Source organism: Rhinopithecus roxellana, chromosome 8 (genome assembly GCF_007565055.1).
Source record: "Rhinopithecus roxellana isolate Shanxi Qingling chromosome 8, ASM756505v1, whole genome shotgun sequence".
NCBI lineage: Eukaryota > Metazoa > Chordata > Mammalia > Primates > Cercopithecidae > Rhinopithecus > Rhinopithecus roxellana.
Window position 1 is genome coordinate 14,271,179 of NC_044556.1, and position 121,896 is coordinate 14,393,074.

Here is a 121,896-nt window from a genome sequence, read left to right on the forward strand (position 1 = left end):
ACCTGTAATCCCAGCATTTTGGGAGGCTAACGTGGGTGGATCACCTGAGGTCAGGAGTTTGAAAACCAGCCTGACCAATATAGTGAAACCTCATCTCTACTAAAATTATAGAAATTAGCCAGGCATGGTGGCGGGAGCCTGTAGTTCCAGCTACTTGGGAGGCTGAAGCAGGAGAATTGCTTGAACCCCAGAGGCAGAGGAGGTGGCAGTGAGCCGAGATCACACCACTGTATTCCAGCCTGGGTGACAGAGCGAGACTCTGCCTCAAAAAAGAAAACAAAAAAACAACAACAACAAAAAAGAAACCTGGGTGCGGTGGCTCAAGCCTGTAATCCCAGCACTTTGGGAGGCCGAGACGGGCGGATCACGAGGTCAGGAGATCGAGACCATCCTGGCTAACATGGTGAAACCCCGTCTCTACTAAAAAAATACAAAAAACTAGCCGGGCGAGGTGGTGGGCGCCTGTAGTCCCAGCTACTCGGGAGGCTGAGGCAGGAGAATGGCGTAAACCCGGGAGGCGGAGCTTGCAGTGAGCTGAGAGCCGGCCACTGCACTCCAGCCTGGGCGGCAGAGCAAGACTCCGTCTCAAAAAAAAAAAAAAAAAAAAAAAAAAAAAGAAAAGAGAAGAGAGAAAAGAGGAGAGGAGAGAAGAGAAAAGAAGGAAGAGGGAAGGGCCGGGCGCAGTAGCTCACACCTGTAATCCCAGCACTTTGGGAGGCTGAGGTGGACAGATCACGAGATCAGGAGTTCTAGACCAGCGGCCAACATACTGAAACCCTGTCTCTACTGAAAACACAAAAATTAGCCGGGCGTGGTTGTGCAGGCCTGTAGTCCCAGCTACTCTGGAGGCTGAGGCAGGAGAATCACTTGAACCTGGGAGGCGGAGGTTGCAGTGAGCTGAGATGGCATCACTGTGCTCCAGCCTGGGCGACGGAGCAAGACTCGGGGAGGGAGGGAGGGAGCAAGGGAGGAAGAGAAAGAGAAAAAGAGAACAGTCTTCACTCCCTAGGCCTCAGAGTTAAATAGCCAGTTCTGTATGGCCCACCGAAGAGATTTAGGCGTGACTGTGATAATATGGCCTGGGCCGGGCGCGGTGGCTCAAGCCTGTAATCCCAGCACTTTGGGAGGCCGAGACGGGCGGATCACGAGGTCAGGAGATCGAGACCATCCTGGCTAACATGGTGAAACCCCGTCTCTACTAAAAAAATACAAAAAACTAGCCGGGCGAGGTGGTGGGCGCCTGTAGTCCCAGCTACTCGGGAGGCTGAGGCAGGAGAATGGCGTGAACCCGGGAGGCGGAGCTTGCAGTCAGCTGAGATCCGGCCACTGCACTCCAGCCCGGGCGACAGAGCGAGACTCCGTCTCAAAAAAAAAAAAAAAAAAAGAAAAGAAAGAAATGGGAGAGGGAAAGAAAGAAAGAGTTCTAGGTATCATACATATAACTGACTCATAAATATTTCAAATTTTCAATTTGTATCTTTTTTTTTTGAGACGGAGTCTCGCTCTGTTGCCCAGGCTGGAGTGTGATGACACTATCTCAGCTCACTGCAACCTCCACCTCCTGGGTTCAAGCAGTTCTCCTGCCTCAGCCTCCCAGGTAGCTGGGATTACAGGCGTGTGCTACCACTCCTGGCTAATTTTGTATTTTTAGTAGAGATGGGGTTTTACCATCTTGGTCAGGCTGGTCTTGAACTCCTGACCTCAAGTGATCCACCTCCCTAGGCCTCCCAAAGTCCTGGGATTACAGGTATGACCAATTTGTATCTTTAAAAGGTAAGAAGGACTGGCGGGACATGGTGACTCCCGCCTGTAATCCCAACACTTTGGGAGGCCGAGGTGGGTGGATCACAAGGTCAAGAGTTCAAGATCAGCCTGGCCAAGATGGTGAAACCCTGTCTCTACTAAAAGTACAAAAATTACAGCACGCCTGTAATCCCAGCTACTTGGGAGGCTGAGGCAGGAGAATCGCTTGAACCTGGGGGGCGGAGGTTGCAGTGAGCCGAGATCATGCCACTGCACTCCAGCCTGGGTGACAGCAAGACTCTGTCTCAAAAAAAAAAAAAAAAAAAAACTTAAAATTCACAAAAAATATATATATTTTTTTTGAGATGGAGTCTTGCTCTGTTGCCCACGTTAGAGTGTGGTGGCACAATCTCGGCTCACTGCAAGCTCTGCCTCCCAGGTCCACGCCATTCTTCTGCCTCAGCCTCCCAAGTAGCTGGGACTACAGGCAAGTGCCACCTCGTCTGGCTAATTTTTTGTGCTTTTAGTAGAAACGGGGTTTCACCATGTTAGCCAGGATGGTCTCGATTTCCTGACCTCGTGATCCACCTGCCTTCACCTTCCAAAGTGCTGGGATTACAGGTGTGAGCCACCGCGTCTGGCTAACAATAATTTTATAATATCAGCAAATATCTCATCAGTGTCAAATTTCTAATTATATCAAAAGTGTCTTTTTTTTTTTTTTTTTTTTACAGTTTGGAGCATGATCCAAATACAATTCACACATGTATTTGGTTGATACGTCTTAACGTGTCTTTTAGCCTACAGGTTCCTGTCCATCTCTTTCTCTTCTTTTTTTTCTTATAATTTATTTGTTGATGATCTATTATTTTATTTTAGGTGTATTCAAAAGAACATACACATGGATTTTGTTTGTTCTTTGTTGTTTCTATGTATCCAGCCCAACAGTCTATGTCTTTTAAGTGATCAATTTAATTCATTTATATTTATTGTGTTTGCCAATGTATTTGGCTTTATTTTCATCACTTTCTTTGATTGCGTTTTATAGTTAACATGCGTTTTTTCTGCTGCTCCCTTTTTACCTTCTCTTCAACCTCCTGCGGAATTTGTCAGATTTTCTTTGTTCCTTCCTTTGTTTTTTTTTTTTTGCGGCAGAGTTTCCCTCTTTTTGCCCAGGCTAGAGTGCAATGGCGTGATCTTGGCTCATTGCAACCTCCACCTCCTGGATTCAAGCGATTTTCCTGCCTCAGCCTCCTGAGTAGCTGGGATTACAGGCATGCACCACCACACCTAGTCAATTTTATATTTTTCATAGAGATGGGGTTTCACCATGTTGGCCAGGCTGGTCTCGAACTCCTGACCTCAGGTGATCCACCCACCTTGGCCTCCCAAAGTGCTGGGATTACAGGTGTGAGCCACCGTGCCCAGCTGAATTTGTCAGATTTTCTTTGTTTGTTTGTTTGTTTCTTGTGTGTGTGTGTGTGTGACGAAGTCTCACTCTTGTCCCCCAGGCTGGGGTGCAATGGTGCCATCTCAGCTTACTGCAACCTCTGCCTCCCAGGTTCAAGTGATTCTTCTGCCTCAGCCTCCCGGGTAGCTGGGATTACAGGCATGCACCACCACTCCTGGCTAATTTGGTTTTTTTTTTTTTTTTTTTGAGATGGAGTCTTGCTCTGTCACCCTGGCTGGAGTGCAGTGGCATGATCTCGGCTCACTGCAAGCTCTGCCTCCTGGGTTCATGCCATTCTCCTGCCTCAGCCTCCGGAGTAGCTGGGACTACAGGCACCTGCTACCACGCCCAACTAATTTTTTTGTGTTTTTTAGTAGAGATGGGGTCTCACCGTGTTAGCCAGGATGGTCTCGATCTCCTGACCTCGTGGTCTGCCTGCCTTGGCCTCCCAAAGTGCTGGGATTACAGCCGTGGGCCACCATGTCCACCCCAAGTCCAGCTAATTGTATATTTTTAGTAGCGATAGGGTTTTACCATGTTGGCCAGGCTGGTCTCGAACTCCTGACCTGAGATGATCCATCCGCCTCAGCCTCCCAAAGTGTTGGGATTACAGGCATGAGCCACCGAGCCTGGCCTTCTTTGTTCCTTTCTTATTCCCCCTCATGATTTGGAAATTATTCATTCCATTTCTGCCTTTGAGTAGTCACCCTTACACTCTTACCATGTATACTTAGCTAACTACAACTGGAAGTTAATCAACATCTCTTTGTTCTGCTGAATGAGACAAGGACTTCAGATGTGTGCATACTGGAGCCTTCCTCCACTCTGCATGTCACTTTTATCCCACATTTGAGTTCTGCCTTGGCACACCTAAGAATGGAGATGAGGACAGGGGGTAGTGTGTGCCCATGTGGGTCACCATTCTCCTGGACAAATGGCAGATGTGGAGATGGAATCTAGAGACCTTATCTCTGTGTGAGTTCAGGCAGGTTCTGCATTGGGCCTCAGTTTCCCCATTTGTAGGACAGCACTGAGTCTCTCGGGCTAATATCTGAAGACTGTGAGCTCCCACCCTCTCCCTTGTTCCCACCACTCAGGATGACCAGAGTGCGGGGGCTTCCGGTTACACTGCAGGTAATGAGGGGCCTCTGTTGCTAGGCCCACCACAAAATGAGCTTGCGGGAGAACGCGACAGCTAATGTCATTATTTACTTCACTGAGCTAAATAATCTAGGGAATTGCTCATCAGGGCCTGATAATTTGATTGGATTTCATGCACAATTAGGCCTTCAGAGCTGAGGCGTTAGTCGGCGAGTTCAGGGAAGACACCAGCCTCCCTGCCGGAGAGGCTCCAGGGTGAGGGGACAGTGACGGGAGTCCCCAGCCCCAGGAAAGGGTCAGGTGTGCAGGCCAGAGGGAGGCCTGAATTGACCAAAGTCAGGGGATCCAGCCTCGGCAGGAGCTGGAGACCCACCCGTCAGTCAACTTGACATTGCTTACTTACGAGTTGGTTGATTTTTTTTTTTTTTTTTTGAGACGGAGTCTCGCTCTGTCTCCCAGGCTGGAGTGCAGTGGCCGGATCTCAGCTCACTGCAAGCTCCGCCTCCCGGGTTCACGCCATTCTCCTGCCTCAGCCTCCCGAGTAGCTGGGACTACAGGCTCCGCCACGTCGCCCGGCTAGTTTTTTTGTAGTTTTTAGTAGAGACGGGGTTTCACCGTGTTAACCAGGATGGTCTCGATCTCCTGACCTCGTGATCCGCCCGTCTCGGCCTCCCAAAGTGCTGGGATTACAGGCTTGAGCCACCGCGCCCGGCCAGTTTTTGTATTTTTAAGTAGAGACGGGGTTTCACCATGTTAGCCAGGATGGTCTCGATCTCCTGACCTCGTGATCCGCCCGTCTCGGCCTCCCAAAGTGCTGGGATTACAGGCTTGAGCCACCGCGCCTGGCCACGAGTTGGTTGATATTAAGAGAATTATTATTATTATTATTGGAGATGGAGTTTTGCTCTTTTGCCCAAACTGGAGTGCAGTGGCCCGATCTCGGCTTACTGCAACCTCCGCTTCCGGAATCAAGTGATTCTCCTGCCTCAGCCTCCCGAGTCGCTGGGATTACAGACACCCGCCACCGCGCCCGGCCAGGAGAATTATATCATGGGAGGACCAAACCATAGTGAACACAGTTAGTGTTTGGTCTGTTTTGCTTGAGATGTTTATTTTTCTTCTTACACGAAAGAATTCAAGATGACCCCTTTAAAATCTAAGTCAGGGCCGGGTGCGGTGGCTCACGTCTGTAATCCTGACACTTTGGGAGGCCAAGGAGGGTGAATCACCTGAGGTCAGGAGTTCGAGAACCAGCCTGGCCAAAATGGCGAAACCCCATCTCTACTAAAAATACAAAAAATAGCCAGGCGAGGTGGCAGGCACCTGGAACCACAGCTGCTCTGGATGCTGAGGCAGGAGAATAGCTTGAACCTGGGAGGCAGCGGTGGCCATGAGCCAAGATCATGCTGCACTCCAGCCTGGGTGACAGAGCGAGACTCCGTTTCAAAAAGAAGAAGAAAAAAATCTAAGTCGGATCTGTCCTTCTTCCACCTGCAGCCCTCTGTGGCTCCTACCTCCCTCTGTGTCAAAGCTCAAGCCCTCCCAGAGGCCCACCAGGCCCTTCACAACCTTCCCCACCCACTTCCTGCCCTCCCCTCCTGCCTCTCTTTGCTTCGTTCACTCTGCTTCAGCCAGATGGGCCTCTGCACTGTCCCTCCAACACCAATACGCCAGGTGCGGTCCTGCCCCAGGGCCTTTGCATGGGATGCGCCCTCTGCCCGGAACAGCTGTGCCCCAGATCCCCTCAGAGTTGTCTCATTTTCCTGTTCTAGGTCTCAGCTTTTTTTTTTTTTTTGAGACGGAGTCTCGCTCTGTCCCCCAGGCTGGAGTGTAATGGCGCGATCTCAGCTCACTGCAAGCTCCGCCTCCCGGGTTTACGCCATTCTCCCGCCTCAGCCTCCCGAGTAGCTGGGACTACAGGCACCGTCACCTCGCCCGGCTAGTTTTTTGTATTTTTTAGTAGAGACGGGGTTTCACCGTGTTAGCCAGGATGGTCTCGATCTCTCGACCTCGTGATCCGCCTGTCTCGGCCTCCCAAAGTGCCGGGATTACAGGCGTGAGCCACCGCACCCGGCCAGTTTTTTGTATTTTTTAGTAGAGACGGGGTTTCACCATGTTCGCCAGGATGGTCTCGATCTCCTGACCTCGTGATCCACCCATCTCAGCCTCCCAAAGTGCTGGGATTACAGGTTTGAGCCACCGCACCCGGCCTAGGTCTCAGCTTAAACATCACCACCTCAGAGAAGTCATCCCTGGCTAAAATAACCTCATCCCCACCATCTGCTATGACGTCATCTTGTTAAACTATTATCTAGGTTCAGCACCCCAATCCAAAAACCCAAAATCCAAAATGCTCCAGTTGGAAATGCTTTGAGCGCCGACATGGCACTTAAAGATAGTGAGGCTTGTTAGAGCATTGCGGATTTTGGATTTTCAGATTAGTGATGCTCAACTGGCAAGTATAATGAAAATATTCTGAAAACCGAAAAAAACCCCAATCCAAAACACTTCTTCACCATGGAAAAATGCTTCTGTTCCAAAGCTTGCTTTATTTATTTATTTATTTATTTATTTATTTATTTATTTAAGACAGAGTCTCACTCTGTCCCCTAAGCTGGAGTACAATGACGCGATCTTGACTCACTGTGACTTCCGCCTCCCGGGTTCAAGCGATTCTCTTGCCTCAGTCTCCCAGGTAGCTGGGATTACAGGTGCCTGCTACCATGCCCAGCTAATTTTTTGTATTTTTGGTGGAGAAGGGGTTTTGCCATGTTGGCCAGGCTGGTCTCGAACTCCTGACCTCAGGTGACCACTTGCCTTGGCCTCCCAAAGTGCAGGGATTACAGGTGTGAGCCACCATACTTTGGTATTTCTAGTGGAGATGGGGTTTCACCATGTTGGCCAGGCTGTTCTCAAACTCCGAACCTCAGGTGATCTGCCTGCCTCAGCCTCCCAAAGTGCTAGGATTACAGGCGTGAGCCACTGCGTCCAGCCATCCCAAGCATTTTGGATAAGGGATTCTCAGCCTGTTTTATCCCAGAGATCAGTGTCTGCTGCCCCCACTCTCTTCCCCTCTGAGCTCCCCAGGATTGTCCCTCTGCCCCAGCTCTGACCCCTCGGTCAGCGTCCAGCTGTGTCCAGTTTTAATTCTCCACAGCCTGGTGGTTCCTCATGAACCAAACCAAGACAGAGGACTCTCTGGGTCCCAATGCCTGTATTTGGGAGTACATGACCCTGGAGGCCTTTCCTGCCTCATCTCCACTCTGTCCCCTCCCTAGCACCCATTCTAGCATGAGCCACAGGACAATCTTGCCATGTCCAAGTGCACTGACTTTCTTTCTTTTTTTTATTTATTTATTTTTGAGATGGAGTCTTTCTCTTTCACCCACGCTGGAGTGCAGTGGCGCCATCTCGGCTCACTGCAAACTCCGCCTCCCGGCTTCACGCCATTCTCCTGCCTCCCCCTCCCGAGTAGCTGGGACTACAGGCGCCTGCCACCACGCCGGGCTAATTTTAGAAATATTTTTAGTAGAGACGGGGTGTCACCGTGTTAGCCAGGATGGTCTCCATCTCCTAACCTTGTGATTCGCCCCCCTTAGCCTCCCAAAGTGCTGGGATTAGAGGTGTGCGCCACCGCGCCAGGCTTGTACTGACTTTATTTCACCCCAACCCGGCCTTCGCACCTGCTAGTCCCTCTACCAGAAATGCTTTTCCCCAAAGCTTTTTCTTCCTGGCAATCAATTGCCTTCAATAGCTTTGCTTCTAGCTCCCCTTCCTGAGCCCCTCTGGCCACTGCCCACCCAGTTCTGGGTTCCTTCCACCCTAGCCTGACCATGAGGGGCTGTGGGGTGGACACTGGGAGACCCCAAGGCTCCAGCACTGGCCAGGACTGGCCCGAATACCCAATGCTGCCTGCTAAAAGAACCCCCAAAAGCTACTCAGGCAATGATCCGGACAGCACTCAGTGTCTAGGGCTGGCCACATCTCTCTCCCTCTCTCCCAGTTCTCCACGATGATCTCTCCATCTCTCCTTATCTCTGTATATATCTCTGGGTCTCTACATGTCTCTCTGTGTCTGCGTCTCCCTCTCTCCCTCTCCCCCCCTTTCTCCCTCCGTTTCTCTTTCTCTCTCTCTCTCTCCCTCCTCTTTCCTTCCCCCTCTTTTTCTCTCTCCCCGATTTCTCATTCTCTCCTCCCCCTCCCCCGTCTTTTTCTCATTCTCTCTCCCCCACTCCCTTTCTCATTCTCTCTCTCCCCCTCTCTCCTCACCCTGTCTCATTCTTCTCTCTCTCTCCCCAGCCCTCTCTTTCTCTGTCTTCCCCACACCCCCGACCTGGGTCTCTCTGCTTCTGTCTCTTTTTGTCTCTGCTCCTCCCCATGGAGCACCTGCTTCACCCACCATCTTCCTCCCCACCCCTCCCTCTCCTCCACTTTCTCCCTTTCCCACGCCTGTAGACCCGAGTTCCCCTCCGCACTGGCTGGGCACAGGGGAATGGTCTGGTCTTCCTCCCCTGCCCCTCCTGTCTCTGCCTCTCCTCTGACTCTGCCTCTCCTCTGTCTCTGCCTCTCCTCTGTCTCTGCCTCTCCTCTGACTCTGCCTCTCCTCTGTCTCTGCCTCTCCTCTGTCTCTGCCTCTCCTCTGACTCTGCCTCTCCTCTGTCTCTGCCTCTCCTCTGTCTCTGCCTCTCCTCTGACGTTTTATTTTTATTTTTATTTTTATTTTTATTTTTTTATTTTTTTTTTTTTTTTGAGGCGGAGTCTCGCTCTGTCGCCCGGACTGGAGTGCAGTGGCCCGATCTCAGCTCACTGCAAGCTCCGCCTCCCGGGTTTGCGCCATTCTCCCGCCTCAGCCTCCCGAGTAGCTGGGACTACAGGCGCCCGCCACCTCGCCCGGCTAGTTTTTGTATTTTTAGTAGAGACGGGGTTTCACTGTGTTAGCCAGGATGGTCTCGATCTCCTGACCTCGTGATCCGCCCGTCTCGGCCTCCCAAAGTGCTGGGATTACAGGCTTGAGCCACCGCGCCCGGCCTCCTCTGACGTTTTATTTCCGTCTCACAGGCTCTGGCTGCACATCTCCCACGGGGCTGCCAGCCTCTGGGCTCCACACTCCCCTCTCTCCTGCAGCACCCCGCTCTCCGCTACTTCCAGATCCCCCACCTGCTCCTGCCTCCCAGGTACTGAGGCAGAGATGGGAGATGGAGTTTATGTATTTTTTTGAGACAGGGTCTCACTCTGTCGTCCAGGCTGGAATGCCTCATAGTGGTGCAATCGTAGCCCACTGCAGCCTCGAACTCCTGGGCTCAAGCAATCCTCCTGCCTCAGCCTCCTGAGTAAATGAGACTACAGGTGCCTGCTACTGCCCCCAGCTAATTTTTAAATTTCTTTTTTTTTTTTTTTGAGACGAAGTCTCATCTGTTGCCTAGGCTGGAGTGCAGTGGCGCGATCTCCGCTCACTGCAAGCTCTGCCACCTCCTGGGTTCACATCATTCTCCTGCCTCAGCCTCCCTAGAAGCTGGGACTACAGGTGCCCGCCACCACACCGGCTAATTTTTTTTGTATTTTTAGTAGAGACGGGGTTTCACCATGTTAGCCAGGATGGTCTCGATCTCCTGACCTTGTGATCCGCCCGCCTCAGCCTCCCAAAGTGCTGGGATTACAGGCGTGAGCCACCGCACCTGGCCGTAATTTTTAAATTTTCTGCAGAGATGGGATCTCATTACATAGCCCAGGCTGGTCTTGAACTCCTGGCCTCAAGTAGTCACCCCGCCTCAGCCTCCCAAAGCATTGGGATTCAGGCAGGCACCAGGACACCTGGCCCAGGGAGATGGAATTAAAATTGATTTTAAGCCTTCACCTTCTCCTTGGCTGGCTGGGAGGAAAAGAGAGGGAAGGGCACTCCCTGAGGTCACACAGCACCTGGCCTGGGACCCCCCTGCAGCTTTGAGTGGGGGTCCCCACAGGCTCTGGATTTGAGTTCCAGCGGCCCAACCCTTGCTGTGTGATTGGGGGCAGTCAACTGTGCATCTCGGAGCCTCAGCACCCTCCTCTGTGTAGCAGCAATGGCTGTGCCACCTCCCTGGGTGACGGTGAAGCCAGCCAACGTAGGGAAGGTGCTTCTGACTTTAGAACATGGGAAATCGGAATCATGGGAACTACTGCAGACATCTATTCCCATTCCCAGGAGGTGGCCGGGCGCTGTGGCTCATACCTGTAATCCCAGCACTTTGGGAAGCTGAGGCGGGCGGTAAAACCCCATCTCTACTAAAAATACAAAATTAGCTGGGCATGGTGGCGCATGCGTGTAATCCCAGCTACTCGGGGAGCTGAGGCAGGGGACTCACTTGAACCCGGGAGCTGAGATCGTGCCACTGCACTGCAGCCTGAGCAACAAAGTAAGAATGTGTCTCAAAAAAAAAAAAAAAAAAAAAAAAATATATATATATATATATATATATATATATATATATATTCCCAGGAGGCAGAAGGGGAGGATGGGAGGTGGGGAGGGGTCAGCTTTGTGTGCAACCCCTCATCTAAGGGGCAATTTTGTTCTGAGAGAGTGCCCAGGAGTGCACGGGCTTGGGCTTGGGGTTGAGGTGGCTGGGAAGAGCTTGTCTGTTTCACCAAGAAGTAAGTGTGAATGTGGGGAGATGGGGGTGGAGGAGAGCACTGGGGTTGCCTAGCAACAGAGATGAAGCTGACAGACAGGATCCAGACCACTGCTGTCCAGGGTCTGGGGGGGGTTTCAAGAAACGGGGGCGCTGATATTTGGGATCTTGTGTTTCTCTGGCCGAGAAGGTATCCCCACCGTGGCCCTCCAAACTTCAGCAGAGTTGACCCCAGACTCGGGGGTCTTAGGGACCCCGGAGCCGTAGAACAGAGATTCAGTGGTAACCGGAGATTCATTTACTGGGGAATGAAGCAGTAGAGACAAAAGCAGACTCGGCCCCCTTTCCAGCCCTGGCCCTGACAGTTGCAGAGATGTTGATGGCTAAGAAGAACCGGATTGCCATTTATGAACTTCTTTTTTTTTTTTTTTCTGAGACTGAGTTTCACTCTCGTTGCCCAGGCTGGAATGCAATAGCATGGTCTTGGCTCACTGCAACCTCTGCCTCCTGGGTTCAAGTGATTCTCCAGCCTCAGCCTCCTGAGTAGCTGGGACTACAGGCGCCCGTGGCTAGTTTTCCTATTTCTTTTTAGTAGAGATGGGGTTCTACCGTGTTAGCCAGGATGATCTCGATCTCCTGACCTCGTGATCCGCCCGTCTCAGCCTCCCAAAGTGCTGGGATTACAGGCGTGAGCCACAGCGCCCGGCCTAATTTTTGTATTTTTAGTAGAGACGGGGTTTCACCATGTTCGCCAAGATGGTCTCGATCTCCTGACCTCGTGATCCGCCCGCCTCAGCCTCCCAAAGTGCTGGGATTACAGGTGTGAGCCACTGCGCCTGGCGACTGGAGACATTTCTACTGGTACCTTACCAATGAAGGTATCTAGTGTCTCCATGATGCCCTCCATCTGCCCTCAGAGAGTGTGCCTGCCACTCTACACCGCAGCCGTCCAGAGACTGGCAGACCTTGGCCTAAAGGTCTGGAAGGTGAGTGCCCTCCAAGACTCCCAAGAGGGGAAGCTGACAGAGACCCACAGGTGGGGTTCTGTGCCCCCTGGTGCTGGCCAGGAAGCCAAGGCTAGGGCTGGGTCAGCAACCGAATTCCAGTTTAGAGGTGGATTCCAGTTTAGAGGTGAATTCCAGTTTGGTGGTGGATGTGGTCAGCCACCTCGGTAAAACTGGAGAGGATTAGTTTGCATTGAATAAACTTACAGCCAGAAAAACAAACAAACAAACAAACAAACAAACAAACAAACAAAAAACAGACTTGGCCCTGTCTTCCCGGCAGTTCCAGCCTCAAGTGGAGGCAGACATTCGTCAAAGAATCTGTGTGCGTGTGAATTTATTTGTACAATGAGTGTTTACTGAGCACCTACTGTGTGTTAGCATGGAAATACAGCAGTGAACAAAAAAGAACAAAAATTCCTGCTCTGGGGTGGCTCCTGCCAGCAATTTGGGAGGCCGAGGCAGGCGGATCACAAGGTCGGGAGTTCAAGACCAGCCTGGCCAACATGGCGTAACCCCATCTCTACTAAAAATACAAAAATTAGCCAGGAGTGGTGGCGCACACCTGTAATCCCAGCTACTCGAGAGGCTGGGGCAGAAGAATCGCTTGAACCCAGGAAGCGGAGGTTGCAGTGAGCCGAGATCATGCCACTGTACTCCAGCCTGGTTGACAGAGCAAGACTCCATCTCAAAAAATAAAATAAAAAATAAATAAACAAAATTAAATGTGTGGTGTTTTAAAGCTCTAAGTTTTTGGGTAATTTCTTAGGCAGCTAACAATGACCAGGACAAAATCCAGGACTTCTTCCTCCGGGACCTTTTTTTTTTTTTTTTTTTTTTTTTTTGAGGCGGAGTCTCGCTCTGTCGCCCAGACTGGAGTGCAGTGGCCGGATCTCAGCTCACTGCAAGCTCCGCCTCCCGGGTTCACGCCATTCTCCTGCCTCAGCCTCCCGAGTAGCTGGGACTACAGGCGCCTGCTACCTCGCCCGGCTAGTTTTTGTATTTTTAGTAGAGACGGGGTTTCACCGTGTTAGCCAGGATGGTCTCGATCTCCTGACCTCGTGATCCGCCCGTCTTGGCCTCCCAAAGTGCTGGGATTACAGGCTTGAGCCACCGCGCCCGGCCCCTCCGGGACCTTTTCTAGAAGGATGGAGAGAGTCCAAGGGAATAGCCCAGGCTTAGGCTTGGGGTGAGACTGACACAGAAGAGTGGTTGGGTTTTCTAAGAAAAGATATATATACATATATATAATTGTTTGTTTTGAGACACAGTCTCACTCTGTCACCCAGGCTGGAGTGCAGTGGTGCAATCTCTGCTCACGGCAACTTTCACCTCCTGGGTTCAAGCGATTCTCCTGCCTCAGCCTCCCAAGTAGCTGGGATTACAGGCGTGCGCCACCACGCCCGGCTATTTTTTGTATTTTTAGTAGAGATGGGGTTTCACCATGTTGCCCAGTCTGGTCTCTAACTCCTGACCTCAGGTGATCCGCCCACCTTGGCCTCCCAAAGTGCTGGGTTTACAGATGTGAGCCACGGCGCCTGGTCGGATTCCAGATTTTAGATTGGCCAGTCTGGTCCTGGCCATGTGGAGACCCAGCTGTTGGGGGCAGGACTGGAGAAGGTGGGAGAGGCTGGGAGGGGCCCTTGGGCAGAGGGGAGGGAGGGATGGAGAAAGGGGAAGACGTGGGAGCTATGCAGAGGGCAGGACAGGAGATGAGCTTGATGCCTGCCTGGGGCTGGGGCCCTGGACCCTCCCCTCTAGGCAGCCCTGCCTCTGGAGCTGTTTCTGAGTTTTCTGCCTTCCCCATCCTCTGAATTTCCCTGTCTCTCCCCGCCTCGCTCCCTCTGCTGCCCGTGATGAAGAATGGAATTATATTTTTATAACTTCTTGTTTTTCCTGAACCAAAGTTCCATGTGCACTGGGCTAAATTTAAAAAGCGGATGGATGGAGAGATGCTCATGTTCACTTTCACTCCCTCGGAAAAAAATAAACGCCTTGATTCAGGTGCCATTTCCCTCGGGGACGCTGGGGGCGGGGTGGTGGCCTTTCTGCTCACAAGTGACAGGGCTGGACAGAGATAAGTCAGATCTGGATTCCAGCTGCCTTCTCTCGGAAGCCTTGCCTGACCTGTGCCTGAACCAGGCCCACCCCTCAGATCTTCTAATACCCTGGGCATCCCCCAAAACAGCCCTGGTCACCCTGTGCTGGAACCGCCTGTTTGCTTGTTCTCTCTGCCTGGTCCTCCTTTCCCATCTTTTTTTTTTTTTTTTTTTTTTCAAGACAGAGTCTTGCTCTGTTGCCCAGGCTGCAGTGCAGTGGGGTGATCTTGGCTCACTGCAACCTCCACCTCTCAGATTCAAGCAATTCTCCTGCCTCAGCCTACCTAGTAGCTGGGATATAGGCTCACACTACCACACCCATCCTTTGCCATCTTTAGGGCTAGCTTCTCAAACTTCAGGGCTCAGCTCCAATGTTACCTCCTCCAGGAAGTCCTCCCTGACCACCCTGACTAAAGAAGCTGCCAAGCTGTTTTCTATCACATCATCATCATCATCATCTTTTTTTTTTTTTTTTTTTTGAGACGGAGTCTCGCTCTGTCACCCAGGCTGGAGTGCAGTGGCCGGATCTCAGCTCACTGCAAGCTCCGCCTCCCGGGTTTTTCGCCATTCTCCCGCCTCAGCCTCACGAGTAGCTGGGACTACAGGCACCCGCCACCTCGCCCAGCTAGTTTTTTGTTTTTTTTAGTAGAGACGGGGTTTCACCGTATTGTATTTTCTTTAGAACATTTTTTATCACCTGGAATTCTCTTAGGCTAATATTTGTAATGTGTTAAGCACAATTAAGGGAACTGGATCCGGACTGCCCAAGTCCCAACTATAGGCTGGCCCCTGCCAGCCTGTCCCCGTAGCCTTCATTTTCACTCTCCCTACATAATTCAGTCACCACTCAGCAAACATGTTTTAAGTGGGTACTGCACTAGACCGTGTATCTCATGGCTCCCAGTCCTGCCCTGCAACACCTTCCATCCCTCCCCTCCACTGGAGATTCTGAATGAATTGGTCAAGAGCTGGGGGGCTGGGCAAAGGATTCAAGTGTGCCCCCAGGACATAGAATGATTGCTGTAGGTTTCCTTTTATCCTTTTTTTTTTTTTTTTTTTTTTGAGACAGAGTCTTGCTCTGTCGCCTAGGCTGCAGTGCAGTGGCACGATCTCGGCTCAGTGCAACCTCCGCCTCCCAGGCTCAAGTGATTCTCCTGCCTCAGCCTCCCGAGTAGCTGGGATTACAGGTGTGTGCCACCACGCCTGGCTAATTTTTGTATTTTTAGTAGAGACGGGGTTTCACCATGTTGGCCAGGCTGGTCTCGAACTCCTGACCTCAAGTGTCCCTCCCACCTCGGCCTCCCAAAGTGCTGGAATGACAGGCGTGAGCCACCGTGCCCAGCCTCTGCAATAGATTTTCTTATCTCCCAAAGGCCGTGCTCACTGCTGCCTCCAAGCCTTTGCTGAAGCTGGTACCTCTGCTGGAACACACTCCTACTTCCTCTCCACCTATTTAAATCCTCCATAACTGTATTTGTTATAAACATTTTTTTTTCTAATTTTGAGGAGAGTAAACAGGAAAAACAAGGGCAAAGACAAATAGAGCAAGCACCTGTGTTTCCTCCACACAGGACCAGCAGTGCTTAACTCTTCTCATATTTGCTTCAGGTCTGTTCTGCTTTGTAAGTCAGAATGCAAATACTAGAAATCAAGGCACAGTGGCCTTTGACCTCCTCCACTCACACATTTTTCTACATTCTTTTTTTTTTTTTTTTTTGAGACGGAGTCTCACTCTGTTTCCCAGGCTGGAGTGCAGTGGCGTGATCTCGGCTCACGGCAAGCTCCACCTCCCAGGTTCAAGCGACTCTCCTGCCTCAGCCTCCCGAGCAGCTGGGACCACAGGCGCCCGCCACCACGCCCAGCTAGTTTTTTGTATTTTTAGTAGAGACGGGGTTTCACCGTGTTAGCCAGGATGGTCTGGATCTCCTGACCTCGTGATCTGCCCACCTCGGCCTCCCAAAGTGCTGGGATTACAGGCTAAGCCACCAGCCTTTTTTTTTTTTTTTTTTTTTTTTTTTTTTTGAGATGGAGTCTTGCTCTGTCACCCAGGCTGGAGTGCAATGGTGCAATCCTGGCTCACTGCAACCTCCACCTCTCAGGTTCAGGCGATTCCCCTACTTCAGCCTCCCGAATAGCTGCGATTACAGGCGCCTGCCACCATGCCTGGATAATTTTTGTATTTTTAGTAGAGATGGGGTTTCACCATATTGACCAGGCTGGTCTCGAACTCCTGACCTTGTGATCCACCCGCCTCGGCCTCCCAAAGTGCTGGGATTACAGTCATGAGCCACTGCACAGGGGCCCATCTTTTTTTTGGTTTGGTTTGGTTTGTTTTTTTGAGACGGAGTCTCTGTCACCCAGGCTGGAGTGCAATCTTGGCTCACTGCAGCCTCCACTTCCTGAGCACAAGTGATTCTCCAGCCTCAGCCTCCAGAGCAGCTGGGATTACAGGCGCCCGCCACCACGCTCAGCCAATTTCTGTATTTTTAGTAGAGACGGGGTTTCACCATGTTGGCCAGGCTGGTCTCAAACTCCTGACCTCAGGTTATCTGTCAGCCTCGGCCTCCCAAAGTGCTGGGATTACAGGCATGAACCACTGTGCCCAGCCTCCTGCTTCCTTCTTATAAGCACCCTGTGATTGCACTGGGCTTATCCGGATAATCCAGGATCATCTACTCATCTCAAGATCCTTAATGTAATCCTATTTGCAAAGTCCTGTTTGCCAATTGAGGTACTGTATGCATAGGATTTGGGAATCAGGATATGGACATCTTTGGACCGAGAGGTGTCAATATTCTGCCAAGCACAATGGGCCATAAGGAGGAACAGACATCAGTGCATTCGTTTATGTCACAAACATTTATTGAGCACCTACTGTGTACTCACCTGTTCTAGGTCCTGAGAACACAGCAGAAAACAAGACAGGCCAGACACAGTGGCTCAGGCCTGTAATCCCAGCACTTTGGGAGGCAGAGGTGGGCGGATCACTAGGGGTCAGGAGTTCGAGACCAGCCTGGCCACGGTAAAGCCCCGTCTCTACTAAAAATACAAAAATTAGCTGGGTGTGGTGGCAGGCACCTGTAATGCCAGCTACTTGGGAGGTTGAGGCAGGAGGATCGCTTGAAGCCGGGTGGCAGAAGTTGCAGTGAGATCATACCACTGCACTCCAGCTTGGGCAACAGAGCAAGGCTCTCTGTCAAAAAAAAAAAAAAAAAAAAAAAGGCCAGGTGCGGTGACTCACACCTATAATCCCAGCACTTTGGGAGGCCAAGGCGGGAGGATCACCTGAGGTCAGGAGTTTGAGACCAGTCTGGCCAACATAGTGAAACCCTGTCTCTACTAAAAATACAAAAATTAGCTGGGCATGGTGGCGGGTGCCTGTAATCCCAGATGTTCGGGAGGCTGAGGCAGGAGAACTGCTTGAACCCGGGAGGCAGAGGTTGCAGTAAGCCAAGATCGTGCCTTTGTACTCCAGCCTGGGTGACAAGAGTGAGACTCCATCTCAAAAAAATATATAAATAAATAAATAATAAATAAAAATAAATAAAAATACAAAAATTAGCTGGGCGTGGTGATGTGCACCTGTAATCCCAGCTACTCAGGAGGCTGAGGCAGGAGAATGTCTTGAACCTGGGAGGCGGAGGTTGCGGTGAGCCAAGATCACACCACTGCACTCCAGCCTGGGCAAGAAGAGCGAAACTCCATCTCAAAACAAACAACAAACAAAAAAACAGAACAAAATATGACTTCAGAGTGTTTGGCATGGTATGAAATAACCTGCAACCCCAGTTGCACAGTGACCCCTTTGAATATCTGTTCTGTCTTTCTCAAGTCTCAGTTGGCTCCTGCCAGGGGCGAGGGGTCGGGGAGTGGTTCTAAGTCTCTCCCACCCGTAGTCCCAGCTACTCGGGAGGCTGAGGCAGGAGAATGGCATGAACCCGGGAGGCAGAGCTTGCAGTGAGCTGAGATCGCGCCACTGCACTCCAGCCTGGACGACAGAACGAGGCTCCATCTCAAAAAAAAAAAAAAAGGATTTATTTTTTGTTTTATTTTTTTAGAGACAGGGTCTCATTCTGTCACCCAGGTTAGAATGCAGTGGCGCAATCATGGCTCACTGAAGCCTGAATGTATTGGTCTGTTCTCACACTGCTATAAAGAACGTCCCTGAGATTGGGTAATTTATTTATTTTTTGTTTGTTTGTTTGTTTATTTATTTATTTTGAGATGGGGTCTCGCTCTGTTGCCCAGGCTGGAGTGCAGCGGTGCGATCTTGGCTCACTGCAACTCCAACCTCTGCTTCCCTGGTTCAAGTGGTTCTCCTGCCTCAGCCTCCCGAATAGCTGTGACTACAGGTGCGTGCCACCACACCCAGCTAATTTTTTTGTATTTTTTAGTAGAGATGGGGTTTCACCATGTTGGCCAGGATGGCCTGGATCTCTTGACCTCGTGATCCGCCCACCTCAGCCTCCCAAAATGCTGGGATGACAGGCGTGAGCCACTGCAACTGGGTAATTTATAAAGGAAAGAAGTTTAATGGACTCAATTCTGCGTGGCTGGGGAAGCCTCAGGACATTTACAATCATGGTGGGAGAGGAAGCAGCCACCTTCTTCACGAGACGGCTGGACGCAGGAGAAACTTCAATCAATTATAAAACCATCAGATCTTGTGACAACTCACTCACTATCAGAAGAACAGCATGGGGGAAACTGCCCCCATGATCCAATCGCCTCCCTCCCTCAACACATGGGGATTACAATTCCATATGAGATTTGGATGAGGACACAGAAGCAAACCAGATCATTCGGCCTTCCAGGCTCAAGTGATCCTCTCACCTTGGCCTCCTGAGTAGCTGGGACCACAGGCGTGCACTACCACGTCTGGCTAATTTTTGCTTTTTTTTTTTTGTAGAGATGGAGTCTTGTTATGTTACCCAGGCTAGTCTGGAATTCCTGGCCTCAAGCAATCCTCCCACATCAGCCTCCCAAAGAGCTGGGATTACAGGTGTGAGCCACCGCGCCTGGCCCTAAAAAAGATTTTAAAAATGCATTGGCTGATATTTCAGATGTGAGGTTTAAAGGAAAAGAGATAACTGTGGATATGGGGAAATGGAAGAAAATATGAGAAGCCACTGGCACGGATTTGGGAAGCGTTACCTGTCTCTTACAAATGGGGAAACAGAGGCCCAGCCATGACCATGACTCACCAGGTGGGCTGAAGGTGTTTCTTCAGTAGGAGAGATGAAGGGAGCTAGAAAGGGTTTCATTGGTTGGGTGCGGTGGCTCACGCCTGTAATCCCAGAACCTTGGGAGGCTGAAGCAGGCAGATCACTTGAGGTCAGGAATTCGAGACCAGCCTGGCCAACATGGTGAAACCCCTCTCTACTAAAAATACAAAAATTAGCTTGGTGTGGTGGCGTGGACCTGTAATCCCAGCTACTCGGGAGACTGAGGAAGAGGAAAGAGAATCGCTTGAACCTGGGAGGCGGAGGTTGCAGTGAGCCAAGATCACGGCATTGCACTCCAGCCTGGGCGACAGCAAAACTCCGTCTCAAAAAAAAAAAGCGTTTCATCAGCATTCCCCTATCCCTCTGTGAGTGGTTTTCTCCCTCTCCCTTGCTCATCCTGAGCTGATTAGAGCAAGTGCTCTAGGAAGATCTACAGGGAACAGCATCCCACGCTACAGGCACCATGCGTGCAAAGGCCCTGGGGCAGGACCACGCCTGGCGTGTTGAAGGAAGAGCAAGGAGGCCTGTGTGACTGGAGTAGAAGGAGCGAGAGGTAGAGAGGGAGGAGGCGAGGGCAAGGAGGGGATGGGACAGGTCACGCAGGCCCTCATGGGCTGCAGGAAGGACTTGGGTCTTGACTTTGAGGGAAGTAGAAGCCATAGAGGGCTATGGACAGAGGAGGAATAGGACCTGAGTCAGGTGCTCACGGGTACCCTCTAGTGGCTTTGCAGAGAATGCACCGAAGAGGCAGGACAGTGGCCAAGAAGAGACCAGTGCAGCTCTCAGCACATGCTGTGTGTCTCGGGGCATGGGACGTCACTCTCTGGGCTCACTTTCCTTCTCAGCTAAAAGGGGAACTTTAACAGCAGGCAGAGACTCAGATAATGAGCAGAAGGAGCTCGCTGCCTGAGATTCAGGCCAGGCGTGGGGCTGCTGAGTTAATCTTTCACAGGTCAGGATTCTGCTCACTGCGCTCTGGGAGGAGGGAAGATGAGGTCAGCCACACCCCCAGCTCAAGCTCTGATGAAGTCATCGGGACAGATGGGTAAGTGTGAGGACAGCTGTGGAAATATTTCCCACATGTTCCCTGTGCCTTCTGCAAAGATGCAGAGGAGCAAATCAACCGGCATTTCACAGTCAGACACAGCTCTCAGCATACTGTGCTGTCTGGGAGCCCTTCCTGCAGGAAGCCCTCCCGGATTGCCTGGGCCCTGTGGGGTCTTCCTGGAAGCTATGGCAGGTGTGAGGGGCATCTCAGGGAGATAAGGAGCAGAGAGGCTGGCCAGACCGAGCCATGGTGGGCAGGGTGGATAGCAGAAGTGCTTCACAAAGTGACGTGCTGGGCCATGAGCCACATAAGTCTGATTTGAATCCTGACCCCGATTCCCACTTGCTTTGTTGACAAGTCTGCTACCCTTCCTGGGCTTTGTTTTCTCAACCACAAATTGAGAAAAGAAATCTCATTTGATTGCTTAACACTTATCTAAGTGAGCACCTACTGTGTGCCAGGCCCTGTTTTGGGCACCAGGGACATGGCAGGAGAAATATGGGCCCAGACCTGCTCTTTCAGGACTCTCAGTTCAGTAGGGGAGCTGAACATATCACTGAGCTGTTAAAATACAAGGTGTTAGGGCTGGGTGAAGAGGCTCGTGTCTGTAATCCCAGCACTTTGGGAGGCTGAGGCAGGAGGACTCTTGCTCACTATGTTGTCCAGGCTGATCTTGAACTCCCGGCCTCAGCCTGGACAACACAGTGAGACCCCGTCAAGACAGAGATGGGGGGAGAGAGAGAGAGACAGCGAGAGAGAGAGAGAGAGAGAGAGAGAGAGAGAGACCTTGCCTATTCTAGAGGGGCTTCAGGCACAGTTTGATCAAGGGGCCCCAGTATTCAGTCTCCTTCCCAGACTTAGCTCTGTTCTTCTCCCCTGGCTTTTGCCAGAAGGCAGCTCTCATACCAACCCTTACCAGATCCCAGCTGGTATTTCCCCAGCCTGGTGCTGCCTTCTCTAGTTCTGGACTAAGCCCCAGGGCTGGCTCTCATCAGCCTACACTGAGTCATGTCCTGTAGCAGCTGCTCAGAACCACAGACATATCTTCCTGTTTTGGGGCGTTCTCTCTGCCCAGAGCTAAGGTTCCCCAGAGCAGTCCTTTGCCAGTGCTAGTTGAACATGGGGCGATAAATACCGCAGCTTTTCTGATCTCTAGGTGGGGCAATTCTCAGCTGTTTTTTCTCTCTCTCTCTCTTTCTTTTTGGACAGAGTCTTGCTTTGTCACCCAGACTGGAGTCCTGTGGCACAATCTCGGCTCACTGCAACCTCCTCCTCCCAGGTTCAAATGATTCTCCCACCTTAACCTCCTAAGTAGCTAAAACCACAGGTGCTCACCACCACGTCTGGCATATTTTAGTATTTTTTTGTAGAGACGGGGTTTCACCATGTTGGCCAGGCTGGTCTCAAGTGATTTGCTCGCCTTGGTCTCCCAAAGTGCTGGGATTACAGGCATGAGCCACCACGCCCGGCTGCTGGTGTCTTACTGAGGCCGTCAGCCAATGCAAGAGTCCCAGCACCCTGTCCTTGGAGTTTTACAAATCTCTGAATCCGCTACGATCACTGCACCCATCTTCCAGATGTAGTCACTGAGGTTCCAAAAAGTGAAGTTTCCTTTGCTGCCCGGGATGACTAAGGACTCTCTAGCCCCAGGGGCAGAAGCAGATCACGCTGCCCTCACCCCAAACACACCCACCCACCCACAGGAGCACACAGGCACACACGTGCCTTCTACCTCCCCAGACACCCGGCTGACACATGCTGGCGTCTGCGCGGCTGACACTTGTAAATCCACCCTCCCTCGGGGGCAGGCTGGCTCCTTCTCTGGCAGCAGGAAGACAGAGGGAGTTGGTTTAGTGGCTTGGGGGAAAGGAGTGTGCCCCTGACCCCATGCCCAGCCCCTGACCCGAGGGAGGGTGACGGCCCCTCCCTCTCTTCCAGTGATCTTGGGAAAGTTCCAGGAGACCCCTGGGCCTGGACTTTGAGAAGTGAGTGCTCCAGCAAGATGCACTCCCTCCTTCCGTCCCTGCTCTGGGCCCGCCCAGCCACCCACTCCCTTTCTCAAGTGGCCTTGGAAAGGGTCTTGCAGAGACAGACAGATGGGCTGGGGACAGATGGATGGCGGACGTGTAGGAGTTACCATTGGAAGAGGGGGGTGGGGGAGGAGAGTGTGTTCTGGCCCCCAGGACGAGTCCTCCAGGCTCCTGCAGAACAGAATAAGCTGCCTTCTCCAAGCCCCTCAAATGGGATCTCATCGGTCCCCCGCAACCAGGGTCCCATCATCCCACAAATGGAGTCCCGTCTCCCACCTCAACCAAGGTCTCATCATCCCCGCAAACGGAGTCCCATTGCCCCCACATTCAAGGTTCCATAGCTCCCCCAATCGGGATCCCATGGCACTGGGCCGGGGCAGAGGTCCGGAGAAGGGGGTCGCTAGCTGCGGGTTGCACAGCCCGGCGGGATGCGAGGCCTGGCCTGGGGGTGCGGGTGACGCTCAAGTGTCTAGGCTCAGGGCTGACTTGGGCCCGGAGACCCCGCCCCGCACGCAGATCCCGCCCGCCCCGGCCGCGGGTTCCGGGGAAGCGAAGGCGCCGCCAGCCCGGACTGTGGGCAGAGCGCGCCCTCTGCCGGGCATGATCGGAAGCGGCGCGGCGGCGACCCCCAGGACCCTCGGGACTCTGGACCCGACTCCCACCCGGCGGAGCTTTACCGGGTTATAGAGCCCGGGACTCCGAATCGAGCCCCGACCTCCTACGGAACCGCGGCACTGGGCCTCTGAGCGCCCGCGTTGGGCTAAACCTCAATCCCAGTAGAGCTGGGACCTTGACTGAGACCCCAACTTTGGATAGAGCCTCTGATCCCTCTCTGGGCCCTGGGCCCGGGCCAAGCCTCAAACCCAGCGGAGTCTCCATCCGCCTGAGCTCCCAACTCAGGGCTGAGCCCCTCTCTAGGCTGAGGTCTGACCCGAAATAGAGCCTGCGACCCTGTCTAAATCCCGACTCTGGGCTGAGCCTGGACCCTCAATAGAGCCTCCAACTCCAGGCTGAACTCTGACCCTGGACTGCACCCTTACTGTAGACAGAACCCAATCCCAGCAGAGGCCCTACTGTCACTGAGCCTCATCACCCAGTGAGCCTGCATTCCTGGCCAAGATCATCCCTTCCCCACCCCTACACACCCCACTGAACCCCAGGCCTCCGAGCCCCAACCTCCTTATCTGATACAGAAAAGAGACCAGGTTTGGTGGCTCTTGCCTGTAATATCAGCGCTTTGGGAGGCAGAGGCAGGAGGACTGCTTGAGGCTAGGAGTTCGAGACCAGCCTGGGCAACATAGTGAGACATCCCCTATCTCTATAAAAAACAAAAATAAAAATTAGCCAAGCTTGGTGATGCACACCTGTAATTTCAGTTACTTGAGAGGCTGAGGCGGAAGGACTGCTTGAGCCCAGGAAGTTGAGGCTGCAGTAAGCTGTGATGCAACACTGCACCCCAGCCTGGGTGACAAATCCAGACCCTGTCTTAAAAAAAAAAGAAAGAAAGAAAAAAGGCAAAATCACACTAGGCTCAGATGCCTCCAGTCCTCCTGCCCTGATGCGGAGACCCCCTTGATGCTGGGGTTGTGACAGGAGCTGTACACACCACACCAAAGTCAAACCTAATCAGGTCCTCATCCCACTCTGCCTCATCTGGCTGTGTGGCCTGGGACGCATCACTTCTTCCCTCTGGGGCTCCATTTCGTCATCTGTGAAACGGGACAGTCACTCCTGACTCTACCACCTTGTGCCTGTGTGACCTCAGGCAAGTTACTTCCTCTCTCTGGGCCTCAGTCTCCTCCTCCAAAATGAAATAAGGTGTTTTGTTTTGTTTTGTGTCTCGAAACAGAGTCTCGCTCTGTCACCCAGGCTGGAGTGCAGTGGCGCGATCTCAGCTCACTGCAACCTCTGCCTCCTGGGTTCAAGTGATTCTCGTGCCTCAGTCTCCCAAGTAGCTGGGACTACAGGCATGCACCATCACTCCTGGCTAATTTTTTCATATTTTTTATTTTTTGAGATGAACTCTTGCTTTGCAGCCCAGGCTGGAAGTACAGTGCCGCGATCTCAGCTCACTGCAATCTCGGCCTCTAGGGTTCAAGCAATTATTGTGCCTCAGCCTCCCAAGTGGCTTGGACTACAGGCGTGCACCACCACGCCCAGCTAAATTTTTTTTTGTTTTGTATTTTTGTATGTTTTATTTATTTTTTTGAGGCAGAGTCTCGCTCTGTCGCCCAGGCTGGAGTGCAGTGGCCGTATCTCAGCTCACTGCAACCTCCGCTTCCCGGGTTTACATCATTCTCCTGCCTCAACCTCCCGAGTAGCTGGGATTACAGGCATGTGCCACCACACCCGGCTAATTTTTGTATTTTTAGCAGAGACGGGGTTTCATCATGTTGGCCAGGCTGGTCTCAAAATCCTGACCTCAGGTGATCCACCCACCTCGGCCTCCCAAAGTGCTAGGATTACAGGGGAGAGCCACCGGGCCCGGCCAATGAGATATTTAACTTACTTTGCCTCCTGAGGCCTGTGCCACGGTCTTCCTGAATCCCGGGTGAAGGTCAGGACACACAACAGGTCCTCAACAATTTGTTGTCTGGCTTCCTGGAGGAAGAAACAGCGAGGCTGCTATGGGCTCGCTAGGCCCCAGCCGCAACCCGGACCCAGAGTTGGGGCTGCAGAGCGGAAATGGAGCTGCAGAGGGCCTGGGAGTAGCTCCAGGGCCTGGTTCCCAGGACTCACAGCTGCATCCTTTCTGGGGGTCCCAGCTGGCGCTGCGCAGCCGGGAAGCTCCTGTGTGTCCTGCAGGCTCATTCCTACGGAAATCGAGGCTGGAGCTGGGGATCCTCTGATGGTGTCTCCAGGCGTCCTCCACCTTACCCCAAAGATTTATCTATAGCCCCACAACACTGGGTTAGATTCATCCCTTCTAGTGGCACAGAAATCTGTATTTTAAAATTTTTAACTTCTTTTGTTTGTTTGTTTTTTGTAGAGACAGGGTCTTCCTATGTTGCCGGGGCTGGTTTCAAACTCCTGGGCTGAAGGGATCCTCCTGCGTTGGCCTCCCAAAGTGCTGGGATTCCAGGTGTGAGGCACCACGCCTAGCTGGAACCTGCATTTTTTTTTTTTTTTTTTTTTTTTTGAGACGGTCACGCTCTGTCGCCCAGGCTGGAGTGCAGTGAGGCGATCTCAGCTCCCTGTAAGCTCCGCCTCCCGGGTTTACGCCATTCTCCTGCCTCAGCCTCCTGAGTAGCTGGGACTACAGGCGCCCGCTACCACGCCCAGCTAATTTATTGTATTTTTAGTAGAGACGGGGTTTCACTGTGTTAGCCGGGATGGTGTCGATCTCCTGACCCCGTGATCCGCCCGCCTCGGCCTCCCGAAGTGCTGGGACTACAGGCGTGAGCCACCGTGCCCAATGCATTTTTACATTGACTCTTTCTGACGCGAAGGGTTCCCCGAGGCTGAACTTTGAGAAACATGCTTCTGCCGAAATTCCTATTACCCAGGTGGGTAAACTGAGCCCCAGAAAGAGGAAGGGGCCCGTGCAGAACCACGTGATTGCTCTGTTTTGCCTTTTGGCTCTCAGGTCTCTTCCCGTTGGTGCCTCTGTGCCTCCCTCCACAGGTTCTCTGTCTGCCTCATACTCTTATCTTTTCCCTTTTCTGTGGCCGGCGCCCCCCGCTACGGCCTCGCCCCCGCATCCGGGCCCCTTCGCGATTCCGGAGGAATCCCCCAGAGCCGCCTGACCCCGCCCCAGGCTCCGCCCCTTCCCCCCACCTCCCCCCGTCGCAGTGCCCTGCTCCCATTGGCCTCTTCGTACATTGCCCGCCCTGTCATTGGCTAATCCGAAGCGCTCGGCCCGCCCCCCCATGCCTGGCAACTCTCCGGTCCCGTCCGTGCGGGCGGGGCGAGTGGAGGGCGTGGCCTGCCGAGGTGCGAGGCAAGTGGAGGGCGGGGCCGCACTGCCGCCCCGCCCCGACCCCGGCCCCGCTCCGGCGCTGCTCCCACCGCCGCGGCAACGGCCCCAGCCCACGGAGGCGGCTGGACTGACCCCCGACGGTTGGACGCACGGACTCTGCTCCGAGAGCAGGTGAGCGAGAAGTGCCGGGGCGCCCCCTATTTCAGCGCATCCCGGGGGCCACCTGGCCGCCCTGTCTCTCCCGCCCGGTAATGCTTCTGCACCCCTCCGCCTGTCCGTCTGCATTCCTGCCTCAGTTTCCCTCTGTCTCTCTGTCCCTCTTGCTGTATAGGTTAGGGAGAGACAGGTTGAGTCTCAATTGCCCCCCTTGGCGTGGGGCTCTGCTTGGGACCAGCACCCCCACCCCCCCGTGGAATCTAGTGGACTCTGCCCCCTTTAACTGCAGGGCCACAGGTGCTCAGGCCAGATTCCAGAACCCCGAGGGCATTCCAGGAGGTGGGCAGCTGGGCCAGCCATGCGGAGGTGGGCATGACTGTAGCTTCTGGCTAAACCAGGCATCGGTGGCGGGGAGCCAGGCCTAGGCCCGCCCAGGCCCACCCAGACTGGCCGCTAACGAACTCCCAAGTGGCCTGTGGGGCCTTGGCCTCAGTTTTGTCAGCTGTGAACTGGGACCGTCGCTGCCAAGGTAATTGGCAGGTGATCTGAAGGACATCTGTCGCCTCCTGGCCTTTTCTGTGAAGTCGAACTAGGTCCATTTCCTGGGATGGTAAACTAAGGCCTAGAAAGAGGCCAATGCTTCCAATGTTTGGCCAGGGAGGTGGGGACACAGGCAGGACAGAATCTGTTTTCTCTACATCCTCGCATTTTCCAGCACCTTCTCTATGGTTGGGGGAAGGGCTGGGGGAGGAGCAGCTCTAGGTGTAAACAGGCTACCAGAGGTTCTTTCCTGAGCCAGTCCCAGCTCAGCTGGGGGCGGTGAACGCCTCGGGAGGTCCCAGCGGGGTCAGCCCAGTGGTGGCGGAGCTTGGATAAATCTGGATTTGAGCTCTGCCACCCGCATGGTACCTTGAACCAGTTTTTCAATTCTTCTGAGCCTCAGTTTCCTCATCTGTAAAACAGGAGTGGGTCGAAACTCCCCGAGTTACGACTGCTGGGGGATCAGATGCAGGAATACAGGCCCTGCTTATAACCCCCCTGACCCTCGCTGTGGCTCTGCCCCAGTCACACTGGCCTCCTCCTGTTCCTCCAGCACCCCAGGCGAGGTCCTGCCTCAGGGCCTTTGCATGGGCTATGCCCTCTGCCACCACGGCAGGTCCGAGGGCGCCAACTTTGAAACATAACAAGCTCCCTGTATGGGCCGGCCAGGACCTGCATTGGCAAGGGCTGGGAGGGGCAGAGGAGGGGCCGTTCAGGGACGCTGTACCTATGGAAACGGTGAACAAAGGGCTGTCTCCAGCCACACAAACACCTGGGTGAACTGGGAACTGGCCAGAGGCTGGAGCAGCCTGGGACACAGGTGGCGGGTGAGTGCTTAGACCCCTGGGGGGACTATGGGCTGGAGGGGACTTGAATCCTGCTCTGATGGTGGGGTACCAGGGGGTCCCTGAAGGAAGCGGCTCTGCAGACGGGTGCAGGTCTGAGGCCCCGCCGTGTGCCCCTCCCTATGTGTGGCCTTGGACCAACCGTCAGGTGCCCCCAGAACCTCAGTTTACTCATCCCCGTTCCTCCAGGGGTCAGCCCAGGTGGGCGAGGGTTCTTTTGATTGCCCGACAATTCAGTACGGTGCGTTCCGGAGGCCTCAGTGTCCCTGTCTGTCCAATGGGGCCACGAAAGGCTGCCTTGAGGACAAAACTCCAGCCGTTGACGGGGAAACACTCCTCCCAGACAGACCTCAACGCTAAAAAATGACTCACACTTGCCCAGGTACAGCCTCAGGTGTCACAGACGGGGAGGGGCGCGAGGAGGCAGAGCGAGAGGGAGGAAACGGCCCAGTTCCACAGCGTGCCTGCCCCTCCCCAGCATCCCCCGACACCCCTCAGCAGACAACTCCCCCGGAATCACACCCGCCCGAGCTTTGACGCAGGGACCTCTGGCAGAGTTCTTGGGATCCTGTAAATTCCCAGCTTCCAGGCCTCAGTTTCCCCATCTGTCCAATGGGGCTGGTCATCTCCTTTTTCTTGTGGAAAGGGGCTGAGATAACCGGGGGGAGGGAGGGTGCTTTGAGGGGTGGGGGAGATTCAACAAGACATTGTCAAAGGCCCGAGGAGGGAATTACAGGACACAGTGCTTCTAGAAGCTTCCTAAGGCTTCCATCCTTCCCCTCCAGGGTGGGCTCTGGGAGACAGGAGACTTGAACCCCAAATGTGCCGTGGACTAGGATGGGGAAAGGATTGCGCTAGGTTAAAGGCTGGGTTCAAATTCTGATTCTGCCACATCACTGCTTTATAAGCTCCTGACCCTCTCTGACTCAGTTTCCCCATAACCAAAACCTTGCAGGTCCATCTAGAGAACTTCCCAGCCTGGGCAACATGGTGAAACCCTGTCTCTGCTTAAAACAAAGAAAAAGAAAAAATTAGCCAGGTGTGGTGGCGTGGGCCTATAGTCCCAGCCACTCTGGAGGCTGAGGTGGGAGGATCACCTGCGCCCAGGGAGGCTGAGGCTGTAGTGAGCCGAGATCACGCCACTGCATTCCAGCCTAGACGACAGGAGTGAGACCCTGTCTTAAAGAAAAAGAAGATAATTGGCTGGGCGCCGTGGCTCACGCCTGTAATCCCAGCACTTTGGGAGGCCGAGGCAGGCGGATCACCTGAGGTCAGGAATTCGAGACCAGCCTGGCCAACAGGGCAAAATCCTGTCTCTACTAAAAATACAAAAATGAGCTGGGCGTGGTGGTGGGCGCCTGTAATCCCAGTTACTAAGGAGGCTGAGGCAGGAGAAATGCTTAAACTCGGGAGGCAGAGGTTGCAGTGAGCCAAGATCGCACCACTGCACTCCAGTCTGGGTTGACAGAGTGTGAGACTCCGTCTCAAAAAAAAAAAAAAGAAATTAAAAAAAAATACACATAAAATAAATAAATAGACGGGGGATCTGGGAGGGCCTCCTGAGGAGGGGCCATGTAAACCCAGACCTGGATGACAAGAAAGAAACAGCCATGTGGAGACCTGGGGGAAGAGCAGCTCAGGCAGAGGGCACAGGTTGTGTAAAGGTCCTGGGGCAGGACGACGCCTGGCATGATGGATGAGCAGCAAGGACGCCCATGGGGCTGGAGCAGTGAGGAGGAGGAGAGAGGGTAGAGGAGAGGGCAGGGAGGGGACAGGGCACGGTGTGCAGATTCTTATGGGCTGCCAGGAACACCTGACTTTGACCCCAAGGGAGGTGGGAGCCATGGAGGGTGGTTGGCAGGGGAAGGATAGAACCTGACTCAGGTACTCACTGGCACCCTTTGGCTGCTACAGGAAGGATAGATGGGGGGCATGGGGATAGATGGTGCCAGGAGACGAGGGGACCAGGCTGTGGGGGAGGTAAGAAGTGGGTTGCGTTAGGCCAGGCATGGTGGCTCATGCCTGTAATCCCAGCACTTTGGGAGGCTGAGGCAGGCTGATCACCTGAGGTCAGGAGTTGGAGACCAGCCTGACCAACATGGTGAAACCCCTTCTCTACTAAAAATACAAAAATTAGCCAGGGATGGCGGTGTGTGCCTGTAATCCCAGCTACTCAGGAGGCTGAGGCAGGAGAATCACCTGAACTCAGGAGGCGGAGGTTGCGGTGAGCCAAGATCGCGCCACTGCACTCCAACCTGGGCAAAAGAGTGAGACTCTGTCTCAAAAAAAAAAAAAAAAGAAGAAGAAGTGGGTTGCGTTGGGATACATTTAGGGGCTGGATGCACCTCCTGCCAGGTGATCCTAGGCTTCTCTACACTGTAAGAAGCTATTGCTTGGGCTGAGGCAAGCCTGTCCCCTCCTCTGCAGAGCCATGGGCTGTGGGTACCTGATACTCATGTTTGGCCCTCGAACCCTTTCTCCAGTGGAAATGTGGCCACAGTGGAAAGTGTCCAGGCTCCCCGCCACAACCCAGCAGGCAGCTGGACCCTGCCCATCCGTGCGGTGGTCCTGAGGGTTCTGGGGAACCCAGTTTGAGAACACCCCCAACTTGAGCCAACAGATTCCCCTCTCTCTTTTGCCATAACTAAAATGGACACTGGCCGAGTGTGGCAGCTCACGCCTGTAATCCCAGCATTTTGGGAGGCCGAGGCAGGAGGATCGCTTGAGCTCAGGAGTTTGAGACCAGCCTGGCCAACATGGCAAAACCCTGTCTCTACTAAAAGTACAAAAATTAGCCAGGCATGGTGGCAGGTGCCTATAATCCCAGCTATTTGGGAGGCTGAGGCAGGAGAATTGCTTGAACCCAGGAGGTGGAGGTTGCAGTGGGCTGAGATCGCGACATTGCACTCTGGCCTGAGCAACAGAGCGAGATTCCGTCTCAAAAAATAAATAAATAAAAATAAAATTGGCCGGTCGTGGTGGCTCATGCCTGTAATCCCAGCACTTTGGGAGGCTAAGGTGGGCGGATCACCTGAAGTCAGGAATTCGAGACCAGCCTGACCAACATGGAGAAACCCTGTCTCTACTAAAAATACAAAATTAGCCGGGCGTGGTGGTGCATGCCTGTAATCCCAGCTACTTGGGAGGCTGAGGCAGGAACTTGAACCCAGGAGGCAGAGGTTGCAGTCAGCTGAGATCGCGCCATTGCACTCCAGCCTGGGCAACAAGAGCGAAACCCCGTCTCAAAAAAACAAAACAAAAATAAAATGAAATGGATACTGGCCAGGTGTGGCAGCTCATACCTGCAATCCCAGCACTTTGGGAGGCCGAGGTGGGAGGATCACTTGAGCCCAGGAGTTCGAGACTAGCCTGGGCAACATAGCAAGACGCCATCTCTACAGGAAAAAAAAAAAAAAATTAACCAGGCGTGGTGGTACATACCTGTAGTCCCAGCTACTCAGGAGGCTGAGGTGGGAGGATCACTTGAGCCCAGGAGGTCAAGGCTATAGTGAGCTATAATGGTACCACTGCACTCCAGCCTGGGCAATAGAGTAAGACCTTGCCTTAAAAAAAAAAAAAAGAATAAATGAAAATAAAACGGACACGGACTTGCAAGGCCTGAGTCATGGATTTTTTTGTTTTGTTCTGTTTGAGACAGAGTCTCACTCTGTTTCTCAGGCTGGAGTGAAGTGGAACTCACTGCAAACTCCACCCCCAGAGAATCGCGCCCTCCGCGATTCTCGTGACACAGCCTCCCGTGTAGCTGAGATTACAGGTGTGTGCCACACACACACACTCGGCTAATTTTTGTATTTTTAGTAGAGATGGGGTTTTCACCATGTTGGCCAGGCTGGTCTTGAACTCCCTACCTGAGGTGATCCACCCACCTCGGCCTCCCAAAGTGCTGGGATTCCAGGCGTGAGCCACCGCGCCCAGCCTGTGAGTCATGGGTCTTAAAGGGCTTGGTGCAGTGGGACCCTGGGAGTTGGTGGGATGAGGCCTGGGATCACTGGCCTCAGTGGGAAGAGGCCTGAGGCCCCCCTCGGCCCCCGGAGCACAGTAGGGGCTGTGACAAGACAGATGGAGCGGCTGGCGTGGCCCTGCTGAGCAGACCCATCAATTATTGACGCTCTCTGTGAGGGGCATGAAGAATTAATGGGATGGGGTGGGGATGGCAGGGACTTGTTACATAATTGCAGCCAGCTCACCAGAGAGCCACCTCCTGTGTTTTCAGGAATTTTGCTATCTGGTTGTTAAACGCAGCCATTATTTAATGTGGGAGAATATAAACTTATACTTAAGGCTGGGCGTGGTGGCTCCCACTTGTAATCCCAGCAATTTGGGAGGCCGAGGCGGGTGGATCACTTGAGGCCAGGAGTTCGAGACCAGCCTGGCCGACACGGCCAAAGCCCATCTCTATTAAAAAAAAAAAAAAGGGCCGGGCATGGTGGCTCAAGCCTGTAATCCCAGCACTTTGGGAGGCCAAGACGGGTGGATCACAAGGTCAGGAGATCAAGATCATCCTGGCTAACACGGTGAAACCCCGTCTCTACTAAAAAAAATATAAAAAACTAGCCGGGCGAGGTGGCGGTGCCTGTAGTCCCAGCTACTCGGGAGGCTGAGGCAGGAGAATGGCGTAAACCTGGGAGGCGGAGCTTGTAGTGAGCTGAGATCCGGCCACTGCACTTCAGCCTGGGCCACAGAGCGAGACTCCGTCTCAAAAAAAAAAAGAAAATTAGCTAGGCGTGGTGGCGCGCTCCTGTAATCCCAGCTACTCAGGAGGCTGAGGTAGGTAAATCTTTTGAACCCGGGAGGCGAAGGTTGCCGTGAGCCAAGATGGTGCCACTGCACTCCAGCCTGGGCGACAGAGTGAGACTCTGTCTCAAAAAAAAAAAAAAAAAAAAAAAAAGGCCGGGCCCAGTGGCTCACGCCTGTAATCCCAGCACTTCGTGAAGCCAAGGCGGGCAGATCACAAGGTCAGGAGATGGAGACCATCCTGTGAATGGTGAAACTCCCTCTCTACTAAAAATACAAAAAATTAGCCGGGCATGGTGGCGGGCGTCTGTAGTCCCAGCTACTCGGGAGGCTGAGGCAGGAGAATGGTGTGAACCCGGGAGGCGGAGCTTGCAGTGAGCAGAGATCGCGCCACTGCACTCCAGCCTGGGCGACAGAGTGAGACTCCGTTTCCAAAAAAAAGAAAGAATATAGGGACCAGGGAAATAATCAAGGGAGCCAGGGAGTTGGTGCCTGGTCATCCATTTTGCAGATAGGAAAGCTATCCCCATGCATGGGGCCTTGTCTAGGATCACAGCAGGGAGACCTCAGCGCTGTGGATGGACCTAGACAGGGGCTGTGGACAGGGCTGAAGTCTCCTGGCCGTTCCTGTAACAAGCGTGACACAGCCCCGCCCCAGGGCCTTTGCACAGGCTGTGCCCTTCGCCTGGAGCATCTTCCCGCAGACCCTGTCATTGCAGGTCCGGCTCCACTGGCCCAGCCCCACCGGCCCAGCCCCTCCCTAGAGAGGACCTCCTGGTTACCCTGACCTTCATCCCCTGCCCCCATGGCCCATATCTCTCTCCCTCAAATTAACTTGTCGGTTTCTATTTATTGGTTACTGGCACCTCCTCCTTCCAGCAGGGGAACACAATGTTTTTTTTTTGAGACTGGACTCTCACTCTTGTCACCTAGGTTGGAGTGCAGTGGCACAATCTCAACTCCCTTATACCTCCGCCTCCCGGGTTCACGCCATTCTCCGGCCTCAGCCTCCCGAGTAGCTGGGATTACAGGCGCCCGCCACCACACCCGGCTAATTTTTTGTATTTTTAGTAGAGATGGGGTTTCACTGTGTTCTCCAGGGTGGTCTCGATCTCCTGACCTTGTGATCCGCCAGCCTCGGCCTCCCAAAGTGCTGGGATTACAGGCATGAGCCACCGTGCCCAGCCTAATTTTAGTATTTTTAGTAGAGACAGGGTTTCACCATGTTGGCCAGGCTAGTCTCGAATTCCTGACCTCAGGTGATTCACCCGCCTGAGCCTCCCAAAGTGCTGGGATTACAGGTGTGACCTACTGCATCCGGCCAATGGTATTTCTTAGAGGGCCAATTTAGACATTTGGAAGCTTTTTTTTTTTTTTTGAGACGGAGTCTCACTCTGTCACGCAGGCTGGAGTGCAGTGGCGCGATCTCGGCTCACTGCAAGCTCCACCGCCTCCCGGGTTCACGCCATTCTCCTGCCTCAGCCTCCCGAGTAGCTGGGACTACGGGCGCCTGCCACCATGCCCGGCTAATTTTTGTATTTTTAGTAGAGACGGGTTTTCACCGTGTTAGCCAGGATGGTCTGGATCTCCTGACCTCGTGATCTGCTCGCCTCAGCCTCCCAAAGTGCTGGGATTACAGGCATGAGCCACCATGCCCGATCTTCTCCTGAACATTTCATAGAAGTGGGATCACACACTGTGTGGCCTTGTGTGTCTGGCTTCTGTCACTGGGAATGATGTCCTCAAGGTGCATCCACACTGGCGCTTGTGTGTGAGCCTTGCTCCTTTTATGGCTAGAGAACATTCCATTGTTTGGACCGATCTCACTGTGTTTATTCATTCACCCATTAATGGACATATGGACATTTGGGTTGCCTCCACTTGCGGGCTACCCTGGGTTGTGCTGCTGTAAACCATCACGTGCAGAACACGTGTTTGCGTGGTGTATGCTTGCATTTCTCTTGGGTACATCCCCCAAAGTGGAATTGCCGGGTCCTATGGTAACTCCGTGTTTAGATGTCTGAGGAGCTGTCGGACTGTTTTTTTTGGTCTTTTGAGACAGAGTCTCGCTCTATCTCCCAGGCTGGAGACCTCGGCTCACTGGCACTGCAACCTCCACCTCCCGGGTTCAAATGATCCTCCTGCCTCAGCCTCCAGAGTAGCTGGGATTACAGGTGCCTGCCACTATGCCCGGCTAATTTTTTGTATTTTTAGTAGAGATAAGATTTCACCATGTTGGCCAGGCTGATCTCGACTCTTGACCTCAGGTGATCTGGCCACCTCAGCTTCCCAAAGTGCTGGGATTATAGGCGTGAGCCACTGCACCTGGAATTTTTTTTTTTTACTTTTGAGACAGGGTCTTGCTCTGTTGCTCGGGCTGGAGTGCAGTGGTGTGATCATAGCTCACTGCAGCCTTGACCTCCTGGGCTGAAGCGATTCTCCCCCTCTCAACCTCCCGAGTAGCTGGGACCACAGACCTGCGTCACCATGCCTGGCTAATTAAAAAAATTTTTTTTTGTAGAGATGGGATCTCATTATGTTGCCCAGGCTGGTCTTGAACTCCCCAGTTCAAGCGATCCTCCCACCTTGGCCTCTTAAAGTGTTGGGATTACAGGTGTGAGCCACCTCGTCCCGCCCAGATGATTTTGTAATGAGGAAGCAGCTTGGGGTCTAGAAGGCCAGGGCCGCAGCAAGGCAGGGATGGGATCTGTTTTGATACCTGCTGTATCCCCGGTGACTTTGTGGTCTCTTCTGCAAAACAGGCCACCTGGCCAGTACCAGGTGAGAATGATGAGTAGGCACACGTCACTGGTTCAGGACATTGGGGTCTGGCCACAACTTTCTGCCCCAGGACAGTTGGTGCTCCATAGATGCTTGTCAAGCCACTGAATGGGTGTTAACACCCGAATGCCAGAAGCTGTAGCGGGCTGTGTGTGCTTGTGACGATGATGGGGTGCCCTGGCATTTGGAGGGCGATGCCCCTAGGCCCCAGGCAATCCCTGGGAAGGCCCCTGCCCTGTAAGGGCTGATGTGGCCGCTACACCGCCTCCTGCAGGAAGGAAGACCCAGGTTTATTTTGGTCCTCGGCTGTTCCCCTGGGAGAGCAGTCATCCTCCTGTCTGGCTGCCTGGATGGGAGCGTTTCTGGCAGAACAATGGGTCAGGGAGGAGGAAGGGGAAGGCCAGGCAGCTGGGCTGCACCAGGTGTCAGCAGGTCCCGGGGCTGCCCCGATGGTCTTCGGAGTGTGGGGTCAGGAAGGGAGGCCACAGCTGCTTGCCCCCGTCCCTCTTCCTGTTGGCCTTGGACGGGGAGCCCAGGCCCTTCCTGAAGCTGTAAACAGGCCTGACTCCCCTCCGGAATCAACTTCTCCAGCCTCACGACTCGTAGATAGGAAAGTCAAGGCCCAGAGAGGGGCACAGCCCTGCCTGGGGTCACACAGCTCCTGAGATGGGCAGAAAGATGTGGGCTCCAGGGCCGATAGGGTCCAGGGACCTCATCCCCAGATGCAGAGAAAGGCCTTGTCCTCTTCGAGTCCCCTCGGTTTGTTCATCTGTGAACTGGGGAGACGGGACCCACGGGTTCGGGAATTCCCTCTTGAAATCTGCAGACACTTTTTTTTTTTTTTTTTTGGCGATACAGTTTCGCTCTCATTGCCCAGGCTTGGAGTCCGGTGGAATGATCTCAGCCGACTGCAACCTATGCCTCCTGGGTTCAAGCGATTCTTCTGTCTCAGTCCCTCAAGTAGCTGGGACTACAGGAGTCCACCACACCACGCCCGGCTACTTTTTGTAGTTTTAGTAGAGATGGGGTTTCACCATGTTGCCCAGGCTGGTCTCAAACTCCTGACCTCAAGTGATCCACCCGCCTCGGCCTCTCAAAGTACTGGGATTACAGATATGAGCCACCGTGCCCAGCCATGTGTGGCTTTTTTTTTTTTTTTTTTTTTTGAGACTGAGTCTCACTCTGTCGCCCAGGCTGGAGTGCAGTGGTGCAATCTTGGCTCACTGCAACCTCTACCTCCCGGGTTCAAAGCAATTCTCCTGCCTCAGCCTCCTGAGTAGCTGGGACTACAGACACCTGCCACCACGCCCAGCTAATTTTTTGTATTTTTAGTAGAGATCGGGTTTCACTGTGTTAGCTAGGATGTTCTGGATCTCCTGACCTCATGATCTGCCCGCCTCGGCCTCTGAAAGTGCTGGGATTACAGGCGTGAGCCACCGCGCCCAGCCAGCTTTTTTTTTTTTTCGCACAGGGAATCTCACTGAGATAGAACCAGGTTTGCAAGTTCACAGAGCTGAGAGGCACGAAGGGCAGAATTCCAGGCACTGGTTGCAGCCTTTCCAGAGGAAGCTCACAGCTTAGTGGGGATTGAGGGTTTGGTCACAAGCTTCTGCCCCAGGACAAAGTTAGTTCTGATCGTCCCCATATTTCAGATGGGGAAACTGAGACACGTTGTTAAGTTGCTTGCTGCAGAGGCCAGAGTTGGGAGCAGGCCCTAAATATCAGGGGTGCCCTCTAAGACTCAGGGCCAGTTGAGGGTGTTAGATGGGGAAGGCAGAGGGAGTTGGGGTTCAAGGGCATTGGGAGCCAGTGGTCACTGTATTGCTGTGCGGCCTTGGGGAAGTGACTCAGCCTCTCTGAGCCTTTGTGGTCTCTTCTGCAAAACAAGCAACCTGCCTAGTACACGGTGGGGGTGATGAAGTGGGCATATGTCACTGACTCAGGGCCTGCCACGTGGCGCTGAGTCAACAGTACCCCTTTTCTGGCCCAGGCCTGCGCAGAGCCAGGGTCTGGTGACCGAGGTCGGAGGACGGGGTGGCCCATCCAGTAATTCCCGTGCCTGCCCTGACCTCAGAGGGCGGCCGAGGGTTTGGAACTTCTCCCAGAGTCTGAACTCACACAAAGACCAGCTTTGTGGGGGCTCCTGGGGTAGGTGGGTGCCCACATGGCATTCCGAGACTGGCAGCCTGGCGCTGGGGTGGGAGTGGAGGCTGAGCAGGGCCTGGGGCAGTGAGAGAGACCGGGGGCGGGTCTCAGGCCCTCCCTCCTCCCCCAGTTCTTTCACACTCCCCTCTTCATTCAGCAGATGTTTCTGGAGTCTTCAGGGACGCTGTGGATAAGGAATCGGGCCCATGACCTCCCCTGCAGCCTGGGGTGAGGCAGACCAATGGGGCTGCAGAGCCGGGGAGCAGAAGAGCAGTGGGGATGCCTGGGACACCTGCAACTCAGAGGAGGCAGAGACTTGGGGACCAAAGTGATGGGGATGTATAGGAGTTTACCAGGGAAGAGGCAGGTGCTTCGGGACCAGGGCTTTGGGGATGTATAGGAAGGAGTTCACCTGGGAAGAGGCAGGGGCTTAGGGGCCAGGGCTTTAGCGGATGTATAGGAGTTCACCAGGGAGGAGACAGGGTCTTAGGGTGTTGGGGTCCACAGGGAAGAGTCAGGGCTCCAAGTGAGGTGTGGGGCTTGGTCCTGGAAGCTTCGGGGAGCTGTCAGCTGGTTCTCAGCAGGTAAGGGCTATGCCCCACTCTGAGATTTAGGAAGAATGCCGGAGCTGCAGGAAGGAGGTGGGTGGAGGGGGAAGCTCCAGTGCCGGGGGAAATTGGGCAGGCTACAGGGCAGAGTGGACAGAGAAAAGGAGCAGACAGGGACAGGGGGGTGGCTCTGCAGTCAGAGGCCTGGCTCTTGTGCCTCAAGAGCTGGCCGGCCTCTCACCTTGGCCACTTCCCCTGCCCCAGCCTGGACGGGGCTGTCCAAGTCAGTGTTTCCCTGTTGGAGGAATCATCGGAGCCATGCCTTCCCAGAAACCCCACAAATGTCTGCCTGTGAACCCATCACCCCCTGGCTCACTTGGAGTCGAAGGCCTTAGGCATGCCTGTGATAAACCCTGTGGGGGCCGGGCGCGGTGGCTCCCACCTGTAATCTCAGCACTTTGGGAGGCCGAGGCGGGCGGATCACGAGGGCGGGAAACTGATACCATCCTGGCTAACACGGTGAAACCCCTGTCTCCACTAAAAATACAAAAAACTAGCCGGGCATGGTGGCGGGCGCCTGTAGTGCCAGCTACTAAGGAGGCTGAGGCAGGAGAATGGCGTGAGCCTGGGAGGCGGAGCTTGCAGTGAGCCGAGATCATGCCACTGCACTCCAGCCTGAGTGACAGAGCGAGACTCCGTCTCAAAAATAAATAAATAAACAAACAAACCCTGTGGGGGCAGTGGGGCTGAAGGCACTGCCATAGTAACGGGCTCCTCCACCCTGAACAGCCTGGAGTCTGGGGCTTACTTGGAACCCCATCTCACGGAGCTGTGGGGTGAGGGTGGGGAGTGTTGAGCTGGACCTAGGGGTATGGAATGGAACCCCCTGTAATGATCACCTTGAACCCCTTCTCAGCTTATAGCAAGGAAATGGTGGGTTTGAGGGCTGGTGTCAGGCCCTACAGATAGTGGGTTTCAGAAGGGCCTTCTCTGTTTGTTTATAATAATAATCAAATAGGCCGGGCGCGGTGGCTCAAGCCTGTAATCCCAGCACTTTGGGAGGCCGAGACGGGCGGATCACGAGGTCAGGAGATCGAGACCATCCTGGCTAACACGGTGAAACCCCATCTCTACTAAAAAAAACTACAAAAAACTAGCCGGGCGAGGTGGCGGCGCCTGTAGTCCCAGCTACCCGGGAGGCTGAGGCAGGAGAATGGCGTGAACCCGGGAGGCGGAGCTTGCAGTGAGCTGAGATCCAGCCACAGCACTCCAGCCTGGGTGACAGAGCGAGACTCCGTCTCAAAAAAAAAAAAAAAAAAAAAAAAAAAAAATAATAATAATCAAATAGTACTAAATAAAAAACAAAATGATTTTTTTTTTAGAGTTAGGGTCTTGCTATGTTGCCCAGCCTGGTCTCAAACTTCTGGCCTCAATTCACCTGCCTTAACCTCCCAAAGCACTGGGACCATAGGCATGAACCACAGGCTTGAATTACAGGCTGGAGTGCGGTGGCATGGACTCAGCTCACTGCAACCTCTGCCTCCCGGGTTCAAGGGATTCTCCTGCCTTAGCCTCCCAGGTAGCTGGGATTATGGGCGTCCACCACCAAGCCTGGCTAAGTTTTGTATTTTTAGTAGAGACAGGGTTTCACCATGTTGGCCAGGCTGGTCTCGAACTCCTGACCTCAGGCGATCCACTGGCCTCGGCCTCCCAAACTGTTGTGATTACAGGCGTGAGCCACTGTGTCCAGCATGACACTTTTTTTTTTTTTTTTTTTTGAGACGGAGTCTTGCTCTGCCACCCAGGCTGGAGTGCAGTGGCCGGATCTCAGCTGACTGCAAGCTCCGCCTCCCGGGTTTACTCCATTCTTCTGCCTCAGCCTCCCGAGTAGCTGGGACTACAGGCGCCCGCCTCGTTGCCCGGCTAGTTTTTTGTATTTTTAAGTAGAGACAGGGTTTCACCGTATTAGCCAGGATGGTCTCGATCTCCTGACCTCGTGATCCGCCCGTCTCCGCCTCCCAAAGTGCTGGGATTACAGGCTTGAGCCACCGCGCCCGGCCTGCAGCATGACACTTTTTAAAGAAACACATTCTGTTAGGCCCTCTGGGGTCTGTGGTGTTGTCACCTCTTCTGTGTGAGTGCCCCAACCGTGCGAAACTGATGGCTGGTCCCTGTCCCCCGCAGGCCATGGACACCTTCAGCACCAAGAGTCTGGCTCTGCAGGCGCAGAAGAAGCTCTTGAGTAAGATGGCATCTAAGGCAGTGGTGGCCGTGCTGGTGGATGACACCAGCAGCGAGGTGCTGGACGAGCTGTACCGCGCCACCAGGGAGTTCACACGCAGCCGCAAGGAGGCCCAGAAGATGCTCAAGAACCTGGTGAAGGTGGCCCTGAAGCTGGGGCTGCTGCTGCGCGGGGACCAGCTGGGCGGGGAGGAGCTGGCGCTGCTGCGGCGCTTCCGCCACCGGGCGCGCTGCCTGGCCATGACGGCCGTCAGCTTCCAGCAGGTGGACTTCACCTTCGACCGGCGCGTGCTGGCCGCCGGGCTGCTCGAGTGCCGCGACCTGCTGCACCAGGCAGTGGGCCCCCACCTGACCGCCAAGTCCCACGGCCGCATCAACCACGTGTTCGGCCACCTGGCCGACTGCGACTTCCTGGCCGCGCTCTATGGCCCCGCCGAGCCCTACCGCTCCCACCTGCGCAGGATCTGCGAGGGCCTGGGCCGGATGCTGGATGAGGGCAGTCTCTGAGCCCCGGGTGGCCCCGCCGCGCCCCTCGCGCCTTCTGGGGCTCTTCTGCTGGGCGCGGTGGGGTTTGTGGGGTTTTTTCCACCTCTTTTCTCCCAATCGGATTCCGGCGGATCTCCCCCAGACAGGTGGGTGACCTGGCCCCTTTGAGAGGACGCTGAGCCATCTGTAGCAGCTGTTTCAGACACCGATGTCACCTCTTCTCCTGGCCCCCGCCCAATAGGGAGAGGAATTTGGGGCTCTACTCTGAGGACCACCTTCTACCCCTGTTTGTACCTCCTGGGCCACGCCGACCCCTGGGTCGCTTGATGTAAAAGTCAAAAGCTGCTGCTTCCCACTTGGTGACCTCGCCTGGGATTTTCATCCCCACACACAAGGACTAGGGGTTCACATGGTGAACTGGGGGAAGAGGAGTGTTAGGGAGCAAATCGCGGCACCCCCCGCCCCATCCATAAATTCACATCCTAACCCCCAGGACCAGAAGATGATCTGATTTGGAAATAGGATCATTACAAATGGGATTAGTTCAGAGGATGTCATCTTGGAATAGGGTGGGCCTCAATTCAAGGACTGGGGTCCTTAAAAAAAGGGGGCTCGGGGCAGGGCCCGGTGGCTCATGCCTGTCATCCCAGCACTTTGGGAGGCCGAGGCTGGCGGATCACGAGGTCAGGAGATGGAGACCATCCTGGCTAACATGGTGAAACCCCATCTCTACTAAAAATACAAAAAATTAGCCAGGTGTGGTGGCGGGTGCCTGCAGTCCCAGCTACTGGGGAGGCTGAGTCAGGAGCATTGCTTGAACCAGGAGGTGGAGCTTGCAGTGAGCCGAGATTGTGCCACTGCACTCCAGCCTGGGTGACAGAGCAAGACTCCGTCTCAAAAAAAAAAAAAAAAAAGCGGAGGAATTGGCGCCAGGTGCAGTGGCTCACTCCTGTAATCTCAGCACTTTGGGAGGCTGAGGCAGGAGGATTGCTTGAGCTCAGGAGTTCAAGACCAGCCTGGGCAAGATGCTGAGACCCCCCCCCCCCCGTATCTACAAACAAACAAAAAAAAAAAAGGCCGGGCGCAGTGCCTCACGCCTGTGATCCCAGCACTTTGGGAGGCCGAGGCGGGCGGATCACAAGGTCAGGAGATCGAGACCATCTTGGTGAACACGGTGAAACCCTGTCTCTACTAAAAATACAAAAAAAATTAGCTAAGCGTGGTGGAGGGTACCTGTAGTCCCAGCTTCTCGGGAGGCTGAGGCAGGAGAATGGCATGAACCCGGGAGGTGGAGCTTGCAGTGAGCCGAGATCACACCACTGCACTCCAGCCTAGGTGACAGAGTGAGACTTCATCTCAGAAAAAAAAAAAAAGAAAATTATTGTGGTGGGCCGAGGGTGGTGGCTCCCGGCACTTTGGGAGGCTGAGGTGGGCAGATCACAAGGTCAAGAGATCGAGACCATCCTGGCCAACATCAGTGAAACCCCGTCTCTACTAGAAATACAAAAATTAGCCAGGGGTGGTGTCGTGCGCGCCTATGGTCCCAGCTACTGGGGAGGCTGAGGCAGGAGAATCGCTTGAACCTGGGAGGCAGAGGTTGCAGTGAGCCGAGATCACACCGCTGCACTCCAGCCTGGTGAAAAAGCGAGCCTGGTCTCAAAAAAAAAAAAAAAAAAAAACAAAAAAACATTATTGTGGTGGTATGCGTCTATAGTCCCAGCTACTTGAGAGACTGAGGACGGAAGATCACTTGAGCCCAGGAGTTAGAGGCTGCAGTGACCAATGATCGTGCCACTGCACTCCAGCTTGGGTGAGGGTGGGTCCCTGTTTTTTTTTAAAAAAAAAAAAGGATTTGGACACAGACATGCATGCAAGGAAGGCCAAGGATGCCAGCCACTACCAGGAGCTGGGAGAGGCCCAGGTCAGATTCCCCTCAGCCTTGGAGGGACCTAGCCCTGGCCACACCTTCATCTCAGACTTGTGGTCCAGAGAACTGAACGAGAATAAATGTGCATGAAGCCCGTCAGCCCACAGGACTTGGTCCTGGAAGCCCCCACTCAAGAAGGCTCCAGTGAATGCTAGCATGTTCAGCCAGGATGCCTCCATGAGGCTGGAGACCTCTGCCCTGGGTTGGGAGGGGAACTGCTCTAATCCAGGGACTGTCACGTGGGAGGGGACGGAGCGTGTCCCCCCACCCAGGGGTAGGGGAAACCACCTGAGATGTATGCACATTTTATTTATTGTTTTGAGACAAAATCTCGCTGTGTCTCCCAGGCTGGAGTGCAGCGGTGCAGTCTTGGCTCACTGCAGCCTCGTCCTCCCAGGCTCAAGTGATCCTCGGCTGGGACTACAGGCATGCACCACCACACCTGGCTAATCTTTGTATTTTTTGTAGACACAAGGTCTCACCATGTTGCCCGGATGGTCTCAAACTCCTGGGCTCAAGCGATCTACCTCCCTCGGCCTCACAAAGTGTGCACATTTGTAATATCGTGATTTCATGTTTGGAGAATCAGCAACCAACCAGCCAACCATGTTGCTTTTGTAAGACAGACCCAAGAAAGCAAAGCTCGGCCGTCATCTTGGCTGTGGTACTACCCAGAGACGCTGCGATTCTTAGCTCGGGGCATGGAGGCGTGGTGTGGGGGAGTCTATTTGCCATTTTTGTTTGTCAGCAGGGGGCATGGGTTCTCAAAGGTTGCAAAATGGTGCTGCAGGTCAGGAAGGTTATTTTGGGTGCCTGTGGGGGAGGGGAAACGAGGTCCCATGACTGTTTTGAGGGTAGAGGTTGCGGCAGGGGCCTGTGGGCCTTACTTGGTGAGAAGGTAGGTCTAGCCGGCTCCATCCAGTATTTGAGACATTTGAAATGTGCCAGCATTTAAAAACCAAGATCACACACACCCGTCCAGATTTGGAGTTTCTCTTGAAAACTCGCCAGTCGGGGCCATCCGAGCCTGCACTGACCCCTGGTGAAGCTGTGCAGGGGCCGCCCCTCTCCCTTTTGCCACAGTCCTCTCCACTCCCTTTCGCCTCTCCCCGGCCTGCTGCACTCACTGATAGGAAATCCTGACCCCTGACTCGGAGCAGCTTTCCCATTGTTCGGTTTTTGCTTCCGCGAAAAAGCCAAAGGTCTTGGCCAGAGAGCCAGCTGTTCGTACCTCTATTCCACGCTTCCAAGGCAACCTTCTCTGCTTATGTTAGGCCGAGAGACAGACCTTCAAGAACTTACGTGGATTCTGATTCTCTCACGAAGCCCCCATGGAACCCTGTGCTGTTGAGACATCAATGTGCAAAACTCTACGTGTCCCTTGCTGGGCTGTCCAGCCAGTCTGGACTCTTGTAAATTTGAGATTTAATTAAAGGAAACAAACCAAATAGAACTACGGAACAAAATTTTTTTTTTTTTTTTTTTTTGAGACGGAGTCTCTTTCTGTCGCCCAGGCTGGAGTGCAGTGGCGCAATCTTGGCTCACTGCAAGCTCCACCTCCCGGGTTCACGCCATTCTCCTGCCTCAGCTTCCCAAGTAGCTGGGACTACGGGTGCCCGCCACCACGCCTGGCTAATTTTGTATTTTTAGTAGAAACGGGGTTTCACTGTGTTTGCCAGGATGGTCTTGATCTCCTGACCTCGTGATCCACCCGCCTCGGCCTCCCAAAGTGCTGGGATTACAGGTGTGAAGTGAGCCACTGCGCCCGGCTGGAACAATTTAAATAAAAGTACACACCAGCCTGGGCACAGTGGCTCATACCAGTAAACGTAGGGCTTTGAGAGGCCGAGGCAGGAGGATCACTTGAGCCAAGGAGTTCAAGACCAGCCTGGGCAACATAGCAAGACCCTATCTCTAAAAAAAATATAAGACTGAGTGTGGTGGCTCATGCCTGTAATCCCAGCACTTTGGGAGGCTGAGGCAGGCGGATCACCTGAGGTCAGGAGTTCAAGACCAGCCTGGCCAACATGGTGAAACCCCATCTCTACTAAAAAGTACAAAAATTAGCCAGGCATGGTGGCAGGTGCCTGTAATCCCACCTACTTGGGAGGCTGAGGCAGGAGAATCACTTGAACGTGGGAGGCAGAGGTTCAGTGAGCTGAGATCGTGCCACTGCATTCTAGCCTGAGCAACAGTGTGAGACTTGGTCTCAGAAACAGAATAAAAAAAATAAAAATTATAGCCAGTCAGGGTGGCATGCACCTGTGGTCCCAGCTATCTGGGAGGATGGCTTAGATCCAGGAGGTTGAGGCTGCAGTGAGCCGAGATCACACCACTGCACTCCAGCCTGGGTGATGGAGCAAGATTCTGTCTCAAAAACAAACAAAACAAAAAAAAGCACACACATGCACATGTGGGCTCAGAGGGGAAGCTCCTTTGCATCCTGAGATTGTCTGACGTGTGCTGGTGCATCAGGCCACCCAGGCATCATCCTTGATGCCCAGAGCCACGGATCTGGAAGCTGTGGGTGATTCCCAGCTGACCATGGCAGAGTCCCTCACCCTTGGCCAGGGTATGGGCGGTGGGCACCATTTCCCATGGCCTTTTCTGCACAGGAGGCTCTGGCAACCCTGTCGTGCTTATCTTCTGGGCCCTGTGGAGCCCCAGAGTCGAGAGCTGGAAAGGCTCCTGGCCCCGGAGGGGTCCCCAGACCTCAGAGCACTGCCATTCTTGGTCTAGGGGCCCTTCCTGCTGACGTGTGCAGCTGTTAGGCCTTTCCTCACGTGGTAGCATCAAGTGTGTAGTGGGAAGGCTGGCTGGTTTTCTTTTTTTTTTGAGACAGGGTGTCGCTCTGTAACCCAGGCTGGACGGCAGTGGCGCGATCTTGGCTCACTGCTGCCTTGGACTCCTGGGTTCAAGCGATTCTCCTGTCTCAGGCTCCTGAGTAGCTGGGATTACAGGTGTGTGCCACCACGCCTGGCTAATTTTAAAATGATTAATTTTTTTGTATAGATGGGGGTCTTGCTATGTTGCCCAAGCTGGTCTTGAACTCCTAGTGTCAAGTGATTCTCCTGCCTTAGCCTCTCAAAGTGCTGGAATTTATAGGCGTAAACCATCACGTCTGGCTTGTCGTTGTTTTTTAGTCACTGTGTTGCAACCCAGCTTCAAAAAACTAAGGGAGGCTGGCCACAGTGGCTCATGCCTCTAATCCCAGCACTTTGGAAGGCCGAGGCAGGTGTGGATCTCTTGAGCCCAGTTTGAAACCAGCCTGAGCAACACGGCAAAACCCCGTATCTATCAAAAAAAGACAAAAATTAGCCGGGCATGGTGGCACATGCTTGTAGTCCCAGCTACTTGGAAGGCTGAGGTGGGAGGATCACTTGAGCCCAGGAGATGGAGGTTGCAGTGAGCCGTGATTATGCCACTGCACTCCAGCCTGGGTGACGGGAAGACTCTGTCTTAAAAGAAAAAAAAAAAAAAAAAAAGGCCGGGCGCGATGGCTCACGCCTGTAATCCCAGCACTTTGGGAGGCCGAGGCGGATGGATCACCTGAGGTCAGGAGTTCAAGACCAGCCTGGCCAACATGGTGAAACCCCATCTCAACTAAAAATACAAAAAAATTAGCTGAGCGTGGTGGCAGGTGCCTGTAATCCCAGGTACTTCAGGAGGCTGAGGCAGGAGAATCACTTGAACCTGGGAGGCAGACTGATGCAGTGAGCCGAGATGGTGCCATTGCACTCCAGCCTGGGTGACAAGATTGAAACTCTGTCTAAAAAAAAAAAAAAAAAAACCACTAAGGGAAAGCAAAGCCCACAGGCTGCGGAGAGCAGGTCAGCCTTGGAACATCCTCCTGGGTTGGGGCCTCTGGCAGCCACAGGAACCCGAGTGTGCAGCATGTGGGGGGCCCAGGGACAGCGAGCGCCAAAGGGGGAAGGAGGCAAGTTCACATACAGCCACCTTGGGATCCAGCGCTTTGATGCCTGCAGAGAAGTCCCACCCAGAGACACCGCCCACCTGCCCTCGGATGGGGCAGCGTCAGCCGCGTCTGAGCCCCCGACGCACAATGGCCAGCCAGGAGGGCCCAGGCTGTGGGGTTGCTTTTTAACGTTCTTATTTATTTAAATATGAAAAAACATTTAATCTCTTCCCAGTTCATCTGAAAGGAGGTCCGTCCCCTGGGTAAACATAGGAAAGCAGTTCTGCAGGTTGGCGGGGGGGGGGAGCATGGCTGCTTTCCCCAGCGCGGCCCCCGTGTTCCCCACCCTCTTTGTGCCCCGGATCTGCGATCCTGAGTCCAGAAGAGCTCAGCAGGAAGTGGGGACTGGGAAGCTGTTGGGAGCCAGGAGGGCCCTGGGCCCTCTGTTCTCTGCCCCAGGGCTTCAGCCACCCTGCGAGTCCCTCCAGACAAGACAACGTCAGCCCAGGCAGAAAACTTAAGAGTCCCTCCTAGAAAACCAGTGACGTGTTGGCCTTTTCAGGGCCAAGGCCCCTTCAGCTTCACCAGAGATGAGAAGGTGCTGCCCACAACAGGGCTGCTGGTCACAGCTCAGTGCGTGATGCCTTGGCCACAATCACCAGCTTGGAGAGCTCGGCCTTGAAAGCCCCGGGCCTGTGAGCCACTACAAGAAAGAAACACATGGTTGCGCCCTCAACGCTGAAAATTCTCAGAAGTCCTGAGGAGTTGGGGTGGGGTCCACGGTGGGGGCTGAGCAGGGAAGGGGAGCAGTCTCCAAAGCAGACGCCCATGTGAAAAGGCCCCAGGCTCTGAAAGTCTTACAGGTGATAGACAGGAAAATGGTGGTGTGGAGGGTGAGGCTGGTGGGGCTAACATAGGGGGCACGCAGTGGGAAGCCACAGAAAGACCTGAGGTGAGAAGAACCCTGGTCATTTGTGCCATGTTGTTGAGAAGAGATGCAGAGAGCGGCCAGAAGCAGCCCAGGAAGGAGATGATCCCGGCCTGAACAGGATGCAGGGTGGGTCAGGCTGCAAGACCTCCTGCTCAGTGGGTGAACCTGTCTGAGGCCCACATGACACTTCTCCAGCAGGGTCAGAACTCTGGCTTCCACTGCTACACCCAAGTCTCCTGGCCCTTCCTGCTCTGTCCACTCCCTCGCCTCCCACCCTTGCCCCAGCTTGGCGCCTCTGATTCCTCTTTCTGCTTAGCAATGGCCCCACGCAGCTGAACATGGCTTGAGGACACTGGTGCTTCTCAGGCAACCAAAGAAGGCCCCTGATGTTTCCCAGTGACCCCTGCAGCTTCCCCTCGGCATGCCACGCTCCCAACTTCAAAGCCCTGATGGCTTCTACTTTATTTCATTTATTTATTTTATTTTATTTATTTTTTTGAGATGAGAGTCTTCCTCTGTTGCCCAGGCTGGAGTGCAGTGGTACGGTCTCGACTCACTGCAACCTCCGGCTCCCGAGTTCAAGCGATTCTCCTGTCTCCACCTTCTGACTAGCTGGGATTACAAGCATGTGCCAACATATCCGGCTAATTTTGGTATTTTTAGTAGAGACGGGGTTTCACCATGTTGGCTAGGCTGGTCTGGAACTCCTGGCCTCCCAAAGTGCTGGGATTACAGGTGTTAGCCACTACGCCCAGCCCTGTTTATTGTTTTTGAGACAGAGTCTTACTCTGATGCCCAGGCTGGAGTCCAGTGGTGTGATCATAGCTCAATGCAGCCTCAACCTCCTGGGCTCAAGTGATCTGTCCACTTCAGTCTCCCAGAGTGCTGGAATGACAGGCGTGAGCTACCACGCCCAGCCTAACTTTAAAAAAATTTTTGTAGAGACAGGGTCTTGCTATGTTGTCCAAGCTGGTCTTGATCTCCTGGGCTCAAATGATCCCTCACCTTAGCCTCCTGAGCAGCTGGGATAACAGGCATGAGCCACCGCGCCCAGCTAAGATAAAGTCGTAGTGGCACAGCCATACCCGTTCATGGACATACTGTCTGCATCAGCTTTCTGCCACAATGGCGCAGCTCAGACAGAACCTACAGTGCCACAAAGCTGAAGATATTGATGAGGTGGCCTTTACAGAACCAGTTTGTGGATGCCTGGTCTACAGTCTCCAGGGACCCCTATGGCCGACCCCCCTCTCCAAACCGCCCCGGATTGCCTGCCCTTGGATGGGGGTGTCGTCACTTCTACCCCATCCCCATCTTTCCGTACCTGCTGTTTTGGTCACTTCATATTCCTCAGTTTTCAGGGGGATGTCGCTTTCCCTTTCAAATGCGGCTTTAGACTGAAAGAGAACGAGTGGAAACTTCAGCAGGGCCATTCAACGCTCATCACTAGAACGATTCCATTTGCTTTCCAGAGAAGCACATACTAAAGCTTTGTACTTTTACTAAAGAGGGAGAGGAGACTTTTTGTTTTTGAGCCACGACCTCACTCTACTGTCCAGGCCGGAATGCAGCGGTGCAATCGTAGCTCACTGCAGCCTCAAAGTCCTGGACTCAAGTGGTCCTCCTGCCTTGACCTCCTGAGTAGCTGGGACTACTGGTTCACACCAACACGCCTGGCCATTTTTTAAACTTTTGGTAGATATAGGGTGTTGCTATGTTGCCGAGGCTGGTATCAAATTCCTGGCCTCAAGCAATCCTCCTGCCTCAGCCTCCCAAAGTGCTGGGATTACTGGCGTGAGCCACCGCACCTGGCCTGGAGAAGTCCTTTCTGGCATATACGAGAGAAGCCAGCAGCAGCAGGTTACCAACTTCCCCGTGCCCTGGCGCCTCCTGGTCTGGGGGCGTCTGTGTGCCAGGTTCCTCCAAATTACATACTCTACCTCTGCAGGATTCGCTGTCCCCTCTCCTCCCTGTCCCCATGGAGTCCTCTCGTGGCAGGACATCTCACAGCTGCCCCAGTGCACAGAAACCACACTCAGAGCCCGCCCCACCCCAAGATACTCACGTAGGCCATGGCGTACTCGATCTCAGCGCCTCGCACCTCCGCCTTGAACTGTGTGAAGTACAGATAGGACTTCCCCTGGGGCCTGCAGAGGAAGGGGGGCGAGGGGGTCAGGCCAGGCCTGCTGGGTCTGGGTCTGTGCGCCCTGGAAGTAGCCCCACCAGGTACCTGGGCTGGGGTCAGCAGGTCTCGTGCCTGCTTCTCAACATGGACACCATTCCCGAGCACTGCTGACTGGGAAGGACGGATAGGGCCCTCTCAACATCAGACCCTCTTTCTTTTGTGTCAGAATGTTTTGGGTTTTTTTTTGGAGATGGAGCCTCACTCTGTTGCCCAGGCTGGATTGCAACAGCACAATCTCACTCACTGCAGCCTCTGCCTCCTGGGTTTAAGTGATTCTCCTGCCTCAGCCTCCCTTGTAGCTGGGATTACAGGCACCTGCGACCACACCTGATTAATTTTGGTATTTTTAGTAGAAACGGGGTTTCACCATGTTGGTCAGGCTGGCCTGAACCCCTGACCTCAAGTGATCTGCCTGCCTCAGCCTCCCAGAGGGCTGGGATTAGAGGCGTGAGCCACCGTGCTTGGCCCCTTTGTGCCAGAATGTTCTTCCAGCTTATTCACAGACATGCCTCTCTCCCCTGTGGGCTGGGAGCTGCTCTGGGACAGGACCCATGTCCATTCACTGCACATGGCTTCTCGGGTGCCGACAGCAATCCAGGTACTGCGATGGGGGCTAGGGCTGGGCAATGAGAGGCCAGTAAAGGCTTCGCAGAGGGCGTTGACTAGGAAGTACAGGAGTTAACTAGGAAGTGGGGAGGAGCATCTGCCCAGGTCTCTAAGAGGCTGCTAACGGCGTCTAAGGAACTAGAGTGGCAGAAGGTGCCGGAAGGGGACAGCAGGGGATGATGGCGTCTCTGGTGTGAAGAGAGTGTGACAGGGATGGAGGAGCAGCAGGGGGGCCATTTCTGTGGAAGCCCTGGCTGGGGTTCTACGTGCATGGGTGGGGCGGGGGTATCCAGGGAGCCCCTAGATTCTTCTTTACGCCCTAGCACTGCCAACAGGCCTGGTCAGGGAGGGTCCAGTCACTGTCTGAGATGGGGAGGCCTGGGGTGGCAGGTCTCCGGGGCTGAGCATGCCCCTGGGGAGCTTTTGTGGGGGTTGGACAGGAGGATTCAGGCTCAAGGTGAGCCCAGCCACCATCCCAACTGCTCCCGGCCTGTACCTGCCCAGATGCCTTCTGGGGAGCCGGCACTCAGGGGTCCGTGTGGGGCGGTGGCCTGGATACACAATGGCGGCCGTGCGCTTCCCCGTGACTACAGGGTGACCTCTGCAGGGTCTCTCTGGGCTGATGGGGTCTGTCTCCTCTCAATGACCCTGCTGATGCCTCCTGGGGCCTTGGCCTGTCCGTGACGCGGCCAGTCCCATGGAGTGGGTGAGAATCTCCCCAGAAACGACTGGGTGAACACCTGCTGTTTGTAAAGCACCCTGCAGGGGATGGCGGGACAACGCCCACACGAGGCAGCAAATCACACCCTGTCCTTCAATTAAACGTCGCCATTCCCTGATCTCCATCTCTCATTTGTCAACGTGCTTTAACCTGACCACAGCGGTGGAACTACAGCTTGGACTTCTCCCTCCAAAGTGTTGCACAAAATAAGTGCTCAAGAAATACCCACCGTTTGGGCTGAGACATTCTGGGCCAAGGATCAGGGAAGAAGGGACAAGATTCCTGAAGCCCCTGACCGCCTCCCGACTAGGGGCCTGACGGCTTCCTTCATGTCCTTTCCCAGATCAAGCTGGGATTTAGGCAGTGGAGTTACGAGAATGAGTGGGACAAGTGGAGCCGGATAAGCCCATAGACCATGAGCCTGACTGAGGATGGCGGCAGGGGCTGAACCAGGCGGTGCCTGAGGAGACTTGGGGAGGGGCTGCGGACCCAGACGCGTGTGTTTGGGCAGGTGGAAGAGAGGGCACAGCTTTTGTGTGATTCCCAGATGTCTGCACCCCAAGAAGGCTATGAGTCATCAGGCTGGTCCTTCAGAGAACATGCTGGTAAAGACATGCCTGAGGGGAAATAGGAGGTCATGCTGGGGTCCCTGCAGGTGCCAGCTGGGGTCCCTTCTGGTGGGACACACTCCCCGGGAGATGGCATCATCCAAACCTCCATGGCCATTACCCCACAGACTCCCACACCTGTCACTGGCTTAGCTCGTCCCCAGCCCAGACCGGCACCAGCTCCACCAGTTCCACCAGGAATCTGCCCAGCAACTCCCTCCTCCTCCCACCCCAGCTGGCTGATTCCACAGCCTCCAATCTGTGCCCTCTCCACCCACCCTGTCTTCATTCTACAGCTTCCAATCTACCCTCCCCACCCACCCCATCCTCATTCTACACAGCCTCCAATCCCCTCTCCACCCACCCCATCCTCATTCTACACAGCCTCCAATCTGTGCCCTCTCCACCCACCCCATCCTCATTCTACACAGCCTCCAATCTGTGCCCTCTCCACCCACCCCATCCTCATTCTACACAGCCTCCAATCTGTGCCCTCTCCACCCACCCCATCCTCATTCTACACAGCCTCCAATCTGTGCCCACTCCACCCACCCCATCCTCATTCTACTCCACCCACCCCATCCTCATTCTACACAGCCTCCAATCTGTGCCCTCTCCACCCACCCCATCCTCATTCTACACAGCCTCCAATCTGTGCCCTCTCCACCCACCCTGTCCTCATTCTACAGCTTCCAATCTACCCTCCCCACCCACCCCATCCTCATTCTACACAGCCTCCAATCTGTGCCCTCTCCACCCACCCCATCCTCATTCTACACAGCCTCCAATCCCCTCTCCACTCACCCCATCCTCATTCTACACAGCCTCCAATCTGTGCCCTCTCCACCCACCCCATCCTCATTCTACACAGCCTCCAATCTGTGCCCTCTCCACCCACCCCGTTCTCATTCTACACAGCCTCCGATCTGTGCCCTCTCCACCCACACCATCCTCATTCTACACAGCCTCCAATCTGTGCCCTCTCCACCCACCCCGTCCTCATTCTACACAGCCTCCAATCTGTGCCCACTCCACCCACCCCATCCTCATTCTACACAGCCTCCAATCTGTGCCCTCTCCACTCACCCCATCCTCATTCTACACAGCCTCCAATCCCCTCTCCACTCACCCCATCCTCATTCTACACAGCCTCCAATCTGTGCCCTCTCCACCCACCCCATCCTCATTCTACACAGCCTCCAATCTGTGCCCACTCCACCCACCCCATCCTCATTCTACAGCCTCCAATCTGTGCCCTCTCCACCCACCCCATCCTCATTCTACACAGCCTCCAATCTGTGCCCACTCCACCCACCCCATCCTCATTCTACACAGCCTCCAATCTGTGCCCACTCCACCCACCCCATCCTCATTCTACACAGCCTCCAATCTGTGCCCTCTCCACCCACCCCATCCTCATTCTACACAGCCTCCAATCCCCTCTCCACCCACCCCATCCTCATTCTACACAGCCTCCAATCTGTGCCCTCTCCACCCACCCCATCCTCATTCTACACAGTCTCCAATCTGTGCCCTCTTCACCCACCCCATCCTCATTCTACACAGGCTTCAATCTGGGCCTTCCCCCACCACCGACTCCATCCTCATCGGTGCCTGGAGGGGCTTCCTGCCTCAGTCTGCCTCCTTCAGTCAGAGGGATATGAGCTCCACAGGTTCCTGCAGGGAGCCCTATGGAATAGGACTCAGCCAGGAAAAGAAACGAGGCTGACACAGGCCTCAGTACGAAGAAGCCTTGAGGATGTAACACTCAGTGAGAGAAACCAGACACTAAAGGCCACACAGGGAGGGTCTGACCCCATTTCTATGCAACGTCCAGGACAGACCCATCCACAGAGACAGGAGGGGGATGCGTGGCTGCCATGTGCTGGGAAGGGGAATGACTCTGATGGGAACAGTTTATTTTCAGGGGATGAAAATGTTCTGGATGCAGAGGTCTGGCTGCACACCTCTGAGAAAGTACTACATGCAGCTGAATTGTGAGCTTAAAATGCTGTGTTTTATGGAATTTTATCTCAATTTTTAAACATTGCCAAAAAGGGCCAGGCATGGTGGCACACGCCTGTAATCCCAGCTACTCAGGAGGCTGAAGGAGGAGAATCACTTGAACCCAAGAGGTGGAGGTTGCAGTGAGCCAAGATCGCACCACTGCACTCTAGCCTGGGCAACAGATGGAGACTCCATCTCAAAAAAAAAAAAAAAGAAAGAAAAATTGCCAAAAAGCCCTTTGGTGAGTTCGTGTCACCCTCAGGGCCTTCCTAGGCCCTGGCCGACACTCCATACCCTCTGAGCTGCTTCTCCTTTTCCTGGGACGTTGCCCAGCACAAACTACCCCAGTCTCCCCCAGACCTTCTCAGCCTCTGCATCAGTGCACTTCCTTGGGGAGCAGTCACGCCCCAGCGACCCCGCCACCCCCCACCTGCACGTGCATGAGTCCCCCTGCTGGCCTGTCTCCCTCCAGGGGTGCAGCCCCATCTGTCTGGCCGTCCTTGTCCTCTCTCATTCCCTGCCTTCTGAAGCAGCTCCCGGGGCCAGTGGGCAGGCCAACGGCAGCCGGAAATGCCATCCCCCCCCGAGTCTCACCTCCAGATGGTGCAGGTGAAGTGCTGGTGGTCTTCGCTAGTCCCCAGACTCATCTGCCATTGCTGGGGAGAGAACACAGCATGGGTCAGCGCCAGACACACAGGTGCTCTCGCAGAGTTCCAGGTGTGCCTCTGATTCTACAGTCAGGCCACCTCTTCTGTACCTCCCAATTCAGGGGCTGGCCACTAAATCCCCTGCCCCGCCCTCCTGGTGGCCTGGGGTTTGCTGTCCATCTGTGATCAGGGAGCCTGCCTGCACCACATCCTTCCCATAAAAGTGGTGCCTCAAATAAGAGCCACCCCAAAGCGGCTCCCAAGGATGAGGAGATAAGAACAACATTTTTTTGTTTCTGAGACGGAGTCTCTCTCTGTGGCTTGGGCTGGGGTGCAGTGGCACGATCTCGCTTCACTGCAACCTCCACCTCCTGGGCTCAAGCAATCCTCCCACCTCAGTCTCCCAAGTAGGTGGGACCACACCCAGCTAATTTCTGTGTTTTGCAGAATCAGTGTCTTGCCAATATTGCCCAGACTAGTCTCAACCTCCTGGCCTCAAGCAATCCTCCTACCTTGGCCTCCCAAAGTGGTGAGATTACAGGTATAAGTCACCACGCCAGGCCTAAGAACAACTCTTAAACATATAAAAATATGTCCAATATCATTTATGGAAAAAAAAAAAAAAAAAAAAACGCAAGCTGAACTACAGTGAGATACCTTTTTCTCCTAGGGCAGAACCCCCACTGTCTGCTAATACACCATATGGGTGTGAAAACCAAGCCTATCCCGGGTTGTAGGTAGAGCTGCAACAGATACAAGCAAAAGGGAAAATGCGGGCCGGGCATGGTGGCTCACACCTGTAATCCCAGCACTCTGGGAGGCCGAGGTGGGATGATCACTTGAAACCAGGAGTTCAAGACCAGCCTGGGCAACATAGTAGGATCCCCATCTCTAAAATGACTAGCATCTTGCAGGATGTGACCACTGGGGAACCTGGTTAAAGGGTACTTGGTTCTCTCTGTAGGATTTCTTACAAGTGAACATATATCTCCCAAGATCTCAAAACAAAATAGTTTTACTTTTTTTTTTTTTTTTGAGACGGAGTCTCACTCTGTCACCCAGGCTGGAGTGCAGTGGCGCGATCTCGGCTCACCGCAACCTCTGCCTTGCGGGTTCAAGCGATTCTCCTGCCTCAGCCTCCTGAGTAGCTGGGATTACAGGCGTGAGCCGCCACGCCCTGCTAACTTTTGTATTTTTAGTAGAGATGCGGTTTCACCATGTTAGCTAGGCTGGTCTCGAACTCCCGACCTCAGGTGATCCACCCGCCTCAGCCTCTCAAAGTGCTGGGATTACAGGCGTGAGCCACCGCATCCGGCCCAGTTTTACTTGTAAGAAAACAGACCCAGGAATCCCACTTCTGGGCGGTTTCCCCACAGATGTAATCGTACTTGTACAATGAACCCTGGCCAAGGTTATTCACAGACTGGGTTGGAAGTGACCCTCAATCCATTAGTACGGGGCTGTCAATTAATTCCACATGTCCATGCAATTGAAGCTCTTTACATAGGATACAGAAAAATCTCTAGGAGGCTGGGCGCCGGTGGCTCACGCCTGTAATCCTAGCACTTCGGGAGGCCGAGGCGGCCCAATCATTTGAGGTCAGCAGTTCAAGATCAGTCTGGCCAACATGGCGAAACCCGTCTCAAGGTGTTCACCGGGCTAGGCTCTCATTGGTAGCTCAAGGTCCTCTTCCAAGCTTTTGTGGTTGTGGCAGATTTCAGTTCTTCCCGGTTGTGGCACTGAAGTCTTCATTTCCTTGCTGCCAGCCAGAGGCTGTTCTCAGCTCCTGGAGGCTGCCTGTATTCCCTGCCCTGCAGTGCCCTCAAGGGCAGTAGTGGCATATGTGTCTATGTGCTTCAAATCACCCTTTTTTTATTTTGAGACAGAGTCTACCTCTGTTGCCCAGGCGAGAGTACAGTGGCACGATCCTGACTCACTGCAACCCCCACCTCCCGGATTCAAGTGATTCTCCTTCCTCAGCCTCCCAAGTAGCTGGGACGACAGGCATGTGCCACCATGCCTAGCTAATTTTTGTATTTTTGGTAGAGATGGGGTTTTACCATGTTGGCCAGGCTGGTCTTGAACTCCTGACCCCCGGTGATCTGCCCCTCTTAGGCCTCCCAAAGTGCTGGGATTACAGGGATGTGCCACCGTGCCCGGCTAATTTTTGTAGTTTTACTAGAGACGGGGTTTCACCATGTTGGCCAGGCTGGTCTCGAGCTCCTGACTTCAGGTGATTTGCCAGCCTTGGCCTCCCAAAGTGCTGGGATTATAGGCATGAGCCACTGTGCCGGGCCCAAATCATTCTTACTGGCTCTTCTGCCACCAGCTGGAGAAAACAGCCAGCAAGGAAACAGGGACCTTGGTCCTCGAACCACAAGTAACTGAATTCTGTCAACTAAGAGCTTGAAGGAGAGGATTCTTCTCCCAGCCCAGAGACTCTTTTTTTTTTTTTTCTTGAGACAGGGTCTTGCTCTCTTGCCCAGTAGCACAATCACGGCTCACTACAGCCCCGACCTCCTGGGCTCAAGTGATCCTCCCACCTCAGTCTCCCAAGTAGCTGGAACCACAGATGCACGCCACCACATTCAGCTAATTTTTAAATTTTCCGTTAATTTCATGCTCCTAGAGACGGGGCATGAGCCACCATGCCTTGCCTGTGATACTTTTATTTCTTATTTATTTTTTGAGAGAGTCTCACTCTGTTGCCCAGGCTGGAGTGCAGTGACACAATCTTGGCTCACTGCAACCTCTGCCTCCTGGGTTCAAGTGATTCTCCTGCCTCAGCCTCCTGAGTGGCTGGGACTACAGGCGTGTGCCACCACACCCAGCTAATTTTTGTATTTTTAGTAGAGATGGGGTTTTGCCATGTTGGCCAGGCTGGTCTCAAACTCTGACCTCAGGTGATCTGCCTGCCTCAGCCTCCCAAAGTGCTGGGATTACAGGCGTGAGGTATCATGCCCGGCCTGTGACACCTCGAGTTTGGTTTTATGAAGCACACAGCTGAGCTGACCCAGACTTCTGACCTACCAAGCTATGAGATAATAAATGGGTGCTCTGTTTTAAGCTCCTAAGCTGTGATAACTTGTTACACTGCATATAAAATACAACGCCCCGGCCAGGCGCGGTGGCTCAAGCCTGTAATCCCAGCACTTTAGGAGGCCGAGACGGGCGGATCACGAGGTCAGGAGATCGAGACCATCCTGGCTAACGCGGTGAAACCCCGTCTCTACTAAAAAAATACAAAAAACTAGCCGGGCGCGGTGGCGGGCGCCTGTAGTCCCAGCTACTCTGGAGGCTGAGGCAGGAGAATGGCGGGAACCCGGGAGGCGGAGCTTGCAGTGAGCTGAGATCCGGCCACTGCACTCCAGCCTGGGCGACAGAGCGAGACTCCGTCTCAAAAAAAAAAAAAAAAAAAAAAAAAAAAAAAAAAAACAACACCCCAACAGATGCCCATGGGGATGGCAGACTCCCATCTTCCACCCCTCCTCTTGTCCAGACATTTGCTTGCTCTGTGGAATAATGACAGCAGAATCTGTCATCACTGTTTAATGCCAATACTCTCCCTTTTTATTGGTTTAGGAAGAATCATTCAATGAGTGTAAGGTGATGTATGTGAGACCCAACCCTGCTGTCTCCTACAGAACATCTCCATACAACAACGGATACTGTCACAGTAAGTTAGAAGGAATTTTGAACAACTCACCTCATTGGTCCCTCCTTGAGAGGCATACGTGAACATACACATATATTTGTCCTAGAGAATGAAAGAAAAGAAAGGTCTGGTAGAAGGAAATTTTTATTTTAAAAGACGGAGTCTTGCTGTCACCTAAGCTGGAGTGCAGGGGCGCAATCACAGCTCAGTGCAGCCTCGAACTCCCAGGTTTGAGCGATCCTCCTGCCTCAGCCTCTCAAGTAACTGAAACAGTAGGTGTGCAACCACCACACCCAACTAATTTTCCTTTCTGTTTTTTTTTTTTTTTTTTTTTGAGGCAGTCTTGTTCTGTCACCCAGGCTGAAGTGGGATGATCTCAGTTCACTGCAACCTCTGCCTCCCGGGTTCAAGCGATTCTCCTGCCTCAGCCTCCCTTGTAGCTGGGATTTACAGGCACCTGCCACCACGCTTGGCTAATTTTTCGTATTTTTGTAGAGATGGGTTTTGCCATGGGACCTGGGGACCCTGGACAAGTGAAAACTTTTCTGAGCCTCTATTTTCTCTCTGTTTCTCTTTTTTATCCGAAGCATTTTCTCATCTGTATCTTGGGCCTAACATATAAAGGACTTGACATCACACCTAGCTATAAGGAAGTAGTCAGCAAACTGGCCTGGCACAGTGGTTCACACCTATAATTCCAGCACTTTGAGAGGCCAAGGCAGGCAGACGCCTTGAGATCAGAAGTTCGAGACCAGCCTGGCCAACATGGTAGAACTCCATCACTACTTACACAAAAATTGGCCGGGCACGGTGGATCATGCCGGTAATCCCATCACTTTGGAAGGCCGAGATGGGAGGATCACCTGTGGTCAGGAGTTCAAGACCAGCTAGCTAACATGGTGAAACTCCCTCTCTACTAAAAATACAAAAATTAGCCGGGCGTGGTGGTGCATGCCTGTAATCCCAGCTACTCGGGAGGCTGAGGCAGGAGAATCACTTGAACTCAGGAGGCGGAGGCAGCAATGAGCCAAGATCGCGCCACTGCACTCCCGCGTGGGCGACAGAGTGAGACTCCATCTCAAAAAACAACAACAAAAATTATCCGGGTGTGGTGGCACGCGCCTGTAATCCCAGCTATTGGGGAGGCTGAGGCAGAACTGCTTGAACCCAGAAGGCAGAGGTTGCAGTGAGCCGAGATCCCACCACTGCACAGAAGTCTGTAAAAATGAAGTAGTCAAAACACAGTAACGATACCATTACTACAAGCGGGGAAGGGAGCCTGAGAGGGGAAGAGGCTTTGCTGACAAGCTGAGTACAGGGCTGAGGACCTGGCCTCACACCCTTGGTGAGGGGCGATCTTGTGCAACCGAAGGAAGGGGAACTTCCTCCCTCGTCGGAGCTGCAGCGACTGACTTCCTTCAGGCCCAGGAGGGCAGATGCCCCTTAGCCTCCTGCCGCTCCCATCATTGCCCCCTCCCCACCTCTGCGTCTGGAGGGCAGGGCTGCCTGGACACTCTAGGCAGGTGACAGGTGATCACGCCCCCTCAACGCCGCTAGCGCCCACAAGGCACCGCTCCTTGTTCAGTCCTGCCCCAGTGCTGACCCCGGTCTCAATGTGCCGCGCTCACCAACCAGCCTCCAACCCTAACAAACCGCACTCCTTCCTCAGTACCCACCTCCGCAGTCCGCGCCCCTTCCTCAGGCCACGCCCCCAGTGCTCCGCGCCCCCTCCCCCGGCCTGCCAGCACTCGAAATACCCGGGACGGCGGTGGCACGTACCCCCGGGCCCACGTTATGGGAGAAGGAGTGCACGACGCCGCCAGGCCGCACGTCAAACGCCACCGTCGTGGGCTCGGACACCGCCTCCGCCGGGCTCAGCGCCACGGCCCCTAGGAGCAGCGCAGCCCACAAGCTCGCGCCTACGCCGTTCCACCATCCGCTGGGCGCCGCCATGTTGGACAAGGGTCCTCAGGGCAAGGGCGGGCGGACGGGGCGCGGCGAGGGACACGTGGGGCGTCCGCTGGAGGCCACGTCGCCGTCGGCTGTACGCGTGACCCGGCGCTCCCCGCCCTCTCCACCGCCCGGGGCCGCCATTTTGGGGGCGGGACTTTGCCGAGGGGGCGGGACTTTGCCGAGGGGGCGGCCTCGCCCTAGGGACCCTGCGTAACCGGGCGGTCATTGGAGGGTCCTTCAGGTGGTAATGGAGTTCGTTTCGGGGGCTCAGGATCCCTCACCAGCCGCGTGGCTGACTGCAGCTCTTTCAGTTAGGAAATGTACAGGGAGTGAGGGAAATCGAAGGTCACCATTAAGCGAACTTCTCATAATCGTTGCAGCCAGCATGTGTGTGCATCGATATTCAGAATTAGCGGGGGGAAAGTAGGATGAGAAGCAGGATACTTGCTTTTGTTTCCCTCTTGTTGCCAGGCTGGAGTGCAGTGGCTCGATCTCGGCTCATTTGCAACTTCCGCCTCCCGGGTTCAAGTGATTCTCCTGTCTCAGCCTCCCGAGTAGCTGGGACTACAGGTGTGCACCACCACGCCCGGCTAATTTTTGTATTTTTGGTAGAGACAGGTTTTCACCATGTTGGCCAGGCTGGTCTCGAGTTCCTGACCTCAAGTGATCCGCCTGCCTTAGCCTCCCAAAGTGCTGGGATTACAGGTGTCAGCCATCAAGCCCAACCAGCCTGTGTATTTGTTAATAGGATTATGTGGGTGTTCACTTCCTGGCTTTGATAAACTGGCTTGTCCTAGGGTTACAGACGATGTTCACATTAGGGGGGAGTTGGATGAAGCATATTAGGAAACCCTATAGTTTCTGCAGGTTGTTTGGGAGGCTAAAATTATTTCAAAATAAAAAGTTAAAAAGAAAATAATCCCTACCTCAAGGAGTTGTTGGGAGGATTAAGTGAGGGAATGAAGTTCCCACACCAGGACGAACCAACTAAGAATTATATATTCTAGCTATTGCTATCATTAGATCTCAAGTTTTGGGAAGTCAGTCATTTGGGAACTGAGAGGGAAGTCATTCTTTGATTACAAACGCCTTAACATTTTAAAAAAACACCAGTGGCCAGGTCTGGAGGGTCAAGAATTAAACTGGTGTTTCCAGTTCTTCGCAACTGGCAAAAAAAAAACAGAATCCAGAGAGAAAACGTCAGAGATGACTCCTAAGATCGGTTATAATGCACCCTTCAAGGAAGTAAATCACTTTACTCTGCCAATGACAGAAGTTCAAGCCAGTTGCCTTTCTGCAGTGGCAGCCTGTTCTAAATTGGGATACCTGCTTGCCTTAGGAAATCTCTTGGCCAGGCGTGGTAGTTCATGCCTGTAATTCCAACCCTTCGGGAGGCCAAGGTAGGTGGATTGCTTGACCTCAGGAGTTCTAGACCAGTCTGGGCAACATAGACCCCATTCCTATATATTTCATACATATATATATATATTTTTTAAAGATAGCTGGACATAGTGTAATCCCAGCTACTTGGGAGGTTGGGACAGGAGAATCTCCTGAACCCGGGAGGCAGAGGTTACAGTGAGCTGAGATCATGCCACTGCACACTGCACTCCAGTCTGGGTGACAGAGTAAGACTCTGTCTTAATAAATAAACAAACAGATCTCTTCCTCCATGCAGGTGTCTGTTCCAGACCTATGAGACACTGTCTCCATAAACTGGACGAGCACAGTGCAGCCCTACTCCTTAGGTGAGTGACACAGCACGGTTCCACTGATGGAGTTCCCATTACCATACCACGGTGTTCAACTTTCAGCCTGTCACCATGAAGGGTTCGATGCATAGCCAAGCTCTGCTGCTAACAAGGAATTTCAGTTGTGAGCTGTTGGGAGTCTGCTGCTGAACCCAGGCAGGTTGTGCGTACGTGTGTGCATGAGTGTGTGTGTGCTTTCCAGAAAGGTTTCAGCCCCAAGTTTCCCCCACCCACCACCAATCATCACACTAACAGGATTAAAAGCAAAAACAAGGCTGGCCCCAGGACTTTGGGAGGCAGATCACTTTGAGCTCAGGATTTTAAAAACTGCCTGGTCAAGATGGCAAGACGCCGTCCCTATAAAAAAGAGAAAAACATTAGCTGGGCATGATGGCTTGTGCCTGTAGTCCCACTCACTTGGGAGGCTGAGGCCAGAGGATCACTTGAGCCATTGAGGCAGAGGTTGCAGTGAGCCGAGATCACACCACTGCACTCCAGCCTGGGTGACAGAGTGAAACCCTGTGTCAAAAAAAAAAAAAAAAAAAAAAGAAAAAGAAAACAAGGCTGGGCACAGTGGTTCCTGTAATCTCAACACTTCTCAACACTTTGGGAGGCCAAGGTGGGAGGATCACTGGAGCCCAGGAGGTCGAGGTTGCAGTAAGCTGTGATTATACCACTGCATTCCTGCCTGGGTGACAGAGGAGCAAACAGCAGATTATTCTACAGACCCCACTAATCATGACATGAAATCTGTCACCTAAAGGACAAGATTCGATCACATGAATTTTTTTTTTTTTTTTTTTTTGAGACATGGTCTTGCTCTGTCGCCCAGGCTGTAATCCACCCACCTTGGCATCCAAAAGTGCTGGGATTACAGGTGTGGGCCACCGCACTCGGCCTCGTATGTTTTTTTAAGCCCACTTTTTTTTTTTTTAAGTGGAAATTTCCAAAGGATGGAGCAAGTGGATCACGCAGGGCAGTCCATCCCTGCTGTCAGAAACGGAGCCCAGATGCCCCGCACATTGCCAACAGGGTCTCCCTGGGTGTCTTGGCTGTTGGGACAATGTGAGGAGGTCCTTGGCTTGTCATGGTCCTCAGGGTGCAGAGTCTCAGGTAGAAAAGGAGGCGTCGGCCGGGTGAGGATCCAGCATGGAGGATGCTGCAATTTGGGTTGTACTGAGGCTCTGGGGAGCCTGGGGGGTCAGACCAGGCCACACATGACAGCCAGAACTGAGTCCCTGGAGACCGGTAGACCTTCCTAGACCAGCAAGGACAGGACTACCCTCATCAGGTGGCTGGGGCCATCCTCTTTGGGTCAGTCTGATCAGGGCATGGTGCCCAGGCAGCTCCAGCACCCCAGCAGTCTTTGAAGATGGCAGTACCCTTCTGCTGTGTCTTGTCTGTTGCCCCCCAGAAGCCCCTCCCACTCAGGAGCCCCAGGACTTAGAAGGAACCTCAGGCAGGTGACATGTTTCCATCTGGAATCGTTTAATGTGTCTACTTCTTCCACGCATAATTATAAAAGAATAAGAATCGACAAAAATATTTTCTTTCCATAATATGTAGAGGTGGTTTGTTTCTGTTTTTTTTTTTTTTTCTTTTCTTTTTACTTTTTTTTTGCCCGCCCTGGCAGAGCTCTTGGCGGGGAGGGAAGGGGAGGAGGAAATATAACCCTGAGGTGGGGATGGTTCAGCTCCCAACCCCGGAACCCCCGGTGTGTACGGGCCAGGCAGACACATGTGGCCGGGCGGCTGGGCTGGGGAGGGGACAGCCGCCACTGACCAGCAGAGCGTAGAAGTTCGGTGCGTTTCAGTGCCTGCCTGAAAGCTTGGGGACAGGAGGACTGTCCACAGGTGGTGCCCCCTGTGGGCCCTGGCTGCTCCTCATGTGGGGCCCGCATGACCCTCTGCTCGGACTTGGGAAGAAATGGAGCCTACCAGGTGCTAGGTTGCAATCCCGCTGCCCGGTGTGGACCCCGAGCCGCAATTTAGGCACCCCTTGCTTTCTGTCTTTTTTTATTTATTTTGAGACGGAGTTTCGCTTTTGTTGCCCAGGCTGGAGTGCAATGGCGCAATCTCGGCTCACTGCAACCTCAGCCTCCCAGGTTCAAGCGATTCTCCTGCCTCAGCCTCCCGAGTAGCTGGGATTACAGGCGTGAACCACCACGCCCGGCTAATTTTTTGTATTTTTAGTAGAGACAGGGTTTCCCCATGTTGGTCAGGCTGGTCTTGAACTCCCGACCTCAGGTGATCCACCCGCCTCAGCCTCCCAAAGTGCTGGGATTACAGACGTGAGCCACCGCGCCCAGCCTGTCTTTTAAATAATTATGAAAAATATCCCCTCAAACAGAACACAAACATGAAGTGGGGAAGGCCGGCGGGGGGACAGGCAATTGCATGCTTGGGTGCTGGGGATGGTGGCTGGCCGGGCCAGGGGACCGAGAGGTCACAGGGAGCCCCAGGCAAAGGGCAGCCCGCTCCTCTGAGTCTCTTCTGGCCTCTCCAGTGCCCATCAGCGTGTGACCTCCTCCTCCCAGAAGGCGGGGAGAGCAGGGGCTGGCCCGAGACCACCATCTCTCTATCTCGGCAACCAAGAAGCAGCGGACATAAAACCCAGGAGCATTTTAAAAAGGATAAAAGGCGTCGGGGCGGTGAAGGCAGCGGCTCCTTGGAGCTGGCCAGCGCGGGGCGGGACAAGGTGCCTCACTGGGGCCCGCGGGCCACTCAGTCCCTTCTGCCTGGTCCCCGCGGAGGCTGCAGCCACTTGTGCTGTGATGTGGCGGCTCCCGGCGGGCAGGCTCAGAGGTATTCCTGTAGAAAGTGCAGCAACGTGACTTCATAGTGCTCGCCCGACTCGGGGCAGCGAATACTGTGTCTCTCGTTGGGGTAGATCTGCGGGAAGACAGGAGGCAGGGCTGGGGGACGTGGCTGGACCACCCCTCGTCCTAGGCTCCTCCCTTATTCTGGCTCAGGGCATCCAGGAGTGCGCAGGTGCTCTGAGGCCCACGGATCTGGGTTTGAATCCCACCTTGCTGTTGACTTGCAGTGTAACTCTGGGCCCCGCTCAAAAATGGGGTGAATCCGGACCTCACAGACTCTTTGGGAAGGTTTGGTAAGACAAAGTTTACAAACACCTTGCAGTGTGCGCTTGCACAGAGCAAAGATTTAGGAAGAAACCGTGTGCCTCTTTCCCCCAAACCTGCTGACGGGCGAGCAACTCATCTCTGTGGAGGTGGCTGAGGCTTCAAGCCTCAGGAACATCTGCTGCCCTGGTCTCGAGCCATTTCCACTTTCCAAAAGGCATGTGACTAGCTCTGGGCCTTAGGACAGCTGTCTCTGAGGATTTGTGAAGCGTTTTCTGGGTCCTCTTAGCACCCAAGGGGGGATCAAGCCAAGAGGCAGGTAGGGACACGGAACTCCCCAGGCTCCTGAGACCTGGCCCAGCCAACACCAGGCCGGGGGGGTGGATCCACACAGGGGGTGCAGGTCCTGCCTCTGGCCACGAAGGAGGGCTCTGGGGGCACTGATGGACAACCCCTATAGCTCCCCACTGCCCCCTAGGGGTTGGTAGGACCAAGGCATGAAAATAACCCCAGATTCTCCACAAAGAACCCTGGGACTGGCTGGCAGCAGGGGCAGGTGGCCCATCTACACCACCTCCTGCCAGTGAGATGGGTTTCTGAACCATACCCTCCTCTCCAGGCTCCTGGCCCCCACCCTTGCCCATCACCCTGGGAATGCACCAAGCCACCCACTGGTTTCCCCTCCTCTACTCTTGCCTTCTTTAATCCATCCCTGGATGAATCAAGAGTTTGATGACACCATCCCCAACCTAGACCTCTGCAAGGACTTGCCAGTCTGACATCAAGACCAGCTTCCAGGTCCTCCTGCCCCAGGCACCTCAAGGGCCCACTCCTTCCCCAGCCCAGGCACTGGCACTCCCTGGGGCAGACTCTGCTGCCCTTGCCACCAGCCATATGCGCATGTTATGCCCATGCCTTTATGCTACTCTGGGTCCCAGCTGCCTGGTTACTTTTTCCTCTTGACCTAAGAGAGCAGAGAGAGGGTCTGTCTGGTTCCCCAGTGAGCTTCCAGACCAAGCCCAAGACCCGGCATGTGACAAATGTGATTTGTGCACAAAGAGGGCCTGGGGCCGCCAGCCACCTGGTCCAGATGTTTTGGGGTCTTTGAAACAGAAGGTGAAGTGCACTTTCTCTGTCCTACACAATGCCATGTTCCCACCCCATGGCCTGTTTCATCTCACGTTCCACTTCCTGTGGGGAGGCAGTGAGACAGGACCCTGGGCCCACCCTGCGTGCTGAATGCTTTTCTTTTCTTTTCTTTTTGGAAATGGAGTCTCGCTCTGCCGCCCAGGCTGGAGTGCAGTGGCGCGACCTCGGCTCACTGCAACCTCTGCCTCCCAGGTTCAAGCGATTCTCCTGTGTCAGCCTCCAGAGTAGCTGGGACTACAGGCATATGCCACCACACTCGACTAATTTTTGTATTTTTAGTGGAGACGGGGTTTCGCCATGTTGGCCAGGCTGGTCTCAAACTCCTGGCCTCAAGTGATCCACCCGCCTCGGCCTCCCAAAGTGCTGGAATTACAGGCGTGAACCACCACGCCCGGCCTGAATGCTTTTCTGACAGACTTTGGCCCGAGCAGCCTCCGAGGAGGCGGAGTTATCATGTCCGTTTCAAAGACGCAGAAACAAGGTGTAAGGGTAAATGCTATCCCAGCTACCTGGCCCCTGGGAGGGCAGTGGGCTCGGGTCTCAGGCTGGGAAGAGACATCTGAAGTTCTATTCCAGCCCCGCCTCACATCACCCCCGGGGCTGCTTGGGATGTAGGGTGTTGGTGGAGGGTACTGCCAAGAGATCAGCTCAGCACGCCACAAGGCGGCTCTGCCTCCCTCCTGCTCTGCGGCCTCATTTCCCGACTCTGCTGAAAGGCAACAGGGCGCTCCCCACCGGACAGAGCATGCAGAGGCGCCCAGGAAGCAGAAATTGTCTGCAGTCCACAGGTGTGATAAAACCTGGCCCTCTTGCCTCCAAGATACCTCCCGAATCTCCTGCCGGAACAACTATGGACCACGTCCCACTGTGCCCCACAGGCCGTCCACAAAGCAGCCAGAGAAATGTGGGTCAAACGGCAAGACGCCCCACTCTATACTCTGCTCACAAGGCCGGGACACCTCCCATCATCTTCAGATGGAAATCCAGCCGAAGCCCAACCCCCACCGAGGCCCCGCCCCTCTATAGCAGAAGCCCCACCCTCCTCACTGAGGCCCCCAACCTCTACAGAAGCCCCACCCTCCTCACCACTGAGGCCCTGCTCCCCGACCGAGCCCCACACTCTTCACTACAAAGGCCCTTCCTCACACCGAGCCCAACCATTTACTGCAGAAGCCCCACCCACCGCAACACTGAGGCCCCGTCCCTCTGCAGAAGCCCCACCCACCGCAACACTGAGGCCCCGTCCCTCTGCAGAAGCCCCACCCTCCTCGCCAGAGGCCCCGCCCATAACCCATGCCCACCCCTTAGCGCAGAAGCCCCGCCCACCTAGACTGAGCCCCACGTTGCTGCCAAGGCTCCACCCACTCCCCCCACTCTCCTCCCGCTCGGTCCCCCAAGCCTGGCTGGCTCCACTCACTCTAATACCCTTCACTGCTGCCTCCTCGAGGAATGCTTGGTCCCAGCCCCTTAGTAAGGAGCCTACTAGGGCCTTCAGCACCCAGCGGTTTCTTCTACGCAATTTCTCAGTTTCAAATAAAGACCGTCTGTGGGGCAATTTCGGTAAGCGTTCCTCCCTCTATTAGGCCCGGAGCAGGGGTGGGTGTGGCAGCCCCCGACCCCGTGCTCCCAGCACCGAAGGCAGGCGGAACCCTGAGCTGTCAAGACAGGACTGATCCATCAATGGCCCCGGGAGCTGGGAGGGCGGGGGCATGGGGTAGTGGGGTGGGGGGCTGGGAGCCCCAGATCCCCCAGGGAAACCCTGATCACAGTGGGAAGCCACCCCGCCCCGCCCCCCACTTCCCGGGCTCTGTCGGCTCGGGGAGGTGCCGAAGCCCCCAAGAGCCACCCACCTGGAGCTGGTAAGGTTTCCCTGCTCGGATCAGTTGGGAGACGAGGAAGTTTGTGTGGAAAAAGTGCACGTTTTCGTCCAGGAAGCCATGGAGGATGAGCAGGCGGTTGGGCCTGGTAAACAGAGGGGTAAGGGTCTGAGGCCAGGGATTGTCTGCGGGGTAGGAAGGGAACTGATCACAAGGTCAGGAGTTTGAGACCAGCCTGGCCAACATGGTGAAACCCCGTCTCTACTAAAAATATATTTTAAAAAAATTACCCAGGTATGGTGGCAGGTGCCTGAAATCCCAGCTACTTGGGAGGGTGAGGCAGGAGAACTGCTTGAGCCTGGGAGGCAGAAGTTGCAGTGTGCTGAGATCGCGCCACTGCACTCCAGCCTGGGCAACAGATCGAGACTGCGTCTCAAAAAAAAAAAAAAAAAAGATTCAGTAGCGATACATGCCTGTAGTCCAGCTACTGGGCTGGCTGAGGTGGGAGGATCGCTTGAGCCCAGGAGGTGGAGGCTACAGTGAGCTATGATCATACCACTGCACTCCACCCTGGGTGACAGAGCAAGACCCCATCTCTAAATTAAATTGAAAAAACAAAATAAAAATAAAACCCCAGGCCGGGTGCAGTGCCTCATGCCTGTAATCCCAGTACTTTGGGAGGCCAAGCTGGGTAGATTGTTTGAGTCTAGGTGTTTGAGACCAGCTTGGGCAACATGACAAAACCTTGTCTCTACAAAAATATTTAAAAGTTAGGCAGGCGTGGTGGTGCACACCTGCGGTCCAGCTGAGCCTAAGGCAGGAGGATCACCTGAACCCTGGGAGGGTGCAGTGAGCTATGATTTAAAAAAAAAAAAAAAAACTGGGCACGGTGGCTCACACCTGTAATCCCAGCACTTTGGGAGGCCAAGGCAGGTGGATCACTTGAGGCCAGGAGTTCAAGACCAGCCTGGGCAACATGGTGAAACCCATCTCTACTAAAGATACAAAAATTAGCTGGGTGTGGTGGTGTATGCCTGTAATTCCAGCTACTCAGGAGGCTGAGGCACCAGAATTGCTTGAACCCGGGAGGTGGAGGTTGCAGTGAGCTGAGATTAAGCCACTGCACTCCAGCCCAAACAACAGAGTGAGACTCTCTCAACAAAACAAAACAAAACCCACCTAGGTCTGCTGCTCTCTGTGGTCTGGAGTGTGGCCTGGGCTACTGGTGGGGCCAACATGTGGCCTCACCAGAATCGGCTGCCCTAGCCCTTCCTGGCTGATATGGGAGCCAGTGGCCACACGTCGCTGTTGAAATTCCAGTTTACATTCATCCAAGTTAACTGAACTTATAAACCCATCGAGACAGAGCAGATTGGTGGCTGTCCCGGGACAGGGAGTGACTGCTAAGGAATAGGAGCAGGGTCTGACACTGGAGTACTGGAAAGGTTCTGGAACCAGGGAGCGGCCACACAACACTGCAAATGCACCGAGGGCTGCTTTAAGGTGACTTTTAGGTTCTGTGAACTTCACCACAATAAATTATTATTATTATTTTTATTTATTTATTTATTTTTTTTTTTTGAGACGGAGTCTCACTTTGTCCACCAGGCTGGAGTGCAGTGGCGCGATCTCGGCTCACTGCAAGCTCCGCCTCCTGGGTTCACGCCATTCTCCTGCCTCAGCCTCCCGAGTAGCTGGGACTACAGGCGCCCGCCACCGCGCCTGGCTAATTTTTTGTATTTTTAGTAGAGACGGGGTTTCACCGTGGTCTCGATCTCCTGACCTTGTGATCCGCCCGCCTCGGCCTCCCAAAGTGCTGGGATTACAGGCGTGAGCCACCGCGCCCCGCCAATTATTATTATTTTTTGAGACAGAGTCTTGCTCTGCCCAGGTTGGAGTGCAGTGGTGTGATCTCAGCTCACTGCGACCTTACCCTTCCAGGTTCAAGCGATTCTCCTGCCTCGGCCTCCTGAGTAGCTGGGATTATAGGTGTGTGTCACCACACCTGGCTAATTTTTATACTTTTAGTAGAGATGGGTTTTCACCATGTTGGTTAGGCTGGTCTTGAACTCCTGACCTCAAGCGATCCACCCACCTCAGCCTCCCAAAGTGCTGGGATTACAGATGCGAGCCACTGTGCCTGGCCTATTGTTATTATTATTGTTTTTGAGACAGTTTCTCTCTGTTGCCCAGGCTGGAGTGCAGTGGCATGATGTTGGCTCACTACAAACTCCACCTGCCGGGTTCAAGCGATTCTCCTGCCTCAGCCTTCTGAGTAGCTGGCATTACGGGCATGTGCCACCACTGCTGGCTAATTTTTTATATTTTTTTGTAGAGCTGGGGTTTTACCATATTGGCCAGGCTGGTCTCGAACTCCTACCTTAAGCGATCCTCCTGCCTTGGCGTCCCAAACTACCCAGGCAGATTCTTTTTTTTTTGAGTCGGAGTCTCGCTCTGTTGCCCAGGCTGGAGTGCAGTGGCACTATCTTGGCTCACTGCATGCTCCGCCTCCCGGGTTCACCCCATCCTCCTGCCTCATCTTCCCGTATAGCCAGGACTACAGGCGTCCGCCACCACGCCCGGCTAATTTTTTGTATTTTTAATAGAGATCGGGTTTCATTGTGTTAGCCAGGATGGTCTGGATCTCCTGACCTCGTGATCCACCCGCCTCGGCCACCCAAAGTGTTGGGATTACAGGCGTGAGCCACCGCACCTGGCCTGTGCCCAGGAAAATTTTTAACCCTCCAGGTGACTGCATGGGACTCCAGGGAACATTTTCTGGAGACGTGCCAGAAAATGGGAACACTGTTTTCTCTCCATCAGAGAATAAGACCCATGTTAAAAGCACAAAATGGGACATCTGAGCTGGTCCCTGGCCCTGTGGACATCTATGTCCAGAAGCACAAGACAGAGGCTGTGATGGGGCCCCGTGCAGGATGCAGCACAGGGGAGTGGGGGACGCCTGCCTGTGAAAAGCAATGACTTGAACTCCCTCATCTTCCCCAGGGCAGGGCTGGGAGCCTCCTTCCCCAGACAAGCATCCCCAGGTGTCCCTTCCTGCAAGGTGCAGTGAGGAGAGAGGGTAGGCAGGAGGGAACTGTGAGGCACATGCAGGCAGACGCCACCACAGGACCACAGCGGGGAGGTGGGAGCATGGCCTGAGGCTCCCGGGGTGGGGCTGGCTGGGGCAGGAGGGCGCCCTGATGGAGACAGCAGGTGCAGGGTGCAGAAGCCCCAGGGAGGACTGCAGGGCAGGGCAGCGGTCTTACTCGTTGGGCAGCTTCTCCACGTGCAGGGCCACGGAACCCGCCTCATAGCCATGCTGGTTGTTCTCGGGGACGTCCATGTAGCGCTCAGTGTACCCTGTGTCATAGGCCATCCAGACGGTGACTGGGGCGCCCGCGATGGCCACCTGAGGGACACAGCAGACAGATGGGGGCAGAGGGAGAGAGAGAGAAACAGGCGTCGGGTCCTAGAGCCAGCATCAGCCGCCGTCCCGAGGCCGCCCTGGAGCCCGTGAGGAGCGCTCATGCACTGTACAGGACTGGCAAGGGAGGGTCCCTCAGACCGCGTGGCCCCTGTGGACGGTGCGTGGCTCGGGGTTGGGCAGGGCGCCACAGGCGGGCAGGTGCGGCCCCTCCCCGCCGCCGCAGAGGGCCGGGTCCCACTGCCCGTCTGCCTCCTCCTCCTCCTCATCGCCGCCGCCCCGCAGTGCCCTGACTGCCGCCGGCCTGGGGCCCCCCCGCCGCTCTGCACACCATGCCCCACCTCTGCCCATCCGAGGCCGGGGTCCCGGGCTCAGCCTCCCACAGAGAGCTGCTGGCGGGGTTTTGTGCAGCCGGATGCCATCCTGCGGTCGGCGGTGGCGGGCAATGAGGAGGGGGGCTCGGCCCCGTGGGGCTGCTGCGGGGAGAAACAGCCACGTGGCAAGGCCCCTGCCGAGGCGCCTCCCCGGGGGGTGGGCTCCGGGTGGCGCGGGCGGTGGGCAAACGCGGCGTAGTTGGGGAAGGGGGCGGGGAGGGGCGCGGCTGAGGCCGGCCAGGGGTGGGACCCACCTTGAACACTTGGGGCTTGTGGATTAGCCCCATGAGCGACAGGAAGCCCCCGTAGGACCAGCCATGGATGGCAACTCGGCTCAGGTCAATGAAGCCATACTTCTCCGCCACGAACTGCAGGCCCTCCACCTGGTCCTCGATCTCCACCTGGCCCTGAGGGATGAAGCCGGGCACCTCTCAGTGGCCTCCTCCCGGTGTGCCCCTCCCCTGCAGTGACACCTCTGCTTCTTTCAGGGCATCTCTCCTTGTTGGATGAAAAGTGGCTCACTGGAAACCCCCTGTCCCTTCAGGCCCTGCCAACCCTGCCCGCTATCTGGGTGGCTGGACAGATACAGCAGCCACCCTGCTCTGCCACCTCCTAAGTGAGTGGCTCTGGGAGTCACGTCCCCTCTCAGGGCCTCAGTTTGCCTATCCCTAATACAGGGACATCAACAGGAAGAGGACCCATTTTCCAGAGGGTACGAGGAAGAAAAAGGGGTGCCCAGGCATGTGCAAGGGCACAAAGAATGGCTGGTGCCGTCGCTGTCGTCACTACCAGCCACATCCCCACCACCGCCACTGCCACAGTTTCAATGCTGGTGTCCCCTCTGAAGTCCATGCTGAGGTCCCCACTGCGGCCTTTAAGTAACTGAGCCATGGGGCCCACTCATGTGAATGGGATGAGGGGCCCTTATAAACAGGCCTGATGGAGGGAGGGCACGCCTTTTCCGCCCCTCGCAACCCCTCTGCCGTGTAGGAGGCAGCACAGGGCCCCTCTGGAAGGTGTGCCAACCAAGCGTCCTCCTGGGAACAGAGCAGCCCTCCCCGACACAGCCCTGCCTTGGCCTTGGACCTCCCAGCCTCCAGAACTGAGAGAGACTTTCATTCTTTATAAATCCCCAGGCTGTGAAGCTTTGTTCCAGCAGCGCAAAGGGACTGAGATGGTCACCATCACCACCGACGTCATCACCACTGTCGGCACAACTTCCACGGCCACCGGCCCTGGCCAGCCCCGCCCTGGGGACTTCCCGCGGACCCGGCCTGGCCTGCTGGTGTCTGGCTGCATCTGGGTTGCAGCCTCTTGGGTTCTGTGTGCTCAGGCACCAGGCAGGATGGACAGATGCCTCTGTCCCTGCAGGGCACAGCCCAGAGCTGAGCAGCAAAGCATACGTCCCCTTTTGTTCTAAAAGGTCATTGAGCCTGCGTCACCCCAACCAGAAGTGCCCTTCTGCGGGTGGTGTCCCCACGACCCACACCCACACGGCCCAGGGCTCCCTTCCCAAGACTGGAAGGACCCAGAGCAACAGGGAGGAGTTATTACCATTTGGTTTTTCAGGGCCCCTTCGAACCGAAGCCCCCGCTGACAGGAGCCCCTGCCGTCAATCACGACCACGGCGTAGCCCAGGGAGGCCAGCGTGTTGAGCCGCAAGTACTTGATGCCTTTGAAGGAGTTATTCACCAGCTGCACCTGTTGGGAGGTGAGGGGCAGCAGTACAGCAGGAGATGCCAGGCAGGACGGGCTGAGCAGGGGAGATGCCGGCAGGCTGGGGACTGGGCCGGGCCAGGCTGGGGCCTCAGAGCCTAATGAAGGCACCTTTGCCCTGGAGGCTCTGGATGGACACCTGGGAGTGACAAGGCGCGAGGGGCCCACACTCGGGACCCTGCTTGGGAGAAGGGAAGGCCGCTGTCAGGCTCCTTCTCAGCTGGGCCACTGCCCCAGTCCTGCCTGGAACAACCACTCTGGCACGATGGACAGTGGGGTGGCTCACTCTCAGGTGGGCCATCTGGGCGCTGCGGGGTGCTGAGCAGCCACTCTGGGCCAGGAGAACTCCCAGTGGTGATGAACCACAAAGTCCCCAGACATCGCCCCGTATCCTCTGGGGGAACAGAGCTGCTCTGGGTAAGATGTGCGCCTAAGATGGTCCACCTGCCAATCTGCTGCCTGCTCCTGACCCCTGCTCCAGGAATTGGGCCCAGGGCCCATGGCCACCTCTATACCAACCTGGAGACTAGGGGGCTTCCCAGAGGAACAGGGGAGAGTTAGCAGGCAGAGGGGTAAGGGGAGGCCATCCGGGAAGGGTGGGGAGCATGCAAACGGTCACAGAGGCAGGAGAGTGAGGGGCTCTGAGGACCCTGTGTAGTCAGGGCAGGCGGGATGGGCTGGAGCACCAGGCAGGTGGCCAGGGAGCCTCCTCCGGTTGACCCTTCTATGGCTGGCGCTTGAGTGGGGATGGGGAGTCCTCAGGTGGATGGTGGGATGGGGGCCTTGGGGAGCAGGTATGCACCCACCTGGGGGCCTCCATACACAAAGAGGACGGTGGGGTGCTTCTTCCCCGGCTGCAAAGCGTGGGGCTTGTAGATCATGCCGTAGAGCCGCACGTCTGAGCGCGTGTGGAAGTGGAAGATCTCTGGAGGCACGTAATCCGGGGGGCAGCCTGCGGGAGACAGGGCGGCTATCTGGCTGCCCGGCGAAGCCACATCTGGCTGACACCCTTGTTCTGCTGCCCACCCCAAGCCTCGGAGGGTGGACCAAAGCACCCCCTCTTTTCCTGGGCTTCCCGAGAGTTGATAATTGAAAAAAAAAAACATTTTTTTTTAAATTAAAATAAGATTTGTACAGTTTTTGTAGAGATGGGGGTCTCATCTCCCTGTTGCCCAGGCTGGTCTCAACTTCCTGGCCTCAAGCGATCCTCCCACCTCGGCCTCCTGAGTAGGGTCACTGCTACTTTTGCAAAGCAACAGTGGCTATCCAATTAGGATGGTGGGGCTTTTTCTTTTTTAATTTTTTTTATTTTTATGTTTTTTCTCTTTATTTATTTATTTATTTTTTGAGACAGACTCTGTTGCCAGGCTGGAGTACAGTGGCGTGATCTCAGCTCACTGTAACCTCTGCCTCCCGGGTTCAAGCGATTCTTCTGCCTCAGCCTCCCGAGTAGCTGGGACTACAGGCACACGCCACCATGCCCAGCTAATTATTTTGTATTTTTAGTAGAGATGGGGTTTCACCATGTTGGCCAGGATGGTCTCGATCTCTTGACCTCGTGATCCACCCATCTCAGCCTCCTGAAGTGCTAGGATTACAGGTGTGAGCCACAACGCCTGGCACTTTTTCTTTTTTTTTCAAGACAAAGTCTTGTGATCTCGGCTCACTGCAACCTCCACCTCCTGGGTTCAAGCGATTCTCCTGCCTCAGCCTCCTGAGTAGGTAGGATTATAGGCGCATGGCACCACGCCCAGCTAATTTTTTTTTTTTTTTTTTTTTTTTTTGGAGACGGAGTCTCGCTCTGTCGCCCAGGCTGGAGTGCAGTGGCCGGATTTCAGCTCACTGCAAGCTCCGCCTCCCGGGTTTACACCATTCTCCTGCCTCAGCCTCCCGAGTAGCTGGGACTACAGGCGCCCACCACCTCGCCCAGCTAGTTTTTTGTATTTTTTTTTTTTAGTAGAGACGGGGTTTCACTGTGTTAGCCAGGATGGTCTTCATCTCCTGACCTCGTGATCCGCCCGTCTCGGCCTCCCAAAGTGCTGGGATTACAGGCTTGAGCCATCGCGCCCGGCCCCAGCTAATTTTTTTGTATTTTTAGTAGAGAGAGGGTTTTACCATGTCAGCCTAACTTGTCTCGAATTGCTTGGTTTTTTGTTTTGTTTTGTTTTGTTTTTTGTTGTTGTTGAGACGGAGTCTCATTCTGTCACCCAGGCTGGAGTGCAGTGGCGTGATCTCAGCTCACTGCAACCTGCACCTTCCAGGTTTGAGCAATTCTCCTGCCTCAGCTTCTCCAGTAGCTGGGATTACAGGTGCTTGCCACCACGCTTGGCTAATTTTTGTATTTTAGTAGAGATGGGGTTTCACCATATTGGCCAGGTTGGTTTCGAACTCCTGTCCTTAGGTGATCCATCTACCTTGGTCTCCCAAAGTGCTGGGATTACAGACGTGAGCCACCACAGCCAGCCATCGAACTCCTGACCTCAGGTGACCCGCCCACCTTGGCCTCCCAAAGTGCTGGGATTACAGGTGTGAGGCACTGCACCTGGCCCAGTTTTTTCTTTAAATAAATGTATGTAGGTAAATTTTGGTGGGGCAATTTATAGGAAGATGAGTAAAGGGTACTACAGGTCTATGGGTAGCAGAAGTTTACTGTGGAGGGCCAGATAGCAAATATATTGGGCTCTGGGAACTGGGCATGGCAGGGCACACGCTCTGTGCCGTGTCTCTGTGTCATCTGTTGCAGTAGCGCTATGTGGCCACAGACCATACAGAGGGACTGCACGTGGCTGGATTTGACAGTAGTCGGCCTGCTCCTAGTGCAGGCAGTCTTCAAACGTGGTACAGATTGGGAGTTTCAGGAAACAGTGCCTCGATCTTCAGGGCACTGGGGTTCTGGTCTCTTCCCCCACTGCTAGGCTGGGTGCCCTGCTGAGCACCTTCCCCTCCCTGGCCCCCATCTCTTCATCTGAAGCCAGGGCCCCAGCTCCTGGCCATGTCGGTGGGGACAGGAGAGGGAGGACTGGGCTGTGGAGGGAGGCCTGGGATCTGTTTCTGCTCAGGGGGCGAGGGCATCACAAAATGCTTTCCAGCCCACAGAATACCCGGCATATGCTGGAAACTCGTTGTGTCTAGAATGTTCCGGAAGCCCACCAACACAGCAGAGACAGGGCCAGGGTGGATTGTCCTTGAACTGAGTGAAGCCTGGGAGCCTGGCAGTGTGATGACCCACTGGTTTTCATCCTGCACTCTGTATATACAGTTTCGTTGATAAAGAAACACTTCATAGTGATACGCTGATGTGTGTGACGGAGCCAGCACTGGAACCCGGAGTCACCAAAGCAGGGTCCTGGCCAACCTCCAGGTTCTGGGCAAGGTGTCAGGTTGCCTCATTTCCTGAGGCCCCCCGTGACTGACCCTTTGCTCCTTTTTCTGATAAAGGCCTCGGAGTGTCGACTCTGAGCAGGTGCTGCTGTAGGCGGCAGTCTCCGGGCCCGGGACACGGTAAAGGGCCCTCTGCATGCTGCTGTGGCCAGGACTCCAGGGTCCTGGAGAAGGTGAAGTGGAAAGCCTGATAACCACGGCGGGTTTCAAACCAGTGTGGGTGGACTCTGGCATCCCAGCCACCGCTGTATGGAACACCACTGTTCAAAATGTTTTTTGTGTGTTTTTTTGAGACGGAGTCTCGCTCTGTCGCCCAGGCTGGAGTGCGGTGGAGTGATCTCAGCTCACCGCAACCTCTGCCTCCCAGGTTCATGCCATTCTCCTGCCTCAGCCTCCTGAGTAGTTGAGACTACAGGCGCCCACCATCACGCCCGGCTAATTTTTTGTATTTTTTGTATTTTTAGTAGAGATGGGGTTTCACCATGTTAGCCAGGATGGTCTCAATCTTCTGACCTCGTGATCCGCCCGCCTCAGCCTCCCAAAGTGCTGGGATTACAGGCGTGAGCCACCGCGCCCGGCCCAAAATGTTTTTATTTTATTATTATTTTTTTTTGAGACGGAGTCTTGCTCTGCCACCCAGGCTGGAGTGCAGTGGCCGGATCTCAGCTGACTGCAAGCTCCGCCTCCCGGGTTTATGCCATTCTCCTGCCTCAGCCTCCCGAGTAGCTGGGACTACAGGCGCCCGCCTCGTCGCCCGGCTAGTTTTTTGTATTTTTAAGTAGAGACGGGGTTTCACCGTATTAACCAGGATGGTCTCGATCTCCTGACCTCGTGATCCGCCCGTCTCGGCCTCCCAAAGTGCTGGGATTATAGGCTTGAGCCACCGCGCCCGGCCAATGTTTTTAATTTTTAATTTTTTTAAGAGTCAGGGTCTTGCTGTGTTGCCCAGGCTGGAGTGCAGTGGTACAATCACAGCTCACTGCAGCCTCCAACTTCTGGGCTCAAACGATCCCCCCACCTCAGTCTCCTGAGTAGCTAGGACTACGGGTGCACACTACTACACCCGGCTAATTTTTAACATTTTTGTAGAGGAGGTCTTGCTATGCTGCTCAGGCTGGTCTCAAACTCCTAGGCTCAAGCAATCCTCCTGCCTTGGCCTCAAAAGCACTGGGATTACAGGCAGGAGCCACTGTGCTGGCTGATGAAAATGTTTACTTGTCACCTGCCCCACTACCCTGGGAGCTCCCAGTGACAGGGTCTGTGTCTCACTGGTTACTGTTTTGGCAGGGGGCTGGCACGGAGCTGCATCCCTGCCGGGTTCTGTGCAGTGCAGCCCTTTACTGCAGCTCGGACCAGGACTGTCTCAGACGGCAGGGGCTGCTGCTTATGTCCTATGACAAGTTCCCGATGCCTGAGAGGGGCCTGGGTGCTGTGCGAGGCCAAGCAGGCCGGCTCCAGGCCTCTGCCTCTTCCCGCAGCATGGGGCCCTTGTCTCGTTTTACAACCAGGCGAGCAGAGGCTCCCATGGGGTGGGGCAGGGGCTACTCACTGGCTGCCTCCATCATGCTGGCCCAGAAGCGGGGCTGCTTGTGCAGGGGGTCGTCGTCGGGGCCGCTCAGCTTGTAGACGTGCACGCAGGGTGGCGTGCTCACGCTGCTGTAGTGGCTGACGAACATGTCGAAGTTCTGGGGGTGGAATGGGGCGATGAGCTCCCCGGGACGCTGCCATCCCCTTTCCACTGGGTGCCGACCGCAAATCCCGGGCAGCTGCCCTCCCGCCCGCCCCCATCCTGTCATGAAACGTCAAAGCTCCACCCACTGCTGCAAGGCGGGCACCACTGCCGTCTCCCCATTCTGCAGAGCAGGAAACTGAGGCCAGGAGGAGTCTGTCCCCCGGCCAGGGGCCCGTGGACAGTCACCAACGCCCTGGATCTGCCGAAGGCTCTGCCACTGCCCAGGCCTGCACACTTGCTGGTTCCACAGCTGGCAAACTGCAGCCAACTCATGCCCTGGACTAGGGGTGGCCCTCTGCATGGCCACTGCCAGACATTCTAGAATGTTCTGAGAGGCTAAGGGCCATATCCCACTGCACACAGAGCGGCAGGGCCCAGGCTCAGTGGACAGGCACTGGGGGGCTCCACCACTTACTAGCCTGGGGGTGGCAGTGGGCAATTCACTCCCTTCCTTGCCTTACCTAGGAGGCAGGGGTGGGCACCACCTGTCCCAAGGCAGCTATGAAAATGCAAAACCATGAGAGGGGCCCTGAGTGCTATGCCCGGCCATCAGGGACTGCTCTGGCTGGGAGCTGTTGGACAGGCACAGGGCAGTGCTGTGAGGCTGGGCGGTGCTCACCTGGCTCATGGAACAGCTGTGGGAGAAGCCGGGCGTGGTGAGGCGCACGATCTCCCCGGCCGCCTCATAGCTGACCACGTAGAGGTGGTGCTCCAGTGGCGTGTCCTTGGTGCCCTGGAAGTACACCAGCTTGGTCTCCTCGTTGACCCAGATCTGCAGGGGGACAGGAGGTCCTTGTGATGCATCCCAGATGCCCCTTGGCCCACGCCCCTCTCCATGCCCCACAGGAGTGGGTCCCATGTTCCTCAGACTGGGGATGCACGCTGTTCTCTCCCAAGTCTGCTTTAGGGCTGGAGATGAACTGTCCCTGAAAGATGCGCTTATCTGGCCCCGAGGGCTGGGAGCAGCCCCTGGTTGAGCTGGGAACTGCGCATCGTCAGGTGGGACCTGGGGCCTGAACTCCACCCCCAGACGACTCTCTCCGGGCTTGAATTGGGAGGGCCCGCCAAGCCAGGTGGGAGGGTCAGGGAGGGCACTGTGCCCAAGACAGAGGCTCAGGGGAACCCAGCAGTCCCCAGCCTGGTCAGCCATTCGTCTAATCCAGGTGCTTGGGTTCAGCAGTGGCAAGGCCCTCCCTTCCTGTGGGAAGCCCCAGTAGTGGCATCTCCTGGAGAAGCAGGAGGACAGCCTGCACTGTGTGGAGCGGCGGGGCCCCTCCTTCACCTGCACTGGGACACTAATGGTCTCCAAACAACTGCTACTGCCCAGGAGCGAGCAGGCTTTGGCTGATGCCTGTTAAGGAGCCAGGAGGCCTCAGAGCCCCAAGGGAGGAGAGGGCGTCGCCCCGTGCCCAGGGCCTGAGAGGCCTGTGGAGGCAGCTGGAGCCTGGGATGACCAGGGACCCCAGGATGTGAAGAAACTGAGGGTAAGTGGTCTCCTGGGACAGCAGGGCACGGGCTTCCAGTGCAGAGAGCATCGTGCCCCACAACAGGGCAGCTGGACACATGGCCCCGGAAGGCCTGCAGAGGACACGCTTCCTCTTTCATGATTTCTTTATTTTTTTTTTTTTTTTTTTTGAGACGGAGTCTCGCTCTGTCGCCCAGGCTGGAGTGCAGTGGCCCGATCTCAGCTCACTGCAAGCTCCGCCTCCCGGGTTTACGCCATTCTCCTGCCTCAGCCTCCCAAGTAGCTGGGACTACAGGCGCCCGCCACCACGCCTGGCTAGTTTTTTGTATTTTTTAGTAGAGACGGGGTTTCACTGTGTCAGCCAGGATGGTCTCGATCTCCTGACCTCGTGATCCGCCCGTCTCGGCCTCCCAAAGTGCTGGGATTACAGGCGTGAGCCACCGCGCCCGGCCCCTCTTTCATGATTTCTAAAAGGCTTCCAATGTTTTCCTTAATTTCAGGGTGAAAGGATAAAGCACATGAATGGCACAACGTTCCAGATGAGGCGGGGAGGTGATGAAATGATTGGCTTGTGTGTACAGCAGACACTGTGCTGAGGCCTGCTAAGTGCTGTAAAGCAGGGTCCTCACAGGTCTGCGTGCGTGTGTGCGTGTGTGTGAGAATGTGTGAGTATATGTGTGTGCGTGTGTGTGAGAATGTGTGTGTATGTGTGTAAAACACACATGTGTGGAGCAGGGGAAGGCTGCAAGGAGACCCTGGTACCTTGGAGCCGTGCCTCGCCAAAACCTCCCATTCACCGCTGGTCAGAGCAATCTCTTCCTTAATGGGGCACTTAAATTCATCTGGAAGGAAAGAAAGAAGGGAGGTGAAGGGGCCTGGGAGGTGATGCAGGCGCCCAGGTCAAGTTCCACCTGAGGAGACTGGCCATGGAGCCGCTGAAACCCTGGCTTGCCGTGAACTCAAGACGCCAGCACAGGGCGCTGCGTCAGACCTGCCAGACAGGAGAGGAGGCCTGCGGGGCCTGTTCCTGCCATGTGGATGGCAGGCCTGGTGTTTCCCACGAGAAACTAGGAGGCCCCTGGCTCACTACTGTCATCCCAGCACTTTGGGAGGCCGAGGCAGGAGGATTGCTTGAGGTCAGGAGTTTGAGACCAGCCTGGGCAACACAGTGAGACCCTGTCTCTTCCAAAAAAAAAAAAAAAAATTAGTCAGGCATGGTGACGTGTCTGTGGTCCAAGCTACTTGGGAGATTAAGTTGGGAGGACTGCTTGAGCCCAGGAGGTTGAGGCTGTGGTGAGCTATGATCACACCACTGCCACTCCAGCCTGGGTGACAGAGCAAGAACCCGTCTGAAAAAAAAAAAAAAAAAAAAAAAAAAAAAAAAAAAAACAGGAAGAGAAACCAGGAGTCTGGATTTTCATTGGAATTTCCCAGTTTTAGAACCCTCCAAAGGCCACATGACGTGTGTGCGGCACAGGGGTGGGGGGTTGGGGGGTGGAGCCAACTGGGCCCATGACCTCTTAGGACACATTAGGACTTTGTAGAACCAGACTTTTTTTTTTTTTTTTTTTTTTTTTTTTAAGACGAAGTCTTGCTCTTGTCGCCAAGGCTAGAGTGCAATGGCGCAATTTCGGCTCACTGCAACCTCTGTCTCCTGGGTTCAAGTGATTCTCCTGCCTCAGCCTCCCAAGTAGCTGGGATTACAGGCACCTACCACCATGCCCAGCTAGAGTTTGTATTTTTAGTAGAGACAGGGTTTCACCATGTTGGTCAAGCTGGTCTCCAACTCCTGACCTCAGGTGATCCACCTGCCTCAGCCTCCCAAATTGCTGGGATTACAGGCATGAGCCACTGCGCCTGGCCGACTTTTTTGGGGGGGCGAGGGGGTAGAGACAGGGTCTTACTATGTTGCCCAGGCTGGCCTTAAACTCCTGGGCTCAAGCGATCCTCCCACCTCGGCCTCCCAAAGCGCTGGGATTCCAGGTGTGAGCCACGTTCCTGAATGGAACAAGACGCTGGTGAAAGCTAGGGCTAGAGACCAGGGCTCTGCTGGCTTTATTATTGTTTTTTTGGGGGGTAGGAGGGTTGACCTCACGTTTGAATTTTCATCAGGTAAAGAATGACAGTGCGGGGCGCATCATGGCACGCAGCAGAAACACACTGAGACGGTTTGTAACTCAGGGCTCACTGTCTTGTCTTAACCTTTTAGGTCTAAACAAGTGGTTGGAAACGTGTCTGTCAGGAGGGATGAACAGCACGGGAGGGTAGACATGGTTTCCCTGGTGTAGAGGTCTGGGTGGGGTTACTTGTAGCATCGGGACCTGGGGAGGACAGGGGTTCCCACCCAGCCCCAAGACCCAGGCTCCTGTCCGCGTCCTGACGTGTTCCTTCTGATGCAACGTCACTTGGGGTCACCTCCTTGCCATGCACCTGCCGTCTAGGAGATGCATGATGTGTGCTGGGGGCTGAGCAGGGTGCTAGGAAATCTGGTGTGCCCACCTCACAGGCCAGGGGTCCCTGGTGACACTGCAGCAGCCTGGAGGGTCTGTGCCCCTGGAAAGTGGCAGCTGTGGCTGGCTCTACTTGAGACCACATTTGAAACGTGAGTACTCAGGCTGGCCCATTTTCCCACAGGGGGCAAAACGAGCATGTACATGAAATCCCAATGCCAGGTGGTGGTGGCTAAGCCAGACAGACAGAAAGCAAAACACCAGTGAGCTGAAGACAGCTCCCCTTCAAGATGCTCAGCCAGTCTGCACTGGCTGCATCCCACCCAGGAGGACCCTGATGCTAGCCTAAGGTAGTTGTCACTCCTCGGTCCGCATTGTACTCAGCTCTGCGGCAGCCTACGGCATCGCCCATCCCTGGCTCATTCGCCCTTCAGCTCCTGCACTCCCAGACGCCTCGCTCCCTGGGGTCTCTGTCCCCCGTGTTGGCGGACGCCTTGGCTGCTGTGTGGGCTCTGCCCTGAGAGGGCACCGGACTACATCTAGGGACATCTGTGGTTGTCACAACTGGAGGTGCTCCTGGCATGGAGTGGGTGGAGGCCAAGGATGCCGCTCAGTGCACAGGAAAGCCCCACCCCAGAGAACCACCCAGCCCTGGCGTCCATGGTGTCCCTGTTCTAACCTGGAAGAGCCCGGGCCCAGCTCCTGGACCACCCTGCCTCTCTATCCAGACATGACCCTTGGGAGCTCTGTCCTGTCCCGGGACAGAGTCGACAGCATTCATCAGGCTCTGCTCACCTTCCCTGGGGCTGAAGGGCTCACTCCAATCGTAGCCCTGGGATTTTAAAACGGCAGTGACTTTGTACAAATGGCAGAAGCCGGTCTTGCACTCATTGGCGCGGAGAAAGCAGAGCTCGTCCTCTCCCTCTGATTGGGGGAAGGGATAGAAGATGTCATGAACCTGTCCGGAAAGGGGAAAGAAGATGTGTCAGAAGGTGTGGGTGGGCTGGGCATGGTGGCTCACACCAGTAATCCCGGTAGTTTGGGAGGCTGGGGCAAGAGATTTGCTTGAGCCCAGGAGTTTGAGAGATCAGTCTGGACAACATAGTAAGACTCCACCTCTAAAAATAAATAAATAAATTAGCCAGGCATTGTGGTGCAGGCTTGTAGTCCTAGCTACTCAGGAGGCTGAGGCGGGAGGATCACTTAAGCCCAGGAGGTCGAGGCTGCAGTGAGCTATGACCATACCACTGCACTCCAGTATGGGCAACAGAGCAACCCTGTCTCTAATTAGGAAAAAATAAAATTAAAATAAAAAGCCAGACGCGATGGCTTACACCTGTAATCCCAGCACTTTGGGAGGCCGAGGCAGGCGGATCACAAGGGCAAGAGATCGAGACCATCCTGGCTAACACAGTGAAACTCCATCTCTACTAAAAATACAAAAAATTAGCTGGGCGTGGTGGCACGCGCCTGTAATCCCAGCTACTCGGGAGGCTGAGGCAGGAGAATTGCTTGAACCCGGGGGGAGGCGGAAGTTGCAGTGAGCCAAGACTGTGCCACTGCACTCCAGCCTGGGTGACAGAGCAAGACTGTCTCCATAAAAAAAAGATGAGGGGAGAGGCTCCAATAGCTGCCAGACTCACCAGCTCCGCAGACCCTCTTCCCTGCCAGCCAGGGATGGCCAAGGCCTGAGCTCACTTCTCCACGTAAGGGCAAACCCCACTCGTCATTGACACTCAGCCTTCTGGGACGTGGGGGTGGGGGCAGTGTGACTCCGGAGCCCAGGCAGACACACAGCCAGCGCTTGTCCTGCTTACATTGATCCAGACGTTGGTGACCTCCTCGTATACCACGTACGGCTGGACGTTCCTGGGGACGGCTCTGGCAGAGGCTAGCCGCTGCTCCTCATTCTCCGTGCTTGGGATGAACAGGGCCGGGGGGAGGAGGACGAGCTGGAGCCACTGCTGGGGACGGTCCAGGAACATGGCCCAGGCACTGAGGGGGAAGATGGATGGGAAGATGGAAGGGAAGCCGGGAGCCTCAGTGTCCTGCAGAGAGAGGCTGGGGACGCAGCATCCAAACCCGTGTGGAATTAGGGCTGGGCTTCCTGGCTGGCTTCACCTGCACTTGGCCAAGTAACCCCGCAGCACCCACAAGCGTCCTTCCTGGAACATGCTTAGGGGAGGACAGGATGGGTGACGAGACTCCATGATCCAAGTGTTCTGGAAACAATGGCCTCTCTGCTTTTAGAGGTGGAAACAAGGAGAAACTGTAATAGTTTCTCCTCTTCACTGACTCCCCGGCCCACAGTTGCTATCCTTTATTTCATAGCTTGTTTTATTTGTTTGTTTGTTTAATTTTTTGAGACAGAGTTTCACTCTTGTCCAGGCTGAAGTGTAGTGGCACAATCTCGGCTCACTGCAACCTCCACATTCCCGGTTCAAGCGATTCTCCTATCTCAGCCTCCTGCATATCTGGGATTATAGGTGCCTGCCACCCCACCTGGCTAATTTTTGTATTTTTAGTAGAGACGGGGTTTCACCATGTTGCCCAGGCTGGTCTCGAACTCCTGACCTCAGATGATATGCCAGCCCCAGCCTCCCAAAGTGCTGGGTTTACAGACGTGAGCCACTGCACCTGGCCTAAATGAACAATTTTTAAACTTGAATTTATTTTAAGAGGAGATGTCAGAATTCTACGTGGAAAAGAAGCACCTCCACACAAAGACAGAGCAACGAAAACCAAACCAAAGGGAAGCATCACAGGGATGTAAAATACTAACTAGAGCGGGTACCGGGGCTCAGGCCTGCAATCCAAGCACTTTAAGAGGCTGAGGTGGGTGGATCGCTTGAGCCCAGAAGTTCAAGACCCGCCTGGGCAACATGCAAGACTTTGTCTCTACAAAAAAAAAAAAAAAAAAAAGGTCAGGTACAGTGGCTCACACCTGTAATCCCAGCACTTTGGGAAGCTGAGGTGGGTGGATCACAAGGTCAAGAGTTCGAGACCGTCCTGGTCAACATGGCTGAAACCCTGTCCCTACTAAAAATACAAAAATTAGTTGGGCATGGTGGTACGTGCCTGTAATCCCAGCTACTCGGGAGGCTGAGGCAGGAAAATTGCTTGAACCTGGGAGTCAGAGGTTGCAGTGGGCTAAGATCGCGCCGCTACACTCCAGCCTGGTGACAGAGCAAGACTCCATCTCAAAAAAAAAAAAAAAAAAAAAAAAAATTAAAATATTAGCCGGGCGTGGTGACTCACACCCACAGTCCTAGCAAACGTACATATGGAAGCAGCACATAATAGAATTCATTGTTAACATTCCATTGGAAGGCCGGGCATGGTGGCTCACGCCTGTAATCCCAGCACTTTGGGAGGCCGAGGTGGGGGGATCACGAGGTCAGGAGATCGAGACCATCCTGGCTAACACGGTGAAACCCCGTCTCTACTAAAAATACAAAAAATTAGCCGGGCGTGGTGACGGGCGCCTGTAGTCCCAGCTACTCGGGAGGCTGAGGCAGGAGAATGGCGTGAACCCAGGAGGTGGAGCTTGCAGTGAGCTGAGATCACACCACTGCACTCCAGTCTGGGAGACACAGCGAGACTCCGTCTCAAAAAAAAAAACAACAACAACAACAAAACATTCCATTGGAGACATTAACCAATACAATTAGAAAAGTGAACACACTTAGAGGCACAGGAATACAAAAGCAAGATCCTCATCTCTACAAAAGATATAAAAAATTGGCCGGGCGTGGTGGTGCGTACCTGTAGTCCCCTCTACTCAGGAGGCTGAGGTGGGAGAATTGCTTGAACCTGGGAATTTGGGGCTGCAGTGAGCTATGATCGCACCACTGCACCCCTGCCTGGGCCACAGAGTAAGACTCTGTCTCAAAGGAAAAAAAAAAAAAAATAGAAATCCTAACTAAAGCCCATGGGACTGCCAAAGCAGTGAACCTGAAGTCTGTTAGAAAGAAGGCCCAGGTCGGGTGTGATGGCTCACACCTATAATCCCAGCACTTTGAGAGGTCAAGATGGGAGGATTGCTTGAGGCCAGGAGTTTGAGATCAGCTTGGACAACATAACAAGACACTGTTGCTACAAAAAATAAAATTACTGCTGGGCATGGTGGCTCACGCCTGTAATCCCAGCACTTTGGGAGGCCAAGGCAGGCAGATCACAAGGTCAGGAGATCAAGACCATCCTGGCTAACACGGTGAAACTCCGTCTCTACTAAAAATACAAAAAATTAGCCAGGCGAGGTGGCGGGCGCCTGTAGTCCCAGCTACACGGGAGGCTGAGGCAGGAGAATGGCGTGAACCCGGGAGGTGGAGCTTGCAGTGAGCCTGAGATCGAGCCACTGCACTCCAGCCTGGGCGACAGAGCGAGACTCCGTCTCAAAACAACAACAACAACAACAACAACAACAACAAAAATTATTAGCCAGGCATGGTGGCTCTGGCCTGTGACCCTAGGTTCTCAGGAGGCTGAGGTCGGGGGAATGCTTGAGCCCAGGAGTTCAGGGGTGCAGTGAGCTATGATTGCGCTACTACCCTTCAGCCTGGGCCATAGCGCAAGACCCCATTTCGACACAAAATATAAAAGGAAAGGAGGCCTAACAAGTGTGTAGGGCAGGGGAAGCAGTTTTTCTGTGAAACAGGCCCAGATACGAAATACTTTCAGCTTGGTGGGTCATAGTTTCTATCACAGCTACTCAATTCTGCCACTGACAGTCTGCAAACAAGTGGGCGTGGCTGTGTGCCAACACAACTTTATGCATGGACGCTGAGATGTGAATTTCACATCACTTCCATGTGTGATAAAATCTTCTGTGGATCCCCTCCCTTCTGCCCCCAATCATTTAAAAGCATAAATGCCACGGCAGAGGCGGGCCAATCACCTAAGGCCAGGAGTTCAAGACCAGCCTGGTCAACATGGTGAAACTCTCTCTCTACTAAAAATATAAAAATTAGCCGGGCATGGTGGCGGGTGCCTGTAGTCACAGCTACTCGGGAGGCTGAGACAGTAGAATCTCTTGAACCCAGGAGATGACAGTTGCAGTGAACCGAGATCATGCCACTGCATTCCAGCCTGGGCAATAGAGTGAGACTTCATCTCAAATAATAATAATAATAATAATAATAAATAAATAACTAAAAGCATAACTGCCGGCCGGGCACTGTGTCTCACGCCTGTAATCCCAGCACTTTGGGAGGCCGAGGCGGAGGTCAGGAGATCGAGACCATCCTGGCTAACACAGTGAAACCCCCGTCTCTACTAAAAATACAAAAAATTAGCTGGGCGTGGTGGCAGGCGCCTGTAGTCCCAGCTACTCAGGAGGCTGAGGCAGGAGAATGGGGTGAACCTGGGAGGTGGAGCTTACAGTGAGCCGAGATCGCGCCACTGCACTCCAGCCTGGGCGACAGAGCAAGACTACACCTTGGGGCAGCGGGGGAAGTGTAACTGCCATTTTGAGCTCATGGGATGTATAAAAACAGGCAGACAGCTGGGTGCGGTGGCTCACACCTGTAATCCTAGCACTTTGGGAGGCCGAGATGGGTGGATCACGAACGAGGTCAAGAGTTCAAGACCAGCCTGGCCAAGATGCTGAAACCCCATCTCTACTAAAAATACAAAAATTAGCCAGGCATGGTGGCAGGCGCCTGTAATCCCAGCTACTTGGGAGGCTGAGGCAGGAGAATGCTTGAACTCAGGCGGCAGAGCTTGCAGTAAGCCGAGATCACGCCACTGCACTCCAGCCTGGATGACAGAGCAACTCTCCATCTCAAAAAAAAAAAAAAAAAACAGGCAGAGGCTGAATTTTGCCCACTGGGGTTTGGGCCCCCGTTTAGGGAAGCGGTAGAGTTTTCTCCTCGACAAGGGTGGGAGGCTGGGGAGTGAGTACAGGGGAGCACCTCTACTTTGTGACTGAGTTTTTCTGAGTCTGAGGTCTGGGGACACCTGAAATCCCCTCTGTGGGTCTCCTCCACACTCTGGGTAACTGGATCAGCGTGTCCTAGTGGTACTAACACTGGGACTCATAAGTCCAGTGTGTCATCCTCAGACTGGCTGAGGTCAGGAAGGCCCTTTGGACACTGGGCTGAGGCCTGCCCTGGCGGTGGCACTGAGGGAAGACATGTGAGCAGATGGAAGGAATGGCACGAAAGGCCAGGAGGCGGATTCGGTGGCTGCTCAGGGTCCAGGGCCCCGCAGGTGAATTCCTCAGGTTCCAGCCGGAGACACTCACTATTTGCCATCCCGGGTCCACCCGGCCCTGGCGATGTACTCCACCTTCGGGAACAGCGAGCTGAAGGGCTGCACCAGCTCCTTCTCCTGGGTCGAGACGATCTGAAGGGAAACAGGTGTGGGTCATGCCCTGGCCTGCCTGGCGCTGCTCGGAGGAGAAGGTCACTGCGCTGGGTCCCGTCATGTCCCCCCCAGATGCATATGCTGGAGTCTCAGCCTCCAGAACCCCAGAACGCGACCTTCTTTGGAAATGGGGCCACTGGAGATGTACTGAGTTAAGACAAGGTTGTGCGGACAAGGGTGGGGCCTGATCCAGCATGACTGCTGTCCTTATGGGGGAACACGTGGACATAGACACACAGAGGGAGGCCGTTTTGAGAAGAGAATCGGGAAGCAACGGCCACCAAGAAGCCATGGAGAAGGAGCCACCTGCCAGCACCTTGGTGTTGGACACTGTCAATTTCAACTGTGTTCCCAGTCTGTGGTCCTTTGTCATGGCCCGAACAAACGACTACACCCAACAGGGGCAGGTGGGCTGGGCGAGCCAATGGCGGCACCCCAGTGGGTGCCTGGACCCCAAGGCTCTGGACAAGCACAGTCCCCAGACCCAGGGCTTCCCCACGCTTAAACGGGGCTGGCACAGCGTGTCCAGGGTATTGAGAGACAGGGGACCTGGGGCTTCCTCAAACCTAAATGGGGCTGACATAGGATCTCCAGGGGATCTAGAGAAAGGGGACCTAGGGCTTCCTTGTGCGTAAACGGGGCTGGCACGGCGTCTCTGGGGGATCGAAGGGAGAAATGGCAGCAGGGCCTCCAGCTCTACCACTTGAGTGGGTCACCAGTCCCACATCTCTAAGCCGCCTTGTTTGATTGGCATCGCCCAAGTCCACCTAAGGACTCTCAACGTCTGAGAGTGCAAGGAGCCACTAAAACAGTCTGGCGGGGCCGGGTGCAGTGGCTCACGCCTGTAATCCCAGCGGTTTGGGAGGCTGAGGCAGGTGGATCACTTGAGGTCAGGAGTTCGAGACCAGCCTGGGGAACACGGCAAGACCCCATCTCTACAAAACCCACAATTAGTTAGGTGTGGTGGTGCATGCCTGTAGTCCCAGCTACTCAGAGGCTGAGGCGAGAGGATTGCCTTGAGCTTGGGAGATTGAGGCTGTAGTGGGTCATGATTGCACCAGTGTACTCCAGCCTAGATGATAGTGAGACCCTGTCTCAAAAAACAAGAACAAACAAGCAAAGCAAAACCCCGGCCTGGAGGGAGGTTTCATGTGGATTGCTGGCAAAGCCACTCAGACTGATCGCCTCAAATCTGCCAGAATGCTCTGTCAAGAATGCAAAAGAGGCTTGGAGACCTAATCAGGTCAAAAAGCACCCACAACCCTCCAAATTATGAAAACAGGTACGTTTTATCTCACATGCTTCCCCAAAACATTATATCATTTTTGCAAAAGTGCATAAGGGCCTCCTTGGTTTGTCCCGGCCTCCCATCCTCTGGCGTAGGGGAAAGGAGGGATTCCCTGGACACCTGTGTCCCCATCATCATCTGCTCTCCTCTGCCCCAGCCTCTTTGGTCCAGGGCTCTGTCTGTGAGTTCTCCAGCGTGATGTTACTTAACTTCCTGACACCTTTCTGGGTCTTAGGGGATTTGCAACTTCCGAGAGAATGGATCAGTATGGGGCTATGGGGGTCCCCAGGGAGGGCAGGGACGTGAGAGAAGGGAGGGATATGCTGGGCTGGAGTGGGTGGCTGGGGAGGCAGGTGCCGAGGGAGATGTGGTCACTGGTATGATCTGCTGGTGACCATCTCGCTGTGGGGTGATGATGCCTTTTGCTGCCTGATGGCGCCTCCAGAGTGTGGGGTCCTTTGAGATGACCCCCAGGTGATAAGGACCCTGTGTACTGGATCTGACGCGGTGGAGGGGATGGGGACCCAGATCACTCTCCTCCCCACAGTAGCTGACGGGTCCAGTGAACTGATCCCTGAGGATCTGCCCAAAATGCTGGAGGAAACACCCCATCTGAAGCTGGGGTCCCCCAGCCATCTGCCCAGCGGAGTTCTCTGTTCTAGAAACTTGGAGAGAGGGTAGCTCTGGATCCATGCATCACCCCCTCCCGGGGGACCCTGAGAGAACCTGCCGCGCCTGTCCTCGCAGGACCCCTGCCCAGCACTAATTCCTTACCGCAGGGAGGCCAGCTCGCCACGCCGCATTCCAGGCCCTGGCCCAGAGACACGCAGGGAAGGCCCATGGCTAGGCGGGCCAGGCAGCAGGGCTGGGGCCTCGGGCGTGTCCCCGCAAGGGAAGTGAGTGACCTGCCCATCCGCCCAGCTGCCTACCCGGCCCTTCCCTGCATCATCTGGAAGATTCTCTAGGATGCACCAGGCCCCCTTACCTTGCCCTGGCTGTCGGTCTGGAACTCGGCCAGTTTCAAGGCGATCTTGGGATTCTTGCTGCCTGCAAAAACCGAAGTGAGGTGAACGCCAAGCAGGTGTCATCTGTGCGTGCCGAGAGCCGGCGTGGGGGGCCTGGGCTGCAGGGTGACGTCCACAGAGAGGTGTACAATTGGTGTGGGGGAGGCAGGAGAAGTCGGGTGTCCCACAGTCTGTCTGCAGGCACACCGTCCCGCTGGTACAGGCATCACGCCCCTCAGGCGCGGACCTTCTGACTTTGGGCCTGGATCACATTCCCGACAGTGAGGTGACATTCGGCTTTCTCATTTAAGAACCCAGGCCACACCCTGTGCTGAGAGCTGGGGCTTGTGGGAGCCGCAGACACCAGGAAGATGCCATCCCTGCCTTGGGAGAGCTCCAGAGCAGACGGGGAGGCCCGAGCATCACAGTGAAACCACTGACAACGTGACGAGTGGGGTGTGTCCCATGCAAAACGAGGGAGCCGTGTGGCAGCCAGACCTGCGCCCTTGGGAGGCCAATGGCGACAGACTAAGGGACCCAAGAGGCTTCTGAAGAGTAGGACTTAGTTCAGGCTCCAAAAAAGGGCGCAGGCCCTAGCAGAGTGGAGAATGCTTATTTTTTTTGGCTAGACCTACAAGAAACTCAACTCCAGCCCTCGTGGCTCTGGCCCCCAGGGCAGGTGACATCTCTGAGCCTCAGTTTTCTCATCTGTCAAGCGAGGGGGAAGAGACTGACTTAGCTCATTTGCAGTGGGAGTTGGAACGACCCCACAGGAAGCTTCCATCTAGCACGGCACAGAGCAGGCACTCGCGGGGTGCGGGCAAGAACAAGGATCTTATGTGGTCCCACGGGGGTTGCAAACCCAAGGCCTGAACGTGGAATCGGGGCTGTACGTGTGTTCTGTTTGGCTCCAGAGATACTTTTAAATAATTGGAAAGAGATTTAAGAATTGGGAGTAGCCAGGCATGGTGGCTCACGTCTGTAATCTCAGCACTTTGGGACGCCGAGGCGAGAGGACCACTTGAGGCCAGGAGTTCGAAACCAGCCTGGGCAACATAGCAAGACTCCGTCTCTACAAAAAATTTAAATATTGGCTGGGCATGGTGGCGCACACCTGTAGTCCCAGCTACCTGGGAGGCAGAGGTGGGAGGATCACTTGAACCCAGGAATTTGAGGCTGCAGTGAGCTGTGATTGTACCACTGTACCCCTCCCCGAGCCACAAGGTGAAACCTTGTCTCAAAAACAAACACACACACACCACTACAGCGTGAGGGTCAAATCCAGCCTGCCTTCTGTTTTTGTATGGCTAAAAATCCTTCTTTCGTTCTGAGATGGTTAAGAAAACGAACAAATAAAACAAGAGGCACATTTTGGCTAATATGAAAATCATATGTATCTCAAGGTGAGTTATTTGCCATCCAAACTTCAGTCAAGTTTTCTTGGCACGCGGCCACGCCCATTCCTGCACGTGCCGCTTTTGTGCTCTAGCAGCAGGGTGGGGCAGTTGCAAGAGAGCCTGCCTTCGCGTGGCCCTGGAAGCCTGAGACACCTGTCCCCTTGCCCCTTCCAGAGACGGCTTGCTGACCTCTGAGCAATGTGATCAGGAGGCCATGGTAAGCCAGGAGAAAGGGGCGTCCCCTGCAGGGCAGAAGCCTTCCCCCTACACGGCCACAGATGCCCAGAGCATACTTGTGCAGCTCAGAGGGCCTGGGGGACAGTGCACCTCACCAGTTATGCCCCAGGGGCCTCAGATCCCCAGCCTGGCGGCCTGGCCCCTCACATGTACCGAGCACTCACCTGTCCTGGGGTACCGATACGAGTCCGTCTTCCTTTCTTCTAGTGCAGGAGAAGGGACGTGAATGACCTCCACCTCGGACTCATCGACTTCCTCGTATAGGATTCGCAGCGTCTTGAGGCCCTCTGAACCTTGGTAGGGGTGGGCAAACTGAGGATGCCGGCGGCGGAGTCCCTGCCATCAGCCCACCCTCTTCTGCAGCACCAGGGCCTGACGCTGGGCACCGTGGGCTCTGAAACCAGAACCCCGGCTCTGCCATTCGCTAGACCGTATGCCAGTCCCAACTCTCTGGGCTTTGGTTTCCTCCCCTGTGCAGTGGGAAGCAGAGCAAGGCTATTCCCAGCATGAACTGGCATGGGAAGTGGCCACGTGGGGTGTAACGGGCTGAAAACTGTGTCCCCTTTTAGGGCAACAGCGATGTCTACAGTCGTTAAGGAACTCTCTAGGTGTTGGCATTGACAGACCACGGAGGTGGGTTGAGGTAAAAGGAGTAAGGGGCAGCAAGGACACAGACTGTGACTCCAGGAGGAAAAGCACGCCCGGGAGCATGTTGAAAAATGGAAGGGACCTACCTTCCCAGGAGGCTGTGGGGCACCACCAGTACCCAGTGAAGCGGTCAAACTCTTCCTGTATGACGAAGGTGGCCACGCCTGCAGACTTGGGGTCATCCAGGACATTGGATAAACCTAGGGGGAGGGACGGAGAGCATCAACAAGGGGTGAGCAGCCTGCTAACATTGGGGACGGCCAGGGGCTCCAGGAGAGCATGAGAGAGAGGGAGAGAGAAGGAGGGAAGGAGAAGGAGGGAGGGAGGGAGACGGATAGAGAGGGAGGGAGAGCTCGAGCCGACTGTTTTCAAGCAGGGCTGCTCCACCTCACAGTGCGGACACTGGGGTCCTCTTGGTCTCTAGGGTGGGGCCGTCCAGGGCACAGCAGGGTGCTGAGCAGTGTCTCTGGCCTCCACTCACTCCATGGCAGGCCAGGAGCACCGCTGCCCAAGTGTGCCATCTAAAAACGTCTCTGGACATTGCTGAGTGCCCAGGTTTGGAAAAGTGGGGCCTGGGCTTATGGGACGGAGAGGCAGCGATCAGTGACTTGAAACCAGGACAAGGAAGGATGGGGTCACTTCTGGTGAGCAGGGGAGTGGAGAGAACACACAGGAAGCAGGTGAGATATGGCCTTGACTTGATGGGGCCGGACAGGCAGTGGAGGGGAAGGTGTGCAGGGGCAGAAATGCCCAGGAGGACCTGGCAGGGCACAATGGCTGGGCCGATGCCTGCTGCAGAAAACCACAGAGTGGCTGGGTGCGGTGGCTCATGCCTGTAATCCCAGGACCTTGGGAGGCCGAGGCGGGTGGATCATTTGAGGTCAGGAGCTCAAGAGCAGCCTGGCCAACATGAGGAAACCCTGTCACAACTAAAAAATACAAAAAAAAAAAAAAAAATAGCCGGGCGTGGTGGTGGGCACCTGTATTCCCAGATACTTGGGAGGCTGAGGCAGGAGAATCACTTGAACCCAGGAGTTGGAGGTTGCAGTGAGCCGAGATCACACCACTGCACTCTGCCTGGGCAACAGCGCTCCGCCTGAGACTCTCTCAAAAAAAAAAAAAAAAAAGAAAGAAAACAAAACTACAGACCTCCTGGGAGACGTGGCAGGCCACAGAAGGTCTGCACGGGAGGGTGGCTTGTGAGGGGTGCATACAGGAAGACCCTGGCTGTGGGGGCGACGGGGCCTTCTGGAAGCTGGCCAGGTGGCTATGGTGGCCGTGCACAGGAGGGGCTGGCCCCACCTTGGTGGCAGAAGGTCAGCCGCCGCTCCTCGCCTGTCTCGATGTTGGCCACCCACAGGTCGCTGTTGTTGATGAAGGAGAAGAAGGCAGGATCGGCAGGGCAGATTTTGGGGTCCATCCGGGGCCCTGAGCACTGGGTCTTGATTTCCAGCGGTTTCATAGGGGACACCTGAGGACAGAGACACCCGGCTCAGGGGGAGGGGCCCGCCACGCCGCCCCTGCACGCGGCCAGGGCTGGGGCTCACCATGAAGCCGTTCTTGCCGCCATCGCGGCAGTGGAAGAGGCTGTTGCTGGCCTGGAAGAGGAAGAGGCCGCTTTCGCTGTGGAAGTCGTAGGAGGTGATTCCGAAGACCCCCAGGCGTTTCCGCTCCCTCAGCAGCTCCTCCTCCCGAGAGTAGACCCCGTGGTGGGGCGTGGCCTGGAAACATACAGGGGACAGGGGCAGCATCAGCGGGCAAAGAGGATTCCCCACTGGTCAGGGCAGAGATCCTTGGGCTGGGGCATTCCCAAGGAATCTGACTTTGGGCCTCGCCAGAGAGAACTTCCTGCACTGGGCAGAACTGGCTGCCGGAGCCCCTGACCCAGTGGGTGGCCAAAGATTGCCAGCAAACCTGGCCCTGCAGGACTGGCTGAGTGTCCTAGGAGGTGGCGGGGGAGACTCTGGGGCCAGAAGCCTCCTCACTTCCTGAGCTCCCTCCCCACAGACCCTCTCCATGGCAGATGGGGGCCCCTGGGATGGGCTGTGCCCTGCCTCACACCACTGGAGTGCTCTCTCTGGGTCCCTAGTGCCAATCTTACGGACTCCCCACCCTCCTACCCTGTTCACAATCCCTTCCCATCAACAGCTTTCAATTTTGTAATCCCAGCACTTTGGGAAGCCGAGGTGGGCGGATCCAGAGGTCAGGAGTTCGAGACCAGCCTGGCCAATATGGTGAAACCTCGTTTCTACTAAAAATACAAAAATTAGCTGGGTGTGGGTGGCGTGCACCTGTAGTCCCAGCTACTCAGGAGGCTGAGGCAGAAGAATCGCTTGAACCCGGGAGGCAGAGGTTGCAGTGAGCTGGAGATTGCACAACTGCACAACAGCCTGAGTGACAGAGCGAGACTTTGTCTCAAAAAACAAACAAACAAACAAAAAAGCAGAATCTAAAGCAAAATTATCCCCTACACTCTGTGGAAAGTAGTGTAAATATGAGGACATTGGCTTGGGAACGCAGAGACAGGCCAAAGTGAGGGCCAGTGAACCAGTGGTGGAGAAAGTGGCAGTGCCAGGATCTCAGAGACACTGTTAGATATTGTTATTGTTACACTGTTATGTTTATGTTGTTACTATGTTATAATGTTATATTATTTTATTGTTATAGTGTTACTATTTTAGAGACTGGGATTCGCTATCTCCCAGGCTGGAGTGCAATGGTGAGATCATGGCTCACTGTACCCTTGCACTCCCGGGTTCAAGCGATCCTCCCATCTCAGCCTACCAATTAGCTGCAACTACAAGGCGAGTGCCATCAGGCCTGGCTAATTTTATTTTTTGTAGAAACAGGGTCTTGCTGTGTTCCCCAGTCTGGTCTCAAATTCTTGGGCTCAAGGAATCCTCTTGCCTCGGCCTCCCAATCATCAAACACAAAAACACGCCAATGCAAAAGGCATTTTTCCTCCCTCAACCATCCCCAGAGAACACTGGATGAGATTAATAATTAACCAGTCTCTCCAAAAGGGCCTCAAGTCAGGTTAATTCCCAGTCTATGCTGATGCGGTTAAAAGGAAGAGATGCTTTTGGTAAGAGTTTCTCTGTCGCTTGGTACAGGTGGTCATGGGGAGGAGGGACGGCTCACCCGCCACAGTCCACAGGACGGAGGGTTTGCGGAAACCCACAGCCGGTGGGGAAGAGAGGTGACCAAAGGTGTGTATGGCCTGTGGGGCTGGCCTTTGCCCACCTCCTCGCCCACGGTAGGGCCCACGCCCAACAGCACAGCTCACCTGGAAGTGATCCAGCATCTGCTTCCAGGACAGCAGCAGCAGAGCCTCTTTCCGGACCTTCTTGGGAATCTCAGAGTAGAGGAGGGAGTTCTCTCGGCTGCCATATGGCATCCCTAAGGGGAGAAAGGAAACACCCAGAACCCTGGCTCAGGATGGGGAGATGCCCTCAGCCACGATGCTGACTCCCTGCAGCTGGGCCCAGCTGGTTCCCTCTGCTTCTAGAACATTCTGCCAGGCCGCTGGAGGGAAAGCCCTCCTGGGAAAGCTATGGATCCTGGGTTTGCGTATGTAGGCAGTGGGGTCTTCCACCTGAGATACTTCTGATGAATCTCATGGCCCGAATTACCGAAGAAACAGCACACAAGAGGCTGGCCACGGTGGCTCTCGTCTGTAATCTCAGCACTTTGGGAGGCCGAGGCGAGAGGACTGCTTGAGCCCAGGAGTTTGAGACCAGCCTGGGCAACACAGCAAGACCCCGTTTTAAAAAAAAGAATAAAATAAAGAAAAAAAGAAAAAGAAATCGCACACAAGAGAACAACATGGGCAGTCAGGAACAAACATCCAACTCTCAACAGGTTGGGTTCAGCTCTCCAAGGCCCTTCTTTATCAAGGCTTTTGCAGAGGACAAGAATTAAATTAATGTAGGATTAGAGGGAGGGCAAAACCATCAAAAAGGAATAAGGGCCAGGCGACATGGCTCACGCCTGTAATCCCAACACTTTGGGAGGCCAAGTCAGGCAGATGACTTGAGATCAGGAGTTCGAGACCAGCCTGGCCAACATGGTGAAACCCCGTCTCTACTAAAAATACAAAAATTAGCCGGGCATGGTGGCACATGCCTGTAGTCCCAGCTACTCAGGAGGCTGAGGCAGGAGAATCGCTTGAACCCGGGAGGCAGAGGTTGCAGTGAGCTGAGATTGCGGCACTACAGTCCAGCCTGGGTGACAGAGCAAGACTGTCACAAAAAAAGGGAAAGGGGAAGCGCACCTGGTCCCGTATTTCCCAACCTCGCCCCTAATCACATTTGGGCCTGGACCATCCTCTGGGGTGGGGCCGTCCTGGGCACTGCGGGGCTCTGAGCAGCATCCCTGTCCTCCACCCACTTCATGCCAGGGGCACCCCACAGTCGTGACAACCACACATATCCCCAGGCATCCCCCAGTGTCCCTTGCAAGGGCAGAATCACCCCCGACCTCAAACCACTGATTTAATCAAAGCTTCTGTAGAAAATGACGGTAGTGAGAGCTGCCAAGTGAGGGTTTTGGGTGGATTACATGAGTTAAGAAACGTAAAGCTCTTGGCACAATGCGCATGACCCTCTGTGAAATCAGCGTATTTCGTCAGTAGGCCATGGCTTTCCATGTACGCGTGTCTCTGGGCTTGGGATAGATCTTACTGGGGAACGCGCGATCAGGTTCTTAGTGGCAAATAAAATAACTGTGTATTTTCCAAATGGTCATGTCTTAGATTTGCTGGATGATGGGACCATTGTCATTAGAAGAGGGAATGGCAGAAGCAGGATGGTAATCCCTGGGAAGCTTCAGTTTCCCCTCTCCACGCAACGCCACTGAAAAACCAGGACAGGGCTCCTCCAAGCATAAAGCTGTCCAGTAGCCCACAAACATGACATGGCTAATGATGAGTCACAGACAGCTCGGCGCCCCGGCCCCTCCTTGCTCTATTTTCAACCCTGAGTTTCTCCAGGAGGAAGCCTTGGATTGGTGCTGTCCTGTCCTCTTTTCAGGACCTCCTCATACTTGTCTGTTTTTTTTTTTTTTTGAGACAGATTCTTGCTCTGTTGCCCAGGCTGGAGTGCAGTGGCATGATCTTGGCTCACTGCAGCCACTACCTCCCAGGTTCAAGCGATTCTCCTGCTTCAGCCTCCTGAGTAGCTGGGATTACAGGCGTCCGCCACCACGCTGGCTTTTTTTTTTTTTTTTTTCTGAGACAGAGTCTTGCTCCCTCACCCAGGCTGGAGTGCAGCGGCACAATCTCGGCTCACTGCAACCTCTGCCTCCTGGGTTCACACCATTCTCCTGCCTCAGCCTCCCAAGTACCTAGGACTACAGGCGCCCACTGCCACGCCCGACTAATTTTTTGTATTTTTTTTTTTTTAGAGACGGGGTTTCACTGTGTTAGCCAGAATAGTCTTGATCTCCTGACCTCATGATCCGCCCACTTTGGCCTCCCAAAGTGCTGGGATAACAGGCGCGAGCCACCACACCCGGCCCTCACTTGCTTTTAAGAGGAGAACAGGAAGGCCACAAGCTCACCGCCTCCAGGATTAGTGCTTAATAAATAATATCTGTGCCACTTTTCTTTCTTGTTAGAGGCAGCCGCCGGGTCCTGCAGTTTCCCCCTGCTTGCTTTCTGTGTCCTGACTGAAAAATCACAGAGTGCCCTGACCTCGGTGGCCCAGCCAGTTGCAGGTTTTTCCCTGCAGGCTTGAACCAGAGCCTAGAACATTCTCAGGCACCGATAAATACCGAAAGCCAGCCCCGGCCCTGAGCCAAAATCCTTAAACCCTCACATAAACTCTACACCCTGACCCCCTTGCGAGGACACACCTGGCTACAGAATGTGCCTTTTCTCTGATGCCCATTGCAAGGACACGAAGCCCACCCTGCACCGAAGGCCCCTAGGAAATGCTCTGGATTCATCCCCCTGGAATTTGGGGTTCCTTTCTTTGGGATCCCAACCAGCCCATCTGGGGATGGCTCAGGGCACTTCCTTGTGGGAACTCCGCGGCCGCTGCCTTTGGGGTAACTGCAGCTGTGGGTTCAGTGGGATGAAACAGAACCTTCTCACTATTCACAACAGCCAAGACACGGGATCAGCCTAAATCCATCAACAGTAGACTGGATAAAGAAAATGTAGTACATATGGCCGGGCGCGGTGGCTCACGCCCGTCATCTCAGCACTTTGGGAGGCCGAGGCGGGCAGATCACGAAGTCAGGAGATCGAGACCATCCTGGCTAACACGGTGAAACCCCATCTCCACTAAAAATACAAAAAAATTAGCCAGGCGTGGTGGCGGGCGCCTGTAGTCCCAGCTACTCGGGAGGCTGAGGTAGGAGAAGGGCATGAACCCGGGAGGCGGAGCTTGCAGTGAGCCGAGATCGCGCCACTGCACTCCAGCCCGGGCGACAGAGCGAGACTCTATCTCAAAAAAAAAAAAAAAAAAAAAGAAAAAAAGAAAGGAAATGTAGTACATGTATACCAGGGAGTATTATGCAGCCATAAAAAAGAATGAGATCATGTCCTTTGCAGGGACATAAATGGAGCAGGAGACCATTATCCTTAGAAAACTAATGCAGGAACAGAAAACCAATGCAGGAACAGAAAACCAAATACCACATGTTCTCACTTTAAAAGTGGGAATTAAATGATGAGAACACATGGAGCAGAACAGACACTGGGGCCTACTGGAGGGTGGAGGGTGGAGGGGGAGAAGCAGACAAAAGAACTATTGCGTACTAGGCTTCGTACCTGGGTGATGAAATAATCTGTACAATAAACCCCTGTGACACAAGTTTACCTGTGTAACAAACCTGCACATGTACCCTTGAACCTAAAAGTTTGTTTTTTTGAGACAGAGTCTCGCACTGTCGCCTAGGGTGGAGTGCAATGGCGTGATCTCGGCTCACTGCAACCTCCACCTTCTGGGTTCATGCGATTCTCCTGCCTCAGCCTCCCGAGTACCTGGGATTACAGGCACACACCACCATACCCGGCTAATTTTTTGTATTTTTAGTAGAGACAGGGTTTCACTGTTAGCCAGACTGGTCTTGAAATCCCGACCTCATGATCCACCTGCCTCGGCCTCCCAAAGTGCTGGGATTACAGGCGTGAGCCACCGTGCCCGGCCAATTTTTATTTTTATTTATTTATTTATTTTGAGATGGAATCTCGCTCTGTCACCCAGGCTGGAGTGCAGAAGCACGATCCTGGCTCACTGCAAGCTTCGCCTCCCGGCTTCACGCCCTTCTGCCTCAGCCTCCCAAGTAGCTGGGACTACAAGCGCCTGCCACCATGCCCAGCTGATTTTTTGTATTTTTTAGTAGAGATGGGGTTTCACCATGTTAGCCAGGATGGTTTTTTTTTTTTTTTTTTTAAAGAAAGAAACAGCAACTTCTAGTTGTGGCAAGGAACACAGGTTTCCCACACGTGATGAAGCATGCTTGTGAAGTACAGTAGTGACGGAAGGATATACTTAAAGAAAAAGATTAGATTAACAGGGTTCCTTTTAAAGTGTATTTATGAAAAATGCAAAGTTCAGTGAGGTGTGTGGGAAGGAGAAAAATCGTGCGGAGAGTCAAGGGTGAGCAAAAGAACCCAAGTGCAGGAAACACGACTCAGTCTCTCAGAGCCCTTGAAGCTGCCCGGGACCCTGACCGACCGTCTGGCCGCCCATGGGGATGAGAGTTGAGTGATGTGTGATTTCGTTCGTGTGAAATGTCCAGAATAGGCCAATCCACAGAGACAAGAAGTGGGTTCATGGTTGCCCAGGGCTGGGGAATGATGGTTGATGGGGGACGGGGTTGCTTTTTGGGGTGAGGGAATGTTCTGGAAGCAGACAATAGTGATGGCTGCACAACTCTGTGAATGCACAACTAAAAGCCACTGAGTTTCACACCTTCAAAAATGAAACTGTGTAATGTGAATTACATCTAAATTTTGAAAAAGCACCCTGGGCCAACAGGAGGCGCGGGAGGGATGGGAGGGCCTGGGCAGCTGGTCCACAGGGACTCTCCGGGAGAGCGAGAGCTTTCCAAACAGGAAGTCAAACCCACAGACTTGCCAAGGACGCCAGGGCCACCTCCCTCCAGGCTGATTAATCAATGATCACCAAATGGCCCCTTGCCAGCACATTCCTGGGGCGAGCTGCTGCTGGCGGCACCAGGATGGTGACAACTGGCCTTTGAGGCAAGGGCTGGAGGTGACTGCCAAGAGCTGTGGATTTCTGATGTCCCATCCCTCCTCGGACCTCCCTCACCAGCTCTGCCCCTGCAAACACGCCTGCTGCCAACCTGTCACCCACCCACGCCCCGGCGACCCAGGCCTGCGCAGACACCGTTTCCCGTCACTGCACGCTGTGGCCTCATGTGGCTGGCCTGGTGGGGGATCGGGATCCACACAGGGCTGGGCTCTCCCCTGGGCCTCGGCCTGGGATGCTGGGAGACAGGAATTCTTGCTTTCCCTTCTGAGGGAGTTCCAGAGCCGTCTGGAACCCTGCAGCCTCTTCCAGCCACAGAAGTCACCATTTGCAGTGGGGAGAGGCCGGTCTGCATGGGGCAGGAGCGGGATCGGGAGCGCTTCCCAGTGCTGCAGTCTGAGGCCTGGAACCTGAGCCAGCCCCAGCCCATCTTCCCGGCAGCAGGAATTGCCTGTTCCCCCGCTGCTCCTGCTAGCCTGACGCTGGGGGCTTCATCATGTGCATCTGAAAGAGGCCTTCCAGAGGGGCCCAGTGATTAGCTCCACACGCCCCACAGCAAACCTGGTGCCTGCTGAGGACACGGGTCCCCAGAGGGAGCAGAGGGGACAGGTCCCATGCTTTCAGCAGCGGGCCAGGCCTGGCCTTGGAGTCTGGATGCTGGGCTAGTACTAAGAAGCGTTATTATTACTCAGGGGCTGTGGGGAGGCCTGCCCCGAGAACCTGGATGTGACGTGAGCTCAGTACTGCCCCTGACAGTGTTAAATGACAGGCTGGAGTAGCTGAAGGGTAAATGTCACCCAGAAAGGGGCAGTCTGGTTTCTGAGCCGCTCTAGGTACGTTCTGGGGTTTCTGCCAAGTTCATGCCCACTGGGGTGGGCCCTCAGGACCTCCCGTGTATTGTGAGGACCTGCCCGTCCGAGCCCCAGATACACACAAGCCACAGGCGACCCGACGACCTCATGTATGCGGAGTCAATATGATTCCTTGTCCCTGAAATTTGGAGAAAGTTCCTCCGTTTCTGCGGGTGGCTAGAACCTGAGGCACGGAATCCCAGGGGCCGTGGAGGGGTTGTAGAAGACAGGTGGGCAGCAAGGTTGGGTGGACCCATGGAGACGCACACACGGAAGGATGCCTGGCTTCTGGAAGGTTCCGGTTCTCAGGTGCTGCTTCCTGAGGTCCAACAGGCTTTCTGCTCTTGGGTTCCATGAGATGCCCCTCTACCTTTACTCCAGGGGTACTTCATGGCTCAGACGAGCTTGGAGAGTTTCTGTACCTTTTAGCAGCTCGGCGGAGATTTGAATGACGGCCCTGACAGAGAGGTGTCCGCACCCTGGGGCTTGGGTGTGGAGGCTACGTTACACAGAGAGACAAGCCTGTGCAGCTGGGATTAAGTGAAGGCTCTTGAGCTGAGGAGATGATCCTGGATTACTCAAGTGAGCCAGATGGCATCATGAGTCCTTATCAGAGGGAGGCAGGCCGGCCACGGTGGCTCACTCCTGTAATCTCAGCACTTTGGGAGGCTAAGGCAGGCGGATCACCTGAGGTCAGGAGCTTGAGACCAGCCTGGCCAACATGGAGAAACCCCGCTTCTACTAAAAATACAAAAATTAGCTAGGTATGGTGGCAGGCACCTGTAATCCCAGCTACTCGGGAGGCTGAGGCAGGAGAATCGCTTGAACCCAGAAGAGGCAGAAGTTGCAGTGAGCTGAGATCACGCCATTGCACTCCAGCCTGGGTGACAGAGCAAGACCCCATCTCAAAAAAAAGAAAAAAAAAGGCAGAGGGGAATTTCAGACAGAAGAGGAGTAGGAGAAGGAGGCTGTGTGACCATCAAGGCAAGAGGTTCCAATGTGGCCACAAGCCAAGAGATGCCGGCTGCGACCAGAAGCTGGAAGAGGCCAGGACTGGTACCTTGATCTTGAATTTCTGCCCTCCAGAACTGTGAGAGAGCCACTTTCACAATGGCAGCCACAGAAAACTCCTCCAAACACCCTGATCAGGACAGCAACCCCAACGGGAGCAAGTGGCCGTGGATGCCACAGGATAAAAACGAGGCAACGGCCCATGGCAGCCTTGGTCTGGACACTTGCCGTCGTAACAGCCAACCTCTCTCAGGTAATTGAAACTCAAGCCGTTTCAGTCCAATTTCTCCCAGACTAGAGTTGGCCAGCATTCTTAAAGGCCCAGACAGCCTGGGTACGGAGGCTTACGCCTGAAACCTTAGCATTTTGGGAGGCTGAGGCAAAAGGATTGCTTGAGCCTAGGGGTTTGAGACCAGCCTGGGCAACATGGCAAAACCTCGTCTCTACAAAAAACTGTCTGGGCATGGTGGCACGTGCCTTTAATCCCAGCTACCTGGAGGGCTGAGGTTGGGAGGATCATCTGAGCCAGGGAGTTCCAGGCTGCAGTGAGCTGTGATTACACCACTGCACTCCAGCCTAGGCAATGGAGTGAGACCTCATCTCTAAAAAAAATAAAAAATAAAAGGAAGACAGTAAATGTTTTTGGCCACATGGGCCATATGATCTCTGTTGCGGTGACTCTCCCGCTGTAGCTTGAGAACAGCCAAAGTTGTCAGGAAACTAACGGGGACCAGGAAAACCTGACTTCTGAAGAAGGCTGTCACCTGCCGACCTGTTCTGGATGATTCTTCCTTTTAAATTCTTTGTTTGCCAAACCGCCATCTGATTCCCACACCGGCCTGTCTGTGGAGAGGGACTGCGCTGACGGGGAAAAGAGGACAGCCACCTGGTGTCCACCTCAGTCACTGTCGTTAGCACGTGGTCAGCCTCAGGCAGAGGATGACAGCCGTTCACTGGTTCCAGTGCTGGCTGGGGGCCGCAGCACATGCGAGCCTGGGCTCAGAGGCTGAGGGCCCCACCCTGAGTCCCATGGTTGAGCGCAGCGGCCTGGACAAGGATCCCAGCGCCACCCCACCCCCAAGGAACACTTGGCGATGTCTGAGGACGTGGCTGCTCCTGGCATGGAGTGGGTGGAGGTCAGGAACACTGCTCAGGACCTTGCAGTGGCCGGACGGCCTCAGCCCAGAGAATGATCTGGCTCCAGTGTCCATGGTGCCAAGCGGGAGAGACGCTGCCTTTGGTGCCCAGCCATGTGTTACGCTGTTTTCAAAGACACAGGCCTGGCTGATCTCTCCAAGGTGTCCTTCCTCCCAGCTCTTAAGGCCTCTGGGTGCAGTGGGTACCATCCGGATATCCGCTGCCCAACTCATGGGAGCCAGGCCGGCCGTGGCGGCAGAGGCTGCTGGAGAACATGCAGCCTAACCCGCGCCCTGAAGGCGTTTGTGGTGCAGAGGAGCCCAGTCCCATGAGGCACTGCAGACGCCGCAGAAGGAGCTGCATGCAGGCACACGCCCAGAGGAGGAAGTGTTGATCCAGGGCCTGCAGCAGGGGCTGCAAGCGTGTGGCAAGTTGTCCCTGTGCTGTCACCGGCAACAGACCAGGTTCTGCCATCCAGGAGGCTTTCCCGGAGCCTCAGGATCCTTCCTGATGCGCCTCCGGGGTAAGCTCCCACTGGAGTTACTCCCAACTCCCTCTAGGAATGGTTCAGTCCAGTCCTGTTTGTCACGAGCCCCACCCAGCCCGGACCAGGTGGCTGGGAAGTGACTCAGGGGGTGGACCCAGCTGACTAGCACTGGAAACAATCTCTGGGCTCAGAGCCACAGGGCCAGCTTAAGCCACGGCATCCTGGCCACTCGGAGGAGCGGGGCTGCCCTGTGCATGGCTCCCTGCACGGCTGATCCTCTGGGTACCTCCCCACCCACCCCGGGCAGCCCTTCCCTGTAGTCAGAGCCATCTGTGGCTGAGCCTCGAAGAACAGCACGCCCAGGGCCCGGCCATCCGAGCACATCTTCTGACTCCTCCAGACCGCTGGGAACAGAGAAAACCAGAGCACCACGGTCCCAGAGGCTGTTCCTGCCCAGGCGGCCCGCAGGGCCCAGCTTACCCAGGTAGTAGAGGCGGTGGGAGTGGGGCCCAGACTCATCCGTCTTCTGCACAAACTGGAAGTCGTGGGGCGCCTTGTTAACAATGAGGCCCGAGTACTTGCGGCTGCCGTGGATGATGCTTCGGAGCCCGTCCCAAGAGTGCTTCTGCACCTGGAAGCGGGCGGCCGGGTCATCCGTGGCGGCTGCGTCGCCTCGGTCGGCTGTCGGGGTCCCGGTGGTGGCCATCCTCTCAGGCCCCTCGGAATTCAGCGAGAAGCTGCAGGGAGGAAGCAAAGACTGTGAGAAAGGAGAACCGTTTTACCTACGAGAAGCTCCAACACTGCCCCTTGCGAGGCACTCAGGTTCTTCCGGACGAGCCCACCCCTGCCACTTCCCACTCCCTAAACCCTTCTTGGGTTGGTCCACCTCCACCTCTCTCCATGTCACCAATGCTGCTAAGATTCACGCCACCATCACCTCTCCAATGAAAGATTTTTAAAAACTTTCTTCTGTTTGGAGATGGGGGTCTCAACTATGTTCCCCAGGCTCGTCTCAAACTCCTGGCCACAAGCAATCCTCCTGCGTCAGCCTCCCAAGTGGCTGGGATGACAGGTGTGAGCCACCATGCTGGGCTTTGGCTGAATGACTGAAACCACCTCCCACCAGGATGTTCCATATCCACTGCCAAGACCCCATCGCTTAAAACCCTTCCTGGTTTTCCACAGTCCCCGGGATAACAAGCAGTCCTCGCCACACCTCAAGGCTCTCGCTGACCCCTGCCAAGCCCTTGAATCTCATCCTCCTTATCCCCCATGCCCCAGCCAAACCAGCCTTCACTCAGCTCCTCAGACAGGGCGAGTTCCTTTCCATCGCAGGGCCTCTGCACATGCTGGCCCTCCTGCTCGGAGTGCAGTTTTCCTCACTTTACTTAACTTCACATATATACATATATATATATACTTTTTTCTTTTGAGACAGAGTCTTACTCTGTTGCCCAGGCTGGAGTGCAGTGGCATGATCTCGGATCACTGCAGCCTCTGCCTCTCAGGTTCAAGCGATTCTCCTGCCTCAGCCTCCCAAGTAGCTGAGATTACAGGCGCCTGCCACCACGCCCAGCTGATTTTTTTGTATTTTTAGTAGAGACAAGGTTTTACTATGTTGGTCAGGCTGCTCACTAACTCCTGACCTCAATGATCCGCCTCCCTCAGCTTCCCAAAGTGTTGGGATTACAGGTGTGAGCCACTGCGCCCGGCCTGCTTGACCAACTTCTAATCAGACCTCAGCTTAAGCACTTGGCAGGCCCTCAGACACCTCGCACAACCATCCAGGCCGAAGCTGGTCCTTCTGCTCACCTTTCACATGCCACCTGGCTGCCCCCTTCCCTCCACCGTCATCACAGCGGTTATTTGTGGGACCCCTGTGTCCCCCACATCTGTCCCATTCACAGCTGTGCTCCCAGAACTTTAGCTGGTGGCTGGCACACGGCAGGCATCCCCCAGAGCACTGTGGAATGACTGTCTCTCACCGGGCCCACGGGGAGACACGCTGGGTCTCGGGAGAGGCCCGGGCGTGAAGGAGTGAAAAGCCATCCTGGTCACCTGTGCTGTTGGCTTGCTGTCCAGCCAGGGAGACGTTTGGCCTTCACTGGAATTTCCAGAGCCTCAGGATGGGGGAGGTGCAGGTGAGAGGGTGAATGGCACACACTTCCCCAAAGAACATCCCACTCTCTCCTCCCACTCAGGACACTCTGGATCCGCAAAGCAGCCACCACGAGCAGCCGCTGCAGTGTCACAGCTCCCGCCACCCCACTCCCGCCCTCACCTGACTGGACTGGCCAGGCAAATATTTGTTTTACAGAAGTCTAAACATGGCCACAGTGACCCAGTTCTGCAAGAACCAGTGGTCTGGAAGGGGTGGCACCGGGGCCGGTCTCACTTCCCTTTGTGGGCTCCGAGTGACTGCCGACCTTGCCAGAAGCCCTGTCCTCTGGGACCAACAGTTTGGCTTGGGGAAGTCGCTGCTCGCTTGGAGGAAGTGGGAAAACCCGAGGGAATGGACAGCAAGGACCGGGTGTGAGAGAAGTAAAGGGCAGAGACGAGTGGGCCGCCTTGACTCTGCGGCGTGCCAGTTCCGGAAAGACTCTGCCTCTTGCCAAGGGGAGCCCCACAGGCTGACCAATGCAAGAGAAAGCACCCCAGCCCGCTCTGAGAGGGAAGGGGAGAAAGAGCTGCAAGGATGTCAACAAGCACCTCTGAAAGATCAGGACCTGCAACTGTCACCTCACTTGGGCTTGTGACAGCCCATTCTGCAGGTGGGAAAACTGAGGCTGGGAGGGCATTGGAGCTTGCTCCCAATCAGAGCCGAGTGAATGAGCAAAGGGGTTTCGATGGAAGCGGCCCGGCCCCCAGCCTCCCACTGAGATGCTGTGTGACAAGCCCAGCAACTGCAGCAGGAAAAGCCACAGTGCAGCCCCGAGAGCTTCCCGTGCCATGCTGCGAGACACCCGTGTCCTGTGGGAACCCAGAGAGCTTCCCGTACTGTGCTCTGCGAGACACCTGTGTCCTATGGGAAGGTCCTGGAAGCCAAGGAGAGTAGAAGCCACCTCAGCATGGGACATATGAAAGGCTCATGGGGCAAGGGGCCCCTTGGGAAGGTGGCTTCTGGGTATCACGGCTGTGGGCTGATTTCTGGAGGCTCCTCTCCAACTCGATTCCAAAGAAATGACAGGGGAAAGTGCTTCCCTCGTTTCCTCCTACTCCATCCAGGCAGGGCCAGCGTATCCTGCCCTCCAGCCAGAAGGAACACAGTTTGTTAGTTCAGCTCCTCCTGAGACGGAACTAAAGACATGAACCAAAGGATATCAGCACTTACAGGGCTCTCAGGTCACCAGGATGTCCTTGCCCACTGCAGAGCTGCAGTTCCCCTCTAGGGCAGTGGGGAGCCACGAGCGGTGTTAGGCAGGGGCTGGGACCAGGACCGCCTGAGCACTCAAGAACCCACACTGTCCAGAGCACTGCTGGCAACAAGCCCAGAAAACAGCCCAGGGAGCTCCTCTGAGCGGCCTAAGCACCCCTCTAAGCTGTGCTGCCCCAATTCAAGCCTGGCTCATGGCAGCAAAGAAAAAATATGACCTTCAGAGCTCCCAAAGGGGCCACCCATGAGCGCAAAGCCTCTCTGGAAGCACTGACAGAACCACGTGGCTTATTTCCATTGCAAAGAACAATAAAAATGATCTTGCCTCTGATCACCACAGATAGCCCAAGAAGCAAAAATTCGATCCCGGAGATGAGAAGTGAAATGAGACATCGTGAGAAACTTCCAGGAATCTTCTGGATGTGGCTAGACTCTTTAGCTTGAGCTTCCAGACAGGCCGAGGCTTGGTGCTGGAGCCTGGCCCTCTGCTCACCTCTCTTCTACCCGGAGGCACAGCCTGGACTGCAGAGAGGCTGGCGAAAGAGTGAGGGAGCGAGCGAGGGCGAGCCTGTGACTGGCTTTCTCCACCTAGCACCACCCTATGCTGCGGTTCAGGGGAGTCAAGAGTTTACACAGCTGCAGAGATGAAAGCGGATTCCAGGCCACTAACTCAAGTCTACCTACTCCTTCCTTCAGCCAATCAGCTGGGTGCCTCTGCGGCCTGTGACGCCACCAGCAAACAGCTCTAGACCTTCTGGCACGGTCTCTGTCAAGGCTGGGTGGCAGATCTGTGATCTCCTTTTTAAATTTTTCATTTTTTTTTTTTAAGAGATGGGGTCTTGCTATGTTGCTCAGGCTGGTCTCAAACTCCTGGGCTCCAGCGATCCTGCCACCTCAGTCTAGCAAATAGCTGGGATGAGAGGGGTGCAAGCCACTGTGCCCAGCTCCAAAGCTCTGTGATCTCTGTGTCTGAGATGGTGCTTTGGTGACGAGCAGGGGCACGGGAGTAGTCAGAGATGGCTGAAGTATTCCAACGCCCAGAAGGAACCGTAGATTCAGTGCTGACTGCGGTTCTGAGTTCGGGCCGACTACAAGGTGATAAGGCAGAAAGAAAGGCGGGAGCCCCTGGCTGGCATGGGGCAAGGGGCATGGGGGGTGGTGAGGACAGGGTCCTACCCATGCACTGGACGGGGAAATGCCTCAAGGTGGACTTTAGGCAGCTGGCCTGGGCCAGGCAAGTGCTCCTGCAAGTGGGAGCTGCTGGGGAAACAGCATGTCATCCTCTGTTCTACCAAACTGCCCCCAGCACCGCCTGGGCCTTTAGCTTTGATGAGCAACCTTCAGAGTTACCCAGCAGCCTGTGCCCAGGTGGGACATTAGTGTGTGCAGATAAGGGAAGGGACACAGATCCCCTTCAGTAACTGACCCCTAAGGCATGTGCCCACCAGACACTAGAACCGCCGGGTTTTAGAGCCCACGGCTGGGCCAATCATAGCCCTTCACAACATCCCTGTCTTCCCCGGTCCATTCTTCAATTCCCTTCCTGACTGAGCATGCTCCATTAAAGCAAACAAGCCTAAGAGTTTTAGAAAATCGAGGCCAGGCGCGGTGGCTCACGCCTGTAATCCCAGCACTTTGGGAGGCCGAGGAGGGCGGATCACGAGGTCAGGTGATCGAGACCATCCTGGCTAACGTGGTGAAACCCCGTCTCTACTAAAAATACAGAAATTAGCCGGGTGTGGTGACGCAGGCCTGTAGTCCCAGCTACTTGGGAGGCTGAGGCAGGAGAATCGCTTGAACCCGGGAGGTGGAGGTTGCAGTGCGCCGAGATCGTGCCACTGCACTCCAGCCTGGGTGACAGAACGAGACTCCATCTCAAATAAATAAATAAATAAAAATGGGCTCAGTCAGGTTGAATGGCCTGTCCAACGTCACCCAGCGAGGAAGGGGAGTGGAACCCCAGTCTCTTGGAGCCCCAAACCCACATCCTTACAGTGAGATCAGTGGTTCTCACTCAGGAGTGATTCTGCCCCCAGCAAAACTTGGTGATGTCTGGAGACATCTGTGGTTGTCTCAACTGAGGGGAGTTCCTGGCATGAAGTGGATGGAGGCCTGGGACGCTGCTCAGCACCCTGAAGTACCCGGGACGGCCCCACCCCAGAGAACATTCCAGCCCCAATGTCCACAGTGCTGAGGGGGAGACCCCACACTAGGCCACGCTGCCTCTTCGCTCGAAATAACCAGAACAGCCTTGGGGACCTGCCGGGGAATCCAGGGGAGAGGGAAAGAAGGGGCCTTCCAGATCTCAGACTGTTGGGGAATTCCAGAAGCTGGGCCACATCTCCACTGATCAGCCTCCAAAGCCAGCCTCACCTTCTCCAACTTCCGGTGTTCTCCTTGTCCAGGCGCAGTTTCTTAACCTTCCGCATTAACCGCTCAGCTGACCTCAGGAGGGCAGGGGTGCCTGCGGGCAAGCAGGAGGAGAGACCAAAGGGCTGCAACCCCGGCAGGTGGGGAGTGGGCGCTCCTGCCCCCTTCGCCCCCTCCCCATTTCCCCAGGCAGTCCTCCAAGCCTCCAGGAGCACCCTGAGGCCAAGGGCATTCTGAAGAGACGATGCTTCAGGCCCTGCCCTGAAATGCGGGAGGTGCTGGGCATTTGCCAGAGACCGGCATCTTTCTCAACAGGAGGTTCCTTTCAAGGTGTGAAGTCCCTGGGAGTTTCAAGTGACTCCAGGAACACCACACCAGGGCACTTGCTGGAAACAGAAGAATCCCAAATTCCTCACTGTGGCCACTCCCTGATGGCCCTGGTGACCTTGCCTACTCGCTTCGTCCTTGACCGTGAACTTTGGCCGTACTTGCCTCCTTCCTGTCCCTCAACACATCCGCTTGCTCCTAGCACATGGCTTCTGCACGACGCGCCCCTTGGCCTGAGATGCCAGTTTCCTGCTTTTGATATGACTTGCTCCTTCTTGCCCTGCGGCTCCTGATACCACCTCTTCAGAGGTCATTCCTGAGCACCCCATCTGAAGATGCTACCTGACTGCCCCCATCACTACACCTGGATGCTGATACGATGGCCTGGACCATCATTCCAGTGGTCCCCTTCCCCAGGGAGAGTGGCTCTCACCTGGGGGCGATTCAGCCCTCCAGGGGACACTGGACGATGTCTGGAGACATTTGTGGCTGTCACAACTTGGGGATGCCCTGGCATGGAGTGGGTGGAGCCCAGAGACACTGCTTAGCACCCCACAGAGCCCAGGATGACCCACCCCAGAGAAGGATCCCACCTCAAATGTCAGCAATACCAAACCGGAGACCCCTGCATCCATTACTTGGGGAAAAATTTGAGTTCAATGCCTACGCTCATATTAATACTGGAATAAACTTTCCATGGAACAAGCATTTTAAATGAGGGGGACCCCCCAGCTCCTGGGATTCACCTCCTCTCTCCTTCCCCACTCAGGGGGTGAGGATTTCAATGTCTGCAGCCTCCTGGGACCTTAGTAGGGCAGAGGATCATGGGACACAGTCTCTTGAGGATTTCTGGAATCCCCTAACCCAGGGAGTCTCACCTGGGGATAACTGGCCCCTCCAGGGGACATTTTTGGTTATGACGACTGGGACGGTGCAGGGAGGCATGTGGCTGGTGGAGGCCAGCGATGCTGCTTAACCCCTACAGCGCACAGGACAACCCCTCTCCCACTCCTCTGCCAGGAAGGACCCAACACTAAATATCAGTGGCAAGGCTGAGAAACCCTTCTGTGGGTAAGGGGGCACTCCTCACGGGAATGTCAGTTCCACAGGGCAGATCACATCTATCCTGGTCCCAACAGATCGCCTGAACCCCGACCATGCCTGGTCCTCAACAAACATTTCAGGTTGAATGAATGAGCTACTGTCCTTTCTTGGATGCTGTCTGAAGTCAAAGGGGCCCCTTATTTGGCTGGTGCCCAACTACCTTCTCAGACAAGCCAAGTCCCATGATGGGCAGTTGCCCAAAGGCGTAAAGAAGAGAGAGCCAGCTGGGTACAGTGGCTCACGCCTGCAATCCCAGCACTTTGGGGGACTGAGGTGGGCAGATCACCTGAGGTCAGGAGTTCTAGGCCAGCCTGGCCAACATAGTGAAATCCCATCTCTACTAAAAATACAAAAATTATCCAGGTGTGGTGGTGCAAGCCTGCAATCCCAGCTACTCAGGAGGCTGACACAGAAGAATTGCTTGAACTCAGAAGGTGGAGGTCGCAGTGAGCTGAGATTGCGCCACTGCACTCAAGCCTGGGCGACAGAGCGAGGTTCTGTCTCAAAAACAAAAGAAGAGAGGGAAGCACATGGGGACAGGACTGAGATTGTAAGGGAAGAGGTTAAGCATAAAGTCATCACGAAAAATCACTGGCTGCAATCTCAGTCCAGTGGTGAAAAGTGTGGGTTCTGGTCTGAGAGAGAAGGGTTCAAATCCTAACTCTGCCACTTCTGGGGAAGTCCCTGAACCTCTCTGAGCTTCCACTTTCCCAGCAAGAACATGATACGACAGTATCTACACCTGGGGCCACAGAAGGAATTAAATGAGACTGCACACATACAGCTTTTAAAACAGTGTCTGATGTAGCACAAACTAAATGACAGCTAGCGCTGTCAACTAAACAAGCTACTCAAAACCACAGAAAGGGGCAAGACTCAAACTAAAGTCCTTTCAGAGGCAGAATCCACACCATTTACTGACCAGGTCAGGCAGTATAGGGGGATACAGGCACCCCTCCACCAAATCCTGCCGAAGTCAGCACTTTCCCCTTCCCCTCCTCAAAGCCTTCAGAAAGCTCCTTCCAGGGACAGCTAGAGGGGGACAGGGGTGGAAAGAAAAGCCTCCAGCAGGCACACAAAAAGCTGCAGCCACTGCCCTTCGGAGGACAACCACCCAGGGCCATAAAATTCCATTTCCTGACAATCTCTATGTTCCAGAGCAGGCAAAGGAATCCCACCAGCCCACACCCCAGCCTTCCTGGCTGCCAAACCCCAGCACAACTGACCTTCTAAAGGGTCCAGAGAGCCTCCATTCCAGCTGCAGGCGTGGGACACAGACCTTTATAGGATAAATGTGTCATGAAGGTGGCAGGTTAATGGAAGCACCGGTCAGCCATTCAGCTTCCCCCACTCAGGAGCTGCAGACTGCCAGGCCCGATTCTACCTGGCTAGATTCTAGCTCTGCCTCCAAGCTCTGCAGCACCGTCTGCATGCCCTGGACAGAATCTGGGAGAAAAGCCATCCCACGGGCCCCGATTCCCCCAGGGCCCAGCAGAGGAATGCAGGGATTGGTGCCTACAGTCCACACCTCCTGGGCTTTAGTCCCAGCTCCTCGAAAGCAGGTTGGTTCTTGCCGGGGAGGCAAGTGACTTCCTCCTGGGGCCCCTGGGGAAGACTAGGGGGTGGGGTCTAAGGGAATAGACCGCTTTTGATGGCTCCGAGGCAGCGTGGACAGGGAAGTGTCAGGGCTGGCCTAAGGCTGTGTGGGAAGAAGGTGGGCGGCTGGACAGGCCTGAGAAAGGAGGCTGAGAGAAGGGGAATGGACCCTGTGGGCTGGACCCTTGGAAGGCAGCTATGCTAACCACTACACCACCAACGCCTCGGCAGGAAAAAGAGTCTCTGGATGTCCTTAATAAAGGGATCAAGTAGGGTTGAGGATCAGGACTGGGTCGGGGGAGACCAAGCCTTGGGGAGAAGGTTGCGGGAAGGGGTAAAGGGGTGAGGACAGGATGCAGGTCGAGGGAGGTGGCCTCTGTGCACATACAGCATTTGCATGGGGAGAGGGAGGAGATCGGGACCTCCAGCGCCTGCACGGAAGGGGAGAGGGTGTCAAGGTCTGCAGCAGCAAGGGCGTTCTTGGGTGCGGCCACCTCCGGAAGGGGTCAGAGCCTGGAGGCCTGGGCAGCAACGGGATGGGTGGGGAAGCCCGACCGGGAAAGGGAGAAACTGGGAGGTGGCCTGGCCAGCGCAGGAATCGGGGAGGGAAAGAAGGTGGAAGGGGGCCTGGGGCGGAGGGGAAACGAGGCAGGGGGCTGGAGGGACCCGCAGACGGGTGCATGGAGGCCCCGGGGTGCGGGGAGGATAGGCGATGGCGAGGGCAGGGTCAGGGCCGAGGCGGGACCGGTCAATGGCGGGTTCAGGGTCGCGGCCGGGGCGGGACGAGGCGCACGGGCGCTACTCACCGGGACGTGGGGCGGCGGCCGGGCTGGGCAGGTCGTCCCGGGGCCAGCGGCGCCTCACGGTCGCGGCTCCATGCCCGGGACTGCGGCCCCGGAAGTGGCGGGCGCGGGGGACGACAGCGGCGGCGGACACAGGGGACCCGCCGGCTCAGGCACCTTTGACCCGGAAGTTGAGCGTCCCAGGCGGCGGCCTGGGATTGGACACCACTAGGCACGTACCAAGGCGTCCGCGGCGCTTGGGGGAAGCCCGCGGCGCGGCGCCGGCGGCCTAAGGTGCGGAACGCCCCATGAACGACATCTTCCGGTGGGGTAAGGAGAGACACCCCCATGTGACTTGGTATCGTTCAGTCAAGCCCATGATACCCTACTGTTAAGAATATCCGGAGATGGCGTTTGTTTCCGTGGCGTTGGTGGTATAGTGGTTAGCATAGCTGCCTTCCAAGCAGTTGACCCGGGTTCGATTCCCGGCCAACGCAAAAGCGGATGTTTTTGCCACTTTGAAACTTTAATTTTATTTATTTTTGAGACGGAGTCTTGCACCGTCGCCCACACTGGAGTGCAGTGGCGCGATCTCCGCTCACTGAAACCCCCACCTCCCAGGTTCAAGCGATTTTTCCTGCCGCAGCCTCCCAAGTAGCTGCGATTACAAACGTGCGTCACCACGCCCAGCTAATTTTTGTATTTTTAGTAGAGATGGGGTAGGGGGAGGGGCGGTTCACCATTTTGGCCAGGCTGGTCTCGAACTCCTGACCTCAGGTGGTCCTCCCTTTTCGGCCTCCCAAAGTGCTGGAATTACAGGCGTGAGCCACCGCGCACGGAACATTTTTTAAAATCCCACAAAAAATTCTAAAAGGCAGGAGGAAGGCGGAAGAGAAAGAATGGGACCACAATCCAGAACTTCTATTTCGGTGAATTTCAAATAATATTACTTCTCCGGTTAGGGAAAAGAGCAAATCTGTTTCCGCCCGGGATCGAACCGGGGACCTTTCGCGTGTGAGGCGAACGTGATAACCGCTACACTACGGAAACTCGTAAAGGTCATGTTTCTTTGAACTCTTATATAGAGATGATGATGCAGCGCTACTTACACTCTAGCACTCCAAAGAAATACTGGCTGTAGTCAGCTAAGGCAATATCCGCGCTTCCTGAATACCTGTTATTTCACTTGATACAGTAGAGACCCAAAGAAGGAAAATACGTAAGACAAAAAGAAATCCAACAAACACCCTTTCCAACACACACACACACACACACACACACACACACACGTTTATTACTTTATCATAAATCCACCTTGCATTAAAACAATGAAAGTCAAATGGCCCACAAAACCATCCGGGGTCAAATGAACCTTTTCTTGGTTCATCTCATAGCTAAAATCTATACTTGACATCACATTAGTTTCTGCAGATAGTCACCATTTTGCTTTAGATCAAACTACTTTTTTGTTTTGTTTTGTTTTTTAAGAGAGAGTCTCATTCTGTCGCCCAGACTGGAGTGCAGTGGTACGATCATCCCTCCCTGCAGCCTCCACCTCCTGGGCTCAAGCGATCCTCCCACCTCAGCCTCCTGGGTAGCTTGGACCACCTTGGACCACAGGTGTGGACCACAGGTGTGGACCACCACGCCTGGGTAAATTTTTAAAAATGCGTTTGGTAGAGACGGTGACTTGTAGCTGGGACTACAGGCGTGTGCAATCACGCCCAGCTAACTTTTGTATTTTTTATGGAGACTGGAGGGCCTACACTATGTGGCCCACCCAGGCTGGTCTCCAACTCCTGACCTCAACGTGATTCGCCCGCCTGCAGCCTCCCAAAGTGCTGGGATTACGGGCATGAGCTACCGCGCCCGACCCTAGCTACACTGTAAAAGAGCTTTCTGAAAAAGAAAAACTGTGCGTGTATGTGTTTACACGCTAAATGCAGGAAATTTAGGAGGAAAAACAAAAACAAGCCAGACACAAGATAATTTAAATGTAATTAAAATGGCCTTTCATCTCACCACCCAGAGCGTGTTACACGTTAAAGCAATCTGGTTTCTCTTTCTTGCCTTTCTCTTTTTTTTTTTTTTTTTTTTTTTTTTTTTCTGAGGCGGAGTCTCGCTGTCTCCCAGGCTGGACTGCAGTGGCTGGATCCCGGCTCACTGCAAGCTCCGCCTCCCGGGTTCACGCCATTCTCCTGCCTCAGCCTCCCGAGTAGCTGGGACTACAGGCGCCCGCCACCTCGCCCGGCTAGTTTTTTGTATTTTTAGTAGAGACGGGGTTTCACCGTGTTAGCCAGGATGGTCTCGATCTCCTGACCTCGTGATCCCCCGCCTCGGCCTCCCAAAGTGCTGGGATTACAGGTGTGAGCCACCGCTCCCGGCCTCCTTTACTCTCTTTCTCTCTTTCTTTCTCTCTCTCTTTCTTTACTTTTCTTTCTTTCTCTCTCTCTCTTTCTTTTCTCTCTCTTTTTTTTTTTTTTTGAGATGGAGTTTGCTCCTGTTGCCCAGGCTGGAGTGCAGTGGCGCAATCTCAGCTCACTACAACCTCCGCTTCCCGGGTTCAAGCGATTCTCCTGCCTCAGCCTACCAAGTAGCTGAGATTACAGGCACCCACCACCACGCCCAGCTAATTTTGTATTTTTACTAAAGACGGGGTTTCGCCATGTTGATGAGGCTGGTCTCGAACTCCTGACCTCAAGAGATCCGCCCGCCTCAATCTCCCAGAGTGCTGGGATTACAAGCCTGAGCCACCACTCCCGGCCTCTTTATTTTCTTAAAGAGACAGTAGAAGAGGTGGGGAGATGACGGCAAGAATTTAGGATCAGACTGCTGTAAAATTCCACACACCCTCACTCTTGCGGGGCTGGGATTAGGATGAGGAGACTAAAGCACTGTAAGGCACTGGCACCAGGTGCAAAAATTAAGGAGGTGCCAAAAAACTCAATAATCAAGATAAATAATATTTCAATACATTTTTTTCTCTCTCTCTGTGTTGTCTAGGCTGGAGTACAGTGGCACAGTCTTGACTTACCGCAACCTCCACCTCCTAGGTTCAAGTTATTCTCGTGCCTCAGCCTCCCTAGTAGCTGGGATTACAGACATGAGCCACTATGCCAGGCTAATTTTTGTATTTTTCGTAGAGACGGGATTCCACCGTATTGGCCAGGCTGGTCTTGAACTTCCGAGCTCAAGTGATTCACCTGCCTTAGCCTCCCAAAGTGCTGGGATTACAGGCGTGAGCCACTGCGCCGAGCTCGTGTTCCCTTTTAATAAGGACATCCATGATATTAGACTACAGCCCACCCTAATGATCTCATTTTAACTTCATTGCCTTTGCAAAGACCTTATTTCTAAATAGGGTCATGTTCTTAGGTGTTCGAGGGTTAGAATTCTGACTTATCTTTTGGGGGAGAGGGACACAAGAGAGGGATTAGCCATTGTTTGATGAATTGCAACTAATTAACCAATCCCCTATTGTCTGACTTTCAATGCTTCCCTCTTAACTAAGCAGCCAGGAAATCCTGGTTGCTACAATTTATCATAATGTTGCCTATTTACGTGTCTGTTTCTCCTTAGAGCAAAACCCACTGAATCTAATGAGATGTCCTCATTCTCCAGTTCCACTTTCTCTTCTCCAATTATTTTTTGTTTTGTTTTGAGACAGTCTCGCTCTGTCACCCAGGCTGGAGTGCAAAGGGGCGATCTCGGCTCACTGCAACCTCCACCTCCTGTGTTCAATGAATTCTGGTGCCTCAGCCTCCCGAGTAGCTGGGATTCCAGGCGTGCCATTATGCCTGGCTAATTTTTGTGTTTTTAGTAGAGATGTGTTTTTGCCATGTTGGCAAGGCAGGTCTCGAATTCATGACCTCAGGTGATCCACTGCCCTGGCCTCCCAAAGTGCTGGGATTACAGGCGTGAGCCACTGTCCCCGGCCTCCAGTTCTATTTTGAGCTAAGGTGACCATACACCTGACTTTGGCTAGGATGGTCCCAGTGTATGCCCCCAACCCCTCAGTTCTCCCTTTCTTGCTCAAAAGTGTCTTGATTGACCAGGCACGGCGGCTCACGCCTGTAATCCCAACACTTTGGGAGGCCAAGGTCAGCAGATCACCTGAGGTCTGGAGTTTGAGATCTGCCTGACCAACATGGCGAAACCCCATCTCTACAAAAATTAGCCCTGCATGGTGGTGTGTGCCTGTAATCCCAGCTATTTAGGAGGCTGAGGCTGGAGAATCTCTTGAACCCGGGAGGCAGAGGTTGCAGTGAGCCAAGATCACACCATTGCACTCTAGCCTGGGCGACAGGGCGAGACTCCATCTCAAAAAAAAGAGTGTCCTAATTTTGACTATAAGTTATAGGGTCACTCTGTCTTGAGCTTCAATGTAGTCAGACTCCCACATCCACCACTCCCCCAAAACTCTTCTCACTGATCACCCTTCTGCATCCGGTTCCAAGGTCAGTCTCTCCGTCCCGGTCCTCTCCATGGCATTTGACCCGCCTGATCCCTCCTGCCCCGGGGAGCTCTGTCCTCAGACCATGCACTTCCCTCCCACCTGTCTGGGACATCCCTCAGTCTTCCCTTCTCTCCATTGCTGGCCAAGGGCTGGGTCCTCCAGCCTCCTCCCTCCTTCACCCACACCCCTCCCTAGCGGGCTTCAAACCCGGTCTACACCCAGCGTTGCCTACCGTCCCATCTCCAGCCCCAGTCTCCCTTGAAGTTCAGACTCTGTGTTCAGCAGCCCCTGATGTCTCCACGTGGGGGTCATGGGGTCTCACATTTAATGCAGTCACGTTGGTCCCAACTGGACCCCAAACTGTTCCTCCCATGTCCACCACCTAGGCTGAGGGCAGGTTCATCCTTCCAGGGACTCAGCCAGAACCTGGGAGTCACCTGGGCCCCTACTCTCCCACCCATATCCAATCACTGAGCAAATTTGATTAACACTGCTTTCAAAATGCACCTAGATGGGCCAGGCACCGTGGCTCACACCTGTAATCCCAGCACTGTGGGAGGCCGAGGTGGGCAGATCACCTGAGGTCAGGAGTTCGAGACCAGCCTGACCAACATGGAGAAACCCCATCTCTACTAAAAATACATAGCTGGCCGTGGTGGCACGTGTCTGTAATCCCAGCTACTCGGGAGGCTGACACAGGAGAACTGATTGAACTCAAGAGGCGGAGGTTGCGGTGAGCCAAGATCGCACCATTGCACTCCAGACTGGGCAACAAGAGTGAAACTCCGTCTCAAAAAAACAAAAATGCACCTAGAACCTGATCACTGTTTTCCCACTCAGTGGCTGTTCCCTGGTCCAGCCTCCAGCATCGCTCACCTGGGCCAACAGTCATCCCTACCTGGACCCCAGTTCCTGCCCTCACCCCCCACAGACGGTCTCCCCACCAGCAGCTACCAGAGGGTGCTTTTGAGCACCTGAGTTATGTCCCATCCCATCCCTCCTCTGCCCACAACCCTCCATGGCTCCCACCTCTCTCAGGGTCAAAGCCCAAGTCCTCCCCATGTCTCACCAGGCCTGGCATGACCTGCCCCATCCCCTGCCTGCCCTCTCCTCTACCCTTTCTCCCCCTTGCTCACTCTGCTCCTCCTCGCTGTTCCTCCAACACACGAGGTGCGGTCTTGCCACAGGGCCTTTGCACGGGCTATGCCCTCTGGCGGACCCAGGTATTTCCAAGGCTCACTCCCTCTCTTCCTTCAAACCTTAGTTCCGAGGTTACCTCCTCAGAGGGCCCTTCCTGCCTGAGCCTGGCTAAGTGGTAGCCTGTCCTATCTGACCTTGGAACCCACAAACTTGGTACCTATAATTTAAACATGTTCTTCCCGGCTGGTGCAGTGGCTCACATCTGCAGTCCCAGTACTTGGGGAGACTGAGGGTAGCAGATAGCTTGAGGCCAGGAGTTCAAGACCAGCCTAGCCAACACAATGAAACTCTGTCTCTACAAAAAAAAAAAAATTGGCCGGGCATGGTGCTGCATGCCTGTAATCCCAGTTTCTTGGGAGGCTGAGGCAGAGAATCACTTGAACCTGGCAGGGGGAGGTTACAGTGAGCCGAGATCACACCAGTACACTCCAGCCTGGGTGACAGAGTGAGACTGTCTCAAAAAAATAAAAATAAAGATGTCCTTCCAATGGCTTTTTAGTCTCTGAAATAATCACATTTGTAGATCTGTTTGCTAATTTCTCCTCCATTTCCCTAGCCAGGCTATGAGCTTCACTAACAGCATTTTTCGTTATTTGTTTTAGTCTATTTTGTTTCCTATTGTGTAAGTCTCAGTAAACATTTGTTGAAATTATGAACAAATGCACAGCGGGTCACAGAAGAGAAAAGGCCTGGGAGTTGGAGATGGTGATGGTAGCGAGTAATACAGGTGGACTTCCTGGCGAAGGGGGCGAACCTGGGAGAACATGTTACCTCCCCCAGAAACCCCACCAAGGCCTGACAGCTCACTAACCTGCCAAAAACCAACCAACCAACCAACAAAACCAAACACTCCTTTAAAACTGTTTCTTAGGGCCGGGCGTGGTGGCTCAAGCCTGTAATCCCAGCACTTTGGGAGGCCGAGACGGGCGGATCACGAGGTCAGGAGATCGAGACCATCCTGGCTAACACGGTGAAACCCCGTCTCTACTAAAAAAAAATACAAAAAACTAGCCGGGAGAGGTGGCGGGAGCCTGTAGTCCCAGCTACTTGGGAGGCTGAGGCAGGAGAATGGCGTGAACCCGGGAGGCGGAGCTTGCAGTGAGCTGAGATCCGGCCACTGCACTCCAGCCTGGGCAACAGAGCCAGACTCCGTCTCAAAAAAACAAAAAACAAACAAACAAAAAAAAACTGTTTCTTGGGGCCAGGCGCAGGCAGCTCATGCCTGTAATCCCAGCACTTTGGGAAGCCAAGGTGGGTGGATCACTTGAGGTGAGGAATTTGAAACCCACCTGGCCAACGTGGTAAAACCCCCTTGTCTATCAAAAATATGCAAATGAGTCAGGCGTGGTGGCGCACGCCTGTAGTCCCAGCTACTTGGGAGGCTGGGGCAGGAGAATTGCTTGAACCCGGAGGCAGAGGTTGCAGTGAGCCGAGATCGCACCGCCACACTCCAGCGTGGACCACAGTGTGAGACTCTGTCTCAAAATAAAATAAATTAAATAAAATGGTTTCTTGGGTCCTTCAAGCCCTCTCAGGGCAGCCAGCATGCTATGTGACTCCTGGCAAGTTGCACCACTGTGAGTGCATATTTGCCTGCCTGAAGTCAGGTAGATGTTTCAGGGGTGGCTACAAAGTCACAGAGATGGCTTGCTTAAAAGGAGCAATAGGCCGGGCGCGGTGGCTCACGCCTGTAATCCCAGCACTTTGGGAGGCCGAGGCGGGTGGATCACCTGAGGTCGGGAGTTCAAGACCAGCCTGACCAACATGGAGAAACGCCGTCTCTACTAAAAATACAAAATTAGCCAGGCATGGTGGC

At 54.6% G+C, this 121,896-nt stretch overlaps 3 protein-coding genes and 2 non-coding genes across 9 annotated transcripts; 2 read left to right on the top strand and 3 right to left on the bottom strand.

Moving 5' to 3' along the window:
* Positions 1-26,287: 26,287 nt before the first annotated feature.
* On the top strand, positions 26,288-41,271 carry TNFAIP8L1 (TNF alpha induced protein 8 like 1). The gene is made up of 2 exons (XM_010367237.2): positions 26,288-26,398; positions 40,182-41,271. The coding sequence occupies exon 2, from the start codon at positions 40,185-40,187 to the stop codon at positions 40,743-40,745; it is 561 nt and encodes a 186-aa protein (XP_010365539.1). The 5' UTR covers positions 26,288-26,398; positions 40,182-40,184; the 3' UTR covers positions 40,746-41,271.
* Positions 41,272-46,745: 5,474 nt separating this feature from the next.
* Positions 46,746-59,984, bottom strand: MYDGF (myeloid derived growth factor). The gene is made up of 6 exons (XM_010367236.2): positions 59,707-59,984; positions 57,979-58,029; positions 54,220-54,281; positions 49,564-49,645; positions 48,823-48,895; positions 46,746-47,270 (listed from the first exon to the last, which is right to left on the bottom strand). The coding sequence occupies exons 1-6, from the start codon at positions 59,878-59,880 to the stop codon at positions 47,191-47,193; spliced, it is 522 nt and encodes a 173-aa protein (XP_010365538.1). The 5' UTR covers positions 59,881-59,984; the 3' UTR covers positions 46,746-47,190.
* Positions 59,985-63,097: 3,113 nt separating this feature from the next.
* On the bottom strand, positions 63,098-114,632 carry DPP9 (dipeptidyl peptidase 9). 5 transcript variants are annotated; one of them, XR_004058803.1, is made up of 23 exons: positions 114,449-114,632; positions 113,273-113,325; positions 110,619-110,709; positions 105,353-105,609; positions 96,451-96,563; positions 94,712-94,885; positions 94,467-94,635; positions 93,251-93,364; positions 92,681-92,809; positions 90,864-90,925; positions 88,469-88,569; positions 84,042-84,219; positions 83,020-83,182; positions 80,537-80,616; positions 78,929-79,081; positions 78,127-78,262; positions 74,003-74,148; positions 73,035-73,181; positions 71,735-71,887; positions 71,448-71,582; positions 70,949-71,091; positions 67,713-67,824; positions 63,182-64,522 (listed from the first exon to the last, which is right to left on the bottom strand). XR_004058803.1 is itself a non-coding variant. In XM_010367233.2 (22 exons), exons 3-22 carry the CDS (start codon positions 110,672-110,674, stop codon positions 64,430-64,432), a joined length of 2,679 nt encoding a protein of 892 aa, XP_010365535.1. In that variant the 5' UTR covers positions 110,675-110,709; positions 113,273-113,325; positions 114,449-114,632; the 3' UTR covers positions 63,098-64,429. The 5 variants fall into 5 exon arrangements, 4 of the variants coding, with proteins under 4 accessions (XP_010365535.1, XP_010365536.1, XP_030791953.1 ...); XM_010367233.2 differs by lacking the exon at positions 71,448-71,582 and having other exon boundaries at positions 63,098-64,522; XM_010367234.2 differs by lacking the exons at positions 71,448-71,582; positions 113,273-113,325 and having other exon boundaries at positions 63,098-64,522; positions 114,449-114,610.
* Positions 114,633-114,849: 217 nt separating this feature from the next.
* TRNAG-UCC lies at positions 114,850-114,921 on the top strand. Its single transcript has one exon. It is a non-coding gene; the product is annotated as a tRNA-Gly (tRNA).
* Positions 114,922-115,401: 480 nt separating this feature from the next.
* On the bottom strand, positions 115,402-115,474 carry TRNAV-CAC. The gene has a single exon. It is a non-coding gene; the product is annotated as a tRNA-Val (tRNA).
* Between the last annotated feature and the right edge of the window lie 6,422 nt (positions 115,475-121,896).

What these genes read in the sequence shown, in the direction of transcription:
- TNFAIP8L1 (XM_010367237.2), top strand. Translation starts at nt 40,185, where the DNA reads ATGGACACCTTCAGCACCAAGAGTCTGGCTCTGCAGGCGCAGAAGAAG.
- MYDGF (XM_010367236.2), bottom strand. Translation starts at nt 59,880, where the DNA reads ATGGCGGCGCCCAGCGGATGGTGGAACGGCGTAGGCGCGAGCTTGTGG. An exon ending in CCCATAACGTGGGCCCGGGG is followed by an intron (nt 58,030 to 59,706) that starts GTACGTGCCACC and finishes TTCATTCTCTAG; the next exon opens with GACAAATATATGTGTATGTT. An exon ending in CTCAAGGAGGGACCAATGAG is followed by an intron (nt 54,282 to 57,978) that starts GTGAGTTGTTCA and finishes TTCTCTCCCCAG; the next exon opens with CAATGGCAGATGAGTCTGGG.
- DPP9 (XM_010367233.2), bottom strand. Translation starts at nt 110,674, where the DNA reads ATGCGGAAGGTTAAGAAACTGCGCCTGGACAAGGAGAACACCGGAAGT. An exon ending in GCGGCAAGAACGGCTTCATG is followed by an intron (nt 94,636 to 94,711) that starts GTGAGCCCCAGC and finishes CTCTGTCCTCAG; the next exon opens with GTGTCCCCTATGAAACCGCT. An exon ending in TTGTGTATGGAGGCCCCCAG is followed by an intron (nt 73,182 to 74,002) that starts GTGGGTGCATAC and finishes ACCTCCCAACAG; the next exon opens with GTGCAGCTGGTGAATAACTC.